The sequence below is a fragment of the Brienomyrus brachyistius genome, chromosome 20 (assembly GCF_023856365.1).
Source record: "Brienomyrus brachyistius isolate T26 chromosome 20, BBRACH_0.4, whole genome shotgun sequence".
Taxonomy (NCBI): domain Eukaryota; kingdom Metazoa; phylum Chordata; class Actinopteri; order Osteoglossiformes; family Mormyridae; genus Brienomyrus; species Brienomyrus brachyistius.
In genome coordinates, this window is record NC_064552.1 from 13,927,316 (window position 1) to 14,071,494 (window position 144,179).

The 144,179-nt window shown below is 45.8% G+C and overlaps 1 protein-coding gene across 5 annotated transcripts; it reads left to right on the top strand.

The window, feature by feature from the left end:
- The first annotated feature begins 8,181 nt into the window (after nt 1-8,181).
- Nucleotides 8,182-104,429, top strand: LOC125715966 (signal-induced proliferation-associated 1-like protein 2). 5 transcript variants are annotated; one of them, XM_048988138.1, is made up of 23 exons: nt 8,182-8,341; nt 42,490-44,148; nt 48,297-48,430; nt 50,116-50,304; nt 56,241-56,415; nt 56,778-56,881; nt 58,579-58,736; nt 59,374-59,950; nt 72,148-72,422; nt 78,599-78,853; nt 81,836-81,988; nt 82,931-83,040; nt 83,466-83,563; nt 85,871-86,280; nt 86,809-87,033; nt 89,528-89,663; nt 91,769-91,988; nt 93,703-93,834; nt 95,604-95,630; nt 100,220-100,273; nt 100,701-100,818; nt 100,958-101,030; nt 103,014-104,429. In XM_048988138.1, the coding sequence occupies exons 2-23, from the start codon at nt 42,801-42,803 to the stop codon at nt 103,158-103,160; spliced, it is 5,118 nt and encodes a 1,705-aa protein (XP_048844095.1). In that variant the 5' UTR covers nt 8,182-8,341; nt 42,490-42,800; the 3' UTR covers nt 103,161-104,429. The 5 variants fall into 5 exon arrangements, with proteins under 5 accessions (XP_048844095.1, XP_048844096.1, XP_048844099.1 ...); XM_048988139.1 differs by lacking the exon at nt 100,220-100,273; XM_048988142.1 differs by lacking the exon at nt 81,836-81,988.
- The last annotated feature ends 39,750 nt before the right edge of the window (nt 104,430-144,179 follow it).

The following is a 144,179-nucleotide window of genomic DNA, read 5'->3' on the forward strand; positions in this document are numbered from 1 at the left end:
CTGCGCACTGCGCCGCATGTGTGTTCTGGGGGAAATGCCGGCTAAGCCCAGCAGGGTGCGCCGCTGAAGCCTGCCGTGGCTGCCGGCCAAACCAGCTACGGATGCATCGCGCCATGCGTGTCTTCAAGGTTGGCCAGTAGGGGGCGATTAAAGACGCCCCGCCAGACGCCAGGCAGCCAGAAAATCAGCACAAGCCAACTGAGGCAAAAAAAAAAAGCGACCCAGCTGTAGCGATGTTCGGAGAGCAGTTTGAGGCCCCCGGCTACATCCCTGCTCGCTGCCAAGCCGGACAGAGAGAGTACGTGAGCCGGTGTCCTCCTGTGACACGGCCGTGGGTGGCATCCGAAAATCCCACAGGCCTGCGTGGGGCCGCGTTATTCACAATGCCGCAACAGAAGGGAAACACCTACTGAGGCACAGAAAAAGGCAGAATGGGACTGGAAACAGTAAACAAGCACAGAGGGCTTTTGTAATCAGACCAGAGAGAAATACCTCAGAAGCCCGGAACTCCCACTGGATGGAAACACAGACATCTCAGCTTAGAGCTATGAAAATGGTCAGCAATTACCAGCATTGACGTCTAAAGATCTGTATTTTGCGGCTGTATTGAAAAAGAAGCAGCCTAAAGCAAAAGTGTATGTAAAAAAATTTAAAGAGACACAGCGGTAAAATGTATTTTAAATAGAATTTAAAGTACAAAAAGACGTGGCCTTCGGTAAATCTGATGCATAGCCGTATAACAGCTTTACACTAATGCGATAATTTGCGGGGAATTAGGCGCATGTGGTGGCTTGTATCAGTCACGCTTATCGACGTTTGCCAGAATGTTGAGGTTTGTGGTCAGCCAGCAGAACATCAGAACAAACAACACTGGATAACTGCTGCGAGGGTTTGTAAACCTGGGGCTTCAAGTTCCAAGCCAGCAGAACTGCCCATAATCTCCCAGAGACGTTTGTGGTGTTTGTAGCCACTGTGGAGTGAAATGAATCCATTTTCGAGTATGATGGTGGATTGTGGACCCGATTAATCTCAGAACAATAGCGGCAGCAGGAGCTGGCTTCGGATGGAATGGCATCTTCAGAAACCTGCTGGTTAATCAACACGCACCAGGCTACCTCAAGGGGGATCCCACAGAGGAATTTTTTTAACTCCAGCTGTTTAAATAGGAAATATGGAAACTCAATTTCCATTACAGGTGAAACCTCACGAATCATGAAACGGTCGCAGTTAGCGGCACTGAATGGGTCATGTCCGGCACAATGCATTTGTAATGTCTGGATGCAAATGAGGACAACGTAAACTGCATCAGAAGCACTGCGGTGTAAGGATTACCTTTGGCTGCTTGATGAAATGATTGAGGATGTTGACGTGTTAATCAACCGCTTCACACTTTCTCTTCTATGCCTGTGACTGACTCGCTCTGCATTTTAACCCTTTCGTGCATGAATTATGATCCACTGAGTCATTTTCTTTTAGGGGGAAAAAAAACAGTTTAAAGTTTTTTTTTTAAACTCTGTAGTAAAATAGTATATGTATCTAAGGAACATATCAGCATTATGTACAATATATTTTCTGAGTACTTCATAGACACTGGCCACGGCCCTGTCCACTATTGTACTATATATTTGCCTAGTTATCAGTGTTTATGGAGCATGAGATGTTCATCAGATCATCAGGACAGATTTTTTTAACAGCCATTATAACAGATACTTTGTTTATATGTGTATTTCTTGAGTTCAGATTCGTAATTTTGGTTCTTTATCCTCACTGATTTGACTAAATCAGAGTTTCTCAACCCCGTCCTTCGGAATCCACAGACAATCCACATTTTTGTCTTACCGGAAGTTGGGAGGAAGCAAAGACATGGACTGCCTGCAGGTACCCGAGGACTGGATTGGGAAATGCTGGATTAAATCACTCCTGAGCCCGATTGGAGCCTTTTAAATGGCAGAAGATATGTTTCATTTCATCATCGCGATTCTCAATCTTGTTTCGGTCTCGTTCATATCCTGGGCTGACTTGAGGGCCTTAAGCAACGCTTTGCTTGGGAGGAAGAGAAAACTGTTTATCATTTCGCTTCCTATGTATCACAGGTAATTTGAGGACCTTAGGCAACTGCCATTTATGCTATATCTAGAGCCGACTATGTTTTTGTCTGTTTTCATAAATTAACTTTCTTTCTATGAGATTTTGATTAGTACATCTTCTAATTCATTTAGTCTCTAACATAAATAATTCCTAGTTGCTAGCCCTTGCTTAATAGAGAGTGACTCTGCAGTCTACACTTTGCATTTCTAATATACACTGCCCTTTAATCTCCTTGTTGAGAAGCTTAGCATAGCCGTTGACTATTCCATTGTTGTTATCTCATAATACTAAATCTCTTGTCCTTGTTTGCTGTTATCTGTAAGCCTTTCAGTGGCCTGTTGACCTTAATTTGTTTTCTGTTACTTGTGCTAACATTTCTCCAGACCGCAGTGATGTCAATGCTGAGGCTTCTCCCCCCTCCAGACCTTCCTGTTCGATGAATGGATGTCCTTTCCACAAGTCCCACCCCGAAAATGACCTTGATTTAGCCTTTTGAAAAGACAGGTAGATCCCTTTCCTTCACAAAGGTGAAGGCACATTAAAGGTCAGGACTGATATCAACAAAGGATAGGAAACCATGAGCCGAAAAGACAGGAGAAAAATGCTGTTTTCTGCGGAGCTGGGTTTAATTTTCCTTCTTCCTTGCCCTGTTTCATCATTTCTCTTGCTCGTTGTTCAGCTGATCTGAAAACTCTGCCGATCTGAAAAATAAGCAATATTTTCTGATTTGTGTTGCTGTTTTCCTTATGGTTTCTGACAGTGCCTATCATGTTCCTTGTGACTGTTGATTATTCCCGGTCTCTTCCATATGATTACTAATTCTCTCTTTTCCCTTTCTGATGAATGCCAATTCTTCGATTTCTTCCCCTTATGATTGCCGATTCTTCCTCTCCTGTCTCCCATGATTGCCGATTCTCCCTTAGGCTTTCCGATTCCCTCTTTGCCTGTGTTGTGCTATAATATATGTATAACAGATCACTGATAAGCATTGACAGGTAGAATTAACGAGGGGGAAAAAAAATCACTTCTATGGAATTGTCTGACTTTTACATACTTCTGAGGTTTCTTCTTATCCCAACTTGTTTTCAACCAAAATAGAAACTCGATGAACATTTACTTTATTTCAGGGCTTCTTCTCTGCTTCTGTTATAACTGACAGACTGGGCCATTCCCTAGATGCCTAGAAACTATTCTAACACATAATGACAAAATCTACAGCATCCTCACCCAAGCTCTGTGCAAAGCGTTTCAGGAGCTGTCTTGCGAAATGTTAAGAGGGCAGGAAAAGCCATCTGAGGCAAAGTAAACAGGCTTACCTAGACCATTAACATTGCTCTGGCTAAGTATGGTAAAAGTGATTATCCAGGGGGGTGAGGTAATTACATCGACTGGCAAGTAATATGCCGCAATAGGTGGGATTTCAGGTCAGGTACGGCAAAACACACAGCTTACCAGCTGACGGCACGGCACAGCAGGGGTGCCTTAATTAATTAAATACACATTAATGCACAAACACACACGCGCAAATCCTGTTTCAAAGTAGCTTGCATAACGAAAGGCTTGCAGCCTGAATTCAGGAATGCAGGATGCATCGAAGTGCTTTTATATTCAAAATGTGTTTATTAGTTTGCAACATGAAATTCATTTATGCAATATCTGTAGTTAAGAAAAGTTTATGTATCTTAATATGCAGCTGTTTCCATGGTGCCACCTGAAGAGACTGTCTTCTTCATTAGGAAGGTACATGGTCAAGATATATATATGTATATAACGTTCTTGTATCCTTCATAAAATCTCAAGATGTAATGTAACTGGACTGTGATTCTTGAACAAAAATAGGCATAAATGTGTAATAGGTCAGCAATTCTATACCAAATATTTTGGAGGTAAATTAGCCAATAGAGTAACTGCTTTGTTTTCCAAATGCCGAAGAACTTGCCTAAACAATGGCAATTAGAGTGGCGTTTTCAACTTCGGGGAGCCTCCCAGTAGGTTGTACAGATAAAATCGGGAGAAACCCAGCTTTAATATGCTGTATGCAATACCTGTGCCTTAAATCCCAAGATAAATATGACAACTGCAAAAACCTTTTGTCTTGGTTTCTCTTCCAAGTCAGCCTTTGCAGTCAGAGTACTTCACAATTTGAATTGAAACTGTATAAAACTGCATGTAAGAAATCCTGGATTTGGTGACTGATGCTACAGTGACTGATGCTATGGTAACTTAAAAGCTGATTTTTTCAAGCGACACCTCAGGCGTCTTTAGAGAAAAAATGGACCAACGTAATCAACATCAAATACTCTCCAATGTACTTTTCTCTGCAGTGTCACCCAAAGCTCTGAGTGATATGGCCTGGATATCTACAAGCCAATGAAGCAACTCAATTTCAGCACATTTCTGCTGTCACCGCTATAGTTCTGAAATACTGTCAAGATAAATCAGTCGCGAAAACTGCTCATTTTTCCCATAATGTAATTATGTTTGAAGAGACAGTCAGGTGAATTGGTAATTAGACATTTTTTCTTATTTATTAATCATTTCAGATAATAGCCACTGAAATGTAATGAACAAGAGATTATGAGTAACTGACAGAGCGTGACAGCTGTTCTTGCTGTGGTGATATCTGAGATTAGCATGTTCTCTCAAATAGACCAGGACTGATAATTTATTTTCACGATTCGCGTTTGGCTGGTGGTGCTGGTGCTTCTATAGAAAGAGCTGTATGAAACAATGGTGGTTGGATCACATGTATCACACGCTTGAAATCACATGTATCATTTTTACAGTGACAAGATTTGACTTTTTAGGTGAACCAAGGTGAACCAAGCATTTGATTGTAGCTGAAATACTGTAATCCTACCTGCAGTTTAACAGTTTAAACTGATTTTTTATAACGGCCAGGAGTGTATCCCTGGTGAGGATGCACAAGTTATAAAGTAAACCTTATTTATTTGTCTATTTTCCTTATCTTATTATACTCAGATTATCTATGTATCTTTTTTTTTAAAAAACAAAAACCCTGGTTTATACTAAACATGTGATGTGTAGTATATGTTAAATCTCCCACGGTGGTAATGAGTCATGTGACAGAGAGATCAATGTGCACATACATGCGTTTTTTGTGATTTTTTGTGCAATTTTCCAGTTTCTCTAAAAACGGATTACTTGTCAAATCATCTACCTTGTTCTGATGTTTATGTTTTATACTTGCTTAAGAAATCCCCAAAGATTTTAATCATTATGTTAGATCTCCATGGTTGGGGGTTCAAATCCCATGTTTGTCTGAGGAATTTGTATGCCCCCCATGTTGAGAGGGGTCCAGTCTCTTCTAGAAGACCAAAACAAGCAGTTAGGTGAACTAATTTTTCCATATAGGCAAGTGATTGTCTGTGCGTGTGCCCTGAGTCGGACTGATATCCCATCCAGAGCGTTACCCCTGTTCGTGTCCTATGCTGGAATAGGATCCAGGTCCAGGTGCCACTGTCCTGGATAAGTGGTTAGAAGATGGATGGATGGAATTCTGTGGCATGCAGCAGGAAAATTGAGAACCTGAAGGAATCCTGCACAGCACAGGAAGAACTTGCAAACTTGATTCAGACCAATAGCCCTGTAAAAGCAACAATGCAATTCACTACCACCCTAATTGTACAACTAACTCAAATGTAATGTGCAATAAAATATATACGCATTACTTGTGTATATTATAAACTATGGGGCTTTGGAAGGACTTTTCCCATTGCTTCAGTTTCTTCAAAAAGCGTCTCTTTAATTGCTGTGATCCGATCATACATGGTATGTTCTCGTTAGTTTCAAAATATGCCATGTACAATCTGTTATTTTTGTGCCTTTCATTGTAATGACTTACAGCTTCGAATTCGGGTGTTCCAGCTCAATCGTATACAATGTCTTTGTAACAGTATTTTTGACAGAAACTTTTGTACTTGCCGCTACAAAGTACAGCACACAGAAATAATAGCTGAGATATTGCAGCATTCTCTCAAGCATTACATTGCAATCACTAAAACAATTACATCATGCATTGTGTACAATGAGCCATATGGGAAAGAAGTATATTCTGCTGTATGTTGATACCATTGGCGCGCTATTAAAACAGCCAGGGTCCTTCTAGCACTACAACCCTAGACCTATAAAGGCCAGTGGTACATCTAAAAATATATAGTTTAAATAAATAGTCGCTGAAAGAGTTGTTCCGGGCGGGACGGCAAGCAGCACCATGTGACACGGGAATGGAGGATAGAGTAGGGACATTATTCGGGTAATGGAGAGGAGATGGGCTTAGCAAAACAGTGAAGAGGAACAAATGCAAAAGCAAGCTTTTCAGCTATAAGCTGGATATGGGGGCTTGCATCAGCAACTGGGCTTCTGTAATAAGCCACAGATGAAGTGAATAAGGCAAAGGTGTTGGTTTGGTTTCAGCACTGGCAGGGACCAAATTATCCCCAACGCCCCCAGCCCCCTAAACACACACGGTACTCTCACAATTCTGATAGGGACACGTCCCTACTGTCCATACACAAATTTACACCCTTGGAACAAAGCCCTGCTCTCCAGAAATGTATGCAGGTGCTCAGTTCTCCTCCCTCATCATCCAATCAAATGCATGTGTACATGATTCCTTGCAGCGACATTGGTTTGTGGACGAATTACCTGAAACTGTGTATATTAAACCAGCATCCTATCTGACATGTTCTCCTCTTTGTGCTGCATATATTTCATGAGAAAGACTCCAGGTCTCCCTGTAACACTGATTAGAATAGGTGCCTGGAACATGGGGGATGGACGTAGCATTTTATTATACTAAACTCAATCACAAAAGAGACTGTGCTTAGATATAACTAGTATAAATTACAGGAAAATGGGCCGTTTTGATCTGCACACTACCCCTGCTCACTAGTTCTGCTGATTGAAAAATGGTTGCTGACTGAGTGCACACTATACATGGAGAGGATTGTTATGATTGATTGCCACCCGGATGTGTTTTCTGCTGTGATAAGGCACTGTCCCAGAGGAACGGCGTGAAGCTGAAAGAAAATTCCCGCAGCCACAAGGTCACTTTCAGTTATACTTGTCTTTTGACCACTTCTTCTTTCCAGAGAAGGATCTACTTTGTTCTCACATTTCATTCTCAGATTCCCTATATGCCTGCCATGCTGTTGGTATAGTCAGCATATTTTGCATAATGCCATCACTCAGACTCATTTATAAAGTTCTGATTTGTCACTGTAATCAACTGTTTCCATCCATCAATTGCCCATCTATCTTCCATCCCCTTATCCTGGACAGGTCACTAACATTTTATGTAGATAGGAATTCAATTAAAGTGGAAAATTGGTGCAACTAAGAAGCAGAACAAATGAACCCCAAAGGACTATTTCGCTATTAAGCGCGACAATACTAAACAACTACATGTAATTATTAGCTGGTTAGTACAGATTTGTCACTTCAGATTACTCGACGGCCGTGAGGCATTTCCCTGGCGGGCATCCTGGGCAGGGAGACCGGTCATCTCCGGACACGTGTACCTTATCCAAGCATTACTGTATTCGTTGTAACACAATTTATCACTTCATCTACAATAATACATCAGACATTTATTCACGACCTTACCAAGTGCAATTAATTTGCTATTCATTTTTTTGCTATTCATTTTATACTATGCAAACAGTAACTGGCTTCCCATATGACGTACAATACACAGTACATACTATACAGAGAGCATACAAAACATAATGATGTGCGGAAATGTTTGGAGACAGACAGACAGACACACACACAAACACGTACTGAAGCAAAGAACAAAATACAATAAAATACTTGTACGCTGTATACAACATTACCGTTAAATCGTTGGCTATAAACATACAGCGGGACTAGTAAATATTTTAGTTACCGAGTTTTAAACTTTAATTTTTATAATGCACCATTGTCAACCTGCACAATGACTGATATTTAAAGAGACAAATTGACACGATCGTCTCAGGAGTTCTGTCCGCCCTCCGACCAATCAGCGCATGGTGTGGGCGGGGCCTCCGGCAGCGCCTTTTGCCCAGCCGAAAACGCCGCTCAGTCGGACTATAGCTCTGCTCAGAGGTTTCTTGGTTTAGTCGGAGCTGTGCACCATTGATCAGGGTCTCCAAACGGTGACAGGGACTCGACTCTCATCCGCCGGGATGATATCGGAGGGGGCTCTTATTTCCAGATGATGTGGGATTTATCCTTGCTGGAGCAGTAGGTAAGGATAAGTGGCCGTCGGTTTGTGAGTGTTGTCTTTGCTGCACAATGGGACTGATACTGTTGGCTGGACATTTAGCTGGTACTCAAGCGATTAATGATTTGAAACGAGCCGCACGGAGATGACACTACTGGGGTAATGCATTGGCCAGTCCATTAAGTATTTTTAAGTTTTGAACGAGATGCGAGGAATACGAAATACAGGCAGGGAAGTTTCCAGTGGAAAGTAAGACCTGCACAGGCAGCAGCAAAATTCAACCTGGTCTCAACTGTACCATAACAATGAGTGGGCACTTTAGCACCATGCCCGCTGTAACGCTGGGGATTCTGCATCAGCTTCTATCACTCGCCGGAGACTGCAGCAATCCGCGCGCCGTTGGGCAAAGGCTTCCATCAAACAGGGTGGGGGGACCTGCAAATTATCACAAGGATGGGATCCATAAAGTTGTCCTAAGTATATAAATGAGCTGGCAATGTAATGCTTATTTTTTGTTTAATTATTACCTGCAGCTTGTAAACGGTGTAAGAGGCGTCAATATTCCTTCATATTGCAAAGTTCTAAATGTAAGTTAAATGTAAAATAATGTATATGTAAGTTGTGGGTTTTCGTTTAGTTTAGTTTCCCTGCTGGATGAGTATCTCTGTGCTGAAATAAAGCGGCACAGACCTGGTCCTGAGCTGTATATCAATGGGAACGCTAGGGGGCTTTCTTTTATCATGATAACGACTCGCATTTCCCTTGTTAACCTCTCCCTCAGAAGTTTGCAAAATACACTAGTTGTGTTTTTTCCATCCAGCCGGCATGCTTTTTAGCATCTGACGCACATTGGGCAAAAGCTAAAGCTGTAACGTGTGACAGACCTATTTAGGAAATGTATTGTGACTTGCATTTAGAGTGCATTGATTTTATTTGTTTATTTATTGTGGTCATAGGTATGTGATTTATTTACAGCACAACAGGTTGTCTTTTAACGCAATAACTGTGTTGAAAAGCGTTTAAATGTCAGATATACGTCTCAGTCAGTGCGACTGCATTTAGGTAGTCGTATTTTATGTTTTTAATATGGAGGAACGTTTTCTGCACAGCTGTTATGTTCATCAGTCTCCCCAGCAGTGTGCCTTGTGGTACTATTGCCATTGATGTGGGTGTTTGAGAATATTTATTTTAGCCTGTTTCTCTTCACCTCTGTATCCCACTAAATACAGACTTTCACTGTTTCACTGTCATGTGCCCCTCCCCCTCTCGCATACACACACACACACACACGCACGCACGCACGCACGCGCGCGCACACACACACGCACACACACATGAATATATATATATATATATATATATATATATATATATATATATATATATATATATATATATATATATAGCGCAAATATATAAAAGTAACATTAACTACAGTTTTGTTTGCCGTACCTACAACTGACTACCCATTATGTATAACTGGTTCAATAGGTCTCCCTGTAGTTAAACAAACAATAGAACATAATGATAACGTCTTGGCTGAGGATATGAATGTAACATTCTGTGAAAAGAAGCATACTTTATGTGGCCGTAAAAGTCTCATGTCGCTGTAGTCCCACAAAATCCAAAATGCTCATCTCAGAACGAGGATCTATGCTTGAGTCGCATTAATAACCGAATGATAACACAAAGTCGTATGTCGTATATGAAAGATCTTCTTAAGTATTGTAATGGTCCGAGCAAACCATCGTGTCGTTCCGAGAAAGCTGGAGAGCTTTTCGTATGGCTTTGAGGGGTGTCAAACTTTTCAATGCCTAAGGCAGAAGAACACCCTTAGCTATCAAAGCAGTTTGAACAGCCTTTACAGCAGTATGTGCTCTACTACGGAATTCTTTTTTTTGTTCTTTGTTTATGAATGACATGTGGGAGACTGAAGAGCTGACACTCAGCCGACTGCTTGAAGTCGCGTGCTCTTGAATCCGGGAGCCTGCGCGAGACTCGGGCGGTGTGCTCGTGACAGCGGCGACTGCGGTTGTCCGCCGTACGCGGGCGGCAGAGAGGAGCTGTTTCTCACTCGGCTCGCTTACTGCTGAGTTCGCTTTAAATTCTGCTTTTTTTCCACCCCTTTCCACCGACATGGAGATATCTGAGAAGCAATAACTATGTTAGTCATAGTGTGAAATGCAGAAAAGCCGATACCATTTTTGGAGTTTATTTTTGAGAGCAGTGGTGGGCACGAATGAAATAGGTTCGGCATAAGGTATTTTAAAGCCGAGAGCTGCGGCGTTAAATGGATTTCAGCGACAGCCGTAATTTCATTTGCTGACATCGGGATTTAAGGCGACCCAGACGTGCCAGCTCTCTTTGACATGTTGTTCCACACAAAAGATTAACATTTTGACCGGTCACACGGAAAGCCGGGAATATCTCGTACGCCGCTCCTCTCTTGTAAATGTCAGACACAGCTGGTAAATCCATTAGAATCCAAGATATCGCGTTTACAAAATACATGCTAAAGAACATCATTTAAGAGCTTGGTCTGTTTACATATGGCTTTGATGGTATGAAGTGGCTTAGCGGCGCAAATTCATCCACTGCCAGGATAAGACGATGTGTTGGGACATTTTTCTCTCAATGCTGTCCAAGGTGAAGACCCGCTGGAAGTAAGTGCCCAAATAGGTGACAGCAGGCAACCAATGAAGCCACCAGCCTCTTCAGATGGAGAAAATCAATACCCTTTGTTATTTTATCCCTGGAGGGCTGACACTTGGGGGAGTTTTGCTTTTAATCTGAATGGGGAAAGCACCTGTCAGCATAGTGACACATTATGCAGAATCCCCGTGGTGCCCCCAGATTGTCCTAGGGGCAGATAATTAAAACCTGGGGCTTTGCTTGCATTGATTTTAATCCCATTTCTAGGAGGCGTTGGTAACTGACACTGTGGAGCTCTGAAGGGCACGGCTAAGACTGACTGCTGTATCAGTGTGAGCCATCTCTGAATGACTCCCATGAAAATTCCTCCATTTAGCTCTGGCTAAGGACAACCCCCCCATCTCCCTTTCGTCCTTCCTGTTTGTCCTAGGAGATCTTGAACTGGCATGCATCTCTGTAGATATGGTAGCCATGTTGTTTGTGTCAGTTCTTACAGCTGAGTTTTCTACTTTTGCTGCTGATCTGTATAGCTTTGCATTTTTTAGTTCTATGGGAGTCAGTAAAGAAACAGAACTCAAATCAGCTCCGAAGACTTTAACCCTCCAACATTTAAAAGACAGTTTTTTCCCTTTGTTTACACAGATTGCACAGTTTCAGTCCTAGCAGTCCTCTTGTGTTGGATTACTATCTTAAACATTTATATATGAATTCAAAACACTAAGAAGTTTGGGGACCACTTGAGCACTCTGTGAAGCTGGGTGTGAAGAATTGGATTAGGTCCTTTTGTTTTCTGAGGATAATAGTCTCACTGAAACAAGTACATCATCCAAATGTCCCTTTCAGTTTTGATCACAGGTTCTTTATTGTAGTCAGATCTGCAGGCAGTCAGAAGATAGTCCTCATTTGCAGACACACACACACACACACACACGTAGGGTTTACCTATCCTTATGGGGCCCGCTCATTCACTTCCATGGGAAAAATGCTGACGCTAACTATGACAACCTTAACCCCCACCCTGCCCTAACCATAACCATAAGTAACCAAGCACAATACAAGACTTTTTGCATTTTTAGTTTTTTCATAGCAGTCACTGATTTTTATAAAATAGAGTTTTCCCTTATGGAGACCAGGAAACCGGTCCCCATAAGGGAAAAAAACTGATATTTATCACGTTATGGGGACATTGTGTATACCCGCTCACACACACACACACACGCACACACACACACACACACACACACACACACGCACACACACACACGCACACACACACACACACACACACACACAGACACACACACACACAAACAAACAAACATAAAAAAACTTTAAGTCAGTCAAAGATTTAAATTGCCTGTCATATGAACTTTATGCTGTTCCTGCTTCCAGGGGTAATATTTTCAGGGAGGCATATTTGCAGTCAGTCATTATAGCCATTTTGATTAATTCATTAATTCAAGTGTCATAGAACCACTATTGAGTCAAGCATTTTTTTGTCTGTCATAAAATACAGTTAGCTTTGAACATGACTTTATTGGGATATGTGGTGTAACAACTTTTAGACTTGTCCTAGAATTATTTTTAAGTGAAGGTCAATTTGAGACACTAGGCTTGTAAAACCAGCATGTATGTTATGCCTTCTTGTGAAGGGGGGAAATGGCTTTCTTTTTGGACTCTCTGATAGTGGACAGAAAATTATAATTTCAGGAAAAAGGAGCATGTAATAAAGGATGCAAAAGGATTTTGCCATTAGTGCTGTAAAGAATGAAATATGAAACATGGCTAAATATTTAGCCATCCTGGGTATCTTTTTGGTCATGGTAAGGTGTTCTTGAAATCCAGGGAAGTTTAATCAGTCCAGGGGGAATATCTTGTACGTTAGTCTGAAACTGTTGTGATGTCTGCACTTCCTGTTTTCAGGGACCTATCTACATTTGTCTACTCATTAGTTTATATAATCTACCAGTTCATCCTTGGAGTCTTTGGCCATATGTAATTGGTGTGGCTTTTCAGAGAAGATGTGGCATGTATTGTACTTTTTGTCCTTTTGAACTTAATACTTTCTAAATAAACACGGGCTGTGTTAAGATGCATTTTATTACGTTATTTTGTGAAAGAATAATATTTTTGAAAGTTAACCTGTGTAATATCCACATGTCTTCAAGTACAACTGACTATATTTCAGTCGGTATCATATTTGCAAGTCTGTTGAGTTATATTTTGAATATTTCATGCTACTAGTTCATCATTGACACAGTTTGAGTTTAATTGAAGACTGTTCGGGATTTGTAAGTTTGGATTATTGGATTGTGGCAAATGTTGGCTGTCTCACTTCATTTCTACACCAACATCCTATTCTAAAGAAGTAAGTTGGATATGTTCTTGGGTGACTGTCTTGTACAGCTACATGTCATTGTTGCAGATATTCCTATTGCCCCCCATGACTTTTCCCTTGGCTTTTCACTGAACCTTAACTCTAACTTCTTTCAGAAAGTTGTGTTTTTACTAGACATGTTATGTAAAATATATTGTCTGCTGGGACTAATTAGTCTATGTTAAATGAACTTGGCCCTTTAGGTGTTATTCACTGGCCATTAGTCTGCATCATTGGATCTATATTGTGTGGGTGGTAACCCAGATGGTTAGCAGTGATTTGATATAGGGGTTGAAAACTACAGGGCTTTTGCTTTTCAGAATGTGCTTTAGACATGAATCAGACATCCCAGTCTGGAATAAGTCTGAAATTACATATGCAAACATTATGACCTATAATGTTTCACTTCCTAACACTAAATGGGTAATAAATCTGGGTAAAGAGCTGGTGGTCTGGCAAAAAAAGAGCAACTCTTAATGGCCAAGACAGATGCATTCTTGACCAGACTCGGTTGATTGGTTTAACAGTATGATTTAAACAACTCTGTGATGACCAGCCAACGAATCAGAAAAAGCAGAAGGGGAGAGGGATAGCCTAGATGGTGTGGCTCGCAGCGGCATTCTCTTGCTTTTCCTATGGTGTCTGTTGCCCAGTATCTCTTGACCCTGCATCATTTGCCCTCAGGATGCAGAGTGTATCCATCTGGAGAGAGGTTTTCTTGGTCTTCAGCCACCTCTAGCACCGCTTTCATGCTTCCTTGGTCTTGCTTTGGATAAGCAGTTATGGAAGAGGGAATTTTCAGATAAAGTTTCATATTTGAAATATTATCTATGTGTTTGTGTCGTTACAGTTGCTGTTTTCTGTTCGAAGCCCTTAACATTCGGGATAAATGCATCAGAACATTAAATAATCTGATTTATATTATATCAGTTCTATAATGTTTCTTTTTTATCATGTTGAGAGTGTCTGATTAGAGGATCCTGTTCTTTAATTCTGCATGGGGACTTCAATGTAACCCAAAACCTTGGTCGACCACTGGACTTGCTTTCACTGTATTGTGGGTCCTCTGAAGTGCTGTGCCCAGTGGCAGAGAAGTCAATGGTGGTCCTACCACAAGTCGCCTACAGGCTCTGTTAGTAAGCCATCTGCCACGGTACCTGACACCCTGGTTCGGGCCCTACCCCAAAACAGCTTCTGCTGAGTCCTGCTTGTCTGCATTCTGGGTAGCTGCAAGCAGTTCCCCACAGAGCCTGAAATGCTGTCTGCTTTCTGAGTTGAGATCTCATTCTGTTTTCTCTCTCTCCTCCATGGGAGGTCAGTGCAAAGCTTAAATCTTAGGCAGCATTGTTTGTTTGCTTTAATTATTGAGCAGTTTCCTTATAGAAACTTAAACCATTATTCACTAACAGCCAAAAGAGTTTCACTGCTCTCTTACCTTTGAAAGCAGTGGGGAAATTGTCATCCATTAGCCTGCCCCCGTCAGGGTTGGATTTAGTATGGTTACATTACTGGAGTGGCTTGCATAACCTCTTTTTTTTGTTAACACCATTTAGAGACTCGAATGCCAAATTAGGCTGGATTGTCTCAGGCTGGTACAGTTCAGTTGATTTGTTTTTCTGTCTGGCCAAGGTGAGGCGTGGCAGAAGTCTGCACTGTTAGTTTCCGAGATGAATCTGTGGTGGGGGGGTGGGGGGGGTGGCTTCAGCTTATGAGTTTGTGTTTCTGATTTATTCACAGCGGTGTCCTACAAACATTTAACGTAGGATCTGATTGCTCTCTGTAGGGGGGAAGCACGAGTCCACGTTGGTTTGCAGGAAAAGAAATGTATTGCTTTTCTTACTTGAGTTTCATAAGGTTTTGAGAGGATGCAGAATATTTTGGATGCTGCTCATAGACTTCAGTTAGCATTCCTGTACTGGTCATTTATTTGCATTAACAGTGTCATTCAGCATTCTTGATTGCGCCGTTCCTAATTTATATGTGGTGCGTGATTGAAGGAGAAGGTTTAAAACAGCCATTGTATTTGAACAGGTGATGCAGATCAGTTACTCAGTTAACCTGTTACACGCAGGTACTACTGGAAAATCATGAAGTGGAAGAACAGGCCTATTTTCCAAGACTCCTGATCACCTGATCTATTGTAGTGTTATGATTTTTGATAAAATTTATCATAAAATGTAACATAGCAATACCTTTCCCAAGAGCATGGTTATAATGTGTCACCCAATGAGGCCTTTCAATATAGTGGACGATGAGGAGTTTCTGCAGAAGTCTATATAGTTCTTCTATGGTCATCGTTAGTTATGTGGTGATAAAGATGAAGATGGTGGATCAGTAGAAAACCAATGATACAACATCCAGCCTGTTTCATAGGTCAGGTAGAATGTTTGCATCATCTCGCTTTGTTTCTTTCTCAACCCTTTGGTTGAAGTTTATCTGGGTCTTGTCTATCTGATTGGCCCGATTAGATTTCCTAATATGAGATTGAAGATGCATAGAAAAATCTCTAATGATTTTGTAAATCAGCTCTCAGAGTGCTTTGACATTAGTTGATGTTTTCACCCCTAATGGCTTGACTGCTTGATTGCCACTGATGTCTTTCTTTTTCATGATAATCTGGCGAGTTTATCTGTCTAATTTCTCCACACTGTCAGTATCAGCCTCGTGTAGATTTATAGCCAGCCAAATGAAGAGCCGAGGCTAAAACCAAGAGTTCACATTCATAGCTCTCTTACATGCACAGTCACTGCGACACGACACACCTAATAAGAAGCGCCTGTCAGCCAGTGCTCCCAGTACATGCTCCCAGACTGAAAGGACTGCACAAAATGAGCTATTATTCTGAAATGTTAAAACATACATGCCCAGAAGTGCGCAGAAATGACATCAAGTGACATTCTGAATTTCTACCTTTTATTCATCTCCAATCCAGATTGTTTCAGAGTACAGTAAAAATAACTATCCAGTGTCCCAGTACTTATGGAGGACAGTGAACAAATTCCCTGTTGCCAGTAGAGGATTTTTAGCTATATTTCATACTGTGTGTAAACGTGATACTATTATTGGATCTACAAATGAAATGTGCAGGGTTCCAGCTTTTAATTTTAAAAATGTATAATAAATAACTCTTTTATATGTTTTTTTTAAAATTATTAGTGATTGGAGAAATGCGGCACTGAATTCCATATGGGGTGAGATTATTGTGCGTCTTCAGTCAGGTTTATCCCATTGCTCATAAGATGCTCTGTTAGTTTGTATTGGACTGAGCGATGCAGTGACTGACAGTCCGCAGTAGTCCCACCTACCAATGGTTCTGAAACTTCCTGTCTCCTATCACTATTTCCTTGTTACAGCTCTTTACAAAAAAGCCCGTTGTCTTTCATGGGTAAAACAATGGGTGAAGGAATTTGCCCTTAATCTGATAATTTCAGGGTTAAAAAAGTTTGAAATTCCTTTGTGGTATATCAGAGTTTATATTACCAAAGGGAATTGGAGGCATTCTGTAAAAAATCTTTTTTTTTTTTTTGCTTTGAATTCATTTTTCAGTCAGTCTTTGTAATTACATGTGTAAAAACCGCTTACCCTAACCTCAAAAACAAGCAGTCACTGACAAAGTAACGCTGGAGTGTGTATTATTTGAAGGATGGATGTGGATATGAGGAGGGGAAAAGCCCTTGCAGTAAGAGTCTCGCGCAGTGAACCCTAAATTCACGAATGCCGAGCGGCATCGGTTTACCACAAAGACACCTGCCAAGCTTGCAGTGGAGCAGCGTCGCGTTTTCTGTTTTGTTTCTCAGTGTTGTCATGGGAGCTACCTGGTGTCACTGGAGTGCTCTGCCATTCCCTTTCAGTCTCCTCTGTCGATTGTGCCATCTTGGAGCTAGCAGTCGCCTGCTTGGTCGGGCCGCTGCACTCCTATCAACGGCTGACATGGGAGGTCCGGCTGGCCTGCCTATGGAATCTGCTCGTCAATATTCATGTGAAGCATGGCTTGCAATGAGTGATGCATTTTATTAGGTCTGAGTGTTTTCTGACCGGCACATTATCTGTGGCTGTTCAGTACTGCGTGCTGGGAAATGTCACGCCTCTTTAATTGCAAGCTTTACATCTTTACAGTTAAGCTTATTGCTGCAGGTGTAGTAGGGATGCTTCATTACTGTCTGCTGCATGCTTCCACAAAGAAAAGCGACCCTTTCAGAAGAAAGTGCTATGCTTGATCACAACAGCGGGTTTAGAGAAGACATAAAACATTGTGAATCGAGGAATCACACCAGCGGTGGGGGCACTTGGCCCCTCCAGGGAGTTTTGGGTTTCTGGTGAGGGTCATGTCCAGCCATTCTGAAAGATAATGCAGGGAAGTGGTACAAAAGGAGCAGCATGTTTTAATACCTTTCTAAGTATAATTGATATGTTTATGTAATGCAGTTTATGCGGAATCGATCAGCATTGTAGGTTTATAAAATGGGCATTTAAAAATACTTTGATTTTGAAGAGGTTTTTTTTTTCCCATTTGAAATTCAACCATCCATTTTTCTGTAACTGTTTATCTTATTCATAGTTGTGGATCCAGAGCCTATCCTGGAGGCTATGGGTGCAAGGCAGGGAATAACCCAGGATGGGGCTCCAGTCCATCGTAGGGCACACTCACACACCATTCACTCACACACCATTCACTCACACACCATTCACTCACACACCATTCACTCACACACCATTCACTCACACACCATTCACTCACACACCATTCACTCACACACCATTCACTCACACACCATTCACTCACACACCATTCACTCACACACCATTCACTCACACATGCACACCTACAGGCAATTTGGCAACTCCAATAAATCTCAGCCTGTTTTTAGACTGTGTGTGTGTGGTGGAGGGGGGGGGGGTACCTGGAGGAAACTCCACGCCAACATAGGGAGAATATGCAAACTCCACACATGGAGCCATGATGGAAACTAGAACCCAGAACTAGAACTAGAACAACAGTACTATAGCACTGTAATGTTATAGCCACTGTGTCGCCCCCTATTTAAACTTTCACTGTGAATTAACACATTATTAAATGGCTGTAATGTTATACCGCTGTTCATAAGGGGAGAGAAATATAGTTTTAAAAAAAATCAATCCATCTATCCGGGCTTCTCAGCACATGGATAATATAATATTATATATATATATTTTTTCTATTTTCACTGGGACTGCCCTTGAGTAGGGTGCAACCCATCTCATTCTTGTACTGGACTCTTGTACTGGACTGCCATTGATGCCGCTTCTGCAGCCAGTTTTCAGGGATCCATCAGAGGTCTCGTTCTGCATGGTGTTCCCCTCGAAATCTGGTACATTTCACAGCACCAGAGGTTGGGCTCACGTCTCGGAATTGGACTGAAGCCTAGAGACCGTGTCTCTAAGTTCGCCATCGAATGGGGCCACGTAGCTGTGCTACACTAGTATCTGTTGCCACTTGAGGATAGTTGTTCCATCTCTGTCGAGCTGTATCTGCAAACGGAGCACTGGAACACGAGTACCATTCTGAGGGGTCTGGAGGTCCCCTTGGCTCTTGGTGATGAAAGGCTTTTTTTCTCTTTACATTTTTCTCTATAATGCTAAAGAGCTCTTAATTTGTGATGGGGCTGGAATGGAATTCCACTCTGATTGCCGATCAATGGATTCACTCATGGTCTGTCTACTTGGCCTATTTTATCTTTTATTGCTTTGTCTTCCAGGGACAATGGTTATGATACAGTATGTATCATCTCACTAATGTTTATCATTCATTGGGAAATGGATTAATGTGCACAAACAATGTTTTTTTAGAACTAATATTTTGATGCATGTCTCTGCATCACCTAGTTCAGGGCTGTTCAAATCACAGTCCTCAAGGTCCAAGCACTGCTGGTTTTCCAGCCTTCCTTTACCTGTGAGCCAGGAGTGAAGCCTCTGTGGCCAATCAGAATCAGTAATTATTAAACTAACTACCTGGGAGAACTAAAAACAAGGCCTGGATTTGGCTTTGCGGTCCAGATTTGAAGAGCCCTGGCCTAGTTCCTGATGGTCCACTGTTATTTTTTGTGATTGCATGTAGTTTCTTTAATTTTAATCATTGTTCTGTCTGGTATTTACTCCAGTATTGCAGTATCAGTTTCTAAAATTGATATGTTATTTTGAATCCCCTTTCGTTTGTGCAAATAATTAGCCTCTCCTACTTAACCCTCCCTTTTTGTAGCATGTGTCCTTAGTCAGCAAGGTTAGGTGCCCCTGGCCATACGTGTCCCATTAATGGAGGTTTTTGGGGTGGCAGATGGCACCATGTTGATGTTGGGTCACATGACTGCTTCTGCCCCTCACTGACTTGCACCTGCCGTGACTGAGGCCTGTGGTGCTGGAGCCCACCACCCAAACATCTGCTGGGTGTCTGGAAACAAGTGTTAGATTTTACAGAAGGGCCCATGACATCACTTCCGACGAAGACTCTGCCTTTCCTAGTTTATCCCTTTTATAACCACAAAAAGACTTGAATTTAATTGGCGAAACTTAAACAGCAGCCAGATGGCAATATAGTAGTAAATGTTTTTTGTGTTTTCTCAGCCCTCCCACACCAGCAGTGTAACAGGGTCTGAGCAGAGTGACAGACATTTCGAGATGCAGCTGGAGAAACACGCTAAGTGGTGCATCCGTGTTCTTCTCGCGGGCGCCTGGCAACCCTCTTTCAGTGCCAGGCCCCCTAACAGCTGGGGAGGGGTGGGAATTTTCCTCATTAACACCTTCATGGCTCCACTCTAGCCCACATCTGCCCGGCTCACAAGCATGTGTCGTTTATGGATTTTATGTCCTTTTTTGGTCACAGTAGCATGGACGGTCGTTTTGTTATTTTTTTCGGGGTTGGGAGAGAATAATCACTGACATTTCTGAGTTGTGTATCTCTGCCTGAAATCTGAAGCTAATATCCACATGTGCAGATATGACATGTAGCCATTTGTGGGGAGAGATGGCTGTGAAGTCCCACGGCTCTGTTCATAGGATATAAAATGCCTCAGTAAGATACTCATAATGTATAAACCTTTTCTTCATTCTGCCATGAGTTTTACACTATCTCACCTTTTCACCCTGTACAGAATCCCTAATTATTCTGGAAAATAGGGCACTGCCCCTTTAAAAGAGGCAAACCCGATGACAAAAGTAGATCTGTCCATTTCCCACTTGTGGGGAAAAGCAGCCTTTCCAGCGTGGAGGGCCAGACCATCACCACCCCCCCCCGGGTAAACTTTTATTCCCATTCTGTCTTGTCAAAAGAAGGAGAGGCCTCTCGCCATTGCTAAGTGGGGCAGGTTCGAGGGGGCAGGGCTCGTCCGTCTGTCAGGCGGCACCTCTGATCTACCCCCATGTTTCACGAATATGTGTTTGCTGACTCCCAGACTGGTTTTATGAAGCCCTTTACGGCATGTCTGTAATCGTGCTCTTAACATAATCCCATTATCATTATCATGCTATTAAGCTTAGCCTGGTTACTTCTAATAGGTCTGTTGTTCCTTCTTTCTAGGGAAGTTTACATTACCTGTACCTGCTTTTGCATTTGACGGCTTTCCAGGATATCCTGCTCCTGAAATGCTGGATGGCTGACCCTTTGTTTTGATTTGAACATAACTAACAGAATATTAGCAGCTCACATATTAACCACTGAAAGTGGTTTCTGATAACTCAGGGTTACCACTGCAGATAGTGGCCAACAAAGACTGTAGTGTGTCCGCACATAAAGCAAGAACCTTGTAGGTGCAAGCCTCCTGCTGGAGATAAGAATTGGCCCTCCCCACCACCATCACCCAGCATTCCTGCTTTCCATTGTAGCAAAAAGTGGCTTTTGCATGGGGGGACAAGGGGGGTGTGAGACCAACAGGATTCTTCTGTGCTGTGACATTCTTGTGATACTCTTCATCACTTTTGTGTCCAGTGATGTTCTTTGTGGTGTTTGGCTGTGTTGGGCTATGTTAAAAGCGTGGCACTTAATACTTACAGAAGAGTTTCTTAAAGTAAGCAAGAGTTTCATTGCTTATACCCTGACACGAATGTGACACGTTCATAAATCTCCCTTGTTTTTTCGAACATTTTTCTTTTAGATTATTTGAATTTGTAGTTTTATTCAAAGGCAGGATTTTATTCTATCCGCACCTTATATGCCCATCCGTTTTCTTATTTATTTCTGCGGCCTCTTGCCAGTCACTCGCTATATTAGCAGTTCCTGAAATGTACAGGAAGCTTGGAGCAGTGTGAAGCGTGGACCACACAGGCTTACCAGAGAGAGCCAATTGAAGGTTTCACAGCGAAAGAGAGGAAGGAGGGACAGAGGCTTGAGGCCAGCAGGATACTGAAAGAGAGGCTTGTAAAGCACAGAGGGAAGGCCTCTAGGATGCACGTACCAGTTGATGAATAATTTTATAAGGACTTCCTGATTTCACCATACAGCTTGAGGGGAAATACGGATGTTTACAGGATGCGTAATTCAGGATCTATGAAAACATTTTTCACCATATTTTGCAGGTGTTCTTTCAGATGGTAAAGTTTCTTGACTCAGTAGTAGTAAATTATATAAATGATGTGCATGATACATGTAAATGTTATGCATTTTTTTCTGTTTTACTGTTATATATACACAATTATTAGCCCTCAGAACCTCGAGATTGGCTGTAAAATGTGTTTTTCTATAATGCTACTTGTTAAGGTCATGATGAAATGTTTACAGCCTGGCCAAGCTCGATGCACAGTTTTGCGCTATTGAGACTGTGGTCAGTGGGCGGTCACCTGCTCTGTTCTTGGATAATTGGAATTATTATCATGGATAAGGCTCAGAGGCCGCAGCAATGTCATTGTATTTTCAAGGGGCTTAATTAGGACCAAAATTATAGGAAGGCTTGTAGTCAGAGAGCCTAAAATGACCGAATTATATGGCTGAGTTTGTCATTACGGTGTTTTTTTTGCATGCAGGAGCAAATCCAGTGGGACACAGTCATATTTTAAGGCTTAGAAACATGTTGGAGTTCTGGGCGAAGAGGAAATGAACAGCCACTGTGAGCAAAGTTGGCCAATAAGGCAGACAAGGTTCATTACCTAGTCTACACCCTTTCCAATCCCCCCTACCCAGTGTGCCAGGGTTGCGCAAGAAGGGGAGCTCCATCACCTTTCAGCTGGTGGATTTAATGGGGAGCAGGGCAACCTAAGGGGCTGCCAGGGTTGAGCTTTGGACCGGTGTGTGGAAACCGATCGGCACTAGCTTTTAGCAGTGCCATCATCGTGCCGTTGCTTTTTCCCATGATCTTTCAACATCCCATAGCTTGTTTATGCCTATCAATGTTTAATACGGCATGCTAACACATCTAAGGGAGGATTAACTATTTTCTCCTTCCACTCTTGTTTGTGTTCCTCTGTCCAGCACGATCAATGAGATAGACACTCTAGATGAGTCCAGTGCTGCAGGGATAATTGCTCTTCATAGACCAGCAATAAATTTAGTGATTGACGGCAGTCTATTAGTATTGCCTTTGCTGTCTATCTCCTGAAGTCCACCATTGGAGGGCGATGTTTCTGTCACCCCAGTTACCTGTATTTGGGTGCTTACTGGAGCCACATAAGGGGAACTGAAGGCTTTGTCCCTTCACATATATGACCCTGTTACCCGGGAAACACAAATACAGCTAATTAACTCGTAAGCTTCTCTTATAGCCCAGATTAGGCTAAATTACCATTTGCTAAAATAAACAAGTGTGGCTAAACAAATGGCAGCATCATCATGCATGTTCTCCCGGCCGGAGAAGAAGAAAAGGGTGTTGTTTTTATTTTATTAGCCGAGCGAGGAATGCCTCCAGACCCACCGGAGTGTATGAATTGCTGAGTATGTTAGCCTTGCTACAAGCAATGTAATGGAATGGAAAGAAGCCAGTTACACAAAAGACCAAACGCCCATTCAGATGCTGGCAGGCAGGTTCTCTGGGCTGGCTGTGTGTGTCTAATAGAGGATCAACAACCCATGATACTGTTGCTTGCTGCTCTTGAATATTTTAAATTGCCTTCCTGTTGTATGGTTTATGAAGGTTTTAGATCATTATCGAAAGGCAGTTATCTGATTCTAATACCTGTAATATCTCTGCGATTCTAAGCATCCTGTATAACGGCACTCTTCTCGTTCCTCAGAACCTTTACGTAAATATCGTGAGTGTGATTGCCTGGTCTGGGATCAGTCACCATCTGCTGAGAGCTGCGATACAATCAGTTCTCCACATTACATCTTTTGTAAGTAGCCTCGCCAGCGATGCAGAAGTAGGTTACTGGATGGAGATGACATGGATGCAGACTCTGGGTTAAATTTGCCATTCTGACCTGCAGTTATTAGTGATGGACTTGTGTGGTCGGAACATTAATCACTGTAGCAGCCATGTTTACTGTACACAGCACTCTGTGTTTACTGCAGCGTTTGTACAAGCAGCATGGATATTTTTGCACAGACGTTGCAGTAGAACTGGGTTAGTGACCTAAAGGTTGAAAGATCAAGTCCCAGAGGAGCACCAACCAATGTCCCCTACAGCAGATTATCTGGCTTACATAAACTGGGTAACAGGTGAAAGTAGTATTCATAATCAAGCATTCAGCTGTTTATTCAGGCCACCTGTAGCTTCATGCACTGGAGAAGAAACCCCTTGCTGTATCAGAAGAGTGGTGGTGTCAATGTTTGGTGTAGTTTTGTCTAATGGAAGGAAGCCCACACATAAATAGGACAACAAAGTACCTTTAACACCTATTAGGTCCCCATTCCCTACCTGGGGGTTTGAAATTGCAGATAACTTAGAAACACCCAATGAGTTGTTCTTGTCTAGTCTCCAGGGAAGCCCCTCTCAACTGTAATCACAATACCATATGTAGCAATCATGATGCAATGTTGGTTGGGTTAGCCCATATTGTCCACCAGTAGGATCCAGGATGATGCAGTGACTATTTCACCCTAGTTTAATCAAACCACAGATGTGTAGAGATAAGTCTGATGGAACTGAGACAATGAGATGAACTTATGTCTTCAGAGTTTCTGGCATTAGGAAGTTGAGTATCATCCTATAAAACAAACAGGAACAATGGCCACCTATTCTGTGGTTGCGTGAAAGAAACCCGTATTAGTAAATGAGTTGTTTGGTTTGTTTTGAAATCCAGTAAACCTTAGTTTGAGAAATTGATGGAATTTCTGGTATGGGATAAGCTGGCTGGCATCTAGTTTTTGTTGGTCTGTTACACACTGATCAGCATATAAAATCTTTTGATGGCGTCCAGGCAGAGCAGCATTTGGCAGTCTTTTCAATTGGCTCGCAGATCTCTTCTGAGAGGTGATGACAGTTGACATTTAGAAAAAATAAGTAAAAAAAACAAAAAAACAAAAGGAGAGCTCTGGAAAACGATTTCCTGTCAACCAGAAAAGGACAGGCTGTCCTTGAGGTGTCTGTGTTTTTCTTTTGTTTTCCCAGTTGATTATTAAAAGGGCTTTTTATTGAAAATCTGAAACAAAGGTTTCTTTCTAATACAGTGTGACAGCCATCAAGCATAATGGAAGGTAGTGGATATTCAATGAACGATTATAACGAGGCCTATCCCCATTATTGCCCTGGGACTGCCCCAGTGTATCATGGGTAGAGGACAAATCCTCTAGGATGACTGCCGGAGCTAGGGGTGTGTTTCAGGGGATATTTCTGAGCCGTTTTGGGTTAATGGGTCACTTAGTTGCCTCCACCAGGCTCTGTCCTCCACACTGTAAAGGAAAATATCAGGCATTAAACTAAAATAGCCAGAAAGGTTCAGACAGTTGATCTCTATGCAGTCCATTCTGCTTCGCCCCAAGAAGGGATTCTCCTGTTGTACCCTTACTCATAAGGGCTTTAGTAGGTGCCCTGCTATATAAATAATTGTGCAAGTTATGTAGATGACTTTGGTAATGACATTTACTGAGCCACTGAATTGAATAAAATTAATTTCGTAATAAGAGTTCTTAAGGTGTCTGTTTTTCTAGACTTTACTTCCTGTTTGGCAGTATTTCAAACACGGATGTGTGTCTGATATACAATGGGTTGGGGACGACGTAATGACTCTGATATTTGCATGTTTGAACACTACTCACTCAAGGGGATGGTGAATGCAGACGAGGGGTGGTTTTTCTTTCCTTTAGTCTGTGAAGTTATGTGTATTTAATGGTTGTATGGGGCCCGTGAGCTACTTTAGGTGCCGCTGTTTCTCAAGATGTTGTGTACCACCATTTCCTCATGCCACATGGGTTTGAGGTCCAAACACATGCAGCTAGGGGGGCTGGTGTCTCTAAACTATCGAGGGTATATTCCCTTTGATGGGCTGCTTTCCTGTGGTGTCACAGGGGAATCCAGACTCCCACATCACCTCATTGTAAGATGCATGTCTTTTAGGTACTGCCCTTCTGTTTACCTGCTAAATTGCGCTTACATTATTTGAAAAAAGAAAAATTAAAAGAGAACAATATTATTTTGATAGAGATGACAAATTTATGAACGTGACAAACAAGTTTGTTCAAATCCATCTCCCTATCCCTTTGCCCTGGTTTAGCTCTGAGGAAAAGTAGAGTATGGCTGCATGTTTGAACAAAGAGGCGTTGACATGCCATAAACCTTTTGTGTAATGGTTGACTATTACCGAAGGAAACAGTATGGACTGTAACCTGCAAAGGCCGATCCCTGCTGGCTTTACTCACTGGGGAGTTGCCCTTAAATCAGTGTGGCATGTGTCGGGAACTTCTGAACGAACCTCGCTGCTGAATGTGGGCAATAAAAAATGGGAGACCATTTCACAGAAGCTTAATAGGTCCTCAGGCTGAACATATCGCTCGCAAACAGAGTGGCAGGGTGCGACAGGGCAAGGAAAAGCATTCACTAACCTGGGACGTCTTTAAAACTAATTATATGCGTCTCTGCTTCCGGGGTGTCACAGATCCGGATGACGTGGCGACTGTAACCTGTTGTTCTTTTTGTTTCTGTGTGAAGCTCCAAGGACAAACGCGTGCTGGTAAGCAGGCAGCATTGTCTATCGGAGCACGGGGGGCAGCGCCTCCGCGCTGTAATCGACGAGGCCGACATGAAGCCGGTAATTAAGTCTCGGGCCTCATGCCTCTCTTCGGTAGAAGGCTTCAGCAGCTGCTCTGTCTTACCGCACAGAAACGGTAATTAGATCTGGATGCGGCTTAAATGGCAGAAATTAGTACTGCAAGCAATTACCGCAGTTTCATACGTGCAGGCATACACGTGTTCATGTTAACTACCCCCCCCGTTAACGTGGTGGTGCTAAAACATTAACCTTGCGTGTCAGTGAACGCCCCTGTTGACCTTCCACGCCAGGGCCGTTCTGCCGTCCCCGGGGATCCCGTGGAACGCTGCAGGGATGGGGGATCTTGGAACAGTCTTGCTTTCTTAGCTTCCCTTCTGTTTGGTCAAGTGGGTTTGGCAGCTGTTGGAGACTGTTGATTTTACAGAGGAAGTGAGCTGCAGTGGGCCCCGGCCGTCATGTTCGTTTGCATGAGAAAGTGCCCCCTGCCTTTGCCTCAAGGGGACACATACTGACTGCAAGGTGGGCTCTGCTCCCTGCACTTTATTCAGGACAAGGTACAGACCCAGTGTCCAGTATATGGGGTGTATTCAGAAGCCTGTCTCACCCACCCCCCCACCGAGGGGACCTTTGGTCAGTGTGACCAGCTGACGGAGGGGGTACTGGGGGCAGTTTCATTGTGCTTCAGTTCCTCCCTACCCCTCTCTTTCTCTCTGTCCCTTTTTTATTCTCGTTCTCTTTCTCTCTTTCCCTTTGTTCCCAGTGTTCTCTCTATAGCTCTCATTTTTTATTTTTTTTATCTTTTTCTCCCTCCGTCTCTATGTATCTCTCTCATCACTATTTCTCTCTCTTCCTCCCTTTCGCTTACCCTTTCCCTTTCTCCTTCTCTTTATTTCTCTGTCACTCCTTCTGTATTTCCCCCTCTCTTCCTCTCTTTATTTATCTCTCTCTTGAAGCCCTGCCCACCCCCACCCCCCCCCCCCCCCACCCTCCAAAGCATGGGCCCCCCACTCTCTGCGGAGGCACCCCCGGGCTCGTTGACAGCGACAAGTGGTTCAGGCCGTCATGGTCCAGCGTCCCCCTGTCTGTTTTTGGTACATCTGCCGTCTGGCCCCGAATGGACCGGCTCCTGTTCCCATGTGTGCACCCCAGAGACGAGACGTTGCCGGGCCACTTGCAGAGAGGCTGTCAGGTCTCACTTCGAGATGCTGAGGCCAGGCTTTACGTGGCCCGATATCCACCAGTCAGGATATCCACCAGTCAATCCTCATGGCACCGATGGATTTATGATGATATGAGGCGGTTGTTACTGTAACGAGTGGCTTGAGGTTTATTTTGTGTGGAATATCGGATTGCACCTTTTAAGAGGCTGTAAGAAACAGCTGTGAGCATAGATCTAATACAAATCAAATTCTTCATTTTTGCAAATTCAGTCAGAAATGGTGAAAACTACCTGTTTAAAGTAAAACAAAAAAGGTAAGCAAATGGGTTAGAGTCCATTGGCATTACTGCCGCCACTATTATCACTGTAATTATATTGATCACGCTGATGCTGCTTTCTGAGACAGAGGGGTCAGAAAATGATTCCACGCAGTATTTAAATGGCCCTAGTTTATGGCTCCCTGCCTGCTTCCTTACCGCCTGGCCCTTATCATAACCCGGTGCTGTTTAATTACAGTCCTGGGGGGCCTACATAGTTCTCTTTACACGGGTAAGAGCTCGGAAAGGGAGATAAATAGGTTCAATCAAGCCAGTTTTTGTTCAATCAGGTAGTTCAATGTCCAGCAGGAAGAAAAATCTCTCTGGTGCGGTCCTGTGGGAGGGTAACTGAGTGGTTGTACCCTGTGGTTTGGGGATTGACTTTCAGCAGAATGGGCTGCTGGCAGCTCACTCGATGTTGCCGTCCAGATGATACTGCACATTTTATTATACATGTGTAGTTCACCTCTAAGTCACCGAGTAATTGCAAGCCCGCTGTAAAAAAGCCATTAACTGTAGGCATCTCTGAATGACAGTGTTGTTTCTGTGACACGTTACGTTTGAAGATATGTAACGACAGCACACATAGGGAAACCCACACTCTATTTCCCTCCCTTTGTTCTCATCTGACATCCTCCACACCGTTTCAGCCGCGGGCCATTTTCTCCCGAGGACCCTCCTGCCATCGCAACAGGTTTCACACAAAATGGACACTAACAAGCCCCCGTCCGGCTGCTGAGCCGAGGGCTGCGTTAGAGGGTCTCTGAAGTGAGACGAGGGGAGGGGAGGGGGGGGGAGGAGGAGCCCCTCTCTTTGTGTGCTCTTGTCGGCTTTGTGGGCGTGTTGCTTCACAATTCACCTGTTGCCCTTTGTGTGAATGAATCAGGCCTGTAAATCTGCATCAGCTTTAAGTTTTTTCATTTTAAGTTTTTTTTTTCCCTGTCTGAACTTTAAGAACAATTATTGTCAATATTATTATTGTATTATTCATTTTTAACCAATCCGCAGCGAGCCGCCGCCATCTGAGGCTGCGAGACGGAGAGTCCAGGTTGCCTAGCGACAGGGCAAAGCCGCATGGCGCAAAGCCCTGACTGGTTGAGCTTGTCCCGGGCAGCCTGCGAGAGAGCCGGCCGCTACCTGTCCCCGCTGACTGCCGAAAGACGGGAAGCAGCGGCTAATTAAAGCTCCGCCAGCCAGCTGCCTTTTCCTCATCCCCTGTCAGGCGGGTGCTGCCATGTTCCTCTAGCGCTAATGTATTGCTGCTACCCCAGGACGCTCACCTATTATTAGGAAGAGATTCACTCTGCGGGCCTGGAGGACAGCAAGGGTGTCCCCCACCCCCCATTGTGCATGGGGGGGATTTGCAGGCAGGGCTGGAGCGGATTGAGCACTGACTCTGCGGGCCCCTATTCTGGCACTGCCGGGCACTGCAGCCCAGCGAACATGCCGACTGTAGGACTCTCAGGTTTCTCTGCAGCATATATCCCACAGAATTTGGTGAATCCAGTGCGTAACAGATGGCCTATCCTGGGCCCCTGACTCTTATCACCCCCCTGGCTCACAGCAAAGGGTCAATTAACTTCACCCCGTATTTAAGAGCTTCTTTTTTTTTTAACACCTCCAAAATGACAGGCACTAATTTTGAAAGCCACCCCCGCCCCAGATACTCATGCCTTCCGCTGTCAGCCCCCGCTGAGCTCACTCAGCCTGGAATTCCACCAAAGGGCCGTCTTTTCTCTGTAGGGGTGGGTCCACATCTCTGCAGGACCAGATCCTGTTTAACCCTCTTAATGGAGGTAGGGTTTCTGACGAGACCCTGCACCTCCCTTGTGCCTTGCGCACGCCCATCCATTTCCACGCGGTGGCCTCCCGTCCTTCTGTTTGCCTGCCACCGGCTTGTTTGGTAATGAGAAGTGTGCTAGGCCCTTCCCTTGTGATCTCTGGCCTGGGACCATGCCTACAAAAACAGGCAGGGTTATCGAATGTAAAAAGCCAGTGAAATTTCACTAGGCCTTCCTTTGTGGCACCCGCTGACCTGCACTGGCTCCCTCGTGGAGCCCTTGGACCATACAGCGGCTGTTTACACCCCCCATGCAAGTCACACGCAGCTTTGGGAAAGCTGGCGATGGGCTGCGTGGAGCACGTGCCATGACCCGCACAGCGACCCCCGCACAGCACTTACGCGGGGGCCCGGGGGCTCCCTCTGAGTCAGAGTCTGTCGCCGACCTTCTTAACGCTCGGTACCCCTCGCCATTGCTGCCGGCTGTCTCCCACGGGGCAGGAGAACGCAGAAGGTGCCGCCTACACGTCGCCGGCAAGGATGCGTCTGCCGCCGGAGTGGCAGCGAATCGCAGAGACCGCGGCAGCTGCCTGCTGTCAGCCGCGTGTCGGAGCTCGGCGTGTTTGCAGGAGAATTACCGGCGTGACATAGCGCTCCCGGGGATTACACAGTGTGGAGAGAAGAGAACGCCAGGAATGTAGTGCTACATTAATAGTATTACTACTGCTGTTATTTTTTATTACTGCTATTGTTATTGTCATTATTATTACTACTACTCGTACTATAATTATTGGTTGTTGTTTTACACTATTAATAGCACCTCTCTATGGCGTCACTAGCAAAACAAACAGGTGAGTATGCAAGGTATATCCAAAGAATCATAATTCCTAAGAATGAACTGTGGGAGGCTTTGTTTAAAGAGGGGAGGGTTCCGTTCTCTGATTAGTGTTGTCCTCAGATAACTTTATTAATGACAGTGGGTAATTCTGTAATATCACAGCACCTGATCAGGGGTAAGAATGCCAGGTATTACTCTTATTTTCCCCAGAAGATGTCAGTTTGGCTGAGAATGCTTCTATCGAGACTTGCTAGATGAGCATTCGTCTGCTGTTGTATTTCAAATGCTTCGTCCCTTGGGGTAAAAGACAGGAAACTAATATACCAGTTATAGGAGATTCAAATATAAATGTTTTCATTAACTGATGGCAAAGAAAGGTGAAGTCAGTAAGCACAGACATTTTAGTCAACTCCATCCATCCATCCATCCATCCATCCATCCATCCATCCGTCAACCTATCCATTGATCCATCCATCTTCTGAGCACTTCTCCTGCTAAGGGTGGCCCCATACTGAGCAGGTCGGACTGTATCCTGAGGTGGAGTTATCCTGTTTTAGCTGCATCCTCCACTTCACCAGATGTTTGTTAAGTAATTTAGATCAAACAGCTGCAGGAAAAAAGTAGAGCAACATCACAGCTGTGTTGCTGTACAGAAATGGTGTCATGCAGAGGTGGAAATTTCAGGTCCAGAAAGTAAAAATCCAGACCAGGATTTTTGGTTGAAACAAAATCATGGTCTGAATTTACACTTTCTGCACCTGAAATTTCCACCTCTGGTGTTATGTGAAAGAAAAGGTTCATGGTGAACCTTGGTAAACCGGTCTCTAAAACAAGGGTAAAGCAAGATTTTTTGGGTAGTCCATAAAGAATGTAGAATGACATGCAGTTTTTTAGTAGCCAGTGGTCTAGTGTTCCATTTTCTGTACTTGCCCTCTGTCTCAGTGACTCGCCTGAGGCCAATGGGAGAGCTTCATTTCCAGCCCTGGTTGTACTGGTCGTGGCTTTCAGTTCACCTCAGCTGTCCGGTGGCCATTTCCACCATCTCCTGGAGGAGGCAGTCAGTACTGCTGCTTTTTGGTCCTCTCTGCTCCATCCCAGGTCACGTTGGCCACCTTGCTCTCCCTAGTGTCACCTACTGGATGTAGGTGTAAAGGCTAGTGAAGGTTACGAAATGTGTCTTTAGCAATTTGCCTGATGGAGAGCCTTCCACCTTCCCCCTTCCCGCAAGCCGCTTTTGTGGCAGTCCAGGCAGCCTTGTGGATGGCCGGGTGCCCCTCCCTTTGTCTGTGTCCCACTTCTGAGAAGGAGAGCACTTAATGGGGGGAAGCCTCAAACAGGACTGCTGGTAATGAGCGTCCAGTGCTCTTTGGACCTGGCAGACACGTGCTGTCTCCTTTTAGGTGGTTGCACAGGTGTTTTACAAAGCTTGACACCATTTATAGGGCTGCCTAGTGGTGCAGTAGTGCAGCACCTGCAGGTGCTCAGGCCATCAGCAGCTTAACCCGACGCCAGTGTGCATTTACAGTGGCTGATGGGCCAACAGGGAACCAAGCAGTTATGAGAAGCGACTCTGGGGGAGACATGGTTTGTGGAGTGGCGGGGTACATGTGCAGCCCCCTTTAAAGACGGGCTGCTGGGCCAAGTGTGGGGTGCTGAGACCCTGCCACGCAGCCGGCTGGCCCAGAAGCGACCTGTTCTTTTTCTGGGGCATAAATCACCATTGGGCACTGCCTAGGTGTTTCCCAGGGGGCTGACTGGGTCCCATCAGGCCTGAATGGAATGTTCTAGAGTTGTGTTCCTGCGGCTGTGTGCTGTCTGTTGCTGGGCACCATATTATTATTATTATTATCCATCCATCCATCCATTTTCCAAACCGCTTATTCTACTGGGTAGCGGGGGGTCCGGAGCCTATCCCGGAAGCAATGGGCACGAGGCATTATTATTGTTATTATTGTTATTATTGTTATTAGTCTAATAATGTGCTTTATTCATTTATGTAATTGCCTTCTGTCACCTGTGCGTTAGCCTGAGAGGCACCATGAGTTGCGTGTCTGCAGGGCCCCTCTTCCTTGTGCTTTTTGCTTTGCTGTCTGGCATTTTCTCTCCTCTCCTTTTCCTATTTATCGCTCCACTTGTTCTGAAAGGTTGTCAGCGGATGACGGATAAATGAATGCGGCGCTATGGTAATGCGACGGCAGGTGGGGGTTGGGAGGTGGGGGTCACAGGGATCTCCAAAGGCATACCCACCCGCCCCCTGGGGTGCCGCGACTGGCCGGGCTGCCGGGGCCAGATGGCCAATGCGGGTGGGGGAGGGGGAACGGGTTCACACCCGAGGTGTCTTCGGCGCCGGCCTCCTGCACGGTGGGGGGCAGTCAAGCGGGACAGTGACGCCTTTCGGGGGATACCTGCTGGGGTGGGGGGTGTGCTAACATGCATGTTCTCATACTGAAGACACATTTTCAAAACGCTGTTTCACTTCTTATAGTCGTCTTTTTTCTCTCTTTCACGGAACTCGATCACAAAGTTATTTCATGAACCTGTAACACCAGTGACAACATCTAAAGTATTAATTTATTATTTAATACCTCATAAGTCCTCACAGCACTGTCGCTCACATATTATCATCTACTTTTGTCCTTTTGTCCATTGTACTCTGTGTCTCGAGCTCTTGGTCCCTCACATCTCTTGGACTTTTAACAGTGTACCCCCCCCCCCACAATCTCAGAGGGGAACATGGAGAGCAATGGCTCAAACTGCAGTCTGTGTACTGGATGTGATCTCCGCTCGGTGCTCTGCAAACGAGCACCTTTAATCCTTAATATCAAGGCAAACAGTACGTCGCGATATGTTGTGGTTTTAAGGGCTACCATCAGACCTCCTGCAAACAGCAGTTTCTCTCTCTTTTTCTTTTATTGGCTTTTTTCTTCCAGAATGCTCTCCGTTTCAGTGTCAGTATTTTTAAAGGTAATATTCATCATTAACTGCTCCAGGCAGATGCACCTGAGGCTGCCTCTCCGAAGACCGTGAACACGCCAGCCAGCGGTGGCACCTGCCTGGCGAGGCCGTTGGACCGTTGTGCTTTGTCTCCCACTGACGGTGGCCCTCGTTTGCCTAACAAAGGGGGAGGCTGTGTGAAAAGGCGTGTAAACAGGCCACTGAATACGGCGCCTTTCTCCGAGCACGGCGCTGCCCTGCGCCTGCTCTGCAAAAAGAGGTGCATTTCTGCTTCTTTTCAGCATGTTTGAGGCAAAGGAGCCTGTGCAGGCAGGGGGGTTAGAGAGAGAATGAGCAGAGGCTTTCTTTTATTCTCGCTCGGTTGTTCCTTGCTGAAGAGGAGCCCCGGTGCTTAGGAGGGGTGAAGGACAATGGCAGAGTTGGCAGCAGTCAGGCAGGGGGCCAGCTGGCAGGCTGGGGGTTGAACTCCACCCCCTATACACTCCCCGGACAAGCACGGCTAACCTATTGCCACTCCTGCCCCGTGGCCCTGGCTCGTCAGGACAGCACAGACCCGCATGCTAAAACACCAGGCCCCACAGGAAGTACGTGCAGGCGGACCCAGATGAAGGGAGGAGGCACTGGCGGTGAAATGGGAGTCTACACAGCTCTCAGTGCTCAAGCACTTACCTTCACATTTATGCTTTATTTCATTTCCCTTGTTTGACACCCATACAGAGAGTAACGGGTACAGTAGTCGGAATGGGAAAGGCAGAATCTTGGGCAGTGGGTGCCCATGATAGTGCACTGCCGGGGATATCCGTGATGGATGTGTGACGTGGATACTCAGCAATGACACTGTGACATTTCCAGCAGTCAGGTTCTGGCAGACGCTTGAAATTTGAGCCAGTCCTGCGGTAAGAGTGGCCCTTTAGGTCTTTTCGCTCCTGTTTACATGTAGGCTTGCCGTACTCCACTCAAACGGAATGGTTTGGTCCTTTGTCAAGGAGTGCATAGTGCACATAATTCTGGTTAGAAACCTGGATAAATGGCTGGAGAGTCCCTTCTGTGGAATAACACACGTTTAATTATGGAGACCACCTACAATTCTGTTTTACAAAATGGTGTGGGGTTCCCCAGATGGATGTGAAATGTCAGTCTAACATTAAACTGGGGTAAATCCTTAGGTTTTACATTAAAATAGAAATGAAAGATAATGGGTCTTGTGAAAATAAATCTATACTGACTGACACACAAAAAAAATTGAATTGTTTTGAAGTACTCTTCAAACGCAGCCTTTGATAGATGAATTCAGAATACCTTCCAGGCATGAAACTGCCACATGTTTTGTTCTGACATTAGCTGTAAAAATAAAAAATTCCGCTGAAATGCATTCAGCGTCATGTTCATGTCCCCGTGATTACACTCTTGTTTCCTTTCATGGTCCAAAAACATGCAGTTATGTGTGTCCCCCCACCTTGTGCCCTGTGCTACCTGCCACAGGCTCCAGACCCCCGTGACCCTGGACTGGATGAGTGGTTATGGATGATGGATGGATGTTCAGGGCTTTTGCCCTTGGACAGATGAATAACCCCTCCTGCCAGCTTATGATGTGCATGGGGAAGGGAAAAATAGACTGAACAAGTGCAAGTAGCATTGTTATAAGAGGCATTTTGGTATCACCCATCTTTTTCTTTTTCACATAAAACGCCCGTTTTCTGCTAAAAAGACCTTCTGTCATGATGAGAAAACAGGCTTTATTGTCATGAGATGAGAGATAGATGCAAAACACCCCAAATCGAGCCATCACACTCCTACGATCCTGGGTCTGTTGGACAGGATGCCACAGGAAGTAAGTAACTGCCGGGACGTGGCGATATGGACTAGATAGGAGGTTCCAGAACAAGGAGAGTAGTAAGAGGATGGTTGGTGGAGCTGGAGCCAAAGGCAAACTCAGGAAAATGAACTGAAAGACAAAAACCAAACGTCACATAATCAGAACAATTGACTGGGGCGTTAACATTTGAGAGACTAGATGATCAGGACAATCACTGCCCAGTGTATAATAGGGCCCGGGACCTCCTGCATTGATGAGCACTAACATGACCTCAGTGCCTTGCATGAGCAGCTTCATGTTCCTCTCCAGTGCAGTAGCATCTTGAGGTTCCTCTTCATAAATCTCTTGTGTTTTAATTATATGCAACTGATTTGACAGTCTGCTGTAGAGCTATACTTGTAGCCAGAGTAAGGGGGGAAAGTGTGATGTAGCCAAAGCATCAACAACATGCACCAACAGCAAAACTGATTCAGTAATAATGCCGAGTAACGATTAGCTGTGGTTAAGTTGATGCCCCCTAGTGTTGGCTTTGTAAACAGTCAAGCTAAACAGTAAAGAAGCAAGTATGCATTTACTTCACAAATGGGTCGGACTGTAACAGGTTCACTGTAAAGATGCAAGCATCTTGCATGCAGCAAAGCGAGACCAGGGAAACGTCAGAGAAGGCTTCTGGCTTGTAGGGTTTTTGGTGACAGGTATGAAGCACGGACCTCTCAGCCATAAGGGGTGTGGGTGAAGAAAAAATGTATCCATGCCATGTCACTTCAGGTATCCTCTGATGCAGATATTTTTTGCATTGCAAAAACCCTGTAACTCCTCAACTTCTGGTTTGTTTACATAATGCCAAGATGACACCATCATGTTCTGCAATCGAATAAGTGCAGCTGGCATTGTGGGATACGCAGGGTCAGTGTGATCAGGTGATGTTGGCTTATCGCAACTTAGAATCCACCTGCAGGAAACTGCACAGGGCACAGGTGGTGTAACTCGGCAGGAACATTTTTTGGAAGGCTTGCAGTAGAAGATAGGTGACTTGCAGTAGGAACCAAAAAAAGAAAAAACAGGAACAAAGTCCACTTTGTCTGGGGCAGCATGAGATGGCACGGATCTCCAGCACGGTTTGCTTGACGTTATTCATAAGCAGCCTTGTTGCCCCCGACCACAGTCCTATGCAAATTGTACTAGGTCTGTTACTAGAACTAGCCAGAGGAGTGAAAGAGCTTCGGCCCCGGGGTCTCCGGTTTAGAGAGCTTGCAGACACCATCACACTAATGACATGATAGGGTTGCCATTCTTCTCTAAGGGTTAAATTGGCCCAGAGAAAGGGAGAGCTTAATTCAACCATGGGTGGAGACAGCAAGGGGAGAGGGGACGGCAGAGTCACAGACGCCGAGGCGGTGAAACGCCGGCATGAGCGTGAAGGTGGCTTGACTCACTAAAGGAAGAGGAGGACAACCTCAACAGTCCAGTGATGAAGTACAGGGCCAGCAGCAGGCTGGATAATCAGGCCTAGTGCTTGTTTATGTTCCATGTGCCGTCCATCGGCCTGTCTGTGAAATATCTGTTCAGTGGATCAAAGAATATTCTGTTAGGAAAACTTTTGTGAGCTGTTCTGTTTCCGAGGGCAAAGGGGTTCCGTGTCATAGTAAAAATGGAACCACCTCGGTAGTGAGTCTGTCAAGTAATTTTCTGCAGACAGTTGAAGGAATGCACAGATATGTTATTCTGCTGCTTGGTCCTGGCTAACCCCTTGCATACTTGACTGTTCTGTCACGGGTCTCATTGCCCGACTGACCTTTTTCTTCTTCGCTTTATGTAGGTTCCTTGATAGTTAGTAATGTTCAGGTCACAGAGACAACAATATGTTTGATACAGATGCTGCAGGTCCTAGCCATGAGTCTGACCAATCACCTTTACCGGCGATGCAAACCTGCCTGGGGCGTAGGGGGCTCCAAGATATTTCTGTAGAGGTAACCTCCCTTCTTTTTGTTTGTGCTGATCTGAGATGAAAGCGCAATTACACTAGTGCCTCTCCCTCATCCTCCACTGTCGAAATAGCAGCTGGTCTAGAAAGTTGCCAACATCAAGGCTTCTGAAGCGCTTTGGGTTGTCAAGACAGGGTGTGGCCTTTCTCAGGCTGTCATAACAAACCAAAAAAGACACGAACCTTCACCATAATAACGGGGCCCTCACATTTTAATTACATGTGTTTCCTTCTTGGCCAAAATTTGATCTTCCCAGGCACCACTTTTTATCACCTTCTTCAGGGTTCCCTCATGGTCATGAGTTCCTGGGAGCAGGAGAGGCCGTTTCCTGGATCGTCGCTGTCCACTTCTGGATTTGCCTGCTTTCAGCCTTTGCAAACACAAGTGTGAGCGACCCAGGGACAGCGCACATCCTAAATATACCTCCGGGGCCAGGATGAAACGTCTCCTCCCTTGAAGTAGGATGAAAGCTAGAAACTTCCCTTTGTACGTGATTGGACAGCGCCACCAGCTGCAGTGTGGCCGTGGTTCTTCAAGGTCCCTTTGTCACTCTCCGTTTGTCTGAGGTGCGAACGTAATGGCGTGGGGCCGACGAGCTGAAAGCACCCGCCAAAGACCTCGCATGCAAAGGCCTCATGAAAGGCGAGGCTTCCCAGATCGTGGAGCCTATTTTCGTCTGCAAGCGGCCCTTTAATTTGCAAGATGAGAGGGCCCCACTGTTCAGGGGATTTGATTTTATTATTTTTCTTGTGCTTTTCTCCATCATGTTTCCTTGGGGTCTGGTGCCGCACTTCAAAACTAGGGAAAAAAATAATAGATAGGTTGTTGTGGCATTGTGGTTACACTTACAGCTGATGGTGGGCGTGGTTATTATCCAGGAGGACCCCCCCACCCCCGGAACGTGGCCCCTGGGTCTTCTGTAAGTGCCTCAGTGAGCGAATCGAAGGCACTTGCCAAAGCCGTGTTAATTAAACGGACACTCCATGGCTCTGAAGTGTGCTTTGAAGCTACTGAGACCTGTGTCGTCTTGTCACTTGTGTCACTGTGTGTGTAAAATTGGGGGGGTGGGGGGGTGTGTAACCACGTTGAGGTTCCCGTCCTGTGTCCTCATTAACAGTTTGCTCCCAGTTTGACACCAAGGTCATGCGATTAATTGGCTTTTCCTTTTGTCTCTTTTGTTAGCCTCTGGTTTGGGTACTGAAATAATGGACGACCTCACGCGCTCCTGTTTGACAAGGATGATGATGAACGTGCTGTTCTGCAGCTGGGCTGCGCCATTTCCCTGTCGCTGGGGGGCACGAGCGGGCGAACCGGCAGCGTCTACACAGGAAGATGATCAGGAAACCACTCGTAATGGCTGCAGCAATTTGCCCTGCCTTTGCTGAGTGTAGGCTGCTTCCCCTAATTATTTTATGGATTCCTACCTGGTATTGTGAATCGACAGTGACAGCCTCGTTGATGGATGTTATGAAGTCATGGACGTCTGCTTATAGGGAAAAAGGAAATGCAGATTCATTTGATAATTTGTAGTATGTTTAAAATATATCCTCTAGGGGTCAAAGGTCAGTTTACTGCCTCTCTTCTCCTGGAAGTGCTATACAGACATACACACACGACCAGCTACCCCAGTCTTGAACCTACTCAATGATGGATTATCAATTTGTACTTGGATTGCCCTGGGTGACCGTCTTCCTTGACCTTGTCTTCTTGAAGTTTCTCTACTCTAGCAGCTTGGGTGCCTTAGTCCCTTAGCTAGAAACCTGCATCCTAACATGCGTCTCACAATCAAGAGTCCTGTCTGCTGCCTTCAGATGATTTACTTAGGAGTAGCTGAACAGTTGGAACTGGCAGCTATCTGGTAACAAATTTGTCTATGAACATAGCCCTACCAGTGAATATTAGCTGTTGATACTGTGCAAAGATTTTAATGCTGTAAAATAATCCATGTTACTCTGGGTTAATGCATCCATGGTTTCATGGCTTCTGATAAAGGTAGCGGGGGGGGGGGGAGGGGGGCTCTAATCCGACGACAGCAGTCTGGGCTGCTTTTTTAAAATAGTTTTTAATATTCCTCCTGTCTTTAATTAGCCGATGCCTAAAGATTATTTTAAGCCCCGAAGAGCCTTGCAGCCCTCCAGAAATGAGATGAAAGCGAGCCGGCCTTTGAATCGAGAGAGATGAGTTCATTGCTGTAATTAGTCTTTTCTATCTGCAGTGCTCTTGAGAACTGCATTTAACTAATGATATTGCCATCATCTATCTGCTCTGAAGACTAAAAAGTGCACCATACAGAAACGACCCTGCACCCTTTGCTCGCCACCTCAACCTTGCTCCAAAGCTAATGGCCTCATGGTACATTCCATAAGATCAGTTTCCTTGTAGCGGACTCCCATGCGTGACTGAAGGCTCATGCAAGACAAGTGCAGCTCTGACCACAGTGCTCTCAGCATTATTCTGGCCTAACTAGAGTTGAGCAGTATGATCATTATATCAAAACACTGAACATTTGGTCTTTGTGCTCTTTGTGAGTAATTTTGCGGATTTTAGTAAAACTGGGTAAATCTCAGCTTTTTGCACCTCACGGTTAGAATCGTCAAGTTGTGCCTGGTGTGTGGTTATTGTTTCACATGTTTCCAGGTTTGATACTATTGATAATTTTATGGGTTTTTTTAACTTACAACAGAACAGAACCATCAAAGAATGCCAGTTTCGTGAGATCCCAAAATACTCCAAGAGTGGCCAGCGTTCAATCAATATCGAGAAAGATAAAACTAGCTTTATACCAACAAGTACACCGTTGCTAGGTGAATAATTCCAAAACTGCTCACGTGTTCTTTTGTGAAGTTAGAGGTTAACTTGGTCAGACTGGGCAAGTTTAGACTTGCAGTCTTAGTGTAGGTGTTCAGCGGTGATCTGTAATCTCTCACAAGTTTTCTTGTCACATTTGGATGTGTAACTGGCTTCACCTATGCTTTTCATCGAAGGAGAGTATAACATTTCTCAGTTTTACTTAATTTCAACACTGGCCTGTTTCTCCAGAGTCTGTTCTAAAGACTAAAGACTTTTAGGCTTAGGAAGATTAAAGTTCTGTAAGGGGGATTTTGTTTCCTAGAGTGGGAGCGGATGGGGGTTTGACAAATGCAAATAAGGCGGTTTAAGCCTTCGGGAATCTACTTCATTGTGCCTGACAGCAGGAGGGATACACAGGTGCAGCAATTGGACTGGGCAGGATTGTTATCGCTGATGAAAACATCTATCATGACAGCAGCGCTTGAGTCATGAGTCTCTGGGAAACTAACAGATTCATCTTAATAGCCTTCAAGATTTCTTGTTTATTTGTAGGCAGTTTTACTTAATTTCCCAGAAGGTTTGTTTGTCTGAATATAAAATGCTTTTCAGTAGAATTAGGATGTTGAAAAAGTTTACCCGTCTTGACTGCAAATCTAGTCTAATATGCCTTCAACTTCTTGGTTATGTGCCTTGTTAACGGGGCAGTGGTTCAGTCCAGAGGCACAGATTAAGGATGGGATGGAAGAGGTTGTTATCTTTGCCCAGGAAAGAGTATTGAGGTATACTGTGCTGGTGGGAACCCCTTCCCCAGGTTCAAATGAACCGTAATCTTCGATTTCTTGTTACATGTAACCTGATCCCAAAGGCTCTATCTTTCAGATTGGAGCCGGATCTAGTTAAAAGTGCACAGTGAAACTTGGAAAGTGGCCTAAATCTGGTCTGCTGTTCAGGTTTAATGTGGGACTAACAGGTGCCCATGGAGAACGAGAAACAGCCATTTGAGTCGGCAAGTGTACTCTCCTGTATGTGGCCGTCTGGCCCCCGCAGAGAAAGGTCTGCCCCAGGGGTAACTGTGTCCATTACGGCCCTTCTGGTGGAATAGAAAGGAATCTTTATGACCTGGACACGGCAAAGCCGACGAGGAAGAGAGAACGAATAATGCAGAGAAACCCATTCACAGTCGCTCTCTTTCATGTTTACAGCTAAGAACAAGAGGAACACAACACGGCTTAACTGCACTTTGCATTTGCCTTCTTGTGCGCTGTGCACCTCCTCAAAGTGTAAAGAGACGACTCTGAGATAATGTACTTCAATACTTTATGGCTCTCTGACAGGAATGGCCTAAATAGCTAAGATGTAAGTGCTTTTAATAACTCCGCAGGAGTCTTTTCAAATGTAAAATCTACCTGATTATAAATTCTTCAGCACCCTGTTGGAGATTGTAAGCCATTAAAGTAAACCATCTCACACTTTGGGCATTCGTTCATGCCACTGCTGGAAGAGGACAAATGAATCCATGTCTCCTGCCACCGTATGTCTGGAAGCGCTGAACACTACAGCCTTTTCCGTTTGAACCATCGGGTAGCTTGTGGTCACGTGACCCTGCTTTTCTTCTTCTTAGCTTCTCTGGTTTGTACTTCAGCTACTATGGAGATGGTGCTGAACTTCTGTTTCTTTACAAATATTTACAGCCCTTCCCCACTTTGTTGAAGTACTGGAGCATTTTTTCAGTGGTCTTAAGTATGTGGTTTGATGTGATTAAAGTACAAAGGTTTTTCTCTAATGGAACATTGGTAATTGTTCTGGCTGTAACTGGTGAGGGAACATCTTAATGTTTGGGTATCTTTGTCGGTCTATTTGCTTGTTTATTGTTAGTTTTTGTGCATGTGTCATATGCTGGATGTCATTTTTACGCAGTGATAAAAGGTGCACGTTTAAGCATTTAGGGGGACATCTGTCTGGGGAACATCCAGCTCAGGCTGGGACCTTCTGAAGGAGGCCCCCCTCCACCTATCTGAACCGAGTGGGATTCCGGCAAGGCACACACAGCTTTTACTCCACCAGGGGAAGTGGAAAGCCAGCTGTTCCACTCAATGGAGTTACAGACTATGGTAGAGGTAGCATGTGGAAATATAGGACTTTTGTAACACAGAAGTTCTCAACCTACACAAGAGCCCCTCTCATACCTGACTCAGGCATGCATTTTTTTTTTTTCGGGGGGGGGGGGGGGGGGGGTTGAGAACCTGTGCCGTAATGAACTTTCTCTTCTCTTCCATAATAATCCACAGTGGCATGCTTCTGAATAGTCTAAGTCCTATAGCCTCATGTCCTCCAATGATGTATAAGTCCATCTTTCCCAGTATTTACATATTTGTGTTTTGTGTCTTCTTCTTCTTTAGGCCCTTTGGAGAATCTGTCTTCAGCGGCTGCTGTCTGGATCTAGCCGTGGTTAGGACGCTGTCCCGCATCACTGCATCAGCCTCCTCTGGCACATGATGGACTCGTGGTAACAGCGACACCTTGTCGCAAGCACATTTTCTGGCAGTTGCCTTGCAGCCAAGTGCCCCCCGCTCACCAAGACGCTAGCTATCGGTTAAATGGTGTCTGATGATGTAACAATGAGGGGCCTTGGGAACGTGTGAGCAACCTGAGATTAAGGGCTGACGACTGGGCTGATCTGGGGGCAGAGCCCAAGGGGGAACCAATCAGTATGCAGTCGGATGACCTGTTCAATAAGAAGCTCAGGGCCCTGAATGGGAACATGGGACCTCCGACCCCCAATGCGCAGGGGGCACCGGCGATGCCTAAAATGGGCGTCCGGGCAAGAGTGTCAGAGTGGCCCCCGAGGAAGGAGGGCTGGGAGGGCCGTCCTGCGGCCAACTACGAGAGCTTGGTGATAGACTTTCAGAATGGGCAGTCAAGTCCTGGGTTGGATGTGGACGAGCAAGGTAGGGCCATCCTCTTAGACCCTGCCTTTGCTGAGTCCAAGTACACCCTCGGGGATATTCTGAGCCACTCTCAGCACAAAGGGCTTCATCCCATCCGGCAGAGAAGCAACAGCGACGTGACCATCAGTGATATCGATGCAGAGGACGTGGTGGCTCAGAGCGCCGTCAATCCCAACACTGGGGCCTCTCTGCACCGTGAGTACGGCAGCACCTCGTCCCTTGACCGTTCGGGCTTGTCTGGCGATAGCTTCCTAGGTGCAATGAAGGGCTACCGGCCAGAGACCCTAGATCCTCGGATAGCCCCACCTATGGGGTTTCCCGAGTTGCTGCACTACGATACTACCGTGACCTCCCTCTCACCAAGCCTGCAGACGGCGGCACAGATCGCCCGTGGCGAGATCGTGCATCTCCCAGGTTTCGACTGCATGGATGGTGCCCTCCTGTATAGCCGCGACCGGGACCGGACATTCATGCAGCGGCTTCGGGCGGACAGCTCAGAAACGTCGCTATTCCGGAAGCTGCGGCCCATCCGCAGTGAGCACGACGTGCTCCGGCTCTCCACAGAGCAGGATGACGGCAGTCGCTACAGCCGACCCCTCAGCTTCCAGAAGTGCTTTGCCCACTATGATGTACAGAGCATCCTGTTCAACATCAGCGAGGCGGCTGCCAACCGCGCCAACATGGCCAAGAGAAAGAACACCACGACAGGGGCATCTGCCGCTTCGCAGTACCAGGTGTCTGGTGGCATGCAGCTTTGCGAGTCCCCACTGGGCAGCCGGGAGGACCTCAACTCCAAGGAGAGCCCGGATACTGACGAGGGCGACGGGAAGAGCAATGGCCTCGTCCTCAGTTGTCCGTACTTTCGCAACGAAATCGGTGGCGAGGGTGAACGGAGGATCTCCCTCTCCAGAGCTAACTCATCCCCCTATGGTGCTGGGGAAAGCTGTTCCTTTGAGTCATCCCTCAGCTCCCATTGCACGAATGCGGGGGTGTCCGTGCTTGAGGTGCCCAAGGAGAGCCAGCCCATCCACCGTGAGAAGGTCAAGCGCTACATCATTGAGCACATCGACCTCGGTGCCTACTATTACCATAAGTTCTTCTACGGCAAAGGTAGGAGCCATAGTTGGTAGCGAGCCCATGTGGTCGCAGGCAGGTGTTTTTAGTTAATCCCACTGATATCCCCAACCATGATTACCCATAACCATAAATTTTAATGGTCATTTCGTGCAGTTGGATTAGTTCTGGGTATGTTGTGTTGTCAGTTTGGAGTTTTCAGCCCCCTGTTATAAGTTGTGCTTGTTGTTTTTCTCGTAAAATGCTATGTATTATCATGTGAGATTTAGAGGAAATTAGACAGCTTGACAGTCTCTCTAGGGACATGAAGGTCTACCTGATATTGACATCTCATCTGAACTCCTGTCTTTTCCCAGGAGGTTCTGTTAAAACAGCTTTTGAGCTTCTAATACATACTGCTGTCTCTCTTCAGCAGCCTCTTTTTTGCCTTTAAAAAATGTCTTTCCCTCCCAGAGTGCCTCAACCAGCTTCCTTCATAAGCATATAAATCAACTGGTGATTATTAGGTCTGTACTTTTTATTCCTTCCACAAGGGACAGAATATACAAATTAAACTGAGTGACTGAACTGCATTTCACCTCACCTCAATGGAGGATTTTGTACAATTTGTTTCAGCCGTCTTTTAAATATGCATGATGCCAACGGAAAGATATGCAGTTTTCTAAAAAAAACTAAAAACTAAATTAGTTACTATGCAAAACTGTTATGCTACAAATAATGTATAAATTGGCGGAAAAGGGGGCTCTGTTTTGTCAGTTGCACTTCCTGTTGGATGGGTAATGATTTAATGAAATGAAATTAATAATATTTTAAAAGACCAGGTAATGCAGTGCAGGCATTTAAGTAATGAGGTGTATCACAAATTCTGCAATAACTTAATAAGTAATTGGTTTTATGTTCTCCACAATAATGTAAAATACAATTCATATTCATATATATTATGTTCACTACCAAAAAAAATTGTGTGGCGTAAAGGCGCAAACCATCAAATATAGGGCGCGAAGCACAAGGATGGTGCATGCATGTGAATATCACATCTTAAAATTCTCAGATTCTGAGAATTCTCTGTCGTTCTTCTGCCTCGGGGCTGCACTTTTCATACCCGAAGAGAGATCTGAGGCCTACATGATAAACACAGAAAACTGCAATCTTCTCGTATAGTCAACATTGTTATGATGCTCCGAGATCTGCTGTGTGAAGTGGTCACTAAGCGAGGACGACCTCTGTTCTACTATTGCTGAGAGTACCATGCCCTTAGAAACATCCAGTTTCCGATGCTTTGGCACTGACTACTGAGGGTGAATGGAAAAAAAAAATAGCATCATATGATGCGGTGAGAGTCGACGAGAGCAGCCACTGAACTGAGCTGATGCCTGGTTTCAGCAGTGCAGGCATCTTGCAGTTTTAATGTTGACATGGAAGAATTTGTTGGCAGGGAGTTTGTCGTTCCATGTGGAGGAAGTGTTCGTGCAGCGAGCTGCAGGGCTGTCGAGAGATTGTTTTGTGATTTAATTATTTTTTTCAATGATTTCCTGAGACGTTTTGTCCGGTTGCCAGAATATTGGATGTTGCTACACAGCAGTCTGTGTGAAATCCTTCCTTACCTCCACACCGTCTTATGTGAGGCCTCAGAGCCTATGCATCCACAATGTGATACAGTTACCATTCTTTCTTCCTATCCGGCCTGCCTTTGGACAGAGGCTGAGCAGTATTACTGTGTAACATGCCTCGGTTGCCAGTTTCAAATCTTTTCCAAGCCAAACAGTACCTTTGGTGCGTTCTTGTTGTGAAGGCAGCACTACAGGAGTCGCTTTTATTGGCCGATTGTCCCCTAGCAGTGGGGTTAATTCCATAAAGCTAGGCTTTGTGTTGTGCTGTTGTCACCTCTGCCGCAGGTGCCTCGCCACCCTCCCACTTCCCTTCTCTCTATTTATTTATTTTTACCCCCTCCCCCGGGCACGGTACTGATACCATCGACCTCTCCACTCCGTCACCATTTAGGCTCCAACAAAGGCTGCCGTAGCCCGCAGGCGAGGTGTCGACGGTTGAGACTCTCAGTCCGTTGCACAGAGAGGGTGTGGGATGCATGCTGGGGAGGGGGAGGGGGGGGGGGAATTCAGTTTGACCCTGGTTGTCAAAGTTCCCATCTGTTAGTGGTAGGGCACCCTGAGGTGGAACTAGCTGGCATCCAGCCAAAGAGTCATCAGTACACTATGAGTTGCCCATTAAACACTCTCCTTCCTCAGATGCACGTCACTGCAACTGACATTCCAGTTTTGTTTTCCTAAAGGGTTACTGACCATTTCTTCTGCTTTAAAATGTGCTGTAGTAACAGTAACATAATATCCCTTATTTGTATCTTCTGGAAAACAAAGACAGGTTGTCTAGGTCACGACACGTCTCTGAGCTGTTGAAAAGGGCTAGACGTTCTCACTGTTTATGTTGGCGCTCAGCATGCATCTCTGAGCCAGAGCCTTTGCTGCATGGCGAGGGACACATTTCAGTCCATGTCTGCCCCCATTACAGAAAAGCAACAAAAGCGGGTAGCAGGGCTACACTGGGCACCCGTGACCTGGAAGTTCTCATGGGCAAGTGAGATATCAGCACTCCATTTCCAGTGCTGATATTCAGTGAATACTTTCTGCCAGAGAAGGCAAAGGGCAAGGAAGCCTATGTTCATATTTGGGAGTCATCCCAAAGATTAGCGTTATTGACTCTTGGAACTCTTATACCCTGTTTTCACTAATGCAGGAGCCGGGCTTTTTTCCCAATCCAGAACTGCTTCTGCACAAAAAAAAACCTATTGTGTCCAAGTCTTGCACATAGCCAGGTAATTTGATTGATAACCAATATAGTTTTTTTTTTTTTTTTTTTTTTTTTAATAATGCCGGTGCTGGCAGTGAAACAACTTGCCAGCGCTTATTAGTGGAGTAACGTTATATTGTTTTTCTTTTATCCTCTGGAAAATGAAAGATTAATCTGCTGACCAGATTTAATAATAAATTATAAACATGTCGCAGGTTGAATAAATAAAATATTGTGGCGCTTCAGTGGCGTAGATCAGGAGGCAGACAGTAAACGTTCGATTTTTGAGTCTTTTATTGATTTATAAGGATAGCGGTAAAACAGTGAGCAAGAATAAACTCACGTACACACAGAGACTGGGGAGAACACAGCCGTTAAGAAGATGAACGTGGATACAGGGAACATACACTGAAAACCAGACTCCTTCATTTTCCTTATTTTTTCATCTCAGCTGCTTAAAAAAATAAAATTTGAAAAAAAATCTTAAAAATGAAAACAGATAAAAATAAAAAAAAAAATAATAAAACAAACAGAATTCATATGGACCTTTACTCTCATTCCCACCTGCGTAACGTTTCTGTTCCGTTCTTTTTTGAAACCGGTGGAAATGCAGGCAGGTTCTCAAAAGGCACCAAGTGAGAACCAGCCCAGCACCGGCACCGGCTCCATGTTGGTGGAAACGAGATATATGATACTTTTGGGGCTCTTGGAGAAACTGACCCAGGCAGCTGGTTCTTTGTGGGTTACTATGTGTTTTGAAGGCATTTGCTAGCCAGGGTTTACACTGGCAGGTTACAGTTTGGATATTGCATATTTTTGCTTAGCAAACCCGGCAGGTGAGCTGAGAGTGTGCTACTTGCCACCCAGCCATTTTCAAGCACTGTGGTGTAGTGGTACAACATCTCATTCTGGAATGAAATCTGTTCCTGAGTATTAAGGTGCTTAATGCCGTCTCCAGGACTTCAAAGGATTGAACAGTTAGGGGTATAAACCTAAAAGGACACGGTGCCGCATGTTCAGTGTCATCTTCATCTCCCAAGGCTGACAGGTTTATCTTTTGGGTGGCCTGGACCACCCAACCCAGTAAGCACTGCTGAAACTAGGCAGCAGGTCTTTGTGGCCCCGCTGCTCCGCAGTGGGAAGGGGGGGATTATCCCTCATTCCCCTCAACAAGAGACGAAAAGATAAGCGGATGTAGCTCAGGAGTTTGGAGGAACCTCACTACCCACCATCATCTAGGAAGAATGTCTCCATGACTCGCTCACAGACCCAGCTGCATGTCCTGGGGCACCCAGGCTGGGCTAATGCAGGCTGTTCTGTAGGACAGCTTCAGAGGGATGATGGCCGGCCTTTGAGATGTTGACTTGTTCAACCCCCAGAGCACCAGAGCTACTTTGGCGTGGATGAGAACCTGGGCCCTGTAGCAGTCAGCATCCGCAGGGAGAAGCTGGAGGATGGGAAGGAGAAAGAGGGCTCTCAGTATACCTACCGCATCACCTTCAGGACCAGCGAGGTAACGTCCCACCAGTCTGCTCTGTGTCTGGGGCTCTGTGTCTCTTCAGCATTGACTGGACAGTATATTGACATTCATAGATCTTGACAGCCTGACTCTTGCACGGGCTGGACACCTTGAGAAACACCTTATCCCTGGATTATATGCAGTGGTCACAGTTAATCTAGTCACAGTCACATAGACCATACTGTAATAGGACGAGATAAGCCTGTGTTTTGTTTGCAGATTTTGATGGGGGCAAATTTGTTTATTTCTGGCAAACCAACTGATGTCATAGGATGCTGGATGGATGCTGGGTGTAAGTCAGAGTGTGATTTACGTTTTTTTTGCTTTAAATGACTTGTGTGAGAGAACGTTTTTGGCCTTGTGAGTGGTCCAGTCACATAATGCTCAATTATGCGGTGCAGATGGTTTGCCGACCCCCTTAGCAGTGCAAAAAAGTTGTTTTAGGTCATATACTGTTATCATTATTGTCTGAAAATTTGAATTTATTGTCTGCCTATTACTAAAAATGGAGTTTCTTGTGAGTATGATTCCATACCGTATATGAGTATTTGAGGTCTCCTTAAAGGCTCAGCCACTTGGGAGAGCTGTGCAGATCTGGTATTCAAATCTGAAATCAAGCCTGGGGATGCAGGTCTGAATGTGGGTGCAGGCCGGTGTGCTACCCCATAGTTTTTTTATTGTGCAGTGATGTGTTTTGGAGCTTGTGAGCTTGCTGGCCAGAATAGTAACATGTGAGAGACACGGAGGCATTTAAGGGCAGAGTCACGCCCAGCCTAGCAGGCGTGCAGCATATTTCACAGCCGTTTGTGTTGCCATGGTCGGCCGGCTGCACGCGCATGTCTGCGCACACACATATTTGAAGGTTGTTGCTTTTTTGTGCCCTACTATGTCAAGTTCATTCTCTGAATTATGCAGAAAAGACAGATGGATCTGGGGCAGGGAAATGTCACAAAATAAAAGGCAGATTCCAGGCCGAAATGGCACAAAAAAATTACACCAACACCCCGTCGTCAGGGATTTGTGGTTGTAAATGAAAGGAGCAGTTCAATCAATTTCTTGTCCAAACTCCCAAGTGTCTGCTGTGTGGCTGGTGATGAATTCAGGACGAACCGCATTTTATTTGCTAATTTCTCTCTGAGCTGACTGAAAGCTTGAGTCAGTTCTCACTTTATCAGTGGGTAATATAATCATGTTTTTCATGACTCTTTGTTTGAGTTTGTGAGTTTTGCCTGCGTCTGGGGCAAAACAAGTAATCAAAATAGAAAAATAAGTGGTGGAAATCCAAGTGGGAAAATTTAATGGAAGTTATATCCAGTGGATGACATGCCTGGCCCCATGATTCTTAGCATTCTACTTGGACCTCATAGACCTGCTGGAGAGGAATGGGGAATTCATCTCATTAGCATGTATGACTGCTGAGACGACCCTTTGCTGGGTCTAATTTCAGACACAGAGAATGACCATTGGCTGGCATTTCTTAAATTAAGTTGTTTAACTGCACACCTGACCTGGCTTCCCAGGTGTACTTGAGTTCCTTTAGTCAAATTAATGAGCTTAACATAACTTAAAATACTTCCTTTTTGGCACTAGTAGGTGTTACCTCACTATCCTCTGCTCCAGATTAAATAAAGGCTCTTTCTTGATCTTCTCTTGACCTTGACTCGGCTTGAATCCCGAAGCTGACCGCTCTGAGGGGGGCCATCCTGGAAGATGCCGTGCCGTCCACGGCGAAGCACGGCACGGCCCGGGGACTGCCGCTCAAGGAGGTGCTGGAGTATGTGGTTCCTGAGCTCAACATCCAGTGCCTGCGGCTGGCCCTCAGTTCACCCAAGGTGCCTGAGCAGCTGCTGAAGCTGGACGAGCAGGGGGTGAGTGAACTGATCTCACATCAGTTACATGCTTCTTTTGACCGCGGGGGTGAGTGAACTGATACATGCTGCTGATGACTTTGGGGGTGAATTAACTGATCTCTCATCAGTTACATGCTTCTTTTGACCATGGGGTTGAGTGAACTGATCTCACACCAGTTACATGCTGCTGATGATCAGGGGGTTGAGTGAATTGATCTCACACCAGTTACTTGTTGTTGGTGATCTGGGAGTGAGTGAAAACTACTGATCGCACATCAATTTTATATCATTGACAATGGGAGGTGCACCAGATGCATGTTTTTGAAAGAGAGAGGCCAGGTAAGTGTCCAGTGGCCTCCAGGTCTTGGATAAAGGCATGCAGAAGAGTGTTAAGAATATAAGCTGAGTCTTAGAGATGCAGCTCTCCTCTGTAATGAGTATTTAAGCAGAGTATATAAGTCGAGTTTTAGCGATGCGGCTCTCCTCTATAATGAGTATTTAAGCAGAGTATATAAGTCGAGTCTTAGGGATGCGGCTCTCCTCTGTAATGAGTATTTAAGCCGTGTATATAAGCCGAGTCTTAGCGATGCAGCTCTCCTCTGTAATGAGTATTTAAGCAGAATATATAAGTCGAGTCTTAGCGATGCAGCTCTCCTCTGTAGTGAGTATTTAAGCAGTGTATATAAGCCGAGTCTTAGCGATGCAGCTCTCCTCTGTAATGAGTATTTAAGCAGTGTATATAAGTCGAGTCTTAGGGATGCGGCTCTCCTCTGTAGTGAGTATTTAAGCAGTGTATATAAGCCGAGTCTTAGCGATGCAGCTCTCCTCTGTAATGAGTATTTAAGCAGTGTATATAAGTCGAGTCTTAGGGATGCGGCTCTCCTCTGTAATGAGTATTTAAGCCGTGTATATAAGCCGAGTCTTAGCGATGCAGCTCTCCTCTGTAATGAGTATTTAAGCAGAATATATAAGTCGAGTCTTAGGGATGCGGCTCTCCTCTGTAGTGAGTATTTAAGCCGTGTATATAAGCCGAGTCTTAGCGATGCAGCTCTCCTCTGTAATGAGTATTTAAGCAGAATATATAAGTCGAGTCTTAGGGATGCGGCTCTCCTCTGTAGTGAGTATTTAAGCAGTGTATATAAGCCGAGTCTTAGCGATGCGGCTCTCCTCTGTAGTGAGTATTTAAGCAGTGTATATAAGCCGAGTCTTAGGGATGCTGCTCTCCTCTGTAGTGAGTATTTAAGCAGAGTATATAAGTCGAGTCTTAGCGATGCAGCTCTCCTCTGTAGTGAGTATTTAAGCAGAGTATATAAGTCGAGTCTTAGCAATGCAGCTCTCCTCTGTAATGAGTATTTAAGCAGAATATATAAGTCGAGTCTTAGGGATGCGGCTCTCCTCTGTAGTGAGTATTTAAGCAGTGTATATAAGTCGAGTCTTAGCGATGCGGCTCCTCTCTGTAATAGTATTCTTTTCCATCATTTTCCCAACCCTGCGGTGCTCCATCTGGTCAGCTGTCAAACCATGCTGTCCAGGAGGAAGAAGAGGTGAAGCCTGGGGGTGGGGGGTGGGGGGGCTCGTAACAAACGCCTTCCTCAGCCTAATTGAAATCTGTGAAGGTCCAAGGTCACGTTTGTAGTTCCCTGCTGTTCTCCATTTTGGCGAGTCGATAAAGTTGAATCATCCATCACTTTACCTCTTTTTAAAGGTCATAATTTGTAGACGGCTCGTTTAAGACAAGTGGTTGCCGAGAATGGAGCGATTCCATTTTCAGTGCATTTACATTTGGTTGGGAAGTGCTCATTTATTTATTTATTTATTTTTTTTTGCGTAATTCTTCGGAGACTGAACATGCAGCGGTTTTGTGGGCCGTTACTGTACCCTGGTGAGGCTGCTCCTTCCCTCCGTAGATCCCGGCATTCCATGTTTTATCAGCCATTCTCCATGCAGATTGAGGGCACAGAGAGAAGGTGCATCTCACCCAGGCCTTGGCTGTCACATTCCCGCTGAGAGAGCCCGGGCTTTGAGGGGAGAGATCTCCCCCTTGGCTGCTCCCGGTCTCGGAGTAAAGGCTGTGCTGATTGCTGGTAAAATCAGTATGCTGCTGTGACACAGGCGGGTGGCACCTCCCCTGCCGGCAGTGCAGAAGGGAGCATGTCCGTGCCAAAGCGGGCCGCATCACAGGACTCCGCGATTCTGCCCCTTTAGCCTGTCAGCTTGTCAGAGCGACACTTCCGCACTGGAGATAGCCCCACGCCACCTCAGACTGTCAGTCTGCCTCCCCCACTCATGTGCTGGTGACACTTGGGCCAAGTGCAGGCTGTCTCCTAGCAGAACCAGGTCTGCTTGTGTCGGGGGCTGATGATCAGTGAGCATGCTCCTCTATCTGTGACACTCGGTCAAGAGCCGATGTCTAAAGCAAACCTCATTTTCCGGATTTTCTTTTCCAATTTTTTTTATACCACAGTATGGGTGGGTCCTGGATTTAGGGACATTCTTCCGTCTAGATGTCAGATCAGATGTGGCCCACCCGCCCGCGTGGATAGCACTATAAATACTGTGGTCTCCTTGGTGGGGTTGAGCATGAGGGGGCTCTTACCCTATGATCAAATGAAGAGGAACCAGGTCGATGTGTCAGCCACAAGGGGCCATGCTGAATGTTAAGCGTATATATTGATCAGAGCCCATTTCATTAGACGCCAAAGCGGCCCTAGAACATACTCTTCACCCTATTACCACATTTTTAATTAACCATTTTTTTAACTTAAGCAGTTGGGATGTAATGAGCGTTTCCTCCTTCATGACAAATATTCCCCCCCACCCACCATTTTAAAAACATCTTTTAATGATCTTTGAAAAAAGAGAGCAGCCCTGTGTCTCTGATCATTAAAATCTCCCCTCTCTGGTGGTAATTTGCATCTCAGTGGGTCACTGGGAGTGTTTTGACCTTATTATGGAGATGGAGTGCTGATGAAAGAAAATGAGGAAGTGAGGACTTAGTCGGGAAAATATAAAGGTGTAGCACAGCCGTGATTGTGAGTAGGGGGGTGCTGTCCCACGCAGGGACTCGGGCTGCCGGGGCGCGACCCTCGCTCCCCTGGGCATAACGCCGTGAGAACGGGCCTCATTTGGATTACCTGCCTCTCTCAAAGAGACACACGTTATGAGGTGGCGGACAAAAGGAAAGATCCTTTTAGTGGAGACATTAAGAGGAAGTGAACCTCTACCCTGACCACCTCCCCCCACCACCTTTTTCCAGGATCTCTTAAGAAAGCAGTTCAGCCTCAGACAGTCCCTCCCTGCCAAGATCTGCTAGGCGCATGATCACAGATCTAAAAGCAGGGAGACGGGCGGAAGCAGATTGACACTATAGGCTGGTGTGCAGTCTGGGGTTTTACTCCTCCATTAGGATCATGGTGCTGTTTACCTCTAAGCTGAAGCAGAGACTAGCTGGAGTTTCCTAAGCACTTTATTCAAATTAGCACGTGCATGTGGCGAGACTCGGAGCGTTGTCTTATCATTAATGCGAGACTTCGGGAGAGCACAAATCCCGAACAGAAAAGGCTCATGAAGTCCGGTCGCTGTGGGAACCTGAAGGGTCCTGTTAAGTGTGGATGCTGCATTGGTGTGCTGTCTAGTGCGCGGCCCGCCTGAATCCTTCTCCTAATGCTGTGTTTGACCCTCAAGGTGAGGTGCTAGGATGGGAATCACTCTTCTGCCCCCAGAGATAGAATAGCACTTAGACATGGAGGGTCACATGCAGCTAGAAGGCAGCACAGGGAGGAATATTCAATCAGGCCCTAGATTTGGGTTTACTCTGCAACGCAGCTGTGAATTTGAATGTTTGGGGCATCGTTTTATCCACATATGAAAGGTTATTTTATCTGAACTTGGGACTTACCTTTTTCCAGAAGCAGAGGCCACAGATTCACAGACAGCCCTGCTTTGGTGATGAAGACTGACAGGCTTGGCGACGTGAGACGAATGCCTCCTGTCTCCTTGAGCCGCGATGGGGGGATTGGGGGGGGGGGCTGTTGGGGGGCTGTGTCAGGCACGCGTGTCGCAGTATTTGCTCGGGAGGATGGACCTTCCCGATGTAGCCGAAAGAGCTCGGCGCTGATGTCACGGAGCAGATGGGTAACATTATGTAAAGCGCTTGGCAGTGGCAGGGCTTTGTGCTGCTCTGACAGGAAGCGAGCGGGCGGGCAGAGAGGGCGACTTCCTCCTCCCGAAGCGGCGATCAGGGGCCACGGGGCAGCGGGAGCTTCCGGCAGGGAGGACCGGCAAGCGTTTCCCAGCCTGCTGTCGGGGTCTTCTTCACCGGGAACTTTTACGTTTTTTTTAGTCTCCGGGCCCCTTTTTTGCACGTGACATGAAATGGAATAGCGTACTGCGCTCTCTTCATTTCTGTGTCCAGGTTTCACTGTTGTGAAACGCCTGCTCCACCCTACGTCTCTGAAATCTAAGAACAACAGTTAGGGGTACACAAATAATGACACCCCACCCCCACCCTGTTAGTTTCTGCCTTTAACCGGATATGCGCTCGGGCTGACTGGGCCGCTCCTGAACCCACAAAACGCCCCCTGCTGCTGAGCGCGGTCACCATGACGACAATGTTAAGAGCCATGCTGGTGCTGCTTCACTTTGACACATAGGGAGCGCTGTTGCTGGTCACATGACAGTGAGGATAGTGGTGAATGCTTTAATATCACATTCCCCCCCGGGGGTCCTTTCTTGCCGCAGTGACCCCTCTCTCAGATGCAAAAGGTGGGTGAGATACTCATTGAGGGCCTTCTGTTGTCGAGGTCTTATCAATTATTCAGGGATAGCCATTCCGTGGACCTGAAGTGGACATGTAATTTAAGCACTGTCCTGTTCTCTGTTACGGGCCTGTGCCATTGATGTTGGCATTTAAACTGCTTTTAAATGTATATTTCATGGTTTTGGAAGGAACGCTCTTCATAAGCACTGTGCTTTCTGCCGCCAGTTGGTAGGGTCTAATCAGCGGCGCAGACTGTGTTTGGTCAGCGTTTGCGGCCTTTTGTCGTGTGCCGGGTGCCAGGGCTGACGTTCCGGGGCTTGCAGGATGGTGCGGCTTCTCATGGAGCTCCCTGCACAGCAGCTGCCTGTGATACAGCGAAGATTAATCAGATCTCCCCTCCTAGCCCTCGTCCACAGGTCGGGTTGTCGTGATGCCCGCTGGTCCTAATAACTGGCCTGTCTCTCCCCCATCAGCCGTGGACATGCGTGCCTGTGTCGAGCTAACAGCGGGAAAGCGCACAGCGAAAGTGTCTGTCAGTGATGATTGAAGCTGGAATGCAGTTGTTTTGTGTTGCTTCCCGGTCCACGGTGATCTGACCTGTCAGCTTTATTATTATTTTTTTACTGCCATGCTTTTCCTTCTCCCATAGCTGAAATTGTCTCTGCCCTGAATGATTTATGTGCTCTTGAACAATCTTGAGGTTTTTTGCAGGCTCTGATAAGCCACCCCCCCCCCAGTGGCATATCAGTCAAAAAAAGGAGTACCCTGTACCCCTCCATTGGGCGTTAGTCATGTGTGCTGAGAACGCAGGTTGGCTTTTCTTCTGTGGGGACGGATCCACGGTCATCTCCATGCCATCGCCCTGCATTAATGCCTCCTGTCGCCTAGGCAACCGCGAGGCTGTGGGTGGGGCCGAGCGCGCGGCGTCTTCCCCCGATCCCCCGAGCGTGTCGTGTCGCTCCACAGGACGCGTGGCATGAAATGAAGCGCGTGGCTGGCAGAGTGCACATCGTGGGAGGCGTGTGCTAGCGTTTTGTGGGGGGGGGCATGATGGGATTAACCAGCCGGATCAAAGTGAGAGAAAACGGGGAAGAAAAACAGACGAGATTATGTCTGTGAGATTTTTCATAGCATGGCTTAAATGGAGTCGTGAATCGACAGACGGCTGAATTTTCCACATTCTTGATCATTGCAGCTGAGCTTCCAGCACAAAGTGGGCATCTTGTACTGCAAGGCCGGCCAGAGCACCGAGGAGGAGATGTACAACAACGAGAGCGCCGGGCCCAGCTTCGACGAGTTCCTGGACCTGCTTGGGCAGAGGGTGCGGCTGAAGGGCTTCACCAAGTACAGAGCACAGCTGGACAATAAGAGTGAGAATCGCACACACCGAACACACGTGCGCACACACACACACACACACACACACACACGTAGGGCATCGGCATGGACACCTTAAAGGCACACAAACCCAAACGCAAACTTTTGAGCACTAAAATTCGTGGTACAAGTGCGTTTGTTTTGGTTAGGCAAGGTCCAGTTTAGTAGGCACATTGCCATCAATCATCTCTGTCCTTCTTGCTGGATCCATTAGGATGGGCTTCTGTCTCTCACCTTATTCCATCAACTACATGACCTTACACACAGACACACCCCTGTAGTCCTCAGTAGCTGTCCTGTCAGGACAGCATCTCTCTGAAACTCTGTGTGACTGACATGTGTCTCTGCCTTGCAGCGGACTCCACTGGGACGCACTCCCTGTACACCACCTACAAAGACTACGAGCTGATGTTTCACGTGTCCACGATGCTCCCCTACACCCCCAACAACAGGCAGCAGGTGTGTGCTAGTGGTGGTGGGGGTTGTGGGGGGGGGGGGGTGGGTCACGGCTAGTTACCAACGATACAGATGGAGCAGTCTGAAGCTGAACACTCGTTTTTGTTCTACCTGTTGGGGACAATTAAGGCAGTAACTGATGGCGCCTGACAGATGCTTTCATCCAAAGCCACTTACATGGTTTGTAGTTTTATATGTATACGCAATTATGTACAATTATGCAGCCAGCTATTTGCCCTAGAGCAGTTAGGTGTAAATGTAGCCCTCTGTTATTTTGTTATTTTACTTAATGTTTTTAATAACAGCTGTGCAGCTATAGATAGTCACATGAGAAGAATACTCCTGTAGTCACGGAGTCGTGACCTTCCCAGTCCCGCCAGTGCAGTGCCTGCGTATCATGCTGCCCAGTTATATTGCTATGGCAACAGTGTGTGGCACAGCCTTCGGTGAAACATGACCCTGGGAGCCAGTGAGGGAAGGTGACCTGTGTGGCACAGGAAGAGGATTCTGGGCCATTGCGTTGCATTCTGGGTGATGCTGTGATCAGGGAGTGGGGTCCCTCTCCGAAAAAAGCTCAGGCTCAGAGAAGCCAGTGTTCTTGACGTGTCAGTCTGTTGAGAGCTGAGGAGAACAGCGAGCGGCCAGGTAGAACCATCGTTTGCCTGGGGTTGAACTCTGGTGTATGAGCATGGTAATCCTGGCTGTGGGGAGACATGGGCGATGCAGTAACAGTGTCAGCAGAGCGAATTGTGAGACGGGCCTCTCCATCACAGAGCTCAATTGGCAGGATTACTGGCTTCGCCCTTCAATTCCGGCCCACTGCTCACCTTTGATTGCCCTGGATTAGTGGAAATCTCACAGAGGAGCTAGAGAACAGAGGTTCACCCTCTCATATCTTCATCCTGTCCGTACATCCCTGGCTTCCGTTTGTTTACTAGCTTTGTTGCCGGATTAAGGATGTTTTGGCAAGTTCCAGCATCAGCACAGAGACCTCAGTGCGTGTTTTTGATCTGTTACTGGTAGATATCTGTTCTTTTTTTCCACATGTCTTTTATTAATTCTTCCAGCATTTTTTAAGGCATTTATGTATCTGATTAATTTGATCTGAAAGGTGTTTGCCACCTCAGTGTGGACTATGAGGTCATCCCCATGCCTGTGGACAGATTGGACAGGTCTTCCCTGGTTAAACCACGTCGGGTCCCCTAAAATGCTCTCGGTCAGCGTGGCTAAGCCTCTGAGTGGTGTGTTCTTGTGGGACCCCAGCGTTGTGGTCTGTATAATTAGGTGTTCACTAAGAAGGGAATCTTTCGCTAGGTCCATGGTGATGGTCCATGATGAATCTTTTACAGGCCTTCAAAAGCACTGTTTGTGCACTAAAATCCAGCCCTATAACCTTATTGGGCTCTTTATTGAACATAAATATCTCCTGCATATTCCCGTGGTCAAGGCTTCCTTACGTAGCTGAGAAAACAATGGGATTAGTCACAGGCTCTGGCGAGATGATCATGTGACTGTCTATGTGACCGACTGAGAGAATGACCGGGGTGGCAGGTGGAGCCGCCTTAAAGGTACTGGCTCCAATCCCATGAGGCCATGCTCCCACCACACAGCTTAAGCGGAACCATAGCAAGAATTCCGGGGCGGTGGTGTGGCTCCATTTCAGCCTCCCCTCTTCCTCCACATCCCTTCTCTCCCTGCAGCTCTTGCGGAAACGGCACATAGGCAACGACATCGTCACCGTTGTTTTCCAAGAGCCCGGCGCCCTGCCCTTCACCCCAAAAAACATCCGCTCCCACTTCCAGCACGTGTTCGTCATCGTCAAGGTGCACAACCCTTGTACCGAGAACGTGTGCTACAGGTAAGTAGAGAGTGGCTCCAGCTTCAGGCTACGCAATGCTAAGAGGTCTCATCAAGGGAGGAGTGTGGAGGGGTGTGTCTGAGGTGTGAAGACTCGCACCCAGCAAGTGGGATCCATTCAACCCACCCAGATACTCAACGGCTTAATTCAGCCCTGGGAGTCTTAAAGTTCTTTAGCGTTACAGCGTTAATCCCACTTATGATTTAAGGGAGCACCTTTCATTTTTCACAGCTGTGCCCCTGTGCGCGTTTCCCTTCCTGATGGTTTCAAAGGAGGCTTGTGACTTTCATGACTGCTCAGGTTTCATCTAATTCTCACTATCCAATTCCCCAAGTTAAAATTAACGAGTCGTTCATTACAGACTGCTTCTTTCGTGGTTTAGCGTGACCTCTATGCGGAAGTTAAGTACCAGAAAGCCGTAGGGAATCAATTCTTCTTAATTACTGTATGCTGTGGCATTTAAACTCCCACATTTCCAAATCATGCACAGGAGATAAAGGATCTCGCTTTGTTATAGCTGAGTGAGGGTGGATCCTTATTCATATTTATATCATACACCATATCCGCCGGTCCACCCATTTCATCGAAGCTGTGGCTGATTCGCTCGGATGACTCTCTGCCCCCCCTCTCCCCGCAGTGTGGCCGTTTCCCGATCAAAAGATGTGCCCCCCTTCGGCCCACCCATCCCTAAGGGCGTGACTTTCCCAAAGTCCGCTGTGTTCAGAGACTTCCTGCTGGCCAAGGTGATCAACGGCGAGAACGCCGCCCACAAGTCCGAGAAATTCCGTGCCATGGCAACACGCACGCGCCAGGAGTACCTCAAGGACCTGGCGGAGAACTTCGCCAGCACCACCGCTGTGGACTCGGCCGTCAAGTTCAGCTTCATCACGCTGGGCGCCAAGCGGAAGGAGCGGGTGAAGCCACGCAAGGACGCCCACCTACAAAGTGCCGGAGCCGTGACGTGGAGCGTCGTGGCACGCGACTTTGGCCAGGCCACCGACATCGAGTGCCTGCTTGGCGTGTCCAATGAGTTCATCGTCCTCGTCGAGGAGGAGACCAAGGATGTGATCTTCAACTGCTCGTGCCGGGACGTCATTGGCTGGACATCAGGAGTCATGAGCATCAAGATGTTCTATGAGCGTGGGGAGTGCATCCTGTTCTCTGCCCAGGACGGCTGCGAGGAGGATGTCCGGGAGATGGTCCAGAGGCTGGAGGTAGGCCCCAGGGTGCACGCAGTGGCCGTTTCGGTCCGCACTAATGTTCATTACCTGCTGTTTTGTGAATAGTCTCATGCAAACTAAGATTAAATCCAAAGACTCCTGGGTCGTAGAGTATTTTTGTATTCTTTGGCAGCTTTGTTTACATCTCTGTTAAAGTCGTCGTTATTTATAACATGCTTTTACAAAAGGAGCCAGCCTCCTTCTGGGGAAAATGGTTTTGAACACGTCAGAGTCCACTCCTTGGAAGGGGATATGGTTACTCTCTTTCTAAGACAGATTTTTGGCTTAGCTTGAAAAATGCACTAGTGCGTCTGATGAAGGGGGAGGTTTTATGGAGTGAACCCAAGGTGGGGGTGTGAGCTATGCTTGTGCTCTCCAGCATATCACAGTTCAACAGCTGGTCCATGATAGTATTTATCTGGTGTAAGGTTTCACCTGTTATGCCTGTGATTCCCTCGATTCCCCTAGGGTTAGCTAACTTTTCACTGAGCTTACGGGGCCGTGGTTATAGCTGCCCTCATATACGACCATTAAATAATTAAAGGGTTACTAAGTTACTGCTGGACATGTGCTCTCTCCAACCTTGCCTGGTACTGACTCCTTCTAGAGAAGCTTTTCCACTTGATGTGGGAAACCTGGCGTGCTTCTTTTCTTAATGGGGTCAGATTTTCCTGTTTTGTTACAGCATTTCTTTTAGAGGCAAATAGTATAACGCGATACCAAAGTCTTTGTCATGATCTGTGTTGTCACATGAGATATTCCAGTTATAGCACCTGCAACCTGCTTGGGGTGTCGGCAGAGAGAAATGCAACATAAATTCTGATAAGCATCATTTTGAACATGATGTGTGTTGCGTCTGATACATTATCCACATTAAAGGCCATCCTTTAATTTAATCCAACTCACTCGACCTGTGCAGCTCATGGACCCTGGGGACCTTCTGGAAATTCATGACTTGATATTTAGCTCCATCATTTTCAAGGCCCCAATTTCTAGATTTTTCTTTCCTCATAGATGGATGAAACTATAGAGCATCACCGGGGTCATATTTTCCCAATTATTTCCGTCATACCGGAGGCTGTTTTGGTGATTGTTTATTTTGGATCGCTCTATTATTGATTGATGAAGATTATTTTACTCTTATTTGCTTGTTTTTATTTTACTGTGAAACGGCAAAGTAAGTTATTATTATATTAAGTTGTTGCCGGATTGGTCACCCTTAAACTTTAATGTAAACTTTAATGTCCTGAGTGATGGTGCCATCACAGCATTAGGTCTTTCCTAAGACCAGGTGTTTCTTCTCTGCTCCTGCAACTTGCCCTCCCTCCAGTTTCCTTTCATTTAGCTTTGCACCAAATTTTTGTCAATGCATCTGTCCCCGGAAAAACGACACAGAGCATGCAGCAGATCCAGTCGCTAGTGATGGCCAAATGATGCTTCATGAACCATTTGCTGTATTTTATGAACCCACTAGATGGTGCTCTTCGGTTACTGTGGGGCATGCTTTGAGCCATTTTTTGAACAGAGAGAACCATCTAGTGGGGTCATAAATTACAGCAAATGGTTAATGAAGCCTTATTAGGCCATCACTAATAATCGCAGCTTAGTGATCTGGTTGCCTCTCCAGTTTCCTGTGAGATCTAGTCGAAGGCGAAGCCCCTTCAGAGAAGGTATGCCTGATTGGAGGTGTCCCCCCAAGCTGGGTAGCTGTGAGGACGCAGGAGGGACTGGCACCCATCAGCAACACAGGGCAGCACAAAAGCCGGTGCATGCCGACCCGGTCCAAACTGGGCGAGTAAGTGGTCATGTGGTGACAAGAAATTCCCAGGCTGTCCGCAGCCTGCAGTGAGCGAGCGTGAGGACTGGTAGGCCAGCTGGTCGTGATGGAGGAGGAAGCTCAGATGGACGGGACTGGCTGTCCTCTGTCATCCGTCTTCCTCTCAGGGCCCCATCCACGCTGCTTCCCAGGGACAGGGTCCTTTCTTAGCAGGCCAGAGCCGATACTCCCCGAGCGGGGCCCGTGGTGACAGACAGGGGTTCTCTCAGGACAAACAGCTCGCCTGCCAGCTGAGGATCATGTGTCCCAGCCACCCCCACAATCCCCCCCCCCCCACAATGAGCCTACACCTTTACATAATTTCATGGGTCTGCAGTATGTCGTCAGTATTCATCAGCCTTTCACCTCTCCAAGCAAGAAAGATGAAGGTCACAACCAAAAAGCGCTAGTTTTCCTGACAGCCCTTAAACTTTTGGCTTAGAAAACAAAGAGGTATATTCCCCCAAGTCTTCTGTATGTTTACTTAAGTCAATAAACCCCCTGTGCTCCTGTAGTGCACCCATCTGTAGTGTGACGTGTCTGATGTCTGCTGCATGCCCAGAGGCTGTGTTAGTATGTTTTTATGTCCTACCAGCTAGCATTAGAGCTTCTATGGGTCTTTGAGCCTCTTCAGTGAGGGAAGCCTCATTGTTTAAAGGGAAGCATGGTGAAAGATGGAGAGCATTTACGTTACTTTTACATTTTTCCAGGCGCCTTTGTCCAAAGTGATATATTTATAAATGAGGTAGATTATAAGCATCATGCATTATAGGCATACAGCTGTCAAGGGGCCAGCTAGGCATAAGTGCGGCTTGGCTGAGCTCCCAACAAATGACCAAGATAGCATCAGAGCTACAGTGCTTTATAATGAGAAAAGCTATTCTAATTGAAACACTGTAGACTGAGGAGTGACAAGGAGGCACTCTGCCTTTTCCCCAACAGCACACTCCACAGCCGGCCCCGTCAGAGCTGCCGCTTGGGGTCAGGCCCGGCCCCTTCCTCCTCCCTGGGCTGGCTTCCTGTCCCCATTTGTGTCAGTCTGCACTCGCCGCCAGATCCATCATTGGGTTTCTAATCAGCACGGGTTCTCCTCCAGCCCTGATTATCCAAGCAGCTCTCAGATTCGTTCACTTGTTTGATTACATCATGCCCCTGATTTAAGGTATTAGCTTGAGGCTGGAGCTCACATTCTGTTGAGGAAGACAAATATATTGGATCTTGTCCTTATTTACCCTTGAATTTATATATTTCAGCTGCCTGAGTCACATATTGTTTTGCAGGCTGGACTGTTTCGACACACTTGTCCCCTGTGGGGGGAGAATCTGTTCGTAAACGCGGGAGAGGGCGGCAAGGACGTAAGCGCTGCTCCAGTCCCGCGTGAGACCAGGCCCTTGTGTGAGCAGCAGGCCGGACACAGGCAGCCGGCTGGTCCCATCACTCGCAGCGTGCTTCCATCAATGAGGGCGGTCACAGTGCGCTCGGCTCTGCCTGTCCCCATGGGTTAGCCTGCGCTAGCGTGGAGCACTAGGCTAGGAAGCTAATTTGCCTGTTAATGATAGCATATGCCTAGTCACACCTATGTTGTCAACAAGTGTCTCCAATAGCTTCACTAGGTTGTTCCAAAATGGCCACAACTTAATTCTGGACACCGTTACAAAGCTGGATGTACAGGGTCCAGTCCACTGGTGAAATGTAGAATGAACAGAGGCAGAAGCCTGCATCTTTGGCGCCTACCCATATACCAGCTCTGTGCTTTGTTGGCACCGCCTCCAAAACCTGCTTTCGCTGCCAAAGAGACGCAAAATTAGACACTAGAGCACATGTTAGGAACCGTAAACACAGTATCGCATGCAAAAAAAAACAGCCAATGTCTGTTCCTCTGCCTCCCCCGCTTTTAGCTAGCTTGTTTTCCCCCAGGATAGCCTTACAGTGTTTTCCATCTTTACTGTCATATATTTCGCAGTAATAGTTTAGGTCGAATGCCCTGCGGAGCTCCTAGCAGGATTACGTGCGGAGTGTTGATCGTGCTCTGGCCTGTCTCAGGGGCCCAGCATACTTGGCATGTGCCGGATCCCATCCAGAATTTGTCTCTGCCTGGGCCGCCACTTGTCGCCCTGCCATCTGGGTCAGCTCCTAGCAGCCAGCTAACCCTGGCCACCTTGCTCCAATAGATGATCGCTCCTCCTACAGTGGAAGACTGACTTTGAGTTAATCACAGGCGACTATGGCTCCATCTTACCGAACCGTCATTCTCACTTTGACGGGGGCTGCGTTCAGGCTCGTGGTCTGTCAGACACGAAGGCGATAATGCAGCCCCGTCTTAATGGTGCATTAGAACTCGAATACTGAATGCATCCTTGTCAGAACAGCACTTTTCTAAAAATAGTGAATAATTATTAGCGGAAGACAGTTGACAATATAAACATCTGGTACCCTGCATGGGGTACAAATGGGTTCATGGGAAAAGGCCCAGAACGATTGCATGCAGTTAGCAAAGCCACATGCATGTATGGGGCTGGCTTCGCTTGCTTCCTTGTGAGAACGCACCGTCTCTTCCTCCCATTCTTCCAGCCAGACCTGCACTTCCGGCTTGTATCCGTCCCCTTACATCCTTGCCGCCGGCATTAGCTGACCGGCGATCTAGGCACCCGTGACGGAGCCCACGACAAGTATGGCGTTAAGTTTAGCATTATGCGAGCTGGGTAGCCTGCTTGATGTTTGCTAAAAGTTGCTTCCATCAAAGATCAGCGGTTTGAACCCAAAAGAAAACAAACTAGACCAAACCTCCACATTAATCCAAAAATGTGAGGTACCTATAATTCTCTGCACTAAGTGGCATGTAGAAATTAGCTAGCAAACTGTTACTTGTGTCTGGATGGTGATCTCCAGTAGGGACTTGGTGATTTTAGTATGCCATTTAGCGTGGCTGGGCTCATGCTGACACCGGTTTATAAGTCCCCCAAACTGCATCTGATGCATCTTGCCAGCCCCCATCTGGGATGACGCCAATGAGAACACACAGACCCCCATATATAAAACTGGCAACTGGGCAGTAATTCGGTATTGATTTTTGTTGTCAGTCTCAGTACATCAAGACAAAAGGCAGAATGTGAAAGGCCTCTGACATACACTGTACAGCTATTGGTGCCAATGTGTAGGTCTCTGACTGAGTTCTTACGTAAGACCGCTATGTATAACCAGCATGGTGTTCCACGATTTAGCACTGTAACTTCACACCTGTGGGGTTGTGGCTTTAAATCTCAGCCTGGTTGTTTCTGGGGAATTTGCCTGTTGTTCTTGTGTTTCCTCCTGCAAGGGCAAAAGCATGATTAGGCAAGTTAGTGTATCTGAGCTGCTCAGTGGATGTGTGTGTGTGTGTGTGTGTGTGTGTGCTGGAATCCCATCCAAGGTGTCCCACATCTTGTCTCCTGTGCCTTTTGGGATGGACTCTGCATTCACCATGACCCTGTGTAGGATCAGGGGTCGTGCAAGATAGATGGATGTATATGTAAGCCAGCCAGCAACTTCATTTCATTATTACATCATTATCTAAAGGTGAATCAAAAGAACCGCGATTGTGAAGTAGTGCCACCGTCCAGCTTCTCATGCTGTGCTCGTAAGTGTTCAGTCCGCCCGGCCACCTTGCTGCCGGTCCAGCCAGAGCCGGGTGAGGCTTCTGGTACAAGCGCAGAGTGCCTGACTCATCGCGGCGCCCGCTTCTCGGGGTCATGCCGAGTAACGGCTCAGCATCTGGGTGCGTTTTGTGGATGGGGAATTTAGAGTTCCGATGTGAAGCTGATCTCTGCTGTCGTGGAAAACAGTGGCCCGTGCTTCTGTTTTCTTGCACTGTCCCTCAGTTTGCAGTGTGCGTGTGCACCCTGCAATGCACTGGCATCACATCAGGGTGTCCCCTACTTTGTGCTCAGTGCATTCTGGGATACCTGCAGGCTCATCATGTCCCCATGCCACCATGCTCATCATGTCACCATGTTCCTCTTCCAGAATGTGCTTAGAAATTAATGTCAGCCTATTGATATTTATACTATATCACTGTACTGGATAAACTGTTAAAAGATGGATGATTGGCCATATATAAAATATATAAGGTCATGTATTCTTTTATTTTCTGTGTCATTGTGACCTTTATCTATTTATCCTTCATCCAGTCAGGCCGCTTTGAGCCTACAGCCTGTACCAGGCAGCTAGGGCGCAAGACAGGGCAACACAACGGCTTCCTTCCATGATTCAGAAACATTCACGTCTGTGAATTGGTGACTCAGAATTTCCCATAGTGTGTGATTCTGTGTGTGACTAACTCCCGTCCAGGGTGTACCCCAGCCCTCTGCTGCTTTGGATAGGCTCCAACCTTCCCCCCCCCCCCCTCCCACTACCCTGACCAAGATAAGAGGTTGGAAAATAGATAGATGGATTTTCCAGAAATAAAATTAAACAAAATTACAAATCTGCAAGTCAATCACATGAACTTGTGGAAGAGCATTCTTATAATTATTGTTTAATAATCTTATAGCAGATATATATGTGCAGATATCATAGTTATTAAAATACTAACCAGGAAGTGGCAAAGATTCATATTTCATTTCACAACTGCGTGTTTATTTTGAGTCCTGGACCACAGCATACAGTCCTGTGGGTGGTTGGCTTTTGGGTCAGAGCGCTGTGGCACTTTCCATTGGTCCATTGGCCGGCCGCTGTTTGAAGGAGCGGGGGTCCTGTATCTCTGTGTGGGCGGGCCTTCCCGGGGTCACCCCATAACCCGGCAGCGGGACAGAGCCGCTGTCTTTCACCCCTCCCCTCCATCTGGGTAAAGGGATTATGGGGGATGAGATAATTACCTCACCGTTTGATTCAATGCTGCACATTCCCCCCATCCCCAGTCTGCAGCCCACAGTCCAAAAGAGCTGCCCGGTCACTGATCATCATGTGTAATCTTACCAGGCATCCTTTCCTTGGTCTGGACACGCTTGTGCCAAAATTGCTGATGGAGGACTTTGCAGTGTTCCAGCATAGTTAGTTGCCAAAGTTACAACAGCAGAGACCTCTCTTTGGCCAAGCCTGGGTGATCTGGTGCCCTAGGCAAGATTTCTGCTAGCCCCCTGCCCACCCCCCCAAAATAGAATTTCAGTATCTGGCTCCCTTTGACCCTAAATATCACATGTAGTTACAGAAAATGGAATGATGGATGGATGGATGGATGGATGGATGGATGGATGGATGGATGGATGGAGAGTATCTGGCTGCTGACAAGCTTACTGGGATCCATTTCACAATAAAAGTGGTGAGATAAATAGTAGTGTAAATAACTGTAATATCATGGAATGCAGGTATGTCTTCTGATTTTTTTCCCTCTCGCTCTTCTGCGCCCCTAATCAGTTAGTGCCCCCGGTGACTGGCTGTGTCGCCTGTAGGGCGAGCTGACCCTGCTTGACGTGTCCTTGACCACCAGGCCCACAGTTGAATATTCTGATGAATATACTGCAAGTAAGCAGAACAACCTGCCAGACGGTACCTGTTGGCTCCTTGACAGACAGCTGAAATGGGAAATAAAATGATGCTTTATTTGCCATTTGCAGAAGTACATTGGGATGCTTGCTTTGCTCTGAGACATACACACATGTGCATGCTGTTGAGAGCAAAGCATGGGGCCTGAGCACAGGGTCAGGCCATTAATCCTGCACCCCTGCAGCATTTGGGGTGGGGGGGGGGTTAACAGCCTTGCTCAGGGGCCCAATGGACATGTCACTTGGAGACAAACCAGGGACCTCCTGATCACAGAGGCCTAAACGTACTGAGCCATGCACCACACCCCCCATAGGCTTGTGATATATTATCTGTTTCACTGTATGTCAGTTTGGTCCTAAGCTTCTGCTAAATAAATAAACGTAAATATAAAATGCAAACCCATTCAACAGTCCTGCATCATAATAATCCATCATGCAGAATTTATTTCTGCCATTCGGACTAGTATGGTGCTGAGGTATCACCCGGTGCATGGCTGCCCAGAGGTTCTCACCCACGTTGTGTGATAGGTGCGATCAGTGCACACTCCTTACTCCCCCTCCCCCCTCTCTCTCTCTCTCTCTTCCCCCCCCCCCCCTCTCTATATGAGCAGCCTGCTGGAAGGCCTTCGCCTACGTGCTAAATAATAACCGTGAGGTAAATTGCGGGTCTCTTTAAAGCCTCACTTGGCCTTTGGCTACCTCAGAAAAATGCCAGGAAAGGCTTAGAAACTGAGCTTTTCTTATGCGATATCTCAGCCCTGCAACCTGGCAGGAGACTAGCACTGTTTCCGAATCCAGACAGGCCAGCCAATGAGAAGTGCTTTCCTGTGAGGAGCCTGTACTGTCGCTTATTCTCACTTCCTCTCCTATCCTGAAATGACACAGATTTTTTTTTCTCTTTACCTGCATGTAAAAGCATCTTTGGATGATAATTTCCTTCTTGATGATATGGGCAAGGAGTCCCCAACCTCTGTTACATGCGAGCAGAACACGCAAACATTAGGGGTCCTTAAAAACCTATGTGCAGTACTGTGCAAAAGTCTAAGGCAACAAAAGAAAATGATATTTCAATGATCTTCATGTCGGTGTAAAACTACGCTAATATGCCTCTAAAAATGTGTCATCTTAGGCATTTCCAAACTTCTGCTAAAATCACCCCAATATTTCCAGCAACCCTCCAATACACCAATGCATTTTTGACTCGACAACTAGCACGCCTTGTAAATGAGCTGGTGGTGAAATATAATAAATAAAATTGAATGGTTGAGGTGCCCCTGAAGAGAGGATTGAGAACTAAAGCAGTGTTCATCTAGCAATCCAAGGCAGACATTAAGAAATTATTATTACTTTTTATTGTTACTCTTAATTTGCATATGTTCTAATTCTGAATTGTCCTTTTTGTTCTGAGCAAAAGTGCGCTTACTGTCCAGATAAATAGCTTTAAACATATCTTTTGACTGCCTAAGACTTTTGCGCAGTACTGTAGTATACTTCTGGAAATTAACCAACCGCAGAGGAATAGTGGAGGCTAGGGAGCCCTAGTATTGGCCATGTGGTGAAATTGAATAAAGCTCATTACAGCCTTACAGTTTAACAGCGTTCACCTGTTCCCATCCCTTAACGTAGATAAACACAAAGACATTTGACAGATAATGCAAAAAATTCCAAATTATTATTTTAAGTCAGAAAATGTACACTCTATTTAGCTCCTGCTGCAGGAGGTCTGGACAATAACTTTGGCTTCTTTTTCAGCCAGTTGTTGTGGGGATTCCTATGTGTGTGTTGGATCATTGCTCCTTCTGATTCCACCCTCAGAGGACCTTCTGCTTTCCCACTACGGTACTCCTGGAGTGTGAACTTTATGACAGGCTAAGTTATAGCATAGTAATGCACACCAGCAGCAGGTCCCACCATTTTGATGGCTGGTGCGAGGTTCTTCTGCATAAAATTTGAAACATTGTAAATTATGACAGATTCACGATTGACTCATCTGTCTAGAGCTGCTTGTTTCAGAAGTCAGAGTCAAGGTTTACTGAAGCACATGTTTTTCTCGGACTCAGACCTTGTGTTTGTTACAGTGAGATTGGCCTGTGGGGCTTGGAGACTTTGGGGTGTGTTGAGATTCCTGGCAGCATCATTTGAGAGCATCTTAAGGAGAATCTGATGTAGACGCCAGTGCTGGGCAGTTTGGCACAGTCACTAAATTCTCCCCACTGGCAGATTGACGTCTCTTGCTATGAAAAAACGGGCTTTGTATTGTTGAGAAACTGTTTTGTGTGCTTTACTATGCTGATGAGCAGTTTCAGAATGAAAACTATCAAAGACTTCTAATATGTGTATAATGTGTTAGCAGGGCTCTCAGATTTCATCAAAGGTTTGGACTGAGATTACATCTGCGTGTGTCTCACGGTCAGTGCGTGAGACTTGAGAGCCCTGCCTACCGCATTCATCGGATCTTGCTCTGCCACTTCCTCCCTGTCTGCACTCCGTATGGGTACACATTCATATAATGTGCTTGCAGCGGGATCACATGCAATAAAAACTATTTTTTGGTTGGCCGTCTAACTTGACTGGGACAACTATGAACTCTGCACTCCATATACCCACGCCTCATCCATTAATTCTATATAAGGGGAAACCTTGGTGGGCGTTATCCCTTACTTCTCAGTGTGAGGAACACAAGGTGTGGCGTGTGAACTGGTTGAAATGCGTGTGTCTCACGGTCACTGTGTGAGACTCGAGAGCCCTGTGTTAGCGTGTTCAGCGTGATGTTTCCTTGTACTAATCCGGGTGTGACGTGTTACCTTCTGCTAAACTGGCCATGATGTGTTAGCTTCTGCTAAACTGGGTATGTTGTGTTAGCTTCTGATAATCTGGCCATAATATATTATCTTCTCATAATAAAGGGATGATGTATTAACTTCTGCTAAACTGGGCGTGATGTGTTACCTTCTACTAATTTGGGCATGATGTGTCAGCTTCTGCTAATATATGGTGCGTTTCCTGTACAACAACGGAACTTATCATTAACGATGCATCGTACTATGTTAGTTCAAACTAACTAACATCCAATGTACGACTATTTCCCAAGACGTCGTACTTTGTTAGTGCCACAGTACCACAGGGCTAACACTGGGCTCTCAACCACCAAAGTTCCAACTACAGTGGTTGCAGAGGTGATTAGTCTGACTCTCACAGCGGGTCGCATGCATAAACCCACAAACCTCATAATATTATTTATAAATACAACAGTTCTACCAATATTACCTTATTAGTTTATTGTATCAGTCATATAACAACTGTAGTAGTATTAAAAACTCAAAAATAGCAATACCGTCATAATACGATGCTTGTATGATGTCGCTTGTAGAGGAAAAAAAGAAATAGGATATTAGCTATTCGGCTACAATGCATCTGCTCTATCTGTAATTATGTTTTTTTTTTTTTTTTTTAATCACACTATAAACACTGATAAATTCCTGATCCGTCACTGTTTGTGCAGCCTTAGAGGCTCAGTGGGATTGACGGCTGTGTAAAACACCCAGTATAATACACCCAATTTCTTGCCTACACAGTAATGGGTTTGTATCTAAGCACCCCTGTTCATTTATTTTTGTTCTTTTTTCATATTACGATGAACAAAAGCTCTCGGTGATTAAGAAGTGATTCATTATTTTTAGCCATCAATTGGCTTTTTGTTTTATTTGCTTTCCCTGTTCCCTGCTTACGAAAACACCGCCAACTTACTAGACATACTCTATGGAGAAATCGAATTTGGCAGTAGTTTGTTTCGGGTAATTTCATCTTATTTTTGGTTTTATAAATATCACGATATTACTTAATGTGATATTGCCATGTCATAATCGTATAATATATAATATATATATCTCAAAGTAATGAAAGCTACTATATAGCTCAAACAAGGTGGGTAAACAACATCCTCTCCCATCATACCATACTCATGAAGAGAGAAGCACATGAAAAAATTCCTCTAACAACTACATTTTCAAAGCACTTGACATTATCAGTGTTTGTACAGCAGGATATTTAATGTTTTCGCCTTATTTACACGGTGACTGCCCTCCTTCCAGTGCATTCTCCACATTCAATGTCATAGTCACTCAGAACTAAGCTTCTACCTACAGCCCGAGAGCACACCTGAGTATCTAATTTTATTTGCAAGTTTCTTCCTGACAATTAGCTAATCATTTGCATACATTCAGTACACCTGATTCTAATTAGCCTTTTAATTTCGACAACAGAATTAACGATTGACTGACTGTTAGGGTCTTTAACATTATGTTGCTGTATGAAATATGCTTTTTTTTTTTTCTTGCATTATCGACTCAGACCTCACAAACTGTGTGTGTGTGTGTGTGTGTGTGTGTGTGTGTGTGTGTGTGTGTGTGTGTGTGTGTGTCTGCGTCTGCGTCTGCGTGTGTGCCCTCCCTGTGATGAATGGGCATGCTTGCCACATGCCCTGAGCATCTTGGGGTTTGTTCCAGACTGGCAGTGACTCTGCATTGAATAATCTGTTGAGGAAAATGAATGGGATGGAATGGATTTCTAGAATGAGGCTGACATATCTTCCGTGTAGCACAAAGTTGACATGAAATATGTCAAGATTTTTTGGTTTAACAAATGGGCTGCTAAGTGCCCTGCTGTGTGAGGTGTACTGTATTTTGACCACATTGCAGATGCTGAGATTCATGTCTGTCAATGTAGGGGATCATTCACCTGGGATTGGAGGTGTCTGGAGTAACATAGCCTCCTATGCCTTGAATTTCTTACTCATTGTAAGTTGTTATGGGGGCTCTCTAAGCTGACAGTTACAGCCTTACCCCCTTCTTTGGTAGGTTGTCACCAGGGGCTGTGAGACCTCGGAGATAACCCTGAGACGGAACAGCCTGGGCCAGCTGGGCTTCCACGTGAACTTCGAGGGTGTTGTGGCCGACGTAGAGCCTTTCGGCTACGCCTGGCAGGCGGGACTACGGCAGGGCAGTCGGCTGGTGGAGATCTGCGGCGTGGCGGTGGCCACATTGACACATGAAGAAATGATCGACCTGCTGCGCACATCGGTAACGGTGAAGGTGGTGATCATCTCGCCACATGAAGATGGCACGCCCAGGAGGTAAGGCGTCACCGCAGCCTGACCACACGTTTGCTCCATGTGATGGGTAGACGACCCACGATCTGACTAGTATCTACACCAAGTTTGCGTATTTGCTGCTTTGGCAGTTCTTACTACTTCTTAAAGTTATGAAAACAGAAGTATGAATCTTCTCAAAAATGTCTGCTGTCTAGTAGCTCAGCTTGGACTTCTGCTAATATCTCCATTTACCAAGATTCTCTTGCTTATGAGGAGATCCTGCTGTGAGTTGAAGTTGCTATTCGTCAAGCTTTCATCCAAAAGCAGATGTAGTAGAAGAACTTCTTAAAAAGATCTTAGAGCAAATGGGGTTTCTCACATCCTTTGTTTACCCAGATGGATGCGTGATGTGTGTGTTTATATGAATCTACATACCCTTTTAGACCAAATGCTGTTTACAATCTAACACGTGCTGTGAAATCTTACCAATTTCACATAACTGGGTGTAGTGATAGATTTACTAGAATTTCTGCCAGCATTTTATAGAAGTTTGAAGTTTATACCACCTAAGCTAACAGCATTCCAGGGAAGTCTGAAAGCCATTTTGAATTTTTCTTCTTTGCCTCCTTCCTTTTTTCAGTAATTGATCTTCTTTTTTATTGATTCTCCGGTCTGAAAGTTGGTTTATCTACCTGCGTCAGAGAACTTCTTATAATGTTTGCATAACAAATGGGTATAGGGACCTTGTCGTGACCCATTCCGGAGAGTAAGCATGATAGTTATTGGTTTTTGTTGGTGGTGTTTGACTAAAGAGCTATGATAAATATCACCATATAAGTCACCGTATTGGTTTTTGCCACTTTCTCCTCACTTGTCGAAGTTGTTGAGAATCACTGTACAGTCTGTTGTTTCTCTCTGTCTCACTTTTGTTTGCTTTTCAGCCTTTTCTCCCAACTACCAGCTGCCTGTTCCTGCATCTGTACATTTTTTTCACCACTTCTAATACAAAAAACTATCGATTCTTTTGATGCACCAGCCGCTGTGAGTCTTGGGTTAATTTGTTTTCAGCCTGCTTCTTAGAATCTCACCGGTGTCTCTTTCTTTATTTTTTACATTTACACACTGATGATTTTTCCAGACATTTGGCAGGAAGAAAAGATGGATGTGTGGATCTTTTTTTTTCCCTAGGCTGTTCTCAGCATGTGCAGGCGAGGTTACTTGATTTGAGAGGGAAAGGTCCGGTTAACGCGTACGGTGCATTTGTGGAGGGCGGAGCAGGGTTGGAGTTACAAATAACACTGCCGTATCAATGCTGTTGTAGCGTCGCTGAGGGTGCCAGCTAGAAACCGTAACTGCGAGGTGTCAGTCCTCTGCTAAGAGCGAGATGCACTGTATGACAGCTTGCGTGTGTACAGTACAAAGCAGCAGATCACTGTGAATTGTTAGGTCTTCATTAACGAAGATTTAGGTCAGAAAAAGGGTGGCACAGTGGTCTCACACCTCCAGTGTTGGGGGTTTGGAGACCTCGTCCCCTCTGTATATGTGTGTGTGTGTATGGATTAGGTTTATATTGTAATAAAAAAAAAAACAGTTTTTTTTGTCGTTGTGGGGACCATTTTTCAGGTCCCCACAAAGATTTCTGAATGCTATTCTGAATATTTTGTTTGGTTACTTATGGTTACGGTTAGGGCTGGGTGGGGGTTAAGGTCGGTTAAGGTTGTTGGGATTAGCGTTTTCCCTATAGAAATGAATGGAGAGTCCCCACAAAGATATAATTACAAACCTGTGTGTGTGTGTGTGTGTGTGTATACATGCACATAGCCTGGGATAGACCCCAGACAGTACTGAATTAGTGGTTATTAAAGATGGATGGGTGGGTTCAAACGTTTATTTTCTACAAATGACATGCAGTTCAGTCAGACGCACTTGAGGAAGATTGAAATTGAAAAATATCTAAATTTCATATTGTTTTTCATCTTATTCATGTGGAGAACTCATGTTAAAGTGAAGCCAGATAAGATGGAGGCTTGCGGACTCCCAGAATGGGGTGGAGTCATGTGACCAATACGTTAATTTGCTTCACCTGTGGTTAAATATCCCTCATAATTTAAGACTGGCTTCAGTTTTCCCTCAGGAGGAAAATGCAGAATGATTCCAAACTTGTTTTCCTGTGATTTTCTTGGCCTGATGCCAAAGCGGCTCTTTTGTTTCCATTCCTTCTCACTGTTCCAAAATACAGTTCCTGATTCCTCCCTCCCCATCTCTCGCTTCTGTCCTCTTCGCCACCCAGATGGAGCAGCGTGCCGGCTTTTGTGCTCAGAAATTCAGCAGATTCATTTTTGCTATCTCCCATTGGGTTGGTGGGAGTGACTGAGAAGGACCACACACAATGGACAGGGTTATTTCTTATTTTGCAGTTTTCTCCGTCCCTAACCACACATTCGATTCAAATAATGTCCAGGCAGATGTGTTTTTGTAGAACTTGGACAGCTTCATATGAAGCATACATTTTTACTCCGGAATTTTATTTTTCTAGCTGTATCTGACCTTTTACCTTAAATGTCACTCGACTTATGGCGGCGAATCAGAAGTGGGGCTGGCCTTTGAGAGATTGTAGCATTTTTTTACTCTTTTTGACCACATCTGCATCAGATATTGCTCTGCTCCCGTGTCTGTACTAAATAAACCCTCATTCACTGCTCTCCTTGATCTTTATGTTTCCCTCGTGTTACTTGTCCCTAATCTATTTACTTGAGTGACACTTGGACATGCTCGATGGGTGACATCATCGGCCTGCTGAGGGGCACGGCCTGACTTGGCATCAGCAGTGCCGCTTTTCACCCTCTCGGGCTTATATGAGAAGCAGACATTGATGCCCTGAGGGAACCTCGGCATTGGATTCTAGGAGCCCCGCTCATGCTTAGTGTTTAGTCACCACAGTGCCGCGATAAAACACAGAGCCTCAAATGAAACATAATTGGGTCTTTCCATTTGGCCAGGAATATGGTTTTCAAAAATGACACTGCATCATGTAATTGCAGTGGTAATTGTGGACCATGTACCATATCGGTGCCTCAAACCGACAGCTCTGCATGCCCCACTTTGTCTGTGTGTCCTTTCATATATTTATTCTGGACTCTTCTCCTTTTTAAGCTTCGCAATGTGCTGTGTGAGCTCAAACATGATACCCTGAATAAGTAGTTATGCCAATGCCAGTATAGCCCTTATAGTCATCAGTTAAATGTGTTCCTGGCTGGTCAAATCTCTGCTTAGGTCAAAGGTTATTTCCATATGCAGTCTTTTCCTTTTAGTGCCTGGTTCCTTGACAATACAGCGTGTGGTCTGAGTTTGTCAGACTCAGTGGTTAGATATTTGAGTACATTATGAGTTTCCCTTTATAAACCCAGTGTGTTTGTGTGAGTTTCTTCCTGGTTTATAAGCACAGGCAGTTAAGAGGTTCCTTATGGATCGGTATCAGTTTGCAGACCGCAGGCAAACCTCCATGGGTGCTAATGAATTGATTATATCTATTGTGGGCAGAAATCCAGTATTTCAGTCTCTGTATTTGTGTCTGGCTGTGAGGCAGGTACCCCCTTGTAAATGTGTTATAGATGAAACCTGGAGTGCCTGCAAGGTGACCTAAGAACCCCCCCCCCCCCCCCCCCCCACAAACACACATGCACACACACACACACATTCGCCTGCATGGCCCTGTGCTTCAGCCAAAAGGCGGGAGGATTAAGGGATCTTGACGCGGATCTATGAACCCGTCATCAGTGACGCCTTGCCCTAATGAAGACAAAGTGCCAGGGACACGAGCCTCCATCAGGCAGCCTTGTTTTTATTGACAACTATCAATGAGACAATTACAGTGCGTTCCGCCCCGGAGCCCGGCCAGTGCTGAGATTGCCTGGTGGGAGCCATGAGGGGCCTTGCTTCCTAAGACCTGACCCCAGTCGTGCCCCAGTTCATGGCAAGGAGCTGTGGAAAAGGCTACTCCTATAACACGTACAACAGATCCCCGGCCAGAGGTTGAGCCGCAAAGACATCTGCCCAGTTCCTTGGGGCACCAACTGTAGATCTGTATATCTCATTGGTTAGTGTAAGACACTGGTTCTCAAACTTGGTCCTTGGGCCCCACCGCCCTGCTTGTTTTCCAGCTATTCCCGCCATACACACTGCTGATTGACTGAACACACCTGATCCAGGTAATCAGAAGCTGCAAAAAGACAGCTGGGACTTGTGTGTGGGGCAGGGATAGCAGGAAAACAAGCAGGGCAGTGGGGCCCGAGGACCGACTTTGAGAACCACTGGTGTAAGACAAGTCTGGCTCCTGGAATCTGAAGCGTACCTTTAATCCCCAACTTTTGGACATTCCTCATTCTCTGGGCAGAAAAGTCAAAATTATGAGGTGAATAAATGAATTTGAGCTAGAGAAGCAGGACCATCTGTCACCCCAGTATCAACTCACACAGCATCAAACATTACAGAGCTATGGGAGAGGGTCATACAAAGTATCAGGGCTTTTTCAGCTATTCCTGTGCTCTGCTGTAGCCAAACGTGAGAGGGACATTTAGGGTGGACTTCATTTCCAGCTTAGCTTTATGAAACAGGGGAAAAGCTCCTGCAGGTATCCTGTGGTTTAATTTAAATAGCGGGAAGACGTTGGACAATTTATCATGGTTTTGTTGTAATGTTTTCCTGCTTGTTTGTTATCAGCAGTCCTCCTTAAGCAGAAGGTACGGTTTATTTATATGCCATGCTGATGTAGGATCCGCGGAACACTCAATAGTCATGCTAATAGTAAAATTAGCATCTATACCCAAGGCATGGGAAACCTGAGAAGCGTGACTTTATACTGTAAGACCCAGGAGAAATTGATCTAATACTGCACTTAAAGCACACCAAATGTGCTGCAGGATGGCAGTCCAGCGGCGTGGTGTGCCCAGCCAAGTCTCACTTCATTTCCTTCATTTAACCCCAGTTGACCTCGAGGTCTCCTTCCACTTCTTCGCTTAAGGGCTTTCCGGGAGACCGTCGCACGGCATGCGGCCAAGAGCCCATTCACAGCGTCACGACCTCGTTTTCCCATGGTTTGGTTCTCAGGATGGCGGTCAGTGGTTATGCTGTCCTGCCCGGGAGCTGCAGTCTGATGTGGCGTGAAATAACACGAGGGCCCTCTGTGGCGGCCTCAGCGCGCGGCTGCGTGCTGATGCAGCAAGGTGTGTGAAATGGCAGAACCGCAGAATGGGGGCCCATACAGTGTGCTGGGGGAGGGGGGCTGCTGAGCTTAAGTGGTGCTTCGTGCCGCGGTGAGACTCAAGGATTTTCCATGGGTCACTCTCAATGCTGAGAAGTCCTCCTGTATGCTGGACTGTGTGCTGGGCTGCAAAAAGCAGCCCTTCCTTGTTTGCACAGAAATGGAGAAATGATACCAGCCAGCCAGACTGGGCTGCTTCCTGTCTTGCACCACCAGACAAGTGGAAGAATGAAGGAAAGGGTAGTCAGCAGACTGTAGTACAGTGTGGGAAATTCATCCTTTACATTGTTTCCCCTCTTCTGGGTCTGGCTGTTCCACCTCCCCAAGCTGAGCTTATAAATAAAGTTTCTTAATTAAAGACGACAGACATGTTCCAACTAGCCCACATTCACCAGCCTGTAACCAAGATGCCTCAACTGCCTTGATTTTCATTTTTTTTCCCACATCATAATTGGATGAGTGCTTCACACTCGAACATGCTGATCCATTGTGGGTAATCAGACCAAAGAGGGAAGGTCGGAGGTCGCATTCAAACAGGACCCACCATCTGTTTAAACATTCCCACCAATGCTGGCATTAGTCTGAGTAACAATGTAAACCACACTGCTCTCACCGGATATGTGTAATGCAGATTGATTTTGCGACACATTGATTTTGCAACAATCAGTATTTTACTGGTGTTTAATCAATGCTTGGTTTTAAGTAGCACACGGTTTCTGCTGTGAAAAGACCTTGTGCATCTCCTTTCAGCTGAGTGACCTGACAATAAAAATTGCCATTACTCTGAATGTGCGAGTACTGTGTCCTCACTCGCCGCAGATGGCTGTCCGCTGTAGCATTTTGAACCCAGAACTTGAAATGGTGTTTATAACCATTGTTGCCCGGAGCTGAGCTCATTTATCAAATGGCTGGGACCCCTCCCTGGGACAGGCCTGACCCCAGCTCCATGTGCTGACAGGGGCTGCTCGGAGCTATACAGGATCCCCATGGTGGAGTACAAGCTGGACAGCGAAGGCACCCCCTGCGAGTACAAGACCCCGTTCCGCAGGAACACCACCTGGCACCGCGTGCCTGTGGCCGCCGGGCAGCCCCTGTCGCGTGGCTCCCCCACCCAGGGCCCCGAGAGGCCGTCCTGCCAGCCGCTCCTCCAGCAGGCCCAGGTCGGCCTGCCCCGCAGCACCTCCTTTGACAGAAAGCTGCAGGACAGCTCCAGGTACCGTACCTCTACTCTTCTCCAGAGTGGCATCTAGCCCTGTCCTCACCCCCATGTCTGCTTTATTCCTTGAGTGTTTTCCACTCTCATTTTCACCTTGCTGGCCTCAGTTATCTGCACGCTACGGGTCATATGTGCCCGTGTTCACAAAGGACAGATTTGGGAGTGTGCACTTCCCTACCTGAAGGGGGCGATGTGATGGTATAAAGAGGCAACACCTGGCAGGCAGCTGCATACCCCTGCTACCTGACCAAGCCCAAAAGCCTCTGCATTCCCCATAGCACCATTCAGGAATGCCTTACCTTCAAAACGGATGGCCAGCTGATTCCCTGACGATTCCTAGCAGCATTCCTCTTGCTCAAATTGTAACTGATAGTTGTGACCTGTTTCCTACTTGAAGGTGATGCTAGTCATGTGATGCATTAATAACAGGCAGAGAACAATGCAACTGCCCGCTTGCTAATGATTTTGGAAATTCACCTTCATGTTAAATTGCACTGTGCGAAGCTGAATTAAATCCCACTGTGTGCTATTGCAGCATGATCTATAAACAGGCTGTCTGAGAGAGTGGTTCTTATGGGGAATGTGGAAGACTGCCTTCATCTTTTGCCTCGTGTTCTGCTTGGCTGTCAGGGCTTATCCAATCTCAGCCTCAGCCTTGCCTGTGTGTGTCGCTGTCATTAACGCAGCGTGCCCTGCAGGGGTCGCTAAGGGTGCGAGGAGAATGGTACCCTCATTGTCGGGAATTAATTTCCAAGCCTTTCAATGATGGCATCCTGCTGTGCCCTGTGTCCCTCCATTCGGCCCCCACATCCCATCATGACCCCCCCCCCCCAGCCACGCTGCCGTTCACATCTACGAAGACTAAAGCACATAAAGGACCTCTGGGGTGGGGGTTGGGGTTTGGGGGTTGAGGTGCCCCCCATGGTGCAGGTGGCCGGGTCTGAGTGGGGCCTTCCATCCAGATGGGGGGAAACGGATGCATCTTACTTCTTATTGTCAGCAGCCTCCCCCCCTTCTCCCCCCATTGATTTCTCTCTGAAACAAATCAATTTCCAAATCTATTTTCATTCATGATCTCAGGACGGAGCCCTTAGTACAGTAGGGCTACTTGGAAGATTAGTCTGTCTGAATGTCAAAAGGGTTTTTTTTTGCAGACAGGAATTGATCATACACAGGCTGCGCCCGGCTTTCATAAAAATCTGGGATCACCCTCCCGTGTTGCTACCCGCATCTTGATGTTTATTTCTTTATTTTTGGTTGATAATTGAAGCCATTGGCCTTATTTGCATTCTCTAGGGTCCAATTTCTACCTTGTGTGTATGCATGTAACTTTGTGTGTATGTGTATCTGTGCGCACATTTGTTTGTGTTTAACACAAGACTTAACAAGTATTAGAACAACCCCAAGCCAAGTCCTTTAAACGTGCTACAAAGTGTGGTCAATCTTCACCTCGTAGAAATCCAGAAAATGAGTTTACACGCATGACATAGGCACTATTTGAATCCCATGACACCGGAGGTGTGTTTACTTGTGCCAGTGAACGGCCGTGTGCTGAAAATGAGAGAGGAATTAATTTATTCAGCGCACGCTCCTGTAAGCAGGAGGTAAAGCAGAGCTCATCACAGCTCCGCGGCATCATTCACAGCCCAGGGTGTTAATTGGTAGAGTTCTAGTCCCCGCTTTGGAAGCCAGTGTTTGCGCTGATAACCTACTGGGTACCATGGAGGTTTTACCACCTTTCTATTTAGATATCGTTGCCTCTCTGTCTCCCCTATCCCTGAACCACTGATCATGTGACCTGCAGGCTTGACTTGATTGGTCATTTCCAAAACAGCTTTACGTACTTCCCCTCTAGTCAGAGATAAGTGGCATTGGGTTTCATTGTGCAAGACAGAGCATCTCCACACATTGATTTTTGGAGGTAGGGTCCATTTCAGCTAGAAGTCGGAGGCTTTTTAACTTTGAATGGGAAAAACAGTAAAAAAGCAGTAAAAAGGGAAATATCGTTTTTCTTTATTGCCTGTCATCTACACCTTCATCTGACTCTCAAAAGCCTCAGTTTGCTAATGATAAAATATATCGCACTGAATAAAGGCTCTGCTGCTGTCTTTTTTTGTTTCCATGACATCCAGGGGTCACCAAGCATTGACCAGAGGGCAAAAGGCAGTTTCCAGATGTAAATTAACAGTGACAGTGAACGGCCATTACCGCCTCACGTTATGCGTAATCGCCGTGATGTTGTGAGATTCAGTGAATAGGAATCGGCAACATTATTCCTAGCCCAAGAATTCGCTCAGAGAGTTCTGGGACAGGTTTACTCAGAACTGTAACCTCCAGTCGTTTCCGAAGAGCCTGCGGTTGGTGCCACCAGCTGCCTGTTCTGCTCCTACTTCTCTGGAAAGTGCCAGTAGTACCATTTATTTACATCATTGCTCATCAGTTGCTTTCATTGATTATAACCACTCACGTTATATACAGATAGCAGCTACATTGTCATCTGAAGATTTCAAGGTTCTTTGCAGTGAGGGGATGACTCCACTGCTCCTCCGGAACTGCGCAGCGCCGACCTTGGCGTTGCGAAGGGCATGTCCGGTGCCAGAGCTCTCACCCCACATCACTTAAAGAAGGGTGACGTCTAATTAGTCTGCAAGCCAGGGAGTTTGTTCAGTGGCAGATTTAGAGAGGAGATTAGGGCTTTGGCTATGAGGTCAGACATTCGTGAGTTGGCTTGGCAAGAGCTTTCGAAAGACAGAACATCCTTCAGTCTTAGTAACATCACTCAGAGAAAACAGAACCCTTGCTACCAGGTCATTTTGACTTAATTTAAGCTATTAAGCTACAAGATAATATCGCTGTATCTTAAAGGACCTCGCTGTGAGTGCGGGGAGTCGCAGTTCTGGCCAGGGTGACACTTCTCTTGTAGAACCTCCAGAGCCGGTGGCGGTGTGCTGAACCCCATCCATCCCTTGGGTTTTTCAGGGCAATGCAGGACCTGGAGAGCCCCCAGATCTCCCTGTGCGGTAAGGGGGATCCCAGCCAGCACTACCGGAGCTCCCCCAGCAACCAGTCGTCATCGAGCGACCCCGGCCCGTGCGGCAGCGGCACCTGGGCCCAGCAGGCTGGATACGAGGGGTACGGTCGCGAAGCCCACCCCCTGTATCGTCTGTGCAGGGTGGCTGCCCGATTGCGCGATAGCCCCCCATTTCCGCATATTTAATACTCCCGCCCCTGCCACCTCCCCCACTCGGTTCCTGTGGGGTGTCCCTGATTAACTTTCGGTATCCATGGTAGCGAGACAGACAGGCTTAGCGTTGCCCCTTGGTTTTCGTCTCAAGTTACTGCCGTATGTTAGACCTCCTGAAACGTTGCCGTATCATTGGAGAAAGCAGCTGGCTTAATGCAGCTAGTAGGTCTCAGCCCACAGCTGGCGCCCCCTAGAGGAGAGGGTGCTTGGTAGTTTCCTGTTTGTGCAGAGTGTTGTTCAGATACTCTAGCCGGAGATCTGTAGCTCTGCACAATAGCAGTGATGATAATGACTGAGCCGATAGTTCAGTTCTGTCACTGCGGATCTTTTCCCCTGGGGTCTTCCCACCTGCATGGGTGAATCATACGCCACTCTATTGAACATGTCGATTGTGTTTGATTAAGAACCTGGGAAATCGTCACGATGATCACCGCGTAGCCGGTCATGGCATATTTTCGCATCATCCTGAGCTGAAGACTTGCAGCCTCATGTAATTGGCTTCTCTCCCATGCTTGAAATGAAAATAAATGCGAAATGCAGCTGTGCAATATTTTTATTGCATCATTTATTTCCCCATCTTGAGCAGCTTGCATGTTTTATTTTTGTGTTTTTTTTTAGCTCATTTGTACTAGTTGCTTAAGGCTCACACAGTCAAACAGCAATGCCCAACAGAAGGAAAACCCTTACCCAATAAATCCCAACTAGTGGAACTGATTTAAAGGGTTAAATGGGTTAGTTTTCCCTGTTGAGGCAAGTCTGAAACAAGGATGCTGTTGGATGATGGCCCAACAACCCATACCAGCCCTAAGTGCTATTCCATATTTTTCTAGCTGCCAGTCGCCTGTTCTTCACGATGGCTCAGGAGATGGTCTGGGGGGCCACCTAGATGCAGATGGGCTGCGGGACAGGGAACCCCCCCTTGAAAGGACCAGATCAGCCGGTAAGTCCCTCACCAAACCATCGATTTTAGGCCCTACAGGAGCCCCAACTAATTAATTAAGAACAAAAGATCGGAATTAGCAGAAGTCAGAACAGATCATTAGCATCCCAGTGATCATTTTGACGGGCATCTATTATAGCGGTTAGCATAGTGAGCGTGTTCTTTAGATTGGAATAGTGTGTCTTCATCACTCAGACAGAATGATCTGTATTTAAACTTCCTCAATTCATTTTCCTGCATGAATCACAAGTCGCTTTATTACGGCTGGATCGCGTCTCTTGTCAGTCGGCTGCCTGCCGTTTCTAAATCTGACGCGGAGCCAAAAACGACTTGATGTTCTCATCCATTCTATTACTGGCGGAGGCTATATCTGCTTCAGGCTGCCTTTCTCACACGCTTATCTGCTTCCCGTTTGTCCCGGACAGAGGCGAAGTGGCACATCCCCTCCACCAAGATCCTGAATGCTTTGAAGGACAGAGGCCTACAGAAGGAGGGAAAGGATTCTCCAAACAGGCTGCCTCGCGTGAGTCTTCAGCAGCAGGCAGCAGGCAGCCTCAGCTGTCCATGCAGACAGAGAACTGCAAGCACGAACACCAGAGCAGTCCATGCTAGATTAACTCCAACAAGCGATTCATTTTACACAATCTTTGTTTTGTATGTGTGTTTAACGTCGATGCTATTATATGTCTCTTTAAATCTGTGGTATTCAGTTACGTTACCAGCATTAACTTACAAACCATTTACTTTAGAATGTAAGCAGATCTTTTTCAAAGTGACGTACGTGGTGTAATTTTCTATTATTTAGGTTCTTCTCCCAGTGCACTTACACATACCTAGATGGTACAGCCTGTTACACATCTAGGCTACAATAAACGTTTTTATAAGTAGAAAGAGTACACTCTAAAACAATGATAGAAAGTACAGTATCGTAAATACATGAGCCAGCAGTAGTTCTTATCATTATCAAATATATGTGCTGCTGATGGTTGTATGCGCTATACTTTTATGTACCTGGTAGCGCAGTTGGTTCGTTCACACCAGCATCACCCCAAACATGTGAGTAATGTGACGTCACTAGGCGATAGGAATTTTTCAGCTCCATTATAATCTTATGGGATCACCGTTATATATGTGATCCATCACTGACCGGAATATCATTTTGCGTCACATGACTGTTGTCATAATTAGGTCAAAGTTCTGTATCTATATGTTAGTGACTCACATCCATCTTTATATGATGACTATGATGGGAATTAGTGTAGTTACTCTCTGTGTCCAGCAGGGGAGCTCTAAGTCTTAGGGGCCTCACACAAATGCATGGTTAGAGTGGTGATACACACCGCTGTTGATGGGATGTTTAAACCCACAGCGGACAGATATGTTGCATCATGCATTACAGTGTGACCCCTCACCCAAGGACCGGGAGCCTTGTTTGTTCTCGGTTTTATTTGCTGCTCAGAATGCTTTAGCTTAGGCTCAGCTACCAAGGGGAGTCCTGCTGTTGTCTTCTTGTATAAGGTGCGGTGTTGACTGATTTATTCACTGAAGATATTCAACTGAACAGAAGGGAAAGTGTTAAATCGCAGTTTGTTGGGTCGTTATTGTGTCTGGCTATTACTCATAAATTTAATGTGAAAAGGCATTAATTGTCTAACTTCATTTGCACAAGGTTAGAATCGCCCTAATTTTTGCCCAAGGGACCAATTTGCCGTATGAATATCCAAATTTTTCCTCCCACCCCCCCCTAAGAATTTCTCATCTGTCGAACACTATGGCTATTCAGCATAATGGGGGGAGGAATACAGCATTGATGCATTAATGTTCCGTCCATGCATCAATCATCTTGCACAGGGAGCATTAAAGTTTTAAAATGGCACCTCATTAACTTTTCACGAAGTCATTTTGGAATCGCCTGGTTGTGGAGTATGGTCAGTATTCTCATTGCAAGCGTTATTAATTGCACATTCCGAAATAGCCGGATGGTATGGGAAAAGCATGTCGGCTCCAAATATATCCCACACTTAATTAGAGCCCAAAATGGAGGATGGTAGGGAGCACGGTCTCCACAGAACCCAGAACCCAGCGTGGGCGGCTCTCTGCCTCTTTCGCTTTCTTCACAATCACGCTAAATAAAAGGGCACGACTCCATTTGCATGAGTGGAGCACCTTTGATTAGCCAAATCATCTGCTTATTCTTAGCAAACCGAACCCTATCTTTTTCTGCACCTGCAAAGAACTTCCTGCTCCGGTTTGTTCGCAACGTGGGTCACCAAATCCCTGATTATCTACACAGTTACCAGGAAGCAGTGCTGTCAGACCTGCCACACCTGATTACCTGTCTCGTTGGCATTTCGAGACAGCTGTAAGCTAATGCGACATCAAAATGCGACCCGTGGAACCGAATTTGTGGCGTTGACATTCTGTTCCACCGAATCCACTCATACATCATATAATAAAGGAAACGTTCCTTTGAGTCACAGGTGACACAGGCCTCACTCCAAGTTGCTGGCAGGACTCTCTAAGCCCCTCACACATCATTAAAATATGAAAAAACATGCACGCTCCAAAATCTAGTGGAAAGCCATCCCAGAAGACTGGCAGCTGTTGTAGCTACAAAGGGGGGACCAATTCCATATTGATGCCTGTGGATTTAGAATGGGATGTCATAAAAGTTCCTGTAGGTGAAATGGTATAGTGTACATGGTGCCAAAATAATGACTAGATTTGGACCCAGGTAACAATATGAGAGCAAGACTTTAGAGAGGGCATATTGAGCAGTGTTGTAAACAGGAAGAAGACAACCGCTGTGCTGCCTCTGCTTGTACCCCAGGTTGGTGATAAGAGCTGCCCCAGCCACTGCTCTAGCCACTCCAGCAGCAACACGCTGTCCAGCAACGCCTCCAGCAACAGCGATGACAAGCACTTTGGCTCAGGCGACCTAATGGACCCCGAGATGCTGGGCCTCACCTACATCAAGGGCGCGTCCACCGACAGCGGTATCGACACGGCGCCCTGCATGCCAGCCTCGGCCCTGTCCGCCATGACGGCCAGCCGGCTGCTGCTGCCTGGCCGCGGGGATGCAGCGCTGCAGTGGGCCGCCGAGCCCCCGGAAGATGGGGGTCGAGATGACGACGAGCCGACCAAGCTGTACCTGGCGCAGGGCTACGTGCCAGCAGTGGCCAGTAGCCGCATGGCTGGAGGCAGTATCGGTGACCTAAGCGAGATCTCCTCCCACTCCAGGTATGTGAGCAAGGCACTGTCATGGCCGCCCTGCCGGCAAAGGGTCCTCAAGAACCCCTGCCAGCAGTTAAGGTTAGATCTCTATGATCCTCCTTTATTGTGCACCAAGGGGGCGACGAGGGGGCGTCCTTGGGGGTCCCTGCCTGCTTTTGGAAAGTACACTTCCTAGATCCTTTTTTGTCCTGGCCCTCATGGGTTGGGATGCCTTGTGGCATCAGCTTGCAAACCCTCACAGTCAGGAAACTGGTAGCTGACCCAGTCCATCTCGGTGCTGATAATTGATGGGACAGGAGAGATCTGCCCCAGTCTTTAATGCCAGACTATCGATGATTCGGTCTCCGCATGCGACCGTGTTTAATTGATCCAAATCCTCTTTGTCACTTGGAGATCTTGAAGGAAATGAGGTCGGCTGAGATGATGGTAGTGAGAGGCTCATACATTCAGGGCTTTCTAAAAACTTAAATTCCTCCCGGTTGTTAGCCAGTGACCTTTGACCCATGCCGGATTCTCCCTTCTCCCTGTGGCCAGCGGATCCCACCACTCGGGCAGCCCGTCCACCCGCAGCTCCAAGCTGGGCATCTCTCTGGACTCCTCGAAAGTCTACATCGTCTCCCCGGGCGGCCTGCTGCCCAGCTCCACCATGGACGTACGAGCATATGCTCGCCAGGCTCCGCCAAGCAAGTACCTGATTGGCTGGAAGAAGGCAGAGGACAGCCCTCCACCCGAGGAGGCCGACAGGTTGGCAGAGTGTGGGTGAGTGTAACCCTGGAGAAAAAGGGATCTCATCTGATGAGCTACCAAACGCTTTATTTTTCTTGTGCGTATGAAATTCAGGCAGGGAATTCAGGCGGTAACCAGTACCTCCTGTCTTTGCAAGGCAGAATGGCCATAATTGCCCTTGATTAGGTTGTTTCATTTGAAAATTTGTTTTTAGTGGTAAACATGCACAATGAGGTCAGCCAGAACTCTAAAGACCTCTTTTTGAGAATGTTTTATGTTGTATTTTAGGTTGTGTTCCCTTTAAATTAGTAACACTTGAGTATCCATCCATTTTGTAAATTCAGTACAGGGTCATGATGAGCTTGGAGCCTATCCCAGTAAGAAACAGGGCATGAGGCAAAGATACCCTACTACAGGGCGCACACACACACACACACACACACACACACACACACACACACACACCTGTACTCATATCTTTGTGGGGACTGTCCATTCATTTCTATGGGGAAAACTCTACTCCCAACAGGACAACCTTAACCCCTACTCAGCCCTAACTTTAACCATAAATAACCAAACATAATACAAGACTTTTGGCATTTTTACTTTTTTGATTGCATTCACAGATCTTTGTGGGGACCTGAGAAATGGTTGTTATCACATTTTGGGGGACATTGGTTCCCACAATGTAAGATAAAGATAATCCACACACAGCGACCCCAGTTCATCAAATAACATGTTTTTGGACTTCAGGAGGAAGCCGAACTATTCAGAGAAAACTGTCTGAAACACAGGAGCATAAACACAGAGCCCAGAGTAGGAATACGAGCTCACAATTTTGGAGGTGTGAAAGCGCTAACCGCCTACCGACCGTGCCGCCCACTCCATCGCCCTGATTTTGTAATGAGATAATCATCAGCCGCGGTCCCAGTTCATATTGGAAGGTGGTTTGGCTTCCTGCACGACCAGGCATGTGGGCGACTGGCCAAAGCGGATGGGCTCGCTAACGACCGTGACGTGGCACGGCCAGCATGTCTCAGTGCTCCTTAATGATTGCCACCTGCATCTGACCCGCTATGAAACTGGTCTCCCTGCAAGGGTGGATTCTGAGTTGCAGCGAGTTTAAGGAGCGGTGCACACTCATGGGGGGGGGGCTCCTTTATCGCTGCTCCTATTTTTCTGCGGCAAGATCATTAGAAACTGGCATCCGGGTCGTAGAAAGCAGCCGCACGGCAAATCGGATTCCTTCCCGCCCTGCTGCCATGTTTATTATTATCTCAGAACTGGGAAAAAAATCCCCCATTGTGAGTTCCGTAATCACATTTGTGGGACAGGGACTGAACCCGCGACTCGACGGTGATAGATAGCGAGGGGAAAGGTAATTTGTTCATGCGTTTTCTAATCTGCCCTGTAAAGGACTTGCAGAGACCCTTACCCCCAGCTTAATGATTGCCTCAGAATCCATACCCTGTTAAAGTTGCTTATTACATGGTAAACCTTACTTCCTGATGAGCAGAATGGGCTGCTTTGCTTGAGGAAGCGACTGTGCTGTTCCAGCTTCTGTTCCTTTGTTCTTTTAGAGTGCTGTACAGTCATTCCATCTAAGGTTCTGGAGGGCAGCTCTGGGTGAGAGGGCCAGCCGCACCTGCGGTGCTCAGCTAACCCTAACCCTAACCCCCAGAGCTGCACCCTTTTGGGCGGCACCGAGCTGGCCTGTCCGTGCTCCCTGTCTGCGTCCGTTTGCCTTCTCTTTCCCACTTTTGACGGAGTGCAGTGCAGTGTAGTGCAGTGTAGTGCACTCTATAAGCTATGTTCCCTCTATAAGCTACACATATTTTCTGTTAGGACCTGTTAACCTTCTGCGCTCCCCCCAAGAGCGGTCACAGCATGTCCTCATCTGACCTGAGAGCCGTGTTTAATGCTCTGGGTGATCGGGCCTTTATGGGATGTTTAAACGTATTGGGCTTAGTCCCAAACCCAGTCAGCAGGTCCCCCCATGTGAATCCAGCATCAGCGCTTGTCTCAGAGTCTTCCTGGGTATCGCCCCCAGAGTCCCCATCCTGCCCGTTACCTTCTGCATCAGTTTGTTTGACTGACAGGCGGAGGTAAGAGTATCAGCAGCCAATCGGCCTCTCTGTAGGCACCACTTGAACCGGCCCCAGCCCATAAGCTTCAGTCTCCTTTCCAGGATCCATCTTCTTCTGTATTGCACAGTAAACCATTTCTAACCAATCGAAAGGATGTGTAGCATTTGTCACCCCCCCCCCCCCCCACCTACCTCTTATTCATTTCACGGTTATACCCCCGCCCCCAAAAACAGCCATAGATAGCAACAAATGAATAACACCGATTATGAGTTCTTGCATGATATAGTACAGCACTTAAGTCCTAATGCTAAAAATTGTTCGCTTGTAATGTAATTTACTTAGCTGAGTAAGTGCTTTGATTCCAGGTCTTAAAGAATAACACTGAACCATGTCAGCAAGCTCCACTGCATCTCCCCTGTTCTCCGCCTGCCACCCCACAGGCAGCTGTACGCAGACATCCCCCTGCAGATGCAAGCAGCTATACGAGACGGCAAGCTTCCCAAGAGCATGTCCAAGGAGGAGTTCCTCAAGATGATTCTGCCCGATAGCGTCTCCGAAGAGGATGGCCGGCGGAAGGTAGGCGGGCCAACACAAGGGAGGGGGGGCCTAAATGCTGCTGTGTTTTCCCGCCATGTCCCTCCACCCGCCAACACTGCATGGCAATGTTTACTGAGACAGCGTGGGCTGCCCAGGTGACTAATGATATGTCGGGTCTCCTCCCTGTTTCCACGGAGAGCTTGTCATGTTGCACATGAGAGCAGGAGTATCCGAATGCCTCTTGTGATTTACCGTCCTGGATGGTGGCCAAGGAGATAGAGAGCATAACTCTGCGTTCTTCCTGATGGCTAAATTGAATATTTGGGTTGTCATTATCAGTGCCAGTTGTCTAACTGGGAGATAGGGAACTGCCATTCTCGGGGCCATGTTTTGGCACTATTAAAAATGGTAGTATGGTAGATACACTTTCTCAAGTTTACCAGTATGGCTATCTGTGGCTAGTTACTTACACAGTCCCATGCAGTTTAGTTGCTTCACCCATGCTACACTGATCCATGGCCATCACATATTCAGCACAGCATGTAATGACACCTACTGTATCTGAATCTTATAGTTGGGAGCAAAAATGTGAACTTTCTTCCTGGGAGCTGGGAGGGAGCAAAAATTGTGGCCTGTGTTGGGAAATGCTGCTCTATGGCAGCACACAGGCATTTCTGGAACTTTAAAAAGGAGCCCCATTAAAGGCCTAATGCTTACCCTTACCGTGGGCATTCAGACCTTGAACTAAACCTGGTCACGAAAAAGGGAAATCAGTTCACTTGGTTCTCTGTGGCGTTACCTTTCCTGCTTTACAGCGTAAGAAAGGACACATGTCGTTTCTAGGACATTTTCAGCTTCAGTTTATGAGTATGTCTGAGTCAGGCTGTGGGTGGAAAAAAAAGTATATCATTCCTTCCACATTCAGTTGGCGTTCCATACGCGTAATCAATTACTCTTCTGTCCGATCAGCACATCAAATGATTCGCTGCTCAGGGACGGCACATTCAAACTCACTCTGTCCAGGAAACGGCATCCCCAAGGTGCGGGATTCCCCTCCACGAAGGATTCAGAACCTCTTCCACGTACCGGCGCATCGTGGAAACCGGACGTACTTCCTGATGCTGTGGAGCAGTAAAGAACCCTGGTCTTGGGGTGTGGATGTTACAGGAAAGCTAGGAGTTCTCTCACCGACCCTTTGCATCAGCTAGAAGACTTTTGTGAGACGTACTACTACCTTATCGAGGCCAAAGCTGTATGTTACGCTGGTGTACTTGTACCATGTGGTGTAAAATCCATGCCACACTCCTTTAAAGTAGGGGAGGGTTTTGTAGTGCCGGGCCCTCAAGCAAAGCCCTTAACTCCGACTGCTCCAGGGTCAGTGGCTGACGTCACTATGGACTAAAGGGTCTACTAAATAAATATATATTGATAAAAGTAATTTATAAATAGGTCACTTGCAACTAAAGCCATTACAAGCTATTTTTTCCTTCAGCCGTAATTTTCTTTCACTTTTTTCTTGTCGTGCTTCAGGGACATTGGACCCCCCCAGTACAGGAATATCTTGCATATTTTCCATAGCTAAGATGGATGGAGGTTTGTCATGATTCTATGCTAAATGTGCCTTTATTAAAAAAAAAAACACCATCCATTACCTCTCACTCATGTCAGCATAGGGCTTCCTGCGTCGCGTCAGTTTTGATGGACGTCAAATATGGATGAAGTTATGGGAGCGCTTTGGAAATGCTCAGCGATGCAGAATCCCCATTTTTAGCATCCAGAGCAAACTACTTCACTCCTTAACCACTCCAGCTAACTGTGTCTCCCTGTTGTGCTGTATATGTAATAGACACAGTAGCCCTGTGTGAGGGCAAACCCAGGAGTCATGCTGGCCTCCCGATTTGTGTCTGTTGCTTCCGGGATACGGGTTGGGAGGTGACGGCTTGCTCTAGTGACAGAGTCATGGCGCGCGCAGCTTTGCTTCGCTGTGGCCTGTGTCACTGCGCTGACCCCTCGACTGCGGCACCGTAGTCATGTCTGCGCCTGTACATGCAGCAGTAGGTCGACCTCCCTTTCCCACAGAAACAGTACTTCATGTCCTCCCAGTGGTCCTTTAACCCCGATTCCCTTTCTCCGCGCCCCTTCAGCTGTCCTCCGCCGGCACCCTGTCTCCGCGGCGCTCGCTGTACCGCACGCTGTCAGACGAGAGCGTGTGCAGTCACCGGAGGGCCTCGTCCTGCACCAGCACGCGTGGCTTTGCCCTGGACCAGGCCGCACCCAATGACATCCTCTTCAGCAGCACGCCGCCCTATCGCAGCACGCTGCCCCCGCCACGCCCCGCCCTTGGCCACGCCTCCAACCTGCGGAGTGAGTACATCGCTGTTTGCCGTTAATAACATGATGAATTGTATATTTATATGAAAACGTATGCCTGTGCATTATATATATATAATGTATATTTCATAGAATTGTTTCTGTATTTATAGCATTATTATATATGCAGGTTTATATGCGGTGTATGAATAATAATGGACTTGCATGGGTGTGACACGACCCCCAGGGACTGTTCAAACTGCAGATATAGGAACAGGACTGTACCTCCTGGGAACACTGTACCTCCTTCTCCCACTAACCCCATTGGCTCCCTCTGGAATGCTTGCAGAGGCTAACGGGGCAGTTTTGAAACCAGTTGACATCCATGTGATCCATCTTCTGATCGGCGCCCCTTCCTGTCCCTAAGGGAGAAAGAGCTGCGTTTTTTTTTTTTTAAAGAACGGCCTTAATTAAAATGCAGTTTGTTCCTCCTCGCTCGGGCTTTCAGAGCGAGCCGTGTGCGGCTGCACATGAGCCGGGCCTGGCTGGCACACGGCGATGCCGCCCGTGGTGCCCGCGAGTTAATAGGCTGCAAGGTGTAGTTTGTCACCTGTTCTCTTTGGCAGCTTTTCATTAGCGAGGAGTCACGTCTCGCGGCTGCGCGATGTATCTACTGACCCAACCCCCCCACCCCATTTGCACTATGCCGTTTGCGGGTCTTGCAGAGAAACTGGATTGTTTGAGGCGTCCGGTTTTCTGTGTGGGATTTGACCTTTCGACCTTGAGATGAGTTTTGGGTGTCCAGACCCACTAGACACATGCGTGGAGTGGCCCCCTCCCTGGTTGAGATGACTGCTCTTCTGCGCCTCCTGCCATCACGCAGACTGAGAGGGGGTCCTTTTGATTGAAACACGAGGACATTAACCCAGACATCAGATTTATTGCTGGCTGGATGGATCCCGTGGGGGAGACCCGCGATTCGCTAGCCTCACTGCGGCATCCATCCCGGTGAATTTAACCTTCGAGCACGTCCAGTGTCACTCCTGCTACAGCCTGATACCTCTCTGAAACCGCACGTCCCTAGAGGATTGCTCTGCATGCAGGATTTCCCCCCCGCCCGGGTGAGAGGCGGGCCGGCATTCATGAGGCCTGCATGTGATTCATTCATTATTCATGCCCTTCACCTTTCGCGGACGGGAGCTGGAAGCTGCCAAATGAGCCGGAGTCCAGCAGCGCCATCAGAGTGACTGTGGGATCGGTGCCCAACCCGGACAGCCCGCCTCACGCGTTAATCACCGGCCGTCCGCCGCAGACCACGCGGCACCAGGCTCTAATCTGCATCTGCACATGGGGCGCGGCCGTGTCGAACCGCAGTTATAAGCCGGGGGGTCTCTCACAACATCTGGAAATAAAGGTCTTTTTGGACGACCTTGAAATTCACAGCATATTTATAGGACATTTTTAAATGACAAACTTGTTTGAGTGTGTATTCTGAAAATATCAGTGCGTTGAGTTACATCTACTTATAGTTATATAATTGTAACTTTGTTTAATAAATTTGTTGTGCTATTATGACAAATTTCTATTAGTCTTATCATTAGAGCAAGGCTGTTAATCTGTCGTTCTGATAAGCATTGGCCTGCATGTATCCTGCACCGTATGCCGAGTCTTAGTCAGAGCTGCGGAAGCAGGGGATTGTGGGAGTTTGCTTTAGGAAGGTGGGCTTCCCCGCCCGCACCAGCCTGACGATAGCTCCCTCCACCTCCAGACGAATGCTGGTCCTCTGACGGCTCCCTGGCAGACAAGTCCAAGTTCACGGATCCTGGGCTCATGCCACTGCCGGACCCCATCTCCGGCCTGGACTGGTCCCACCTGGTGGACGCTGCCCGGGCCTTCGAAGGTACCGTGTCCAGTGGAGTGGGCCGCCCGTCCACAGGCTGTGCGTCTCCTCAAAACACCCCTTACTCAATCCTACATGGGGACTCGGTTCAGCATCCCCCATTCCTGGCTGCTGTTGTTTGTATTTGCAATGCTCATTCCCAGCCACGTCCCTCCTCGTAGTGTTAATTGGAAACGGAGATCGCATTTCCAGGAGGGAGCCATTTTCACGCTGCTGCCCTGCAAGGAGCCACTCAGGAAAATGGCGGCTTCCTCTGCTTTCCGCAGTCAGGCACTCGGCTGCAAGTCGCAGGCAATTAAAGCTTTTCTTTTCTGTCCAAACATTTCCATTCGGATGCGTCGATCTTAGTGACCCGCTGCTGGCGGTCGAGTTTGATAAAAGCTTTTATTGTACTCTTGGTGCCTTCTGTATAATTTATCAAAGTGTGGTGTCGTTTTATTTTTTAAAAAAGCCTCATTTAGATTTTCAAAATGGCCATGTTTCACAGGAAAAGCTCCCTCTCTCTCTCAAGCAGACCTGTTTATAAACACATTGTAATAATTCAGAGTGAATCTGGAAGCCTACATGTGATATGGGCGAGCACATGCTGTAGATTGATACCCGTGAGATTACAACCTGCCGCGGCTTTCTGCAGATGTGGACAGATGTGGAGCTCTGTACTGCTCTGCTGTGGATTGTGGTGGGAGAAGTAATATTACACAGAGTGTCTCCTGTCTGATGTCCTGTGCTTCCTGCCATACGCTCCGGGTCCCGGTGCTGTGCTGCCGGTTAAGCAGAATGATGGATGGATGGATGGATGGATGGATGGATGGATGGATGGATGGATGGATGGATGGATGGATGGATGGATGGATGGATGATACAGGAGAAATATCAGCCAGCCTTAATGTACGCTTGGAAATTACCGTGGCTGGCCAGCGCGTCACCAGAGCCATATCTTTGGCTGGCCAAGCTGAGCAGATTTCCGTTGGCCTGTTTCGCTGTTCGCTGACGGGACGCCGCTGCTCGTTAACATACTTCCCACCGAGGAGAACCAGAGTCACGACCCAACCAAGCTGTGATAAGAACAATCCAGCCAGAAGCCAACAGCAGCTAGAAAGATGCTTTTAATACATCCAGGTGTCTGATGTTAGCACTGCCTACTGCTGATGTCAGCATGACTTCAGTTCATGCCTTAAGAGCAAATTGCCATGTGACACTAGCATCCCGTACAGGGTTCAGTTCAGTTCAATTCAGTTTTATTCGTATAGCATATTTTCACAACATTACATTGTTTCAAGGCACTTTATGTGTTCCCAGAGAGTAAGCCAGAGGTGACATTTGGCAAGGACTCTGACATCACCGTTAGTGGGGGTGTAGCAGGTAGTAGGGTAGGCAAAATATCTTGATTTTTTGGGTCTTCAGGCAGCACAGCCCAGGAGGGGTGAGAGGGGGTGTATTAGCCAAAGTAGAGGAGACTAGAGGCAGTGCTCCCAGCCTTGTGCCCAGTGCCCCCTGTGAATATGACCTGGTTGGAAAGTAGATGGATGGATGGATGTAATATGGCCGTGGTTTAAAAACTACAGTCAAGAGTTTCACAGCCTCGCATCAGCCCAGGTTCAGCCAGTGGAAGAAGAAATCACACAGGTTAAAGCTCTAACAAGCTGTCAGTCCAGTGACATTTAGTTACCTCGTTAAAATTAAAGGGCAATTGGCCCTGGTGATCCTTGTGCCATGATTTCTCTTCAGTTCCCCTTCTGACCTTGCTTTCTTTTCCCCTCTTATTGCAGAGCTGTCCTTTGCTCTCTTTCTGGAAGGTAATATGTGTGATGTGCCACAATCCCATAATGCACCCGTGCTGCATCCCTCCTTAGCGAGCTGTAACGTCCTCGCCTGCATGTGTCACTCTTGCGAGGGGGCAGTCCCGTAAATGCCAAGGCTGTACCCACACATTTAGGGCTCCTGCAGAGGCCCAGCGTCACCACTGGACACAACACCGTCACTATGATTATAAGGTTCAGGCACCTAAATGGGCAGCCTAGGGGCCCTTCACTGGGGGCTGCTGAGCTGAACAGACAACTTGCAATTGATCACCAAATTAAAAGCCTGACCCCTCTATTGGAGAAAATCCTACCACATTAACAAAAAAAATTAATAAATACTACTACAGATGAAATACCCGGCAACAGCCTGATGTCATTTCCTGTCACGCATAGGAAATAAGCTCCATGCTTATTTTTTCTGCAGCATTAACCCTCTGTCTCCTGGTGCCAGTGTTAATCAGCATCCCCATGATTTCCCGCTTGTGTGCTTACGCTGAGCTGTTAACGCTTCAGCATGTCAACATGTTGGCTGCCTGTCAAGTTTCCCTGTCAGGAACGTCCGCAGCATCTTTGGGGTCATGGAGGCAGCGGCTCGCCAGGCTTCCCGTCACTGGGACGCGGCATGGAGCACCCCCCAAACCCCCCCTCCGCCAGCGTGGCGACTGCAAATTACACGACCGTAGCTAATCTCTACGGACAACCACACCGGCGCGATTCAGTGTGCCCGGGTTTGGCTCGCCTCTCCGTCAGCTGTGGGGCAGGAGGGGGTGACGGGTGGCATCACATGGGCAGCCACAGACGTACCGAGGGACAGATGGCATGAATGCCAGCCTGCCCCGTACCTCTCGGGGGCCATCGGGGCTTCAGTCGTCACCGCGAGCTGACGTACATGGCCAGCAGGTCTGCCAACGGCAACTGGCAGCAGGCAGCTGGATGAGTCGCACCGTGCCTCGACTCGGAGATATTACAGTGTGTTCATACTGGGTGTTTACATCGGTGATGCCGTCAGGTAAACATCAGAGGTTATGAGATGGATAGAACGAGGAGTGAATCCCCTTGTTGTTGACTATCAGGCAGCAGTTACTTTGTTTAGTGTCACTGTACAGTCAGATGATCCCCATTGCTCCTCCAGTGTGACTCAAACGCAGCATATAACAGTTGAGTAATATCCAAGCGGGAAGTGTGTTTATTATACATATCCGGTCGTAGGGTGGCACAGTGGCTCAGTGGGTGCAGCTGCAGTCTCATCCCATAATGGTTTTCAGTTTGGAGTTTGCTTACTTCACTGTGTTTATGCTATTTTCCACATGCAGTTCAAAAACATGCCTTTTCTGTGCCTCGTGCCCTGTGCCTCCTGGGATTGGCTCCAGGCTCATGGTGACCTTGTACTGGATGAGCGGTTCTGGGAAAGGGGAAGGATATCAGTTCATTTCTGTAGCTGGTCATGTGCTCCCACGTGGGTATTCCAGTGGACGGCAGCTGTGACACGGCACCGTGAGCTCACTGCGAATCATGCTTCCGTCCCTGTCAGAGTGGACGGCGGTCTTGCAGGCAGAGGCTCCCGTCCGCTCAAAGCCAGGGTGAGAGGGGTGGCGCTGAGGACACGATTGGTTTGGAGGACATCGAGTCTGACTGTGGGCATTCTCTTTAGAAAAATGTCCCACGTGAAGTAGGTGCTGTCGCAACAAATTAAATTTTTTGAAGATTGTTTTCCAGGGTTGTATTATTCTGAAACTTTCTTGAAGCGGGGTGTTTTTCTTTATTCATCTTTGTTTGTTTATTTGTTATTGTAAAATAGTATCTTGTATGAAGTTCCCTTTTTACTCAAGTTTAAGCTACGGGCTTTATCCCGCTGTTTCTGTCCACCCCGAAAGCGACACCATACTGGGTAGGAGTGCGAGCCGTCTCACTCGTTTTTCAATCACTTCTTTCTGTACGTGTAGGCCAAGCCCCCACCGATCTTGGAAAATATCCGTAAAAGCGGCTTTAGGGGGCCGGATTTGTTTGGATTTTTTTTCCTCGGGATCGAATAGACGGATTCTGTTCATTTTGGTTTATTATTATGCAGATCCCTCATATTGGAGAGAGATGATATATAAGCATCAAATGCTTACCCACTCAGTGTTCTATATGGGGCTGTTTAGGATTTAAGGAGAAGACCCAGAAAAATGGGTCATTCCGCATCGCAAGTCGCAGTTCTGTGAATGCATCCACGCAGCATAGATTTCACTCGGAGCGGAGCGTCTGTTGGTGAGCATGCAGACGTGTTCCCGGCTTCCAGGCTTCACATCGCGTCCGTCTGCACCCTCCGTCCGGTATGGTGTTCTTGGGAGGCGATGGGGGAGGGGCCTTTGCAGGGCAGGGCTCTGCTGACCTTTCACACACTTTTCTTAAATAAGTGACATGTGGTGGAACCAATGAGATTTCATAGTACACAAACACTGACTTTTGTACTAAATGCAATATCCTGCTTGATATTTTTCCTTAATGCATAGTTTGCCTGGGTTATACACTTTTAGTCAGAAGTCTTTTGTAGTTTTCAATCTTTTAGTTTTTCTTTCAGTTACATAATTTCTTCTGTTTTGAATGAGTGAAGTTACATTTGTGGCCAAAGCTGCGGAAACACCTAGAATTTTTACCACTGTGCTTTAAAAACTACTGCACAGATATCAGCGGTAATGTTTATAAACCATCAACGAATGTTACAGATATCATACATTGGATGATTAAATAAATAACTGAAGCAACAGTTGAATAAAGTTTTGCAGTCTCTAAAAACTGGAAGTGTTTCCACTGTTTTGGCCGCTAGTGTATGGTAATCGATGCTCTAGCATTGTGCCCTATTTTGCAGTAGCAGCACAGTGTTTGTGGCAGACTCTGATTTGATGGTGCACATTGTATGACAGTTGTTTTTGCTGGCTGGCTGTATGTTACAGTGAATTATTGCACAGAGTAAGTGCTGAATTGGGCTGTGCTGTAAAGCCGTGCTCAGACACGCAGAAACCCTCACCGTAGATTTATGAAGCCCTTCTGCTTTGTCAGCCTCCTCTGTGCATGGCCGTCACTGCCTTCCCTAGTAAGGAGCTTACACTGTAGGTCAGCACGGTGCCTTCAGTGGGCAGCGAGTCTGCCTCAATCCTTGAGTGTTGGGGGTTCAAATCCCACACCCAGCATGTGTAGGGTTTGAACATTTCCCCATGTTGTACGGTTTTCTTCCTGCTGTCAAATTACAGTTTTAACGGTGGCTATGAATTACACATAGTCTGTTTGTGTGTCCTGCGATGGGCTGGCGCCCTGTCCAGGGGGCATTCCTGACTTGTGTCCTGCGATGGACTGGCATCCCATCCAGGGGGCACCCCTGCCTCGTGTCCTGCGATGGACTGGCGTCCCATCCAGGGGGCACCCCTGCCTCGTGTCCTGTGGCGGGTTGGCATCCCATTCAGGTGGGCTCCTGCCTCGTGTCCTGTGATGGGCTGGCGTCCCATCCAGGGGGCACCCCTGCCTCGTGTCCTGTGGCGGGTTGGCATCCCATTCAGGTGGGCTCCTGCCTCGTGTCCTGCGATGGACTGGCGTCCCATCCAGGGGGCACCCCTGCCTCGTGTCCTGTGGCGGGTTGGCATCCCATTCAGGTGGGCTCCTGCCTCGTGTCCTGTGATGGGCTGGCGTCCCATCCAGGGGGCAGCCCTACCTCATGTCCTGTGCTATCTGGGATAGGCTCCAGGTCCACCTCCTCTCTGTCCGGGACCAGATGGATGACAGTGTGCTGTATACTTGCTTTCCCTTGTTATGCTGATGAAACCAGCAGCTTCACTTCTGCCTCTTAATTACCATTCATCAGCTCAAAGAAAACTGTTGGCCTGATCCCCCAGTGAAACTTGTTACGGGTGAATGAGCCCTGTGTTCAGCCAGCCTGACTAACAAGGCAGCAGAATCTCTTCTTTGTGCGAGTGTTTCCGCTAAAGGGTGAGAATGAACAGTATTCCTTTTCGCTCCTCTCTTGTAATCACAGGTACCAAAATAAAGGCATAGTAATAGGTTATGTCTTTCTAAACTTGCCCTGTTCGTTTTTTTCCCACCAGCCGGGGTTAAGACAGCGACTTAATCACCTCGTCTGTTCTCCTGTCTTCCTCTTTCCTCATCCTCACGGTGGAGCAGCTAAACTAGAGCGAATCACTTAGTCTATTTATATGTGCTACAATGGTCGTCTTGATGTGCGGTAACTGAACAAACATTTAGACGCGAATCCAAATGGGCCTAGATAATGGAGAATGTGAAATAAAAAGAACGGTGTGCTTTCACTTCTTAAATCAGCATGTTTTTAGTGTCTTCAGGTATTTAAGGTGTGAATTATGATACAACAGATGCACATTAAACGCATGAACAGCTGCTTCGACTGATTTTATTCTGTGCTGTTGCCCTTTCATGGGAGTCCCTAGTTTGAGAGTATTAGCTGGTGTACTGATGGCCCTCAGCATGTATTAATAACCCCCCCCCCCCCCATTTCCTGGGGGGTTGGGATGATACGTGGGTTTGCTGGGATATGAGGAAGTTTAGTAGGGAATCCTGTGCTTCTGTCACTCCAGGCCTCCAGCAGGACCCGGAGTGCGGTGCTCTGTACCATCACGCAGATGTTATAGGTGACTGCACTCTTTCGCATGGAATGCTTGGTTACAGTTTCTCACATCCAGAAATGCTGGATCTCTGCATGCCGCCTCCCAAAGCTCAACTCTGACGGCCAGAAGGGAGACCTGAGATGGGACCAAGGGGCTAGCAGGGCAGTCGGCTTGCTCAGGGGTGTCCGCTACCTGTCAGATTTAAGTGTATGTGTTTGCGGTGAGGGGCTATTGTCTGCTGTGCACCTGCTGGGTCTGTCCAATAGAGGGTGCTGTGCCTCCCCCACCCCCCCAAAGCATCATTCCTCCTGCAAGTGGCACATAGCTTTGGAAGCACTTGCTAGCTGTCTTGTTTACCCACCATGTCTGTATCTGCTGGCCTCCGGCGCCTGGCCCCCATTGCCAGGCCCCCGCCTAGCTGTACTAACAGCAGGTTCCTCTCTCCTCACAGACCAGCGCGTGGCCTCCTTCTGCACCATGACGGACATGGAGCGGCCCCTGGGCCTGGATGTCTCCCACGAGCTGAGCAGACAGCTGGTCACTTCGCAGGGCTCTAGCCTCGAGCCGGGGTAGGCTGAGCGCTCATAGGGACAGGGCCCACCTGTGCATCGCCCTTTACAGTGGCATATATACTAAACTGACTGTAGATACAGTAACACTCAGGTATTCTCAAGATTAAAAATGTTTCTGACCTGGTCTTTCCACCAGTGAGGGGACCTTGACTGGTAAGGTGAACCAGCTGGAGCTGATCCTAAGGCAGCTGCAGAATGACCTGCGGAAGGTGAGCGCCTCCCACCACCTCATTACAGCAGTAATATGGGAGATGGGATTGAGGGCGCATTTCCACCACACCAGGCACCGTACTTTTGGTACTTTTTAAAAAAGTGTTGGTTTTCCACCGGTGCTGAATGACATCCGAATGCGAGGCGGGGTATTTTGTATTTTATTCAAAAAATGGCTGTAGTATATTATAGGGCTGCCCAATGTCCAATATTAACATCAGCATCGCATGTTATGCGCATGCAGTTCTTCCTTCACTAACTAGATTAAAATCAGCCTTTTCTTACGTTCAATTATGTATAAGGAGGTTATAGCGCAGGGGGCTAAAGTGTTGCTAAATTGTTTTTACTATGTTACTCTGTCATAGAAAAAAAACTTAGCAAGCTCTGAAATTTTTATTATAATTTTTTTTTATAGATTATAGATTTGTAGACTATCAATTATCATGTTTAAAAATCAGTTTAAAGTTTACTCTGCTGCTTTTGCATGAGCTCTGCATGTGCTCTCTGAGATCATAATCATTTTCATCCTTGCTGTTTAAATCACTCTTTGTGAGAAATGTACGAGCGCCATTCTTGTTTTATAAATACCCCAGTATTTATTGAAACAAAATCACATCCCTATATTTACAACAAAATCACCTAGTAAATTAAACCAAAATACTTTTTTGCTTTCTTGTCATGCCATCCTGATCTTTTTGTGGCATCCGGTCTTCCGTCCGCATTGTAACTTTCTTTCACTTCGTTTACTGCTGTTTTTTGAGATAGTGTACCTTACTGTTCTCAAGGCAGCATTTGTATTGTGGTTCAGCAGCATGCTATTTTCATAACCAATCAGCAAAGAAAGCGTATGAAGTCCCGCCCCCAAAGCAGCAAAGTCCCACGGTTTCATGACCTGCTCGTTCGATCCTCCTGTGTGCCACGCCCCCCTCACTTACCTCGTGTGAATTCCTGATTGTTACCAGCTGTTTCCTGCTTTGCCGTTGAGTCCTGTGTATTTCAGTCTGCGTCTGAGTCCGTTTCCCTAGGCCTGTCATGGAAGTCTTTACCGTGTGTTTGTATTTGCCCACAAAAAAATCCCCTGTTTCTTGGACTTCGGTCTGCCTGACCTTAAGTCTGTGCTCCCTGCTCACTCGACCGCCGCGCGGTCATCACACACGTAGTAGCCCAGCTGGTTTGGCAGTTTTGGTTCTGGAACTTTTGGTACTGACACTCAACTGGAAATCAATGGAAAAGCAAAAGTACCAATAGTACCGTACCACTTGGTGTGGTGGAAAAGTGCCCTGAGTTCCCAAGCAGCGTAAAACACAAGCTTGTTTGGTGTCCTTAGCATTAGCGCAGGACTGGCTAGAAGCAGCGGTGTGCTGTTTACTAGCAGGCGTCAGAACACCAACTGCTCCCACATCCTAATGCTCACATGGATGCCCCCACTCTCGCATTTGAAGCAGATCAGACGTTTGCCGCAGAGATCCGTGCGCTCAGCTGTTCGGCGTTCACTCCCCCTTCTCCAGGAAGTTTGTTTTTCCAGTCATTTTCACTTGCCGCTGCTTTCAGCCATTGTTCCATCCTGAGAGCGACAATGCAGATGCTAATTATAGCGACCGTGAATAATTTATGGCCGCTCTTTGTTTTTATTTGCGAGATCGTTGGAGGACGCAGAATGGGAACAGGAGATCTTCGTGAAAATAGAAAAAATCGGCACATGTTCCCGTTAGAGCTGTCAAAAGACGTTTTTATGAAACGGCCTACTTTTTTAGTTCGGCACATCTTGGCCTGATTCGGTGACAGGGGGCACCTGTACAAGCCTTTTTATAAAATTATGAACTGCAGGCTCCTTAGGGGAAAAAAAGCAACGTGTGTTTGGCCAGAACCTTCCTGGGAGTAATTACCGAAGGCAGCTAGAGTAAGAAGCATTACCTAGTCCCTTGTGAATGTGCGCACCTGCCTGATAACGCAAGTGTGCGTGTGTGTCTCTCTATCTTCAGGAGAAGGAGGACAAGGCCATGCTGCAGGTACAGGTGCAACACCTACGGCAGGACAACCTCCGTCTGCACGAGGAGAGCCAGACGGCAGCCGCCCAACTGAGGAAGTTTACAGAGTGGTTCTTACACTCCATGGACAAGAAGCCGTGAGGAACACTGGACAGCCAATGGGAGGGCTCAGGAGACCTGGGGCCTCTTCCCATTGGTGGAATGTAAACTGTGGACACTGCTACACAGTGGTTGTCGTTGCTTTTGTGGTATCCAGACGGAGAAGATAGGAAGAGGAGAGATGAGTGCTGATGGCAGGGGGTTGGGGGGTATTTTTGGACTCTGCTACCTGTGGGACAGGATGTGACGAATGCACTGGGCTTCAGGCAGTTGGCTGTAGGTCACGCTTCCTAGCGAGAAGAACCAGAAACCATCTTAAAAAGTGGGAGATAAAAAAAAAAATGAATGTAACACGTAAAAACCATATTTCAGCTGGAGACGGGACACATCACGGCCAAAGGCCATTTCAAAGGCCAGGAAGATCTCTGAACCTACAAGTGACGCTGTCTGCTGATTGGTGAATCCCTTGTTTGTGTTTGCCTTTTTTCACAATTCGGATATAGGACGTATAGGTGCTCTCTCACTGTGTATGTGCGTGTGCGCGGGCGCGTGTGTACCGGTGTGTGTGTGTGTGTGTCAGCTGGTCCGGGTGTTCGTTTGTGCCCGTTTGTATAAGCACCGTTTTTAAGTAGTTTGCAAAATACCCCACTGTTACATTGTACTAGCAATAAAGAACTGTGCTTAAAGGTTAGAACTAATGTAATATCATTAAGACAAGGTCACATAGACGTTTATTTTGCAGGAGCAGATTGTGCCTGATAGGGATAGTCTTTAACTTTCTTTCCTTTACCCCATTTTTTTAAATTCCAGCTCTCCTTTCAGACATGCCTTGTCCCAGTTCTCTCCTCATGGTTCTCCAGATTGTCATGTGTGTATAGCGGCAAAAACTCTGTTTTTATGCAGTCGTCCTAGAACTACAGGATGTGAGTCAGCAAACTACTTTAACAATGCCAAAATTAGTTTTCATTTGTACAGAGCCTCAGAGGAAGCGTCTTGTAATTAACACTCTTATTTAAGTTTATTTAACCAGAAATCGTTTTATTTTATCCAGAGTATTTTTTTTCCTTTTTTGTTTTCCTGCACTAAAAAGTGGAATAGCTCTATCTCCGCTGTTGTGTCTGTTGCTTTCCAGAGAGATTATATATACATATATGTGTATAAATGATGGTAAATGATTATTTCTGGAAAGTCCAACATTTGGATGCTGCTAGACTACAGTTCCTTGGTTTGTATGCTTTTACAAATGTTCTTATCAGACTCATTTAAGATGGGAAGTACGTCAGCTTTTCTGAAATAAACGTAGGTTACGTACATGTGTTCACGTGTGTAATGAAATTAACGAATGTGTTCTGTTCACTGGTGTTTTTTTCTTCTCTGAAATGCTCTTTGAAGACTGTAGACGTTAATAATGTGTCCCGGGAAGATCAGAAGTGAGAGATACCTGAGCTTCGCATTCGTGAAATTGAATGGCCTCGACGTTCTCCAGTGATGTGTCCCCCAGCCGTAACGCATAGGGCACATCCAGTGGACTCTTCTGGCTTTTGTTCTGCATTAAAATAAATGCAGTGAGATACATAGACCCAACTGGTTATCCAAGATTAGCGATGGCTGGATTGCTTCGGGTATCTCGCTCTGCAGTTGTTTAGGACCACAGTCCAGTAACTACTGATTATTGATGAATGTAAAGCTTTTAAGTTCACTTTTGTAACATTAGAGTCCCTTAATGACTGGAGCTATCTGGAGTTACTCAAGACATCGTGCTGGATTCCTCTGACAGCACTGCACGCGGCCTCGGATCCTCAAGGGTGGCATAATGTCAGCTGGAACTTATGAATTATTTCCATTCATATATGGACTCTAGGTGACAGGGCATGGTCGGCATAGCAGTGAAACTTCTTCCGTTTGTTTACATTTACCCGGCATCATTAATCCTCACAGACTGCAGAGTAACCAGGCAGTCACATTCTCCAGATAAAATGAATGGCAGCCATACTAATTAGACAGCAATTTGCCGCGTGGCTTCAGACTGAATTTCACCTCCCTGTGATAGCTTCTCCCTGGATTGGGGAGAACAATGCATCCATGATTCACTAATTTTGAAAGAAAAGAACTCATAAAGCCATAATCATATAATAAAATTGACAGTATAGCATGGATTAGTAATCCTTTTATTTCAATTTATATGTTTATGTCAAAACTGCAGGAGAATGAGAGAATTCAGAAAAAAAATAGGCTATAGGTGAAAGGAATCTGTATATTTTAGGCAGTGCGACAGAAAATGCATTTACTTGTCCACTCTTTACATGTTGAAGTGACCTGTGCCGACCAAAACTGGTTCGGTGTACGTACACAGGGTACCACATTACAGCAAAATAACCAGTTTATAGTATATACTGTATATTGGGTACAATATTACAGCCATAGAACCGGTTTGATGTCACTATACAGGGTAAAATATTACAGCCATAGAACCGGGGGTCACTATACAAAATAGAACCGGTTTGGTGTTACTATACAGGATACAACATAATAGTTATAGAACCGGTTTGGGGTACACATACAGAGTTAAAATACAACCTTTGGGATCGATTTGGTGTCAGTGTACAGGGAACAACATCACAGTCATGGCACCGGTTTGGTGTCAGTGTACAGGGAACAACATCACAGTTATGTAACCGATTTGGTGTCAGTGTACAGGAAACAACATCACAGTTATGGAACCGATTTGGTGTCAGTGTACAGGAAACAACATCACAGTTATGGCACCAGTTTGGTGTCAGTGTACAGGAAACAACATCACAGTCATGGCACCGGTTTGGTGTCAGTGTACAGGGAACAACATCACAGTCATGGCACCGGTTTGGTGTCAGTGTACAGGGAACAACATCACAGTTATGTAACCGATTTGGTGTCAGTGTACAGGGAACAACATCACAGTCATGGTACCGGTTTGGTGTCAGTGTACAGGGAACAACATCACAGTTATGGCAACAGTTTGGTGTCAGTGTACAGGGAACAACATCACAGTCATGGCACCGGTTTGGTGTCAGTGTACAGGGAACAACATCACAGTTATGTAACCAATTTGGTGTCAGTGTACAGGGAACAACATCACAGTTATGTAACCGATTTGGTGTCAGTGTACAGGGAAAAACACTGCTGGTGAACAATACGATTATTTAGCTCAAGATATATATTTTAAGTCCACCGACATTCCTGCCCAAACCCCTTCAGTGCGTCACTGTAATGACCCAGAAAATGAGGACCTTTAATTAAGCGCCTGTGTTTCATGCGGGTAGCAGTTTATATTGCATGTGCCCTGTCACGCCCACAAAGGTGGAGTCTATTAACTGTTCAAATGAGGGGGGTGGCTCCTGACTGTGGCTCTAGAGGTGTGACGACCGCCGCCCCCCCAAAGCCTGCCTTTGTATATAAAATGCTCTAAATATCCAGTAGCTTTAACACAGGCGTGTTCCCCATAAAGGCAATGAATGGTCTGGCAACCATATGACTGGGTTTGGTTGACGTCAGATTTGTTTAAGACCTCAAAGCAGAATTCGGGTTGCCAGCTTGTTGACCTCTGTTGTTGTTCTCAGCACGTCTGTGTCCTTGTGCGCCCCGTCAGAGATCCCAAACATGTGAAGACGAATGTATAGCAGCATAACAATCAAATTTTTGTTTAGCAGAGAACATTTTGAATAAATATTGTCATACTGGAAGTGACTTTCAAGAGAATTGTGTATGAAAGTGTATACAATTTAAAATTAATACCTGAGCCGTCATAGATAAGATCTGGGTCTGTCTTCTACGTATGTAACAATGTACAGGTGTGCGCTCAAATCCATATGATAAATATATAATAATTGTTAAGGGGATGACTTGCAGATGGAGAAGCTGCCTCCATATCCATTGAGGGCTGTCTGCCAACTTCATATCTTTGAATTTTCCTCTAGACTCTTCCCCCATCCCCAAAACAGGTTATAGAGGCAAGCTGGGGATTGGAGGCTGTGTTAGTGAATTAATGTCCCCTGTGGTGAACTTGCATTCTGTCCAGCTGACAGATCGCCACCCTCCTCATTGGATAAGCAGCTTCTGACAATGAATGGACGACTGTCCGGAACAGATAAGGAATTTCGGGGATTGGCTGGAATGGAAAATGACGCCCCCTTGGTTTCTATTCCCTGCAGTAGTCCACGCAATCAGCTTAGTGATAATTTAGACTCGGCGGTAGTCCTGGAAACCTCGGGAGATGTTTTTTATACTATGCTCATAAGATAAAGAGTGAGAGAGGCAGCTTTTACCCCCTAAGACTAGGATAAAAGGATACTGCTAGCCAAGTTGGATCACACAGATTTAACAAAATAAAATAGTAATAAATAGTAATAAAATAAGATATTAGACAGTGGCGTGTTTAACACATATGCAATGTCCAGTTCTGACATCTCATTTCATCTGATTTCATGGTCCAGAAAGCAGCAGCCAGAGTCCTCACCAAAACTAAAAAATATGATCATATCACCCCAATTTTATCTTCAATCCACTGACTGCCAGTGAAATTTCGTGTTGACTAAAAAATACTACACAACTTGCAAAGCTGTAAATGGTCTAGCACCGCAGTATGTGAGTAACCTCATTTGCAACTACATTCTGACTCGTACGCTTCAATTGCAAGATGCAGGTCTTCTATTCATACCCAGGATAAAGAACATTACTTTAGGGGGAAGAGCATTTGCTCATAAAGCACCAGAGTTAGGGAATAAACTTCCCATTAGCGTTCGGAACAAAATTTCTGCTTTTAAGTCAAGGCTTAAGACATACCTTTTTAGCCAGTCTTTTGGATAGTAAAATCCCCTTTTCTAAGGTGGATGTGAGATCTGGGGGTTCATGGTCATTTGAGATTAAAGGTGAAAGGGGGGATTGATGCTGTCGTCCTGCCACTCTCGCTGATCACTTAAGTTGTAGACGGTAGTTTGACTTGACGCCGAGACCCCTGGAAACCCTCATGCCTGTGCTTCCTACCAGGCTGCCATTGTTACTTTAGCACTGCCAGAGGTTAGGTGTAGGACACTAACTATCTTCTCTTTCTTCTCTTTTCCAAGCTGAACACCGAGCTGCCACTTCACCGCTTGAACCCTCACCTGGGCTCCATTATCTGCAATCAACTACGGCTTTTGAATTATATGGACTTGAACTTTTGAACTAATGTTAATCTGTGTACATTTTCATGCACCTCGGTCGCCCTCAGGAGGATGGGGTCCCCTTCCGAGTCCAGGTTCCTCTCAAGGTTTCTTCCTGCTAGAGGGAGTTTTTCCTTGCTACTGTCGCCTCAGGCTTGCTTGGTGGGGTTCTGGCCGGTTAAATGTAAAGTGCTTTGAGACAATGATTGTTGCTTAAAGCACTGTATAAATAAAATTGAATTGAAAAGGTCAACGCCATCTATGAATACAGGCAGTCCTCAGGTTAAGGATGTCTGACTTACGGGAAACTCGTACTTATATAAACTTATATAAAAAATATGAGTTAAGTAAATACAATGGTTTGTAATAACAAATGCAGACACTACTTTGTGGCACTTGTGACAACATTGCATGGCTTCAGAAGTTTGTCAGCTTGAAGTACAGAACAGTACAGTACAGTAACTTGGCTACAATTTAGATGTAAAGACAGACTTAAGAAAAAGAACTTGTTCCTAGTTTCAGTCATTTTTCAATTTATGGGTGTGCGTCTGTGAATTTTATATACTGTATATGTGTGTGTGTATATATATATATATATACACACACACATATATATATTGCAGCCTACTTCCTTGTTTGTCATTAATGAAGGGCTCTTTGCTTTATGGGACTTCAGTCCTGCTTCTAGGAGCTTGTTACACACTGTCCTAGCAGTGCACTTCACACCTGCACTTAATGTTTCCCATTCCTTTTGAAGGTCACTTGACTTGTTGATCCTCCGATTCATGAGAAACTGACGGATAAGTTAACGATCTTCTCTGGCATTGGAGAGACGCCCTTTACCTGACTGGTTTTTGGTTATTCCCAGTGTCTCTTGCTTCGCATTATTCTTGTGTGCTGCTCAGCGTAGCCTTCTGCCGGCAAAACCATTATTTAATCCGGATTCTTAAATGCTGATTTGTTTAAATATATAGAGTGGTCCTGTATTTTGTTCCACGGCTGTATTTCTCTTTGTATAACAGAGCAAGAGCTTATGGCAAGTTTTACAGGCCAGAGGAACACAGTGCATGGGATACCAGTCCAGGATGTTTTTAAAAAGAGACGAGACTGTCTCTCAACACCGGGAGAGGACAATAAATACAAACGCAAACAGAGCAGGGGCAGAATTATGACCCCAGCAACCCTGGAGGTGTGTGGTAACAGGGTTACCCACTGAGCCACCAGACACGTGAATATTGGGATATTCACTGTTTGCTGCCTTCGCGATGTTAGTGTGAGGCATTATGGGTAATCTGGTTAAGCTCTAGGGCCTTTCTAAAAATATGATCGCTGGCATTTAGTAGAGGTTAAGGAGCGCTTACACCCTAACAGCTGTCTGATATCCTGGCCAGAGAGAATAACGGCAATTTATTTTAAAGGTTGTTGGATGCATGGATGGGTTTTTGCATAATTAAATGAGATGCATTATCTTAATTTAGAAATATATCGAGGGTAAAAAGGAGTCACTCTGCTGATTCGTGCTTCAAAGGACAGCTTCAAGTCAAATAATCACTTTAATAACTGCCTTGGGTGTCACAAAAATAGCCATGCAAATGTAGAACAAATCCACCATTTCTGCAAATATATTCTTTTTTTTCCGTTCAAAGTCATTTAAAACTATGGTAACTCAATTGTAGCATGATTTTCAAAATGGGATTTTGAGGAGGAGTAATACAAAATTGGGTTTTGAGGGAGAAAGTTGACTTGGTTTAATGCTTTGTGGTTTAATACTTTAATACTGCGTGTAATTTTACCCCTAAACCATGAAAAACTCAACAGAGAGCATGTAGAGGGAGGATACTGGTTGTATACATTGTTCTTAGGGACCTGCCAGTAAAATCAGCTGTTGCTTGATGGCGTAGACGATGGACAGTTTAGCGACTGGCTGAAATAGCGACGATGTTGAGCGACAGGCTGAAATCTGAACGATGGTGTGAAGCCCAGGACGGGAGTCTGACATGAAAGGAGCCACAAGTTTTGGTGAGTTTAGACCAGTGGGAGTCAGTTTGGTTCGGAACATCATGAAAATGAAAAAGCATGTGCAGTGAGGCATTGAGCCAAGTATCAGAGTGTTGTCGCATCATTATTTGCAGAGTTTTGGAAGTACCTCACAACGGTTCGCCGCCTATCTGCTTATGAGTTGCTGCACATCACACTGAAGTCCTCTCAGATGAAGAAGCGCATTCGATAACCTACCAGGACTCCAGGAGAGCTCCTTAGGTTCTGAACATTCTGTTTGGTGATAGAAGGGCTAAAATAAAAGGGAGGAGGCAGGTGAGAAAGACGGGGGAGGTAAACAAAGGCACAGCATAGCAGGGGAGCGGATGAGAGATGAAACAAGAGAAGGGGAGGAGGGGTGCGTGAGCAGGGGGGGGGGTCCTGTGGGACCGACTGTCAAGGGCTCCGTGTCATTGATCGAGTGTGCCGCTCACACGCAATACACCTGCAAGTGAAAAAAAACAGGTTCCACTCCTGCTGCGGGGGCTGTGACCACGGCACAGCATGCGCGAGACGGGGGGGGCAGCTGACTCAGCGTCGCTCGGATCACTCTGCATATTAATCACGCCAGGAGAGCCAACCGGTGGGGGGAAAAAAAAATCTCGAAAGTGTGCAACGCCCGCACAGCCGGTAAGGAGAGCGAGAGAGAATGCCAACCTGCCAAGGGTTTCAGCAAAACTAATGGTTTGTTCCATAATTATGCGTGTCAATGGGTCAAGAATTCCAGTCGAGCTGCTTCTGAGATGAAATCGACTCACTGCGTCCTCCTTGGAGAAGCAGAGCTGAATGTACAAAGGAATAAAGTTATATAGGATGGACTATGTCGCCTTCACCTTTAATTGACCTTGTACTTATCAAAAATCCTTGTAAAAACCGCAGAGAACAAGGAATTTAAAGGTCAAGTGAAGCAATGTATTGTGGGAGAAAAAGGGGTGCGATTATATGATTTCAGGAAGAATATGTTTTGATGAGATTTACACATTGTAACCGCCACCTAATTCGGCATTATTCTGATCTTTAGTCATCTCCGGCTCAGATAGGCAGAGCACAAAGGCTCCTGAAAGTATCATATAAAAGGAGGGGAAATTGTTTTGGGGGGGGGGAGATTTTTATGAAAAATTGGTTTTATCTGCAAGGACTTCCCTTCACTCAGTCTGGAAGAATCAGATTGTCTGGATTTTTGATAGAAGTCAATGGATTTTTTTTTAGCGACCGACAAATTAGACTTAATGGCTCATCAAAATATAAGACTTAAGTATGAATTCATGGGATCTATGGAAATAAATGCCTTTCTATGGAAATAAAGGCCTCGTTGACTGGGTATGGGCCTGGCTGCGGTGGTGACGAGACTATGAAAGGTTTTAAGATAACTAAGCTAAAATGACCCTCCAAACCAATAAAAAGCTTTATTCAGCTTTAATCAATACAATTGAAAGCCTGAGAGGTGACACCAAGCCTAACGTCAGTCTAGCAGCCTAACAGCAGCCTAACAAGATAAACAGAGGTTGGATTCACTGGCTATACAACTTCCGCTGTACTGACTGAACAGCTGTCTAAACTGCTAACAGATTTGATTTTTCTTGGGTGTGATGCAACATAATTCATCAAAAGTCCCACCATATTGAAATTTAATTAATGTTATTTGTTGTTTTTCATATGCTTTCGGTCTGGCACAAAACGATTCTGTACTGGTGACAGCGAGTTTTGGAGAAACCAAAAATATGCTACAAAATTAAGTCAGAGCCGCATAAACAGCAGAAAAATTGTTGTTTAAGTAAGATTTTAAAACGAGACGTGAAAGCTAAAGTCCCGTAACCCGCGAGAAGGTCTTTCGCCTTGCTTTGCGTGGTTTTACAGCTCTGTCCATGGACTACTGCTGGGGTAATTGATACTTTCCCCCCAGACGACCTGGTCTGGGGAATAGCTTTAGCCACTACCCGCTGTTATCAAGAGGCCTGTCACCCCCAAGAGACTTAATAAACAAAAATATCATCCGCAAAGGACCAGGGAGGTCATGGAAATGCAGATGACTGGTGACATGGGAGGCCATGGCAGATTCACTCACATCAGCCTGTTTTTACCCAAAGAATATCATTCTGGAAAACCTAAAAGGATGTACGTAAGATTAAATGTACTTTATTGAAGCAAAGTTCAGGCAAACAAAAATAGTGCAAACAAATATAAAAAGTAAACAGTACACAAACAGAGCATCCTAAATAAGAATATTAATGAAATAAAAAAATAAACTGAAGGTGTATTATATGTGCAAGCAGATAGCACTGGACTTTAGTACAGGAAAAATGTGATGCTGTTTTTGCTGCCTCCTCTGGGTCCCGGGTGAGTCCTGTGCTGGATGGGGCCGTCCTGATGAATGGCTGTTCATGCTGCAGCACGTTTAGAGCCTGCCACCCCCTTAAGAAAGCACTTCAGCAACTGACCTGAAATAACGGCTACAGTAACTGAATTAAAGTACTTTCACAGCTGTGATCTTTTTAATGCTTTAAACGGAGCTGGCAACCTCGCATGTGGAAGAAGGTCTGGAGGCGACTCATCTACACAAGAGTCAGAAGTTTTTGTTGGAAGAGCACCAGCGAAATACCAGCATCCGGCCGATACTGGGCAGGGCCAGTTGTGGGAACCGGGTGCAGATGGGAGGGATAAGTCTGGCACAGCTCACACTGGGACAGTCGCCCGGAGTGGGTGAGTAATGGGGGACAGCGGAAGCGGCAGTGGGATGGATCCAGGCAAAACCACCACCTGAGGCTCCTAAAATGATATGATTAGCAGGGTTTCGCTGATTGGCCTCCAAAGGGCCTGGGCTTCTGCTAACATGCTAATGAAAGCTTCACTTCTGACGGTGAATGGTTATCCTGGCGGTGAATGGTCATCCTGACGGTGAATGGTCATCCTGGCGGTGAATGGTCATCCTGGCGGTGAATGGTCATCCTGGGAGGCTGGGCTACTCTGTTCTCACTGGCCTCTCTCTCCTTATCTATCTCATTTCCAGACTAGAACACTCCCCAGGACAAGCCACATTGTTACTAAGATTACACAGCCATGGAACTGAACAATGACTATTTTTACATCAAATATTCTAGATGACATGGAATAAAAAACAATGTTATAATTGTGCATTCCTTTATTAATATCATTCTTATAATTATCACTAATAATAATAACCATGTGTTAATTTAAAAATAAATTTGGCCTGGTCTTCATTGTGTCCAGTGCTCAAACCAGTTTTAATAAACTTAACGCAATGGGGCTCTTCTAGTTGCTTATCAGTCAAGCCCAGAATGCACTTCATGGACGCAAAACCAGCATCCATGCTGAAGGAGGACAGAAGCTGCGCCCCCTGTCAATTCCTGGCATCATTGCAACACCCAATTCTGCATGTTCCCTGTCCCTGCCTCATGCTTGGGCTACATTTTCAGATGGTCACCATGACCGAAACGTCTCTGTTGCAGATAAACATCCTTTTTGTCATGCCTGCAGGGGAGAATGGAAGGTGTCTGCATACAGGCAGGAGGCTGATGTTAGCAGGTATTTCAGGGCTTGTGGCTTTGATGCCACCCAGTGAGGCAAACTCACTGTTAAATACAGCATGAAAGCCATCCAACCACATCACTCCATGCACTGCTATCAGCTTGCTTTAAACGGGATCTTTTTGGCGACGACTGCATTATTCAGCCAGGATAATGAGGCGTTGGCACACGCCCCCACCCCCCGCCCCCAATTGCTCATGTGTCCTTTCCTTTAATCACTCTAATTTAAACCAAATAGGCACTTGTCATGTACCCCGATAACCAGTGATTACAAGTTCTGCTGCATAATGAGAGAGCTGCCATTAGCTGGCAAGCCTCTTTCCAGGTGGTCCAGAGGTGAGCGGGGTTTAGAAAGCAACTGTGTGTGTGTGCGTGTGTGTGTGTGTGTGTGTGTGCGTGTGTGTGTGTGTGTGTGTGTGTGTGCGTGTGTGTGTGTGTGCGTGTGCGTGTGTGTGTGCGTGTGTGTGTGTGCGTGCGTGTGTGTGTGTGTGCGTGTGTGTGTGCGCGTGTGTGCGTGTGGATGTGTGTGTGCGTGTGCGCGTGTGCGCGTGTGTGCGTGTGTGTGTGTGTGTGTGTGTGTGTGTGTGTGTGTGTGTGTGCGTGTGTGTGTGTGTGTGTGTGTTTGTGTACTCCTGCACTTTGTGATTGTACACAAGGCAGCACCAAATATTCCCAAATCTATAAATGTGGGAAATGCACGATACAGGATACTAGGGTTACAAACTGCTGCTTGCTGCTGTCGTCTTTCATTCTTCCTCCAAGGCCGGTGGCAAATCATCTGTGAATAACAGAAATGCAAGATTATCCAAGTTTTTTTTTTTTTTTTCTTATCATGACGGTGTTTGCTGTGACGTCCGGTCCGTGTAACAACGTAAACGACGTGAGGACGTAAACAGAAAGGCCCAGAGAGAAGCTTTGCCAGATCAGCTTGACAGAGGCACCATGGTCTGTCGATCACGATTGCGAACAGTAATTAAACTTGTTTAATTTGGTGTTTTCTTGCTGATCGTATCCATTTCTGTCTTGTTTGCCTATTTTCCCAGTATATTGATTTGTTTCCTTTCCATTATCTCTTAGTTTTCTGTTTTGTTTTTCATCTCTTTCCTTTCTTTGAAATACTGGATGTTGAGTGATACCATATAGAAAGGACTTTACTTGATGGGGTACAAAAAATGTAGTAGTACACTCTTATTTAGAGTGTTGACCATAAACTACTGTAAGTTGTTAACCAGAAACTAAATGTTAATTATGTATTGATCCCGTTACGTACTGATCCCGTTACGTACTGATCCCGTTACGTACTGATGCTTGATCAACATTAATCAGTGATAAGTTCATGTTATTTCATGCACTTACTATATTTGTTCATGAATTGTACACAAGTAGTGAACGAGTTAGTAAGGTCCAATTTCAGCCTGCGCTTCCGCTAACACGCTAATGAAAACACGTCCCATAATGCATAACTGCCGCATGCACACCCTTCAATGACGTGTTATTGACATAGAATTAGGGAAGTTCAGGGTATTACATCACTTATATGTCATGGCTGATGACATCAGAGCCCCGAGTTGTGAAATACCCTAATATCACATGCCCTGAATATCTCTCTGCAGTGTTATAATTGGAGCAAACTTTAGGAGAAATGAATAAGGAATAAGGAACCACACAACCATAATGACCTATACAATTACACCTCTACTCTGTATGTGTATCATACTGTCCTGCCAAAAACACTTAGTGTGGATGTCATGTCCATAATAATTTGTGAACACATTCATAACATATTGTAATGCATACATAAATCATTATAAACATCCATCCATTTTCCAAACCGCTTATCCTACCGGGTCGCGGGGGGTCCGGACCCTATCCCAGAAGCAATGGGCACGAGGCAGGGAACAACCCTGGATGGGGGGCCAGCCCATCGCAGGGCACACTCACACACCATTCACTCTCGCACGCACACCTACGGGCAATTTAGCAACTCCAATTAGTCTCAGCATGTTTTTGGACTGTGGGGGGAAACTGGAGTACCCGGAGGAAACCCCATGATGACATGGGGAGAACATGCAAACTCCACACACATGTGACCCAGGCGGAGACTTGAATCCGGGTCCCAGAGGTGTGAGGCAATAGTGCTAACCACTGCACCACCATGCCGCCCCTCATTATAAACATCCATCCATCGTCCAAACTGCTTATCCTACTTGGTCGCGGGGGGTCCGGAGCCTATCCCAGAAGCCATGGGCACGAGGCAGGGAACAACCCAGGATGGGGGGCCAGCCCATCGCAGGGCACACTCACACACCATTCACTCTCACATGCATTCCTACGGGCAATTTAGCAAGTCCAATTAGCCTCAGCATGTTTTTGGGCTGTGGGGGGAAACCGGAGTACCCAGAGGAAACCCCACGACGACATGGGGAGAACATGCAAACTCCACACACATGTGACCCAGGCGGAGATTTGAACCCAGGTCCCAGAGATGTGAGGCAACAGCGCTAACCACTGCACCACCATGCCGCCCCTCATTATAAACATGACAATAGATATTTCAAAAAAGGCATAACACAATATTGCCATGTTTATTATGCATTATGAATGCTTTATCCACTATAGAGAGCTTATGAAGTATAATCAACACTATAATGCCTTATGACTGTCAGTAGAAGATGCTGAAATGCTTTATCGATTCTTATACTTATTATTATTATTATAATGCATTATGAAGGTAACTATAATGCAATAAATATGACACCTTTAAATAAAGTATTACTGATATTTCAGGCAGCCCACAGAAGCCCATTTTCTTCTCTTTGAAAAAAAAGGTCTGAACAGAGTGGTGTCTATTCAATTTCATCATCTCTGAGCAGTTTCCAAGTCTCCAAGGTTAATTGCACAAATGAGCAGCTGTGTTTTAATCCTGCTGCTAATGTCTGCTTTTCCCCACTTTCTGCAGTCCTGATTTGCCCCGGTTGGGGCGCTGTACGGTACAGAGCAGGAGGGCGGCGTTCCCTTTATTATCATGCCAGACTCTGAGGTAAATCCTTCCATGGCTTTTTATGGATTGAGAGCACAGAGGCATGATGAAATAACGGCGGCTTCGCTTCAAAGCCATTAGCGCACAATCCGAGAGCCGTCGCGAAAGCCAGAGGAGGGCGACAGGGCTGCGTCTCAGGACCGGGGCCGAGTCTCAGGACCGGTCCGGTCTGGCAGGCCGCACATATGCATCCGTCCAGCTCTGCTTCATCCAGGGCTTTCAATACCCATAACGAGGATCTGCTGTACCGCCAATATCCCCAGAACAATTCCAAATGCAATGGCAGAGTAATCCTCTTTCTCCAGTTCGCAATTCGTGCCCTTGGTAAAAAAGCAACCACACGGAGGTCATCAAAAATACATCAATGCATATTATTAGAGACCGGGCTGTGCTAGAGGTCCAGCAAGCGGAGGCCTTGGAGGAATACGTAAATCTCAATAGATATCACGATGACGCCACGGCGCGTATTTAATGACGGAGAGCGTCTACCATGCGGACGCTATACGATAGCCTTGTATGAATTACGCAGGCAAGCAAATGGTGTATAAATAAGTACAGTCTTCCAATAAATCAATGCATACAAAGTAAACGTGAACTCAGTCGCATTCACGAAAAAAAGACGAAGTGCTCAATATCCTCAAGCTTTAGTTACAGGAAAAGAGTTTGTGGGTGTATGAAATTCCCATTGTACAAAGCATTACGATATACGGCAATTACAAGCACAAGCCTTTCGGGGTGTAGTTCCTACTCGACTGAACACACTGCAAATTTCGGTGAATCCGTCTTGGCAGATTAGCTTATGTCCCTCGACTCGTGCCGGGGCTTTGCTTACGAACTGCGGTCTTTAGTGTTTCCCCCCAAAATCCTTAATAGGATTCGCAGAATCGGAACTCTATGGTATTCAAGGACGTTCACTTTGTTATTCTTAAGCTGCTCAATTGCGGCTCTGGCCCTGTTCTTAGGATCGTCGTCCCACTGAAAGGTGTTTCTCTGCCCCAGTTCCAAAGTCTTTCACTGACTTTGGTTTTCCTCTAATATTTTCCATGACTTTAGTCCTTCCGTTTTTCTTTCAATCTTAGAAAGCTTTCTTGTTCCACCCGATAAGATCTTGGGTTCAGCCTGGGTCAAGCATAAAGCTTTGAATTTTAAAATAAATCATGCTGGTCTTATTCGGCTTGGTCCTGGGACCGCTTTACATTTTGGGTACTCGTGAGTTTTTGTTGTGACATCCAGGCCTTTTTTCTGCTCCCATACAGGCAAATTTTGTGAAGCAAAACGTGTGAGGATTATCTTTACTGTATCTTACATTGCGGGGACCAAATTTCCCCCACAATGTAATAAAAACCTGTTATCTTGACATTGTGGGGACCATTTTTCAGGTCACCACAAAGATCTGTGAATGCAACCAAAAGAGCAAAAATCCCAAAAGCCTCGTATTATGTTTGGGTATTTATGGTTGAGATTAGGGCATTAGGGCTGGGTAGGGGTTAAGGTCGTCATGCTGGGATTAGAGTTTTCCCCATAGAAATGAATAGAGAGTCCCCACAAAGATATAATTACACACAATATGTGTCTATTATATATATATATATATATATATATATATATATATATATATATATATATATATATATATACAGTATATAACAATTTCTACTACTAATCAGTCACTGAACTGTGTACCCTTTTAAAAGTGGGAAGAACCCTTTCTGTCTGCTTGTTTAGTGAGGAAGATTCTGCTGATCTAGGTGTGATGTAACACAATGCCGTCTCTGGATAGCTAAGTAGACAGTGTTGACAGTGGGTGGTGGGTGTTTGGTGGACCTTTCCTCTGCTTCGGGTTTGTTCCGTGGACAAACACATAATAAATGTACCCAAATTTTGAGTTGTCTTTTTAAAAGCAGTTTAGGATGGGTACAGTAACATCAAATGGAAAATAGGCTATTTGGTTAAAATAAGTAAACCCCTTTGTGAAAATGAAAATTGATTCGTGATCGTTACATTAAATGGTGTCATAGGGGTATGGAAACCTGGCAAATATAGCCCAGGCCCCCAAGTCTACCATCATGAATGAAGCTGAGAGTTCCATACCCTGAACATCCCTAATTCTATGTCAAGATGTGAAGCATGTTTGTGATGTGTGTGCTCAAGTATATGATCCTATCGTGTTTGTGGCACTAGAATCATTACACAAGTCATGCATGATGCTAAACATGGCTGACGTGTGTGGAATTGGGGTCCTTTGAAGTCCATCTGTTAGGCTAAAATAATTTACAGTGAAAAGGCTGCCATTCATAACAAATAACCTGCCCACACCACAACTAAGACAACAATTTAGAAAGGAAATTAACTGAACTTAAAACTGAGTCTTCTTATTGGGGCCTACTGTACTGTATATGATTAAGGTGCGTCAATAAGATCCAAAGAGTCTAAGACACTTGAATACTAGGTTAATGATATTTAAAAGATTATCCTCTTTTAACAATGCAGCTCTCTGGCCTCAGCCTGTAGGTATATTTAATGATAACAGCTCAGCACTAATTATGGAAAAATAAATATTTAATCTTATTAATTACTAAACACATAAAAACTGCCCTAAATAGACTCTTCTTATTTCACCTTAAATGCTTATTTAGAAACCACAGTTTTTAATGTTAGTCATGATTTCAGTTCACAAACAATTTGTTAATGCAACCAACAATCATGTCATATTTAAAACCATGTAGATCATGCATCTTAGCAAGCCAGTCACATCCCAGGTAGCACAGGTCAGAAGGCATGGGGCACAAGCCAGTCATATTCCAGGGAGCACAGGTCAGAAGGCATGGGGCACAAGCCAGTCACATCCCAGGTAGCACAGGTCAGAAGGCATGGGGCACAAGCCAGTCATATCCCAGGTAGCACAGGTCAGAAGGCATGGGGCACAAGCCAGTCACATCCCAGGTAGCACAGGGCAGAAGGCATGGGGCACAAGCCAGTCACATCCCAGGTAGCACAGGTCAGAAGGCATGGGGCACAAGCCAGTCACATCCCATGTAGCACAGGGCAGAAGGCATGGGACACAAGCCAGTCACATCCCATGTAGCACAGGGCAGAAGGTATGGGACACAAGTCAGTAACATCCCATGTAGCACAAGGCAGAAGGCATGGGGCACGAGCCAGTCACATCCCAGGTAGCACAGGGCAGAAGGCATGGGGCACGAGCCAGTCACATCCCAGGTAGCACAGGACAGAAGGCATGGGGCACGAGCCAGTCACATCCCAGGTAGCACAGGGCAGAAGGCATGGGGCACGAGCCAGTCACATCCCAGGTAGCACAGGGCAGAAGGCATGGGGCACGAGCCAGTCACATCCCAGGTAGCACAGGACAGAAGGCATGGAGCACGAGCCAGTCACATCCCAGGTAGCACAGGGCAGAAGGCATGGGGCACGAGCCAGTCACATCCTATTATGAATCATGTCAAATGAGTAGTGTGTGGCTCAGCCGGTCAGCTCATGTGCTAGTGATGGGAAATTCACCAGTTCCCATCTTGTGGGTGGTGTGTGACTTAGCAAGCAAAGCCTCTGTAACTGTTATCAGAAGGTCACTTGTTTGAGCCCCAGTCCTTTCCGAATAGTCACAAGACCATGGCCCTTGAGCAAGGCCCTCCTGAGGCACTGCACTCTGGTGAACGCCTCCCCAGCTTGCTCTCACCTGTCTGTGTGTCTCCCGGAGAGCAAGATGGGGGAGGCAAAGGAAAGCGTTTCAATGTACCTTTGTAAACGGCAAATAAAAAGGCTCATTTCAGAGTGATGTCACCACTGGGCCCCTGAGCGAGGCCCTTAGCCCCCAGCTGCTCCAGACACTGGCTGATCCGCTCTAAATGTCCCGTCCCTTTGGATAAAAGAATCTGCTACACAAGTAATCATGCGTCTGAGAACTAATGCTGTTTGTGTCATGAAAATGAAATTACTAAGATGGTGACCCTGACACATTTTGCAATACTTGATAAATATGATTTTGCTGGCTTATAAGAACTTGGTAATATGTTGGGTTACAGCCTTTCTTTCGGTTTTGCGAAAGGAGTTCTGTTTCCTTTTTTAAAATAGGAAACAAAATCTTCTGGCCAGAATACCGCAAGTGTTAAGTGCTTTAATTACCGTAGTAATGTCTTAATTGGTGCTAAATGACATTTTAAGCAGTTTTGTCAGAATTATGTCTCTAATGCATGCAGCCAGCTTGCTGATTTGTTGACTAGATGCCGGAGACAGTAAACTGCAGGAAAAGAGTGATAAAATGTAATGGTGCGAGAAAACCTGCTGTTTGCCTAATTTGATATATGACAGCCTCTCTGTCTTATATATCTTGTATAAAAATGTCATTATATTATAAATTATGATAGAATTAATACAGCTAAGTTCTGACGGCAAGGATATTAGTTATATTTGCAAGCTTGTTCTCCCTGCCAATGATATGATCTGTCAGTGTCCAAGACAGTCAGCACAGTATTGTGGCTTGAGTTTGAATGCAGGACTTTCTGGTGCATGAAACACTCCTAATTACCCCAGCAGTTCTGATTGCGTTTCCACAATGCGATTAACTTAGACCAGTATGCATAGGCTACAGCGGATAGGAAATTGTCTTATGTTTGGGAACCAAAAGAGTTGAGGGCTTGAATCCAGCCCCGGCTGCATCTGCGTGTGCACATGCTCTTCTGAGCTGTGCGGTTTTGCTTGAATTGAGGGTTAAATTGAAATCCCCAAATTGCCAAACATACCCTGCGATGGGTTGACATTCGGGAGGAGGGGCCCCGAGCTTGAGGTTCCTGGAGTCTCCCCAACACCCTTTACTGGTTAAATGTTTAAAAGATAGAGGCTTTTCAATTAAGTGCATAAAAAGCTGCTATTGATAATATTAATAGATGCCACATAAAAATGACCAAGTATGTCCATCCATCCATTTTCTGAACCTGCTTGTCCAGTTAAGGATCGCAGGGGGTCCATTCACCGACACAGTATAAAGTATATTTACAGCACAAATAAATAATACTAGTGGAGTGCATTGTATCTTAAGCCGACACTATTTAAAAGTCTTGAATACCTTATAAGAGAATACATATACTTATTCATTTATTCCTTAACAAGACAAATTATTCCTTTGAACATTGGCTTTGCACTGGTGTACCCAGTGGGGATTCCCTCAGAGATTTAGTGTGTGTTCCAATCTTCAGATGAAACTTACGTGCTCCGAGAAGCTGAGTATAACTAAAACCTTATTTAGTTCAATCTTCGAGTTTCGTCCCTATTGGTCTCGTTGACATCGACCATTAATCTTGTACCGGGAAAATTCAGTGTAACCTAGAAAGCTGTCAAGCAGGACTAATCACAGGCAGGAGCACAGAGAGAAACAAAAGGAGCCATTTCAGACACGCAGGTATTTGTAGTGGGGCGGTGTGAGTCCTCGGCTGACAGGGGAAGGTGGGACTAGCTGGCTGTGTGCTCACCGGTGTCACTCTGCTTTGATTAAGGCATCACCACAGACTCCTGCCTGTGTGTGTACCCTCCTATTCCAACCCAACCTGGTATCACTGTAGTAAAATCAGCCTCACTTTGTTCCGGTACCTTCCGTCAACATTATGACCTTTTTACAGTCTGCATCTTCCTTACTCATGTATACATCATCAAAAAAACATCTCATGCTGTCTTCCCTTCTCTCACCCCCATCCTGAGCCGCGCTTTCAGACTGTCCGTCTGCATCATCTCCGGCCTCTCAGATCCCCTTCAGCGTTCCTCAGTGAGCGACCTGAGAGTTCTTGAGAACAGCCGGGTCAGTAGAATAAAGCTGATATTGATGCACCGGCCACCTGTGATCCTTCCAATCCCACAGCGCTCCTCTGCAGCACTGTACCCAGCGCCGCCCCTCCCTACACGCAGAACACGCGCTGTGTGGAGGACCCCCCACGATCCATGGGGGGCCCATTTTCTGCAAGGGGATGCATTCTCTGCAAATGCGCAAAAGGATGCGCAGATGTGAGACGCGCATTAAAGCACCAAGTCAGCCCAATGCAGGAGAGAAAAAAAGAGACGAGTAATCTGACACTGCAGACGTTACCGCAGTGATTTACAGCAGGCAGCATCCGACCAATCAGCGGTCAAATGCGCCAGCAGGCAGTTGGATCCATGCAGGTGGAGAGATGGCCTCCAAACGGCAATATGAGTTGGGAGCCAGCAAAAGAAAGAAAAAGTCAAAACAAGAGGAGGGTCCTGCTTCACGTGAAGGTGGGTCTGTTGTTGAACTAAAAACGAAAAACTTTGTGGCATAAACACCCCAGCTGCTACCCTGCTAATCAGGAGACAGAAGAGAGGATCATTCTGTATAGATGTGGACTGGAGATTCAATTTTCCAGTGGCCCTGATTATCATTTTTTCAATGTCTTGTTAACTGCATTTTGTAATGGGGTGGGGGGGGGGGGCCTCAAAATAAAATTTTGCTTAGGACCCCAATTTGGCCAGGGGCAGCCTTGACTGTACCCTGTCCTTTGTAAGAGAGTATTACTTTATTAATAATAGCTGACATCATGCTTCTAGGTGACGGCGTGAACTAAAGCGATCAGAGATCAGTAGCTTTTAATTGCAAAGTCGGGGTTTAAGCCCCCCCCCCCCCCCCCATGATTGAATTAAGGGTCGACAGAGTGATAGAGGATTCAACAGATGTACCAAACCAACCATCTGTGCATTGTAAATGTGCTTGGTAAATGCAACATCCAGTCCGGCAGACCATTTGTTAAAGTGTAACCATTAATTAAGAGCTTTTCCTTATTGCTCAGACTCTGAATGGAACCAGAGCTGCAGAAACTATGATGCCATTAAGATGGATCTTTCAAAGGGGTCTCTCTAAAAGGAACCTAATCATCTGAAAGTTTATTAAAATCTCTGAGTGTTAATGAGGATTTTGTAACCACGAGAGAGGGGGAGTATGATTCATTAACTACACTTCATATTGTGAATTTATTCCACTTTAACCAGTTGAGGGGTCAACTATTGTTCCAATACTAATGTCTGAGTACATGACTTCTTTGACAGCTCTTCAGTTTAAACACAGAACCCTTGATGCTTAATGGGCATGTTTGTGTTTTGCATATTTTACCTCTTTGCCTGGGGGAGGTTATTGTCAGGCATGAACTCTTGCCACATAACTAAACAGGCAGATTTTTTTATTGGATCCATCTATCTTCCAACCACAGGATAGCAAGGAGCCTGTACTAACAGAGGCATATATAGGGGTCGGGTCACAAGGGCACTGGCCCAGATTGAAAGCTGATTGGCCCCGTAGTGCCCGCCTCCCTGTCACTCATTGATTCAAGACATGTTATTGGCTACCGATAAGGTCTGCCACTCCGTGTGAATTTTGGCCCCTCTTGTGGCACCCATTTGAAAACATTCTAGAACTGCACTTGCATCTTAGGCAGCATATGCACAAGACAAGGACACACCCTGGAAAGAATCCATCAAAAAGAACACACAGACACACACTACAAGTAATTTAGAGACACTGGCCTAACTGCCTGTCTTTGGGGTATGAGAGGAAACTCGCACAGCACTGGGAGAACTTCGCAAGCCTGGCACACACACACACCAGTTGGGATTCAACCCCCCCCCCCACAAACCTGGAGGCATGAGGCAACAGTACTACGTTTACATGTATTTATTAAGCAGATGCTTTTACCCAACACAATGTACAATCAGGAAGGTAGGGTCAGCTGATCCCTGGAGCAACTGGGAATAAGTGGCACCCCACTGAGTTAACTCTCTAGTTAACTCTCTGCAGACTTAATGGATGGATGAATACTAAATTAATGGGTTTAGGTCATCAAGGCATTTAGTTATAAAATTACACCCATAATAGTAATTATTTTTGCATGGACCTGTCCTGGGGTGTTGCGATGGCTCAGCAGTAACCTCACACCTCCACGGCTCCCTGCATTTTTTTGTCCCCCCCCACCCCACCCCGGTACTCTGTAGTCAACAAAACATGCAGCCTCTACATTTCCCTCAGTGTGTTTGGGTATCACTGACCTGTGATGGAGCAGCATCCTTTCCAGGGCATGCCCTGCCTTGTACCCTTTGCTTGCTGGAATAGCTTGCCGGCTGACCATGACCTGGTACCATGGAAACAGTACAGAAGATGTGTGGATGGATTTGTTTATATATAAATGTAATTTTTGTAAACGACACAATACATGGAGCGTCTGTACCCCTTGACTGAATTTAGTCTTCAAAGCACTGCAGACACTGCAATTTGCAAACAGAAACAGGTGAGGTCTGTCTTTTAATGGAAATGTATGTTCTTTTTCTGTTGTAATTTGGCCCTCATGCATGGTAAATGTTCATAGTTACTTACAATACAGATCCAAATTGTCATGAAAGGGTTCCTGGAACAGGTCAAAATGCATGAGATGCAATTCGCTTTGGATTCTCGGCATATTCCTTAGCGATGGCCAAAATCACCTGCAAACCTTTCTGAGTGCAGTTTCCTCTTTGATATACGTCAAAGCTGCGTTCAGACCCCTGAAGCCTGTTCTGACTATATTTCAACTTGCAACCTGAACTGAGCTACCCTATAATTACATCCCACAGTCTTGCTTTGTTAAAAACAGCAGATCCATCGCCTGGCTTTGTACAGAAGAAAGTGTCACAGTGGGTTAACCTCAGGGAGCCAAACGGACCTGCGTCCGTTCACAGCAGAAACCTCAGAATCACACACCAGGCCTGCAATGAGTCCTGCAATTATTATTATTTATTGTGGCACTTCTCTGGGAATCAGAAACACACGACAAACAGACATTGTTCTGTAGTGGTCGCGATTCTGAAACTGCTTGTTTCACGAATACATCAAAGTAGCCCCAAGGAAAAAAAAAATCATGCGATACCTAGTAGCTTCAGAGCTACGTGATAAGTGGACTTAATCAGTTATTGTCTCGTGTTTTGATCGGATGTCAATCACGGCTCCGTCATACCGCCCACAGCAACGGAAGTCTGACTGGGATTACCAGAGCAGAGGGGAGGCTAGCCTGCTGGATGTCTGTCTTATCCTCTTTCTGAGTGCAGGATTCTGGGTGTTTATCACACAGTGACAGACCAGTCTGTGTCCTGCTAATAGTGAATCGCAGCAGGAGGGCGGAGAATGGAGGGTCCCTCAATCCGTAATCCCGACGCTCTCAGCTCGCCAGGCGAGAACCTGACTGCATGACATCACCGTCACAGATGGGTCGGTTTATCTTCATCGTTGGTCCTCAGGACAAGAAGCATATGGATACAGCTGTGTGGCTTTTAAAAAAGGTTCTCTGCAATCGTACAGCAGGCTGTTAGAAGTCACAGGAAGTCACAAATCCATTCTGAACAGAACAATCAGCGCATTAATGGTCATCAGACAGGTATTAAAATTCTAAAGCAGAATTTTTTTTTCATTTTTTTCCATCTGTGAAGTAAGGCTAACGTTGAAATACACAATAACAAATAGATGTTTACTATTTATTTGTAATGGAAATGTAAATTGCCTAAAATTACTGTAATTAAATGTATGTTCCTGTAAATTACTGTGGGCTTTTTTACTCCCCATTGCCACATTTCTTTTTATAGTCCTTCTTCATTATCTATATAAGTAGCTTCCATTTCCGGTATATGATTGGAGAGTCCCCACAATATATAATTGCAAACCGGTGTGTGTGTGTGTGTGTGTGTGTGGGTTATGTTTACATTACATTGTGGGTACCAAGCGGCCCGCACGATGTGAAAAATACCTGTTATTTTGACACTGAGGAGACCATCAGTGAATGTATTCAAAAGACGAAAACTGCCAAAACTCTTGTACTGTGCTTGGTTACTTATGGTTATGTTTAGGGCAGGGTGGGGGTTAAGGGTGTCATAGTTAGGGTAAGCATTTTTCCTGATGAATGAGCGGTCCCTATAAAGATATGTTTACCTGACATGTGTTTGTGTTCCCGTGTGCGTGTGTGTGTGTTTGTGCCCTGTGCACCCCCTCCCCCCCAATACACATCTGCTCCTGCTTTTCGTTTAATCTTTCTAAACCAATCCAACAGGTGACGCTTCAGACCATCAGCTGTCTAGCCAAGCACAGGCCTTGCGTTCTGTCTCAGGGCTCTGTTATCTTTCCTTTATCCCCTCCGATTTGGAACATGTTTCAGTTGCATGGTGCACGTCGGTTTCACTTCGCTTTCTCATTTTTTTGCTGCACAGTCAAGTGCCAAGACAGGTGCTGTGGGCAAACAACCTTTTGCTTGATGATAGCGCCTGTTCCGGTGTGAGTTTTCCAGCAGCTTGTACACCAGGGCTGAAAAAGCGGAATAAAGTCCATCTCCCAAATTACCAGTACAGGGTGATGGGGGTGGGGGTTGAAGACGAATGGCAGTCCACTGTAGGACAGGCCACTGCAGGACAGTCCACTGCAGGACAGTCCACTGCAGTGTCTTTGAACTGTGGGAGGAAATGCACAGCTCCAACCTTTCCAACTTAGAATATTAACAGTGTCCATTTGCTAACTCAAACCTACTCCAAGCTCCCCCCATTACCAATGCCGCAGTCCTGGGTCCTACCTAGAATTATTAAGGACTTCTCTACCTATAAGCTCTTGGGAGTCCTGCTCTCATGTCATGTTTGAGTAACACACGGATTCCAGGCTCGTTTTCATGCCTCCTATCTCTTTGTGAGTGTATTGGGGACCTGCTGAAGAGCAGCATGAATGAGGATATGCTTTGGTTTAAATGATGGTTTTAAAGACCGCACTGCCACCTCTCTGGGCCGTCGTTGGCCTGCCAACAACCACGCCGCTCCCCTTCTCGTCCCTCTCACAGGGCTGTGAGTCTTTTTGCCCACACAGCAAGCCTGTTTGCTTAAGTGCTTCTGGGATGGATGCTGTTTTGCCCGCGCCGTTTGGTTGTCATGGTGCTGACTTGCCGACAGCAAGATTTCTCTGGCTTTATTTATAGGTTCATTCATTTAATTTACACATCAAAGCCAGCGGGGCTATGCTTGATAGATTTATCCCCATTTCAGCCCCCCAAATTATTATTAATTCTTTTATTTTTTTTGTCAGTAGTGCAGTCTATCCTTAGACCCTGAGCATCTGGTGACATCTTCAGCTGGTTCTTCCCTTCTTCATCATCAGGGGTGGGTGTAGCTGACCATTCCTCTACAGAATGTCCTCATTACCCCTTAGCATAATGGGACGCATCTTTTACCGGCTTTCCATAAACATCCTGCTTATTGGAAACCCTGAAGGCTTCCAGAGCACAATCTCAGCCTGTTCAACAGGGCATCTCCCGTTATTTGTTTGAAAATGAAAAGGTCGCCCCGTACGAGACTCTCGAGAAATGAGGACAAGGGTACGCTTTTATGTTTCTTAATGAAGGGGGAAACCATAGCAGAGGTCTTTGGACATAAGTGAGTTAGCAACCTGAATCTGAAAGGTCGCTGGTTCAAATCCCGTGGCGAAGTACAGTAATCGTATCGGTGTTGGATCGTGATATCATCATCAATCATATCAGTGTTGAGCAAGGCCCTTTATCTCAAAAGCTGCCCTCCGGGTGCTGGGAAAATGGCTAACCCTGTGAGATATATCACAACTAAAACTATATGTACAAATCGCAAATTAATAGTCTCCTGTGATTCTTTGGAGTCAATGCCAGCTGAAGAGCAAATTTCCAAAAACTCACCTAGTCCACGGGATACATTTTCGAGAAAGTTTCTGTGTACTTGGTGCGGTGTCTCTCAGATCAGTGCTAGGGGGACCCCAGACAGTCAACGTCTTTGCTCTCTCCCATGGACCGCTTGAGAAACACTGACTTAGCGAGTCTAGGAAATGTAGGGAAAGTTCTATGCTGGACTACATAAGGACCGAAGGAGTTTTGGTTACTAACACTGTAACACATGATGAGGAGGCCAGACTTTAGATCATCGGAGGTCTCATCTAAAAAAAGAAAAAGAATAGACCGAGTGAGCTTTGGAAATTTGTTCTTCGAATGGCCAACCCTGTCTAGCTGAGCCAGTCGGAGCCTGTCATACAGGCGTCGCTTTGCCAGTGAATACTAACCAAGGTGTTACCTAGCGTGTCCTTCAAAGCAACCCCCCAGGGGACGACTAGCAAACACTGAAGGAGCGGGGAGAAAGGAGACGAATTGATGTAGCAGTAATTGAGATGAGTGAAACTGCAGTGACTGAGGAGCAGGCAGGATGATTCCTGAGGAAGATGGATATCTGTGTCTTGTGCCCGGTTGGCATCTAACTTTAGCACATAAATTGAATTCTTTCATTTCCATTGTATTTGTTGTTTCTTGCGTCTTACTGGCTGTCAGAACAGATTCGTCAGGTGATTGATACTGATTTCGAACTGGGGTGGGGGAGAAGGGGGGGGGCTGGGTTTATTGTGTCTCCTTTCAGCCCAGCGATATTAACGTCCTGAAGAAAGGAGATAAAGGTGTCCAGGAAAGTCAGTATTACCCCGGGTGGCTGGGAATCTCTCATGTATGTGCCACACACCAGCAATAACGAAAAAAAATGAATGCCAAAAATGACGCAAATGTGAAAAATAAGGTAAAAGGGAAATATCAGTATTGCCTGCAGATGCAGACACTTTGTTTAACGAGATTTAGTCAGTCCTCAGCTTTGTGCACTAGTACAACTCAAAACTATCCATTTACCTACTGAGGCTCAAATCACTCCAAGTCAAACCCAACTAGACATTAATAATTATAGTATACCATCATTTATTTCATCAAAGCCCACGCAGAAAATGTGAGCAAATTATTCTAAAATAACTACCACATACAGCAGCTGAATACATTAATTAGCGTCAGGTTTACTACTATCTTTGAGGCCTGAAGACCTGACCCTGAAAGGGGAGAAATGGAATTAAACTAATAACTGAATTTTTCTGGATTCAGTTGTCTGCTCCTTATTAGCATAATGGCCCTGCTGGAAACAAACATCTAAAAAACAACTTGTGCTGGTAACTGGTTTATCTGGTCTAAGATGGTCTTAGATGGTCATTTTCGAAACTCTTGTTGCTCTGTGATGGTTTTACTGGGTGGGTAGCCATTTGGTCATGGTGGAGTGGTGAGCCTGTCAAGCTGGTCATGCTGGTATGAGCATTGAAACCAGCTAAAATGACCATCATGATCTGGTATGACCAGTTAAACCATTAAACTATCATGCAAAAACATGGCTTACAACTGGGCAGCTATCATAAATTGTTCAACTGGCTGTTTTTTTTTTCAGCAGGGGATTATTTTACTGTTATTACCTTCACTACTGTTGTGTGGCTGCTAAGATTTTACATTAATGTATATGGATATTTTCCTGTAGCAGTTTCGGATTTAATACTGTCCTCCCACCTCCGGGAGGCGCAGTTACCAGGTGGCTTCAGGTTACAGATGTGTAGCATTAAATGTCACTGTGGCTAAAGTAAACCCTGTTTATTTTAAAATGGTCCAGATATCAGAACAATAACCCACAGCAATGATGAGACACCCATGCAATATTTAAGAACTCTAATCAATCTTCACACCATGCACCATCGCCCTGCGAAAAGCTCCGGGGCTCGCCGGCTCCCCCTGGCTGTGAATGAAGCCGCACACAGGCATGGCACTACAGAGACACCCTCCTGGCTGTGCCTCGAGCTCTGGGGGAGGCTGGGATTGTTCGAGAGCACTCACAGGCAGGGATGCGGCAGAGAGAGTCTCAGAGGTGGACGCAGCACCTTAGCATTAGCACCCCCGCGGAGCAGAACGCACTGGGTTCAAAGGCCTGTTTGAAGATCAGTTATTGGGTGGCTGGCTGACTGGCTCAAAGCAGAAATGTGGTTTGGAATTAAGTGAATTTAAAATAGGAGTTCAGAAAAGAGATAAAGCCTGGGTGATACTCCCAGATAATCGTTACTCGTACAGATCTCCAAAGGCCAGTGTATTGATCCTGTGGGGTTTCGTTCTTTTGGTTGTTTAGTTGTTTGCACTTTGTTTAAGCCATGTTGCACATATCAGGTTTTTAATTTTTCTTAACTTGTGCTTTCTTTTTCAATAGAACTTTCTGTTCCGTGTTTATTATATTTCTTCCCTAATTGATATTACAACGTTACAACCACCTTTTATTTCATTTCACTGACTGAATAAACAAAAATATTTGAATTTATTTATTTTTTTTGAACATCCAGCCATAAAAATGATATACAGACAGCCATAAAGCCATTTTCCCGATGGAAGATGGTGAATGTTTGCTTAGACACACACATTTCTTTTCTTTTTTTAAAAAAAAGTAGAAATATGCTTATGGAAGCAAACAGTAGGCTAGTGGCAGCTGTGACATTCACATTAAAATATACCCCCACCCCCCCACCCCAAGGGGTGGGTGCAATATAAGCATACATCTATGCACACAAAAAAATATCTGACTGCTGTAATAGGACCTTCAAGCATGGATCCCTTGCAAAGGCTCATGGGAGCCCACCATAGCAAAGGCAACCTGGAGACTCAAGTGCAGAGTCCAGTGTGCACTGGGGGCTAACATCTTCTTCTCCTCTTCCTGCAGTGTCTAGGCCCCTTTCCGAAAGCCCCCAACCAGCGCTGCTCCAACAGAGAGACGATTCATCACTACCAGCATTAACAATTTCCCAGCTTGCGGTCCTGGTTCCGTGTTGTTCTGCTTCCTGCCGGGAATCCACGGCTTATGCTCCCCTCGTGTCTGTTTGCAGGAGAGAAAATGTGATTAATTTCCAGGCCGGTTGGGTTGATAGGAGACATCCTTTGGGAAGAGGCAAGGCAGCACCACCAGAGCACCCCCGCTGTGCCAGGAACTCTCCCTCCCCCCAGCCCCCGAGATTCACAGCAGCTGAATACAAATCGGTGGTCTCCATGCCTTCAGCATCCACCGTTGTCATCGTGGAGCAGGTATGGCAGCTTTGTTAGAGCACAGAAGTCAGCAGCGTGGAGAGAGCTGACAGCAGGTCGCAGGCGATGATGTGAAGGCATGTCTAGATCGGTGTGCTTCCGACAATCTGGGCTTTTTAAAGATATCCATGATCTAGGCCAGGGGTCGGAAGTCCGTTTCCAGATTTTCCCTAATACCGCCAGCTAATTAGTTTCTCCAGTAAAGCGAGATCCTTCAGACGATGTGTATTATGAATTTAATATCAAAAACTAAAGAAAAAAATATTGGTGTCAATTCAAATGTAAAAACTTGATGATTAATTTAAATTTCACAGCATGTCATTTGTAGGAATGGATATTGTTAAGAGAATCGTTAATTATTCAGATCAGATTCCTATTAGCTATATAACACCATAGTGCTACTAATTATTACGACAATACAAGCAGAGGTTGAGCCCACCATAACATAGAGGGGGCAGAATTAAAGACCTCTGCCTTTGTTATCCATAAGCCACAGTCCATATTGTGAATTATGCATACGATACTAATGTATTTTGTTTAATTGGATGTCCTACTTAGGTAGAAACACCTGAAAGATGTAACAAAGCCCAACTGGGTAAATATGAGTGTGGAAATAAATTAATGGGTGGGTGGTGTTAAAATATTTAAGAAAAATGTATATGTGGGTTTGATCCCCACTCTGTGTCTGAGATGGGAGGCGAGGGGAATGCAAATTGTGCCGTGTCGCTAATCGAATCCCTGTGGACCACGGAGTGGCGAGTGCAGGCTGGAGGTGCGTGCCAGTGTTCACCCATCCTTGGTAGGGCCTTTTCTCAGGAAACCTATGATGGGATAATTGGTTATTTGAGATGTGTAGAAAAAAAAATGTAAAACACCCAATGCCCAAGGTAATGATGAAAACAGTTCTTTTCTCGCCAAACTGGTTCCAAACCAGCATGTGAGAGTGCCCCGTGGAGAGCAGGCTTCCTCCTCTAGCCATTGTCTACCTAGCAGCAAGTGTTTCCACTAACAGTCCATTGATCAACAACAGTTACATAAGTGATGATAATTGAGATGATAGACTAGAAGAATGTCTACTTCTCTGATTGGACAATAAAATGACTAAACCTTGCCTGCTAATTTCACATGAATAGAGCAAATACAGAATGCAGGTGGGGGTCCTTGTTTACGTGTTCTGTGCTTAATGTGTGCCTGAAAGTGTAACGGGGAGGGGGGGGGGGAGCATGACCTGTGTGAGGGAAACAAACTGGCAGCAGCTTTAGAGGGAACTCTTCTGGCCTGGCTACCATTAATTACCCAGGAAGCAGAGTCCCAGGGGCCTGCGGTCCGGGGCCCACCCTCCCTGTCCTGGCGTTATCTTCAGAGGCTGGTCTGTACAGAAAGCCGAGCTCATGCAAGCCATGCATTCTTTGCACAAGTTTCTGAGGTGCAGAAGAATAGGACCAGCGCTACCTCACGCTTTCTGCTCACTGCGATGGCGAAATGGTAACTTTCAGCTATACTTGCATTATTGCATTCTTGCACAACTTGTCAATTTACACAGTATAACTTGCTCACTTAATTATCCTGTATATAGGCATTCATACTGTTTTCATACTGAACGTATCCTCCATGTCATTTCACTCTCTTTTTGTTCAGTCCTAGTCTACTGTCTTCTCTGTTCTGCATTACTTTAACTCTGCACTGCTGTACTGTGTCCTTGCTGTATCCACCCCAAGAAATTCTTTTAGCTATATATCTATATAGGTATATACTGTATATGTATATAGGTATAGTGTAAATTATCACCCCTCTCATTGTGATCTGTCTTGTGTGTTTTATGTTGCACTTATGGTCACGGAGAACGATATTTCGTCTCACTCTATACTTATTGTGTATTGTCGGGATGATGATAAAGCTCTACTTACTTAAACATCTGAAAATATTTTGGAGAATTATTCATCCATCAATTTCCTGTAACCGTATATCCTTGGGAGAACTATATAAATAAAGGAAATTAAGAATGTTTCTAGTGTAAAATGTAAAATGGAGTAAAAATTTTTTCTATGGAAAAAAGTTTTTTTCATAGAAAAAAACACAACAGACGCCTTCTGAATGGGAATTTGTACATCACGGTCGACTCCGTAATAAGTCTTCACTTCATGGTGTTGATTCTGCTGCTTGGCAATTCTTAAACTTTACATTCAGGTCTGCATTCTCTTAGAGATGATTCATACACATTAAATCGAATGAAGGATAGAGGATGAGGTAATGTTCCACAAGCATTTGTTACTTAATTACTTAAGGCAATAAATTAACATTACAGTCACTCTCATACCCTATCATCCTTCTATCACAACTCTAGATTCATAGATCATTTTAAACTAATTGTTCCAGGTTGTTTTCTAAACTGAGATGGAGAAACAGGCTATAAAATATGTGGATGAACTATAAAAATGAAAAAAATCTGACGTTTCAGGCAGAAAAAAAGGTCAATTTAATATGAATGAGAAAAACAACAGATTTTCTATAAATAATACCTGCAGTGTTAAGATTGGGTTACGCATGTGCTCAGTTTTTAAGCATTTTATATTACTGCACCTTTGAATTCTTGAATCTGATTGGTCAGAAGGGGGTTGATTAGTTTTCTGTAACCGTAAACCAGGTAACAGCCGGGCAAATCAATGCTCGGTTGTAATTTTCAATTCCAGTTAATGTTACTTAACGTAAACTATAAAAGTAAATCACTTGCACAATAACCATGCTTCAGCCTGAAGACCCGGACCTGTGGTCAGTGATTAAATACCAAAATTATTTACTGATGTGATGTACTTGTACTCCACAGTGCTGTGTCACCTGTATAAACAGGATGGCATGCAATTCCAGTTTTAATAATTGATAAATAGTAAATGTGTCAGGTTTCACCCATAACATAGCCGAATACCATGAGGTGCATTCTGTCTATGGCAGGAATTCTCTGCGGTTATTATTGTAGCGGTGCACATTCCCCCCAGCCAAACACTGCGGAGGCTGTTGGAGAACTTTGTAATATCATCAGCAACTTACAAACAGCTCATCCAGAGAATTTTAATACTGCCAACACGTCGATTTAACCACCAAGGGTGACAACATGCTAGATGCAGGGTACACAACCATGAACGAGGCTTAAAGGCAAAGCCGCCTCAGCCACTCGGATCACAGAGTCGCTATGCTCCGACCAGGCTGCACACCGTTACTGAAATGACCCCCACACAATGTCAAGCAAATCAGAGTCTGGCCAGAGGGAGCCGCTTCTGCACTATAGCAACACCGACTGGACTGTTTTCAAAATAACAGCCACCAATTAAGATCAGGTGGACCTTGCAGAACATAAAGAGACTGTTCAACTGATCAACTACATCCACAACTGCATAGAGGACATCACTGCACTAAAGTCTACTCAGTGACGTTAAGCATCCAGAGAGTAATGGTCCGATACGGTTTCATGCTCCCCGGTCGCCCATAGGAGGATGGGGTCCCCTTCCGAGTCCAGGTTCCTCACAAGGTTTCTTTCTGCTAAAGGGAGTTTTTCCTTGCCACTGTCGCCTCAGGCTTGTTTGGTGGGGTTTGGGCCGGTTATATGTAAAGTGCTTCATGCATCATGTTGAGGTCCTCCTGTGGCCAGCCAGGTGCCCCGATCTTTCCCCAATCAAACATGTGTGGGATCAGCTCGGATAATTAACTCAGACCCAGTGCCAATCTGCAGGATCTCGAGGGTCAGTTACAACAGCCGTGGGCCGACTTGCAGCAGGAGAGGATACAACGGCTGTACGACTCCCTTCCACACCATATCGCCGCATGTATCCAGGCCCGAGGGATACCACACCCTACTGACAAGAGACCAGCAGTGTGCCCATACTGCCAACTCTATTGTCCGTTTAATCTGATATTATAATCATTGCGATACAGTCACATGACCTTTCACCACATGCAGATTAATTTAATTTCCACCACTCCGTCTAGGTGCTTAATATTTTTTGTTTCTCCGTGAGAGGAAAAGAGGAAGCCCTGGTTCACAGCATAAGTCCAGCAGGTTTAATCCACAGCAGGCTAAAAGCATGGGATGTGGCCTTCAGGTCTGCTTACCCTGAGCCTCTGCAATAAGGACAGCTAGAGACATTTTGTCATGGGTAATCAAAACCACCAAAAAGAGATTACACACAAAAAAATCCATGGTCAGTACATCAGAGACACACAACATTTGGGTCAAGGCATACAGGACCTCAAGGATTGAAACCCGAGAAGACCACCCCCCCCCCCCCCCCACCAATGAACAGGCACTCCACTAATCCACAGCAAACGTGAGACACACTACGTGAAGTGACCCGACATATGGCTGCCCCTCCCGATAATACTCCAGGTCGGGTTCTGCAGGACTGCGCCAACAAGCTCACAGATGTCCTGATAGATATCTTTAACACCTCACTCAGATGTGCATGCATCCCTAAGCGCCTAAAAACTGTCATCATACTGGTGCCAAGAAGACAGCCACTTCAGGTCACAATGATTTCCGACCCGTAACTCTCACCTCCATCATAATAAAGTCATAGGATACAAAGCAAATCTCCAAGCTCCCCTTGATCCATACCAGTTTCTATACTGCCCAACTGGTCTACAAATGACCCCATAAACCTGGCCCTTCATACCACACTAACACACATGGAAAATAAAGACACACATGTAAGGATGCTGTTCATCAATTTCAGTTTAGCATACTAATGGCACAACAGCTAACGCAAGGGCTGTCCCAGATTGGTCTGAAAACATCACTTTGCAATTGGGATCCTGGACTTTCTGGCAGAGAGACCACAATATCTTATAATAAAGAACATCATTTCTGCTCGCATCAGTCTGAGCACGGGCAACCTGCAAGACTGCTGCCTCCACGCCCTGCTCTTCACCCTGCTGACATCAGACTTCTCCGCCAGCAACACCTCTAACCACCTCAAGGTATGCAGATGACACCAACACGATCAGCTTCATAAGTGGAGGAGATGAGTCTGTGTACAGACCGGAGGTGAGAGAGCTGGTGAAGTAGTGCAAGGCCCACAACCTGCTTCTCAACGTCAACAAGATGAAGGAAGGGATTGAGGACTTCTGACGAATCTGACAGGAGCATAACCCCCTATACATCGATGACTCTGTTGTCATGGTGTAGCTTACTGAGGATCTCTCCTGGCATCAACATGCACCCTCCCTGATCAAGAAGGCCCAGTGGCAAATTCACTTCCTGCAGTGCTTGAAACAGGTGAGACTGCCACTTCCCATCCTGTCCACCTCCTACAGAGGCTATATTGCGAGCATCCTCACAAACCACGTCATGGTCTGGTTTGGTTTCTGCCACAAAACATATAATCAAAACAGCAGAGAAGATTGCTAGGACCATGCTGCCTTCTCTGCTGAACATCAGTCACAACCACTGCATCCAGAGGGCCACTAGAGTTATCACAGATCCATCACACACCTCCTATAACCACTTTGCTTCCTGCTGTCTGTTAGGAGGTTCTGCAGGCTCAAAGTCAGAACAGTCAGGCTTAAAAGCAGCTTTTTCCCCAGGCAATTTGACTACTGAATGGTCTCTCCCCTCCCGGTCTTTTCCAGTGGTATGAACTTTCCACCTCTTGGCACTGGAATCACAATACTATTACAAAGCAGTTCTCAACGTTTTTTAAAATATGTATGTGTTCCCCTACACAAGTTATGATATTGTTTCTCTTGTATACATTCTGAAATGATGACAAACATTACCAGTGTTTATTAATATAAACATACAGTATTTTAATTTAGTTACACTGCCAAACAATGTAATTTCTTTTGAAGTGCCTCAAACAAGGCTTCTCTCTACTATATCCACAAACACAGGTTTTTTTGAGTTTGCTGTCAAACCAGCAGGTGAATGTTTATGAGCAAAAAATGTATCTATATCTAAAACCTATTTGGCAAATGGCTCCAAAATGAGATGCCTAACAAAAAAGTTGAGTGTGATTATGTCCTCTTTTCCTGGGACTTGTCCTCTTTTTTGGGACCTAAAAATGTCTGAAATGTCCGGGATTTTGCTTTGTTTCATGTTGACATTTGCTTTCTACAGTCAGAATACTTTCTGTGTGATTATTTGCGTTGCTTTGATGTCTCTCTTGGTGTCTTGCCTGCAGTGTCCCTCTTTTTGCAAAGCAAAATATGGTCACTCTTTTGAAAGTGTGTTTAATAAGTGAAAGGACTCTCATTTTAAGGTATTAGCCTTCAATAAAATAAAAGAAATTATGTATTTTTAACAAAGTTTTTAAATGAAATGAATGATGTACCGCTGATTCCTCGCTTCCCCCCTCCGTCAGCTTCCTTGTGAATCGTCACTAACTGAATGGCCTGATTATAGCTGTGAAATCTGGGATTCTGTGTAACGTCACAACCAAGGCGCTCAGACTGTTTACAACCAGGAAGGAAAGCTATTGGTTTATATTAACATTTTTTAATTCAGCCCTATTTTTAACACACAGTAAAAGTACAGTAAAACCCCGGATTGAGAGCATAATTTGTTCCGGACACGTGCTTGTAATCCAAAGCATCCGTATACCAAAGCGAATTTTCCCATTATAAATAATGGAAACTCAGATGATTCGTTCCACAACCCAAAAATATTCATATAAAAATGATTAATAGAAAATATAAAGTAAAAATACATAAAAACAAATTAACCTGCACTTTACTTTTGAAAAGAATTGTAGATGGTGTGAGGGAGATGACAGAGAGGAGAAGAGGAGGGTTATTTTGTAGGACAACTTTCACTATAACTATCGGAATCACTGCTATCTATTGGCTCACTGGAATCTTTTTCTTTTTGTGCGATTTTAACAAGAACCTATACAATGACAGCCGCTTTTGCCTCCTTTTCGATTTAGCGGACATGTGGACATTGCATTGTCATTAAACAGATTCATCGCTTGCACTGCTACACCCTTATTCGGATGGTGCTTTTCTACTAAATTTTGACTATATGAGTGAGGGACACCGACTGAGACCGAGCATGGGAGACGATTACCCACAATCCTGCAGCAAGATGATTACCCACAATCCCACGGCGAGACAGAGAAGAACCACCGGCTCAGTTGTGATCACATGATGCTCGGCAGACAAGGCATATACATAATACTCGTATTGCAAGACCTCGCCCGTTTATAAAGTTAAAATTTATTTTAAAAATGTGCTTGTCTTCCAAAACACTCGCAAACCAAGTTACTCGCAATCCGAGGATTTACTGTATATCGATATAAACAGTATTGAGTCATCCTATATGTTATTTGAAAAATATATCAATATGCCAAACAAATTTGATATAAGATGCCAGGGCTGGGGCCTGTCCATCCCTGTCCTATGTGTTGGGTCCCCATTTGGCCAACAGGTGTTGCTGGTCACCCTGTTCCCTCTGTCTTAGTTCTAAGTCCAAAGTACAGTATGTTTCCCTGGCTTCAGAGACTGCTACATAGCTCTGTGAGGTGACTGTGTGGTACAGAGGCTGTAACCCTGGAGTCATGGGTTTGAGGCCAGCTTTGCCAATTGTTTGTATTTATTGGTTTTCTCTAGTGTTTGTTATTTGTTATTTCTATTTTCCTGTAAGCTGTGCCCTGTACTTTTGTGTCAGGTTACCCTAGTGTTGTATTCCTATGTTAAGCTATGGTTCCCTAGTTTATGGTGTTTAAGTTCTCCAGTGTATTGGCTATGTACTAATTTGTTTCACCTGTTGCTTACTTTTTGCTGTTGATTGGTTTATTGGTTATATTCTGCACCTGCTCCCTCGTTAGCCCAGTTATCTTTATGTATTTAAGTACCTACCCTTGTGCTTTGTTGCTGTGTGTCATGCCGTTGGTTCTCCTAGTTCCTGGTGTTGCCTGTTTCCCTTTGTTTGTTGGTTTTTTTTTTTTTTTTTTTTTTTTTTTTTTTTTAGTTTTCTCATTTTTAATTGTGACCCCCTTGTGGTTTTCCCCTGGTATTCTGATTGTTGTTAATAAACCCCTTTCGTGTTGAAGCCACACGTTTTTTCCATGCCTGTGCCATGCCCCACCGTGACAATAGGCTACCATCCAACCCTACAGCAATGTCATAATTTGTTCTACAATTAACCCACTTATACCGGCCCACTTATATCATGCTAACTACACATTTTGCTTATACATTTGTACCTGGCAGCTGGCAATTTTCCACGACGGACTGGGTTATGGTCTTAGCTACAACCTTTTTGAATGGTGGTTTAAGTGTCATCTAAGCAAAATATTTAATAGTAGCAGGCTTGGGCAGTGTCTAATTTTTCCATATCATCATACCACTCAGATATTATACTGTGGTATATGTTATTTCATAAGATTGTGCATTAACCTGTACATAAGCAATGCATTTCAGTTTCTTACAATTGGTACTATGATATGATAAATTTAGGGATTCTGTCAAAGGGGTTCAAAGATGACTTATGATAAGCATTAGACAAGGTATGGATATCTAACCTTTAGAGTGCTGGAGGGTGGCCTTATCCCTTGTTGATAGCTATTCTATTGTAGTGTAAATGAATCCTGGGTAAGGAAGCTGGGTCACATCCAGGATCAGAAGGTGCTTCAGCATCATGTGTCCATCTTAAATGGCAGCTATTCACCAAAACGTCCACAATAATCCATTCCCATAGCAACGGCCCAAATAGCGATTTCTGGTTATGCGTGTGCAGGTGGTTAGTCGGTATGGTGGACTCTGGGGATGGCTGGCCGACGTCCAGCTACAACAAGGCAAACGTGACACTGAACAGGATCATACAAAAGATGCGGCACAAGTGTTTTCGCTAACTGGGGACCTGGGCACTTGCTCTTTGCAAAAGAACTTTCTGCGTGACTCACTTTCGGGACGTGATCTGCGATTCATGAGCCTGTTTGTTCTGCTGGCAAAGCTTTGACGCATGTCTAAGCAGCACATCTTGACATTAGGAACATTTAATAGGCATCTGCAAGTCTGGCCCCGTGTCACCACCAGTGTCCCTGACTCAGTGTGAAGCACTGATGTCTATCAAAGTGCACCCCCGTATGTCTAGACATTTTCCAGCTTAGTGCCGTGCAGAAAAGCTGAGATCCTTTTAATCGGACGGGTCCTGTTGTTCGGGGATGTGCGTAAAGCTACTTGGATTCAAGAAAGCAGAAAATAATGGGGCAGGGGGTTATTATTTAATTTTGGTCATGGTTTGGTGATTCTGCCCATTAGCATTGCACTGCAGAAACAGTGTGGACCCCCCCCCCCTTGAGAGAAGGTTCCGGAACAGCAGTCTCTGCTCAGGCGAAGGAACACGGGAATATTAGTCAGTGAATGTGAAAGGTGTCATGCCCCATCTGGGCCCAATTACAAGCTCCGTGGGCTTTGGGGGGGGCGGCCTGAACGCCACTCTTCACTCGCCCACCCGCCGAAGCATGTTTTACGGCGGCCCAGTGCCAGTCGGCTTCCTTAGAGGGAGCTTTGACTCGCACTCTGTCACCCGGTGCATGCTGGGTACTCAGACACACTCACCCCAGGCGACAGAGCGGTCACCCCCTACAGATATACGCAGATGAGCCAAAACATTATGACCACCTCTGCATGAACGTTAATGATGTTGACTATCTAGTAAAAATTGTGTTTGTGAAGGTCTAAGGTATATTAGACGGTGAGGTAATATTCAGTACTCGTGGTCGGCATGTTGAATGCAGAAGAAATCGTTATGGTCAAACAACTGGGTTCGAGCACCTTCGAAACGGCAAGGCGTCTGGGGCATTCATGGTCACCTGTGGTGAGAACCTACTGAGAGTGGAAAATGGAAGGGTACAAACTGTAGATATTTTTGATTATGAACACAGAAGTAACGTGTCACAACAGACAGGGCATCACCTGGCTAAAGTGCCTACAATGTGCACACAAGCTTTAGGACTGGACCTTGAGGCAATGGAAGATGGTCACTTGGGCTGATGAATCCCATTCTCTGCTGATTCCAGACGGTGGCCGGGTATGTGTCGAGCACCTGGGGGGGGTTAAAAGCAGCCTTTCAATTGGCATGTACCACACCGCATCTCCTTCATTCGCATTTCACTTTGATGAGTCTTGACCCAACACCCTGTCAGCGTCTTGTGGTTCTTCCCTCCTCAGATCCCTCTCAGCAGGTACTCACCAGAGCCGCCCCTTATCACCCAACCCGCTTTTCTCTTTGATATACACTGTTTTGACAAGATAGTCAACATTAATCGCTTTCCATGAGGGTGATCGTAATGATTATTCCTTTGTTAAACATAATGTGTACTCCTTTGTTCAAAAAATCAATCAGCCATCATTACTATTTTTAATTAAAAGTATAAATAATTAAATTATTATAAGAAAGGCAATTATGTAAGGGTTAATGCATGAAAAGCCATTTAGAAATGTATAACGCACAACCCTCAAATGTGACGGTTACTCCAAATTTGACTTACATGTTTATATCTAAAACATTATTTTCACATTTACCAGCCAATAACACATTCATTAATAGAGCTACTTTCTTCCACCAATAATTATACATTTTCATTAGGTTCTGTTTATTTGCGTTCTTCATCTGGAAATTAATGTAACATTAGTTAGAATTAGAGGTTGCAAAAGCGCCTTGATGTACTGTTGTGATTCAGTTGGCTGGCACTACATGTGCAGTTATAGGAAATTAATCAATCCCCTTCTGACCAATAAGATTTAAGAATTCGAACAATGCTGTGGCGTAAAATAGTAATGAATCCCTTAAGAAAACGTGAAGGTTTTTAGCCTCTGTGCCCCTTCTCCTGGATGTAACACAGCTTGTGGAATCAGAGCCCGCTTTGCTGTTGTTCTCTTACTAAGCTGTGCATTGACTTTGTGTCTGGATGAGCGTGTAGAGCATTAGCCCAGCACTCTGGATATTGGCAGCGACTGCAGGTAGTCTTGCTTCTATGTAGGTCAGCCTGTCTCAGGCAGCCTGTTCTGTGCTGTCTCGTGTCCTTGCCTAAATGCTGCTCTGGATCTTATGATTCCCGGGGGACTTGTTGACTCCGTACCGGCTGCATTCCGGTATTCCAAGTATAGGACGTCCTTCCCTTGCTGCCTTTCGTCTTCATTAGCCCGCAGTCTATCGTGGGCGTGTGTGCGAGCGGCTTCCTTCGTCGCAGCCTCCGTGTCTCCGTGAGGGAGCTCCGTATTCCGGGTCGGGTGGGGGGGGGGGGGGGGGGGAGCTACGGTGGGAAAAGCCACCCCCCCCCCGTGCGCCTCATTTGCCCCCTGGGCACACCAGGTGGTGTCGACGGGATTCTGCTTGATGCTCTACATCTGCACCAGATGGGGATGGCCCCCTGGTCTCACAGCCACCCACCTCCTCATGTGTCATTGAGGCCCTTCCTTGTTAGATACACCCCACCCCCCCTTTCTGATTCCTATACCTTTCATTGAAACTCGACTGCAAGGTGAACACGCTCAGTGTGCACGACCCCACCCGACTTTCCCTGGCTCGTGTTTTTTTTTTGTCTTCTCAGTGCTCGACACGGCATGCGACGGATCTTTTGTAGGACGTTTTCCGTGTAGCACGTTCCTCCAACTGTCATGTAGGATCAAAGGACACTCTGATGTCACCTCATAGGATGCCACAACAAATATCCCTTCATCTGTCTCTTTTAAAAACACGTGAGGACAGTTTCGCTCATACAAACTTGTGCAGTGATATCGGTGTCGTTTTTACTCAAGCAATATCAATGTGTGTGGTACATAGATAAAAAAATCCTCAATCGTGAGCTACCATCTTTAAAAAAACTGTTTAATATTCACAAATAATTCTATTTTGTCAGGAAAGCAAAGTAATTTAATTAATTAAGATCAGCGTTTCCCAATCCAGTCCTGGGGGATTCACACCCTGTCCATGTTTCTGCACCCTTAGAGCTCCTTGTCAGACAGTACACATTTTTGCTCCCTCCCAGGTCCCTAGGGAGCAAAAATGTGGACTGTCTGTGGGTCCCCAAGGACTAGATTTGGGAAACATTGATCAAGACTATGGAAATTAAATCTGTGGTTTATGTTAACAGTGATCTTGAAACTGAAAGAGAGATTTATCCTCCGTGTTTTATAAGGCACATGACCTGGAAGAGCCTGCAGGTAGAACCAAGGATAGAGTGAGATGGACAAGGTGTTCAGTTCTAGATGACAAACCGTCCAAAGTCAAGGCAGGACACCCAGAAGGTGAAGGGCAGGCGTGGTCTGTATGCTCTCTGCAAGCAGAAGCTCCATCGTCAGGCTCGATTAACAGATGCTCACGTCACACAACC

Coding starts and splice junctions, on each gene's coding strand:
- LOC125715966 (XM_048988138.1), top strand. CDS start 42,801: ATGCAGTCGGATGACCTGTTCAATAAGAAGCTCAGGGCCCTGAATGGG. Junction 100,819..100,957: donor GGCTCTAGCCTCGAGCCGGG/GTAGGCTGAGCG, acceptor TCTTTCCACCAG/TGAGGGGACCTTGACTGGTA. Junction 101,031..103,013: donor TGCAGAATGACCTGCGGAAG/GTGAGCGCCTCC, acceptor CTCTATCTTCAG/GAGAAGGAGGACAAGGCCAT.